Consider the following 113576-nt stretch of genomic DNA (forward strand, 5'->3'; position numbering starts at 1 on the left):
GTACATTTTGTAAAATAAAGACTTCTGTGTTCCAAATGTATATTTCTCATTTTTTTCTGAATTTTTGGCTGCTACATTTAAAACCTCACAAGACTAAGTGTTGCAGGGAAGTTACAAATCCATTGATAATGATCTTTTTAAAATCAAAAAATTTCTTAAGTAAATAATATGTTAGAAAACTAGAATCCATCCCCCACAATTGTTTTTTTAAGGAAGAAAAAGGATCATTATGTTAACTAAAACTAGAGTAAACTAACTCTAGTCTAGCTTGAGAAGACTATGAAGTGATACAGTCAAGCTTTAAAATCTGTCAGTATTCTCTATACTTGAAGAACAAAGTCACTGATTTGAAGTGAAAACTATATGTGGTTTTCTGATTTGACTGCAGAAGACTTGGTTGGACACACTGTCTTATTCTGCAGTGAAAAGAATCTGAGCTGTCTTCATAAATACGTTGGGACTGGCAATGATAATAAGGAGATGAGAAACTTAGTTATCTTGATCCTTTAAGTGGGTTTTATTTGGTACATTTTTGCTCTGTGATGTATAATAAAAGCATTATATTGGTGAAATGAGTATGAATGAAAAAAATTAAAGGTTTCTTAAATGCTGTCTCAAATGCATCAGTAACATTTTTCTAAGGCGTTTAATAATTAAATTGGAAGCTGCTCATAAGATTTATTCTTGGATATTAAAAATTAAAGCATGAATGCCACTGTTTGGTTTAGTGGATATTAAGATTACACAAATCTGATATATGAAAATTACAAAAGAAACTTGATTTCTGAACATGCTCAAGAAACTGCTTTTTTTGATTTGGCCAGAGAAATATTATAGTCAAAACTATTCAGTGAATTTTGTTTACAAATAGGTAAATTATACATCTATATGTTTCAAGTGCCGTGATAGAATATCTTTAAAAGAGTTTGGTCCAGTTTTTACAGATTCATCTTGTCTTATATGAACTTCTTAAAGTAAAAGTTGTTCATGAGTAGTACTTGATGAAAAGATTTTTGTTTCTTTGTTTTAATGGGTTAGAAAAATGTGTTTACAATCTTGATCTCATATGATCACCAATGAAATAGTAACTTTCAGGTTTACACCAATATGAGCTGACTTTAACTGAATTGTTTTGAGGTAGCGAAGAAACAGGTCCCACTAGAGTATATACTACTGCTTGCCAGCAAGATCAAAATAATTGTGTTCTATAAAAATATTATCTCCCTTAAGCAGTGTTAAGGTTTATTTTCAGTATGCAAGTGGTACATTGAACTGGAAATTTTCTTGAAAGCTGCTTCATTTATTAGGAAGCAATTTTCAAATTGTAGCTAGTTAGAATACATTTATATTTTCCCCTCTTCTGAAGAAACTGAGAGTCATTATTATGCACTGATGTTTCTTAAAATAACTAAAATTCTGTTCATAATGTGAATTTTAAATGTTGATATTGTAGGTTCTTTTTTAATAGTAGTAAAGAATCTTCCAGAGGGAAAAGTTTGTGCTCCTAGGGACAATAATCTTCCTTGTGCCTCACTTTTATCCCTAAGTGCGTATGACTCTTGTTATTACAACATGCTTTGTTAGTGTATTACACAAATTTACTTTAAAAAATTATTTTAGATATTGCATAACATGTGCAATCCAGAATAATTTTATAATAGCCAGGTCATAAAAAACATAACTTTAGTAAGGATTCACAATATTTGTTCTCCCAGTAATGAGGGAATGAATGAAACTTTTGGAGATATTGATATTAAGCAATTATTTTTTGCAATATTGAATGTGTTGTTTAGTTTTGTTTTTTTTTAAATAGGGCACTACCTGCTATCTCATCTTGTATTACTTTTTGATGTAAAGCAACTAATATTTACACTATGCCATATTTTTTTTATTGTAGTTGTAAATTATGAAAGATCCTTGAATTTTCTACAGATCTGCAACTACTAAAATAACGGACAAGGGCAATCTTGTTATTTAAATCTGAGCATGGCAGTTCTACCATAAAAAGTACTCTATTTTTCTAATTTCTAGGATTTTTAAAATAACATTTCTGTAAGTCTGGCACATTAATATTCCCTCAAGCTGTAGCATTTATTTTAGTTTGCATATATTTTATTGTTTTAATTTAATGTAATATATTGAGTCTAATAGACTGTTTTACAATAATTAGAATAAAAGATTTTCTTCTAATCAAAGATGAATAACAGCTGTTATCTAGGGGACCACCAAATGTGATTTCAAGATTTCATTAACTATTACAAATATAATCCTTATATAGAAATTTTAATTTTGTAAAGTAGTGTATAATATTGTAACATTAAATTCTTGTTTTCAAATTCAAAAATGTATTGATCTTCAATGTGCTGTGTTAAATCTTGCTTCTCTGAAACGTTAGAGACAAGATGTCTTCCTTTTTACAGTTTGTAATTTTCACTGTTTTATTCCTGTAAAAAAAAAGTCATTTGTAACCCATGCAAATAACCGTTTGAACTGTGCTAACTTATCAATTTGGCTATTCAATAAAGTTAATTGAAAGAGCTTACATACTGTGATTAGTTATTTAAATTGGTATGAATAACTTGACAGTCACTGAGTAGTGCTATGTTTTGCACCCAAATTAAGTAAATGGAAAACTATTGCTGAAGGTTCTTTAAACCTGAGTCAGTGTCTGGGAAGTCATAATCCAAATTCTGGATGCTCACTCTTCAAGAACAGCTAGGTTTAAAATTCTAGATTGAAAGGGTTTTCAATTTCTTTATTCTCAATATGTTTAAGATACTACTCCACTGTCTTGTGGACCCTTTTGTTACTGATAAGATGCCTACTGTAAGTCTAATTGTTGTTTATTTGAAGATAATCTGTTAGCTTTTAAGATTTTTCTTTTATCCTTAATATTCTATAGTTTTAATACTCTGAGTTTACTGTTTACCCTGCTTGCTTTTCAGAGCATGGTTTAATCTGGAGATCCTTGTCTACAATTCTGGAAAATTCTCAGTTATTTTTAAAATTTTTATTTATTTTTAAAATTTAGGTATAATTGACATACATTTTCTCTTAAAATATTTGCTTCTGTCATTCCCTCTATTCTTACCTTCAGAATTCCTTTTTTAAAAAAATATTTGTATATTTATTTATTTTAAAATTTATTTTGGCTGCTCGGGTCTTAGTTGCGGCACACGGGCTCTTTGTTGCGGCATGCAGACTTCTTAGTTGTGGCATGCGTGAGGGATCTAGTTCCTTGACCAGAGATGGAACCCGGGCCCCGGGAGTGCATTGGGAGTGCGGAGTCTTACCCACTGGACCACCAGGGAAGTCTCCAGAATTCCTCTTGTGACTAATTCCTCTGTGACTATGTCCAGTTGGAGTTTAATCTCATCTATTGATTTTTATATTTGTATAACTAACTCTATTTTTGATTAATTTCTGCCTATTTTGTTCAATAATGTATTAAAATTGTTCTATAAAATTCTTTCTGGAGTGAATTCCAAATTTTAATTTGGCTGGCAGAATTTAAATGTTGTATTTCTTCATGTTTGTTAGAATTTGGGTTTCTAGGCTTATTTGATTGGGAGGGTTGTTATTTTCATTTTAGCACATCTCTCTCTGTCCAAGCTTTCCCCCTCCCTGTCTATGGGTTTTCTAGTTGCATTTTCCCAAAACTAGGGCTCATTGAGGTGTTTCAGGGCTCCTGTCCAGTGATTTGGGGATATCACCATTCCAGTCACCAACAGTGGGAAGTCTAGTTTTTGCCCTCTCTTCTGCCTCTCTGTTTATTAAACTGAAGTCCAATAGCAAATGATATTTTGAATATTTTTCAGGGAGGGCAGACCTCAAGCAGTGAGTTTGTCCTGTTATCCCTTTGTCTCACGTGGAGCACTTTCAGGTCCTCTTACACATAGAATGTGCTACCATTGCCTGCTTCTGGATCTGCAGCCCAACAGGCACCTGACTTTAGCTCCACTGTGCTGTTTCTGATACTTTGATCTGCTGAGATGTTTCTCTTGTTTTTGAGGCCAGCTATTTCTTTTTTTTCCCTTTATGTTTTTAAAAAATATTTATTTATTTGGCTGCGTCGGGTCTTAGTTGCGGTGCACGAGATGTTCGTTGCGGTGCGTGGGCTCAGTTGTTGTGCCGTGTGGGCTTAGTTGCTCCGTGGCATGTGGGATCCTAGTTCCCCGACCAGGGATTGAACCCGCATCCCCTGCATTGGAAGGCGGATTCTTAACCACTGGACCACCAGGGAAGTCCCTCCCTTTATGTTTTTAACTGTTACTGATTGCTATGTGTAGTAGAGAGGTGTCCAAGCATGAACTTACTGTCTATACTTAACCCCAGAATTTAAATTCTACTTTTATTACTTATGACTCAATATGTTCATACATATTTGTCAGTTTGTAGCTACAATTTGTCAATAAAGTATTAATATTAGCCTACCTAAACAATGCTGGGATCAAATAAAAATTATACATAAAACTCATTGAAAATGCCAAGATTTGGCACAAAAGAAAAATTTCTGCAACTATTCAGGTAAATTTAATCTAGTGCTCTCAGTGCTAAGCATGGGGCAAAGTGGTCAATTTTTAAAAATGGAAAAAAAAATTTTAACAAATTTAAAAATTTTTTAAAGGAAAAAAAAACGAGACAAAAAAATCACACACAAGAAAAAAAGATGGAGGTGGGCTTGCCCTTGTAAAGTCTATAGTGAGGGAGATAGAAATTAAGACAAGAATTGTTAAGTATGCACATCATTTAGCAAGGAATCATATACCACTGAGAAGCACAAGGAAATTTAATAACTATGGAAACCCCATAGGGAAATGGTTTCCCAGAAATAAGTAAGCATGTAATATGAAATCTTGACACTTTAAATTCTTACCTGACTCCATCAGCCATCATACATCAACACATCTATCTAAAGAATCAAAATATCCATTTGGTTTCTATATGCTATCTCAACTGAAAAAAATCTTTTGTTTACCCTGGAACTGTATTTGGTCTTGACTCATCAGGATTTTACCTCATCAAGTTCTGCACATTTATTACTAGTACTTAATTATTTCAATTGTAGAAGTTTTTAAGGCACAGTCTGGGCCTCAGAGATGTAGATCTGTACAGATATGCAGGGAAACCTTTTCTAATGCTTTAAAATTACTAGCTAGGGCATGTCCCTGAGATTTAGCTATCATCCAATCAAGGAGGAATGTTCAATGTTTATACCTGAGCTCCTTACGTTGTTGAACCCAAAAGATAAGTTGCTGTTTGTTTTTACACTTTTTTTTCAAAATCCTTTTCTGTCTGAGACAGGGTCAGGTGACTAACAGTTAAAAATAGTATTTTATTACCTTCTATCTAAGCAGGGTTTCACCCACTTGCTGACTTTGAGCAGGCTTCATTGCAGGGGACACACTAGGCTGCCTCACCCCCTGCAGCCTCAGGTATGAACTGGCCATGGCGTCCTCTCAGCAAGGGTTGACAAGGGATTCAATTCCTTCATTCATTTACTCATTCACTTAGTCATTACTGTGCACCAGGGCTGCATTATGACTTTTGTGGGCTGTAGATATTTTGCTTTCGTGGGCTCCTTCCTCTATAAAAGCATATTTAAAATTATATTTTATGACTGTGTTAGTATGAGAATGACTACAATCCAGGCTGGATTCATCATTATACAAAAATTATTACTACACTTTTCTTCTGATTTAAAAAAAAATTCAAATAAATGAACTTATTTAGAAAACAAAGAGACTCACAAAGAAAACAAACTCATGGTTACCAAAGGGCAAGGGAGGGGTAAATTGGGAGTATGGGGTTAACAGATGCACACTTCCATATATAAAACGGATAAACAGCAAGGGTTTACTGTATAGCACAGGGAACTATATTCAATATCTTGTAACAAACTATAATGGAAAAGAATAATTTAAAAAAGAACATAGACATGTACATACACATATATCAACATGTATAACCAGATCACCTTGCTGTACACCTGAAACTATCACAATATTGTAAATCAACTATACTTCCATTAAAAAAAATTCAAAATAAAACATTTTCTTGGGCCCCTATTGTGGGCCCTCACCATGGCCTAACGGATAAGGCAACCCTGTTGAGCGCTCACGCTGTTCTAGGAGTTGCAGCCGTGAACAAAACACATTACTTGTCTTCATGGAGCTTACATTTTAGTAAGAAGCAGATAATAAACACAAGAAGTACATTCAGCTTTCGAGTCGGTTATAACTGTTAAGGAGAAAAGGCAGATAAGGAGAATAATGAGTGTTGAGAGGGGGTGGCAATTTAAATAGAACGGAAAGGGAAGGCTTCACTGGGAAAGTCTTGAACAAAGACATGAGGAAAGCCTGGAACGAACCAGGTGTGTATTTGGTAGTAGCACTGCTGAAGATGAGGAATCAGCACCAATAACAAATCCCAACCGCAAGGGTCCCTAAAGCGTCGCTCTCGGAGATACGCATTCCCGAAGCCTATAAGCGAGGCCGAAGAAGATCACTGGAAACCAGTGCCTGCCGCTGCAATCTCCATTTTGCTTCCTGGCACCAGGTGGGAGGAGTTTATTCCTATGTCCCATACGTTTTCCGTGCGTCAGGCTAGGTGTCGGTTTTCTTCACTTCCGAGGGATCGCCACCGGGTCCCGCTGGCGCGGGGAGAGGAGCAACGAGGGCCAGCCCAGGCGGGAGGAACTGAAGCTTCCAGCGATGCCCTCACTCAAGATGGCGGCGCAAGGCTCGCCCTTGGCCCCGTCAGGCGGCGCGCGTGCTTAGGCTGCATATGCGGCCAAGCTCTAGGGAAGGGGGCGGGTTCATAGAGGTAGAGGGAGTCTCGCCCTGCGGCCCGGCCAGGACTCTTCGTCGCCGCGGCTCCCGCTGCTGTTACCGTCACCACTCTCGGATTGTGGAGGGGAGGATGGAGCCGGTCACCATCGCTACCGACAGCGGGGACCGGCCGGGGGCCCCGGCGGGCTCAGGCCTGTCGGCTTCCCAGCGTCGGGCCGAGCTGCGGCGGAGAAAGCTGCTCATGAACTCGGAACAGCGCATCAACCGAATCATGGGCTTTCACAGGCCGGGGAGCGGCGCCGGTGAGAACCTCCGTTTCCCCACAGTCTCCTGTCTATCCCTTTTGAGTCTTCGGGATCATTCTTCCTTTCCCTCCTCCACCCTGCTGACCTTTTTGACCAAACCCTGCTCTCTGACCTCCCCTCTGGCCCCATCCCTTTGATGATATCCTCAGTTCTCACTTCTTAACCCCACGACGTTTCTAGTCTCTCCTCAGTTTTCCGGGGGCTCCGCCCTTAGGTTGTCCCCACCTCCGCCGCCGGCTGCGAAACTCTCGCTCCTGAGACCCTGTGCCGTGGTGCCCTCTGCCCAGTTACCCTGAGACGGCCCCCTTCCTCCTTCCCCACTCCCTCGCCTCTCTTGAAGGGCGCACATTTTATCCCCAGACTGCTCTGTCTATTGTGCCCGTCGGGAAGATTGCCTGCCTTTATTTCCTTTCCAAATGCTTTCCCTTCCAGTGCCTTCCCTGGCTTGTACCTTCTTTTGCCTTTTGCTGTAACTCTGTCGGCCTGCATGAGCTTGTCTTTACTGAACTGCCCCCTGGTTCTTCCTACGTGAATCAGAGACTCTTACGGTCAAATCCTAGTGTCTGTGTTCGGTGCTCTCCACACTGTCATCTACAGGCCTTCTTAAACAGGTGAAAAAAATTGGAGGGACCATTTTTTAGAAACCCAACAAGTGGGACGTGCCCATCTGAGGCCTTATCTCCTAGTGTGCTGAGATTGATGTGAGTGATGTCAGGAACTGCATTTAACACTGAAGAGAGTTCCTCATTTCTCCCCCAGTGACATGTACAATGAGTTTCTTAAAAATTTTTTTCATGTGAATATTTACTGAACACTCAGTATGAGCTAGTGTTCTCTAAATTACCATTGAGCGTTGCCTTTAATATTTGGCCTTTAGTCACTGATTGCACGTTCCTTAGATCCTTGTGACTTCTGCTCTGTGGGGCTTTAGATATATAGCTCTGAACTTTTAGACAGTTAACAGGTTTGCGACTGAAAACTGCCAAGAGAGGTAAGAGCCCTATTGCAAACTCTAGAACAATCATTAGAAGACACATTTTCCCCTTTAATGATTAGTAGTAGAATATTTATTCTTTCCCAAAACGTCTACTTTGTTATTTTGCTTTGAAATTTTTATTTTATCTGTCATTAAAGGTTTTTTTTCCCTTTGTTTTGTTTTAAACCAGAACAGCATCCTAAAACTGCTTAAATACCTGCTAATGGCTGCCAGATTACAGTAGAAGGATTACGTAAACCGTAGCTGTAGTATATGCCACACCCTATGCTGACAGGACTCTGGATTCAGAAATGTAATATTAAAAATACAGATTTTAAAAAATCTCCATCCCTAACTGTCTTTCCCAATTTGTCTAACAGCGTTATCTTCTACCCCCAAAGTTTGGGGTATATCCTCTGAAGGAATACTCTTTTTGACATTTTGAGTGTGTAGAGGAAGGAACTAGTTTGTCTTATGAAGAATCAGTATTAATTAAATTCAGAGGCTGTGAAGTTCTAGCTCTAGTGGCATATTTTTAAATACTAATAAGAAAGGTGTTTGCCAGTATGTAATACTTAAGGCTTCTAAATTTCTTTTCTCAGAAGAAGAAAGTCAAACAAAATCAAAGCAGCAGGACAGTGATAAACTGAACTCCCTCACCATTCCTTCAGTTTCAAAGCGAGTAGTGCTGGGTGATTCGGTCAGTACAGGAACAACTGACCAGCAGAGTGGTGTGGCCGAGGTAAAGGGGACTCAGCTGGGAGACAAATTGGACTCTTTCATTAAACCTCCTGAGTGCAGTATTGATGTAAGCCTTGAGCTCCGGCAGCGCAACAGAGGAGACCTGACAGCAGACACTGTCCAGAGGGGTTCTCGCCATGGCCTAGAACAGTACCTCTCCAGATTTGAAGAAGCAATGAAGCTAAGGAAACAGTTGATTAGTGAAAAACCCAACCAAGAGGATGGAAATACAACTGAAGAATTTGACTCTTTTCGAATATTTAGATTGGTGGGATGTGCTCTTCTTGCCTTTGGAGTCAGAGCTTTTGTTTGCAAATATTTGGTAAGAAACAGTGGAAAATGCAAATTGATTATAATAATGAGTGCTTTTGTAAGATTCATTGCCAACAGTAACTTAATATTTACCAGATTCGTGTGGATGTTTGGAGATGTGTTATAAACTGCTATTCGCCTTAGGTATAGAATGAGGTGTTCTGGTTAAATACAGAGCCTGATAATAATTGCTAAAATCTTTCTACATGCTAAGTAACATTCTAAGTGCTTTACATATATTAATTCATTTAACCTCATCCTTATGAACCAGGTATCATTTTTTTTAACATCTTTATTGGAGTATAATTGCTTTATAATGGTGTGTTAGTTTCTGCTGTATAGCAAAGTGAATCAGCTATACATATACATATATCCCCATATCTCCTCCCTCTTGCGTCTCCCTCCCACCCTCCCTATCCCACCCCTCTAGGTGGTCACAGAGCACCGAGCTGATCTCCCTGTGCTATGTCCCTGTGCTATGCGGCTGCTTCCCACTAGCTATCTGTTTTACATTTGGTAGTATATATAAGTCCATGCCACTCTCTCACTTCGTCCCAGCTTACCCTTCCCCCTCCCCGTGTCCTCAAGTCCATTCTCTATGTCTGCGTCTATATTCCTGTCCTGCCCCTAGTGAACCAGATATCATTTGAATCTGTTTTATAGATGAGGGAATGAAGACTCAGAGAGGTGAAATCATTTGTCCAGGGTCACACTACTAAGTGACAGCTGGGATTAAACCCAGGCACTTTGATTCCAAAACCAAAGGGTAAATTACCTACATATACTATATATTAATTACCACTTTTCAAATTTGAAATATTAAAATGCAGTTCCTGTGGTCCTGAATGTGGTGTAATTTTTTTATCGTTCAGAAGGCATTCTGCATTTTATAGTGTATTATTATCATAGTAGCAGTCCATTTTTGTTGTACCTTCATATGCCATGGCTGTTCAGTGAAAGTTGGGATTTATTGGTCCTTTTGTTTCATAGTATGTGGAGGAAAGAAGAAAAGCATAACAGTGTCTTGCTCTTTGAGGTATTTCCATTCAGTAGACATTTTAAGAATACCTACCAAGTACCAGCCACATAAGTAAATTTTCAGATAATTAAGGTTTATGTTATTAAGAAAAAAAGGTTTTTTCAGTATTTTTTAAATTTATTTATTTATTTTTGGCTGCATTGGGTCTTCGTTGCTGCACGTGGGCCTTCTCTAGTTAGGGCGATCGGGGGCTACTCTTCGTTGCGGTGCTCGGGCTTCTCATTGTGGTGGCTTCTCTTGCTGCGGAACACAGGCTCCAGGCACGCGGACTTCACTAGTTGTGGCACGCAGGCTCAGTAGTTGTGGCTTGCAGGCTCTAGAGCACAGGCTCAGTAGTTGTGGCGCATAGGCTTAGTTGCTCCGCGGCATGTGGGATCTTCCTGGACCAGGGCTCGAACCCGTGTCCCCTGCATTGGCGGGCGGATTCTTAACCACTGTGCCCCCAGGGAAGCCCAGAAAAAAAGTTTTTAAAAGCCTATTTTTTTAATGGAAATTCCCATCTTTTTAAAAAATAATTAATTAATTAATTAATTTTTGCCTGCATTGGGTCTTTGTTGCTGCACGTAGCCTTTCTCTAGTTGCGGCAAGTGGGGGCTATTCTTCTTTGTGGTGTGCATGCTTCTCGTTGCAGTGGCTTCTCTTGTTACGGAGCATGGGCTCTAGGCACGCGGGCTTCAATAGTTGTGGCATGTGGGCTCAGTAGTTGTGGCTCACGGGCTCAGTAGTTGTGGCACACAGGCTTAGTTGCTCCACAGCATGTGAGATCTTCCCGGACCAAGGCTCGAACCCGTGTCCCCTGCGTTGGCAGGCGGATTCTTAACCACTGCGCCACCAAGGAAGTCCCTAAAAGTCTATTTTTATGCCAGTTTTTTCTTAAAGAGAATCTGTTGAACAGATTCGATTTTTTTTTTTCCTGATGATAAATTAGCATCATAGCTTTCAGCGTTTAGTGAGATGTATAGCTACTTTTTTTGTCTTATCTAAAGGGCTCTGTACTTCCATGCTTTTAAAATTATGTCCTATTTTTGTGCCTCATTTTGTGTGAGGTTTTTTGGCTTTCTGGGCTTTTTTTTTGTGCTGTCAGATTTTCAGCTATTAATCACTGCTCTCACTATTCTTCCATCTAGTAATATTTGCTCCTTCACTCCCTATTTTAACTTTAGAAATAAATGTAAATTAGGTATTATTTTGATCTTTTCTGTTTTTTTGTGTGAGAAGTGAGATAACCAAGCCATTTTATCTATAATAAAAACACCTCGGGCTTCCCTGGTGGCGCAGTGGTTGAGAATCTGCCTGCCAATGCAGGGGACACGGGTTTGAGCCCTGGTCTGGGAAGATCCCACATGCCACGGGGCAACAGAGCCCGTGAGCCACAACTACTGAGCCTGCGCGTCTGGAGCCTGTGCTCCGCAACAAGAGAGGCCGCGACAGTGAGAGGCCCGCGCACCGCGATGAAGAGTGGCCCCCGCTCGCGGCAACTAGAGAAAGCCCTCGCACAGAAACGAAGACCCAACACAGCCAAAAATAAATAAATAAAAATAAATAAATTTATAAAAAAGAAAAAAAAACACCTCGTCATTTGAGGGCCAGAGATGAATTCATTTCTTGCCCCGAAGTGTGAGTGAGGTATGTATGGCATCTCTTTTGAGTACTGAGCGTTTTAGGTATGCTTTCAAATTGTCAGTTTATTACCTCTAGTTGAGAGAGATGTTACTGCATGATGATTATACATCAATCACTGCTGAGAAGTTACCTTTTAAATTATTTAAAAGATAAGTTTTTAAGAGAGAGGGAATTTTGGGGGATGTTGAAAGAATGTGACTTGACTTGAGAAACATGTTTTATGTTAAGGAAATCAAATCTCTATTTTTGTCACTCGTTTGCAGAAACAAGAATCCTTTCAGCCACTAAAATTAAATATTTTATTACAGTTTTTTTGCTTGGAATTTTATAACTGCTGTTAGTTTGATTTATTGTGATTTGAACGATTATGTTGGAAATATGTAACTTTATCTTCTGTCTTCACAGTCCATATTTGCTCCATTTCTTACTTTACAACTCGCATACATGGGACTATACAAATATTTTCCTAAGGTAAATTAAAATTTTTTCTGAATTATGGTGATATATTTAGATTAACAACTAGATGATTTTAAGAACTTAAGAAAAATTATTTATACTTATGGTCTGAATCAGTGCTATTCAAAGAGTGATTGGCTCACAAGTGCAGATCTTCAAACTATTTGTTTCTGTTTGTAATAAGTTCAGTTCAGAAAGTAAGTAATTAGAAACTTGTATAGCAATATGACATTGCCATAACATTTTTATCATATTTTACAAAAATGTTGGTCCCCCATGGAATAGGGGAAAAGCCTCATGACAGAGTCTGAATAGTACTTGTCTAAGAAAGTGTTCAACTTAATTATTTAGTAAATTTAGTAATATATTTTGTTTTTAACAAAGGAAGTTATTTTTAAAATGGGTTCAGTTATCTTACTGTGCTCCTTACTGAACACTTAAATGACAGTGCACTTTATCTTTAATGCCAAGGGTCTGATATTTGTAAGAAATATTTGGCCATACTTACAGAACAGAATCATGGGGAGTATCAGTGTTTATCTGGTCAGCTTGACTCCAATTATACTATACAGTTTTATGGAACTTGCCTTGCCAGTAGAGAAGATAACCTTACTTGTGTAATTGAGTTTTTGTGTGAGATTTTTGCTGAAAAATGGCTACTTGACTGTTTGCTTAGTCATTTGTAATGCACTGATAGACCTCATGTGTGTGTTTAATGGGTTTGAAACATTTTTTTGAGGGGTCAAATAGTCAAATCCACAAAGTAAAAGAGTAAAGAAAGATATGTAATTTTATTTATTTACTTATTTATTATTTTATTTTATTTTTTTAATAAATTTATCTATTTATTTTAGTTCTGGCTGCGTTGGGTCTTTACTGTGCGCGGGCTTTCTTTAGTTGCGGCGGGTGGGGGCTACTCTTCGTTGCGGTTCGTGGGCCTCTCATTGCGGTGGCTTCTCTTGTTGTGGAGCACCGGCTCTAGGCGTGCGGGCTTCAGTAGTTGTGGCATGCAGGCTCAGTGGCTGTGGCTCATGGGCTCTAGAGCGCAGGCTCAGTAGTTGTGGCGCATGGGCTTAGTTGCCTCGCGGCATGTGGGATCTTCCTGGACCAGGGCTCGAACCCGTGTCTCCTGCACTGGCAGGCGGATTCTTAACCACTGTGCCACCAGGGAAGCCCTGTAATTTTATTTTTTAATTAAAACTTTTTTTATGATTAGATGTATATTCATTGATCCCCTCCAAAAATGTAATTTTAATTAAAGCATTTGTTTAGAAATTTACCCTTGAAACATTGATTTTAGTTTTGCAATAGCTAAAGTTTGGAAACAACCTAAATGTCTACTAATAAGTGACTAGTTAAAAAAAATTATGGCCTATCCATTCAGAATGATAAAGGTCTCCATGTACTGATAATGTTAAGCTCACCAAGAAATATTAAGATATAAAAATACAGAATAGCATCTATAGTATACTCCTTTTTTTTGTAAAAAGGAGGAAAATCCTATGTATTTGATTTTGCTTGTATATGTGTAAAGAAACTCCGGAAGAATATTACATGAAATTTTTAACAGTGGTTATTTGTGATAGAGTGTGTATCGGTTACTAGGTAAATGGGGAGAGAAAAGGAAGGGAGATTACTGTATAATTTTCTTTCAACAAAACATTTTGTTGTTAATAGGTTTCAACAGAAAAGTTGAAAGAATTGTGCAGTGAACACCCGTTTATGCTTACCACCTAGATTCTGTAGTGAACATTTCATTATATTTATCATATATTCACCCAATTTTCTATCCATTTTCAATACATCTTTTTTTAATACATCTTTTTTTTCTTGATGCATTTCAAAGTATGTTGTAGATGAAGACATCAGTATATTTTACCCCTACACATTTCAGTTTATATATCAACTATAATTCAGTGTTTCTTTATGGTTCTTTTTAGTTATTTTGAGGTAAAATTTTCATACAGTGAAATGCTCAAGTCTTTATTATACCATTTAATGAGTTTTGACAACCTGTGAAACCCAAATCCTTTAAGATTTAGAACATTACTGTCAGGAAGTTCCATCATGTCCTTTTCCAGGCAGTCCCAACCCCTGCACCATGAAGGTCTGATTTTCTTTTTCCCACTGTAGATTAGTTTTGGTTGTTTTAGTACTTATTTTAAATGGGATCGTTCCTATATGTACTTCTTTGTGCAAGGCTTCTTTCATTCTGCATCATATTTTTGATATTCATTCATATTGTTGAGTGCATAAGTAGTTCATTCTCTTTCTCTCTCTTTTTTTTTTTTTTTGCTGAGTAATACTCCATTGAGTGAGTATATCCATTAATTTGTCTAATTACCTATTGCTGGACATCTTGGTTGTTTCCAATTTTTGGTTAATATGTTTAAAGCAACAAAGAACTTTCCTGAGTGGGTTTTTTTTGTGGACATAGGCTTTGATTTCTCTTGGGTAACTATAGCTTTTTATATTTAAAATGTTTTGAACCATGTGATTGGATTTGGTGGTACCAAATCAATAAATTAAATGAAAATTCAGCCTTGAATCTCTTAAAGAATGAGACTAGAAAATTATATTAGGAAATAAATGTTCAGTGATATTCTGCTGCATATGTAAACAAATGTGAATTCCTTTGGATGGCAATTAGGGCTGCCTCTACAGAATGTTCCTTTGATTCTGTTATAAATTATTCACTGTCCTCCGGTACACCTATCACTCTTTTGACTTTCGTTGTCATGAGACTTAACCTTACAATAAGATTTATCCTCTCACTTTTGCTCATCTTAATCTTGCTCATTCTTAAAGGCCTGTTTTTAATTCCACTTCTTCTGAAATCCTTCCCTGTGCTTTACTTATACGTAAAACCCTGGAGTAATTTCTGTCTCCTTTGAGCCACTATAGCACACGTCATCCATGTCGTTCATTTAGCAATTATTTATGTCCTGTCTGGTAATGCTTTTCCTGTTTTTGTCTTGAGCTTTTGTATGTATCTTAAATTATTATTTATATCTTGCCTCCAAGATAAGACTTTTTAAAAAACTTTTGATAGCAAGAATGGTGTCTTTTCCCTATTGCCTAGCAGTTTGATGCTTTACATATTATATGCTCAGTAAATGTTTCTTCATATATTATTGATTGATATTTTGAAACTTCATTAACCGTTTTGAAATCAGTTAGGCAAAAATAGCAGCACTGATGTTTTTATAGAGCTTAAGTAGTCTTCTGAAAGCTGTAAGATTTATTGAAGTCTTTCTCTATGCAGGGTGAAAAGAAGATAAAGACAACAGTACTAACAGCTGCGCTTCTATTATCCGGAATTCCTGCTGAAGTAATAAATCGATCAATGGATACTTATAGCAAAATGGGCGAAGTTTTCACAGATCTCTGTGTCTACTTTTTCACTTTTATCTTTTGTCATGAACTGCTTGATTATTGGGGCTCTGAAGTACCATGAAGCCTGCAGAACTCAGAAAGAGAAGCTTACAAAAAAAAATTTCTCTTCTATATTGCAGTGACTCTAAAGGAAGCATATTGGTTTACACCTTTATGAAATTCTTCTACTTTTTGAGGTTGTAAAACCACTTGATTAGGAATGGAATGGCAGGTTCCCTGACTGGAAAGGGTTGAGTTTGTATTAATACTGATGTGAAGATTAGAGTACCAATGTCAGTAATCGATTTTTCTTGTTTAATTAGAATTCCTAGTCTACACCTTTCCCTAACTTCTCAGATTTGTAATTCCTCTTTGAGAGCTGAGCTAGTGCTTTTAGGAGAGCAGATGAATGTTGTCTCAGCCAGTCCCAAGGACTGCATCTTGTATTTGTATTGTTCTGTCCTGAGAAATGGAGCCATCTTAAAAATAAAATGAAAGAAATTGAATTGTCTAGTGTTAAGTTTGCACATTTTAACTTATAAGGGCTGAATAAGGTAGCCAATTTTATCTTTTCTCGTTGAGTCAGTATCTTAATTTTTATTCCAGCATGAATATTTAATGGAGGAAATGATTAAGATTCATACATGTGAAATTAAAAGGTATTTATGAAATCTTTATTAATTTTAATTTATGAAAAATTTTATTACCAAACTCAGAATTGGAAATTTTTACTTTTGAGTTTTAGATTTTCAGAAGTGTGTTTTTTAAGCAATAAGCATAGAATAATTAGATATAAAAATGGAATTTGAAGAATTGACTGAAGTATTCAACCCAATAGCATAAATACCCTTTTAACTAACGTGGTAACACTGTCATATTTGGAAGGTTTGACTTAAAAGAGTATAGAGCATAAGTGTTTTATCACTTGGTATTACATTTCCCTAGTTTTTTTGTATCGTCTGTTTGATTAATTCTTGTGATATAGACTTTTTTTTTTATTACTCACAAAGTTTTTTTATTTTGAACCACAGTGATGGAGAATAAGTATAACAATTTAAGTCTATTCGTTTGACTTAGGGTAAGATTACAAGCACACATTTTTCCTAATTCCATACAAATCTAATATCCAGAGGATTGGATTGTATTCTTGAATTTGTCACACTCTCCCCAATCCCTGGGAAGACACTAGGGATTTTCAATTGCACATTTTATTTCTTCCATTTTGTTACTTTACACATGCAAAGTTTTAGTAATTGTAGGTCATTATCAAATTTATTTCAAAGAGAAGACATGAGTATTTGCTTAAGCATGTTGAATAATATCAAATGGAAATGCAGGTTTATTAGTGTTTGGAATAATTAAGAAGAATTTTTTTTACTTAGAAATTTCAGGGATTTGAAATGTTTATGAGTTAAAACTAGATTGCCAAAGATGGTTGTTGAGGACTTCCCTGGTGGTCCAGTGGTTAAGACTCTGCGCTTCCACTGCAGGGGGCGCGGGTTCCGTCCCTGGTCGGGGAAGTTCCTCATGCCGCGAGGTGCAGCCAAAAACAACAACAACAACAACAACAAAGGATGGTTGTTGAGAGGTGACATCTTTGACCAGTAGATTTTTAGTCTTATTAGCTGTATAAACGGATGTGTGTACACACAGTTGGTGTTAAAAACAGCAAGAGGGTTATGAGATTCAGAACTAGGTTAGTTAGAATCAAAATCTGCTTTGGAAGCCAGGGCAGTTTGCTAAATAAGTGATGTATTGGAGACATAGTAGACTATAATTAACTTCTTTCACCTCTGCTAATAGATAAAAGTAGTTTCTTCACGGACATAGAAATGCTGTGAACTTACCGTAAATATGCTGTGGGCACAAAAAGCCAGTTAGAATTGTCACGTGAATATGTTCTCTTAAAAGGGAGTTAGAGGTACTTCCCTGGTGGTCCAGTGGTTAAGACTCTGCACTCTCAGTGTGGGGGGCCGGGGTTCGATCCCTGGTCAGGGAACTAGATCCTGCATGCATGCTGCAACTGAAGATCCTGCATGCTGCAACTAAAGACCTAGGGCAGCGACTAAATAAATGAATATTAAAAAAGAAAATAAAACTATTAAAAAAAAAAAAGGGAGTTAGAAATGAAGTATCTTGGAAAGAGCTCTGGCCTGGGTATCAGATGCCTGGGTTCTGGTTCCAGTTTAGATTCCAAGAAGATTAGTGATCTGGGATTAAATTTGTTTCCCATGTCTCAGTATTCTCCCTTAAAATCAAGAAATTTGAGTAAGTGATTTAAAAAATCTGTTCCAGCTATATCAATTTTTGCATGGCCTCATCCCGTTCCTTGGCTTCAAATACCATATACAGAAAGTCCCTGAGTTGGGGTGGTTTGACTTACAATTTTTTGACTTTATGGTGGTGTCAAAGTGACACATTCGTGGGCTTCCCTGGTGGCTCAGTGGTTAAGAATCCGCCTGCCAATGCAGGGGACATGGGTTCAAGCCCTGGTCCGGGAAGATCCCACATGCCGCGGAGCAACTAAGCCCATGCGCCACAACTACTGAGTCTGTGCTCTAGAACTCGTGAGCCACAACTACTGAAGCCCACATTCCACAACTACTGAGCCCTCGTGCCATAACTACTGAAGCCCATTCACCTAGAGCCCGTGCTCTGCAACAAGAGAAGCCATCGCAATGAGAAGCCCGCGCACCACAACGAAGAGTAGCCCCCGCTTGCCGCAACTAGAGAAAGCCCGCACACAGCAATCAAAGACCCAACGCAGCCAAAAATAAATAAATAAAATAAAAATTAAAAAAAAAAAAGTGACACATTTGTTAGAAACCGTGCTTTGAATTTTGAATTTTGATCTCTTCCTGGGCTAGCCATCTGCAGTATGATACTCTCTAGTGATGCTGGGCAGTGGCAGAGAGCTGCAGCTCCCAGTCCATGATGATCCACTTAAAACCGTTCTGTTTTTCACTTTCAGTATAGTATTCAATAAATTACATGAGATATTCAACACTTTATTATAAAGTAGGCTTTGTGTTAGATGATTCTGCCCAACTGCAGGCTAATGTGTGTGTTCTGACACATTTAAGGTAGGCTAGGCTAAGTTATGATGGGTAGGTTAGGTATATTAAAATGCATTTTCCCCTTGCAGTATTTTAAACTTACGATGGGTTTTATCAGGATGTAATCCCATCCTAAGTTGAGGAAGATCTGTATTATACATTCTATAAAGTGCTTATGACCCTTATCTCTCCAATCTCTATTTCTCCTTTGAACTCCAGACTCATATATTTCCTTTCAGCCATTATCTCCTTCTGGATATCTAGTAGGCAGAAACAGTGATTTTCTCTCCTTTTCCCACCAAATCTGCTGCACCCAGGCCTTTTTCATCTCCACAAATTCACCACAATCCAGAGTAGCTCTGTTCAAAACCTGGCAGTCATCTTTATTCCTCCCTTACCCTTGCAGTTCACATCCATTTTATCAATTAGTGTTTGGAAAGCTGCCTGTGGAATACATCCAGAATCTGACCACTTGTCAGTGTCTCCACACTCCTTACCTTCAGCCTACATACAAGCAATTTACAATGGCTCTCATACCTGACCCTCATTGGTGTCCATTCTGTCATATATTGGCTCAGGCCTTCCTTACCCTTGGCATGGTCTGCCCTGCAGCCACAGGTGGGCAATAAATCACAGAGGAAGAGCAGAAGCCAGTCTTAGAGTCTTAAACTCGTTGGTTTCATTTTTTAAAAATTCAAATTTATCGAGGTAAGATTTACATACAATAAAACACACCAATTTAAAGCATACAGTTCAGGGAACTCACTGGCCGTCCAGTGGTTAGGACTCCACGCTTCCACTGCAGGGGCCCCGGGTTGGGGAGCTAAGATCCCGCAGGCTGTGGGGCACGGCCAAAAAAAATAACAATAAAATAAAAATAAAGCGTACAGTTCAATGAATCTTGACAAACATCCATGCAATGACTGCCACAGTCAAAATATGGAACTTTTCTATCATCCTTATGTGTAAGAACATAAAATAGTACAGAGGCACGTAAAGTAAGTGAGAGCCTGTCCCCAACTCCTTTACAGCTTTCTGCTAAAACAACTCAACATTGCAGCGTAAGTTGCACTAGGCGAGTCGTTCTTCGCCTTGACCGGACTGTACTTCACAATCACCTGGGAAGCTTTAAAATTCCCAATGCACTGGAAGCACTCCAGACCAATCAAATCAGAATATCAGAATGGAACACACGCATCCGTATATGTATTTTTAAGCTCCCAAGCGCAGGCAATGTTGAGAACCATAATCTTGTGTAACGCATTTTTAGCTCTTCGTCCTCTTCACCAAGTTAACTCCTACTCAGTCTTCAAATCATACCTCAAAGGTCACTTCCTTAGGGAACTCTTTTTCTGAACCCCTTTACTATGGTAGGATCTCTTTTCTGTTATATTACATCTGCTTATGTTTTTGTTAATGCCTATATCTGCCACGAGATTGAAAGCTCGTTGGAAGGTAGAACATGCCTGACACGTAACAATATGTTTAAATGAATGCATGTAGAAATGATGAGAGTGAATGGAGATGTTTGTAGCATCGCTTACATGTCAGTACACTTCCTGGGACAGCTCGGGGTTGCTTACGGCATTTCAGTGCCCGCTGTAGGAAAGACTCTCCCAGGGCTTGCTCGGCTGAGGCACCACCCTCTACCTCACCAAAGCTAGGGGGCTTCCGCGGCTGTGCAGGGAAAACCCGGCCGAGGCAACCTCTTTAGGCGCAGCCGGCACTGTGCGGCCTCCAGCCGAGAGGGGGCGCTGTGGAGCGATAGCCGCTTCCGGCCCGCTTTTTCCTTCATCATGCCGCTGGCGCCAGCACGTCCTGTTTTCGTTGGCCGCGTTCGGATGGTGCCAGCCGCTGTGGCTGCTGCGGCTTGTTAGTGCTGCTCCTCGCCCGGCGTGCTGAGTGCTGTGCGGCCTCCTACTTTGTCCGGTTCTCCTGCGCGTGGTCCCGAAGGGCGCCGCTTTCCCGCGGCCTGCGGCATGGGCCGGGAGTCACGGTGAGGCGGCGCGCTGGGCGGGCGAGCGGGCGAGTCCCTTCCTCAGGCGGGAGTCAAGGTGGCCGCGGGGCCGGGCCTGGCCCGGTGCGGCCCCACGTGCGTCCAGCGCTGCCCGCGGCTACTAGAGGGGCTGGGGGACCTCGGCTGAGGCAGTGGGTGTGCTTGGGTCGGCGGCGGGCACAGGGTTCCCTTGCACGGCCATCGGCCGGTTCGAGCCCTTGGAGCGGGAACACACCTCCGGGACTTCAACTACATCCCGCCATTTCCGCGGAGCTTACCCGGATAGCCTCAGTCAATAGCGATCCCAGTTAAATTTCTCACCACTTCGCGTTTGCAACATTTCTTTGGCCCCTGTCGCTCTCTACTTTAGTTTTTTGTGCGCGTGTGGTATTTTCTTAATTGAAAGGAGCGTGTGGCCAAACATTTTTACATCGCCTACAATACTACGTGACTAGGTTTGTTTTGGGCTACAATAAATGCTTGTTGCATGGGCATTTATTTCGCACATAGATTTAAAATTTCTTTGTTATGTGTTTTTTATCCTTTTTAAACTGAGAACTGGGAGGTCTTACTAGAACTCTGATATCTCTTCAACATTTCAGATTGTTACCTGGTTTGGGACCTTGAGATTTTTATCTTAAATGTGTGTGTTTGCTTAATGTTTAGCTGTGACTGAAAAATCATTTATATCTAGGATATAAATAATAAGTAAGTAAGGTAATAGTAGTTTACTGAGGTATAATTAATATTCAGGGAAATGGACAACGCTTAAGGGTAGAGCTTGGTGAAATTTAGCTCATATATGAGCCGTGTAACCATCACCTGGATAAAGAGTATTTCCATAACTACAGAAAATTCGTGTAAAGGTGTTTTAAATCTCCGTGAAAGCATTGTTGTTCATCTGGCCACCCAGACCAGAAACCTGGAAGTGATATTTATTTGACTGGTGCTTCTCTTTTGCTGCCTACATGCAGTTAGATACTGCACCCTGTCACCATTCCTGCTCTCCCTGACTTAATTCAGGCCCTAATCATTTATTACTCAGACTGCTACACCTGCCCCAAGTTATCTTCCTCTGATCTTGCTCTCCCAGTTGATTCCACACTGCAGCCAGAGTGACACTTCTGAAATTAACATAAGATTATGTCATTTCCTTGCTTTCATGTCTGTTGGTTCTTACTGCTTCCAAGATGAAGTGAGACTCTTCAGCACAGCCTTCAGGGCCCTTCCCAAGAAGGTCCTTTCCATCTCTTCGGCCTTCTCCCCCACTTCTCTGCCTTGCCTGGCTTGTGTACTAGATTTGCTGTTGCACTTGACATTTAATTAGTCATTAAAATATCCAGATTTTGACACTTCTCAACAACTCTACACGTGACATTCTGATCCAAGCCAACACTGTGTCTTACTTGGATGATTGCTGTAGCATTCTACCTGTTTTTCCTGCTTCTGTCCTTGCCTTTCTTTGGTTTGTTCTCCCCTCAGCAGCCAGAGTAATGCTTTAAAAATAGTAGGGAGGTTATGTCATTCCTCTGCTTAAAATCTTCCAGTAGCTTCTCATCTTTTCTCAAAGTAAAAGAGAAAGTCCTTATAATGGCATATAAGGCTCTCCACATTTGGCTACCACGCTGTACCTCTGACCCCATCTCATGACACTTTCTCTCACTCATTCAACTCCAAGCACATCTGGTTCCTTGCTGTTCCTTAAACACACCAATCAAGGTTCCTCTTCAGGGTCTTTGCACTTACTGTGCCTTTTGCCTGGAAAGTTTCTCCCTCACATATCTCCATGGTTCCTTCCTTTACTTCCTTCAAACCTCTGAAATGGCACTTTATTAGTGAGGCCTTCTCTAATCACCTGGTGTAAAGGAGCAAACTTCCTACCTCCCACTGTCTCTCTTTTTCCTTTACTTTCATCTGTTTTTCTCCGTAGCACCAAATACATATTGTATACTTACTTCTTTACTTGCCTGTCCTCTCTTCCTTTACCAGAATGCAAGCTGCTTGAGGCCCAAAGGCAGGAACTTGCTCTCTTTGGCTTACTGTCCTTCCTTCTTTTCCAGGACAGTGTGCTGTATCAGAAGAGTTCATTCTTTCCGCCTAATTTTAAAAAAGTTTACGTGTAAGAAGTCCTTTCAATGTTTAATTTATCTGCTGAGATTTTTTTTAGAAAATAATAAAATAAATAAAATGTAATAGAAGCTGTGTTTGCTAAGCTTAATCTTTAACTTAATAATCTAGCCACTATCGGAAGCGATCAGCATCACGGGGACGCTCTGGAAGTCGATCTAGAAGTCGCTCACCCTCAGACAAGAGAAGTAAACGTGGAGATGACAGAAGGTCTAGAAGCAGGGATAGAGATAGAAGGAGAGAGAGATCTCGTAGCAGGGATAAAAGAAGATCTCGGTCAAGAGACAGGAAGCGTCTGAGGTAAGACATTAATCTCCACAGGACTCTTGTTAAATTGGACCTTCTCAGCTAAATCAGGCTTCTTCAAAAATTTTGGACTAGAATTTAGTGGCCCTTTTGCAGGCCCTCTGCTTTAACCCCAGCTTGTTTGATTAGGTACAGAAGTGATTTGCCTAGAACAAAAACTTTCAAACAGTATTTTTTTTTCCCCTTTCCACTGTCATTTTCAAACAGTGAAGTAAAAGCTAAGGTAATATGCCATCAGGGGGGTTCTAGTCTAATCCTGTCCCAAGAAAGCTGACCCCTGTGTTCAGAGCAACCGCTAGAGCCGACAGGAGAAGGAAGCAGGGCAGAGCCATCTCCATACTCTGTTTGAAACTATTTTAAAGAACTTTTTTAGATTTAACCAAAGAACATCCTAATTTTTTTAAACTTGATTAAATATTCCATGGTACCACCCAAGCAGCCATAACTTTTCTGGAGGTAGAAAACAGTCTCTAAATAAAAATAATCTTCCCCACACCAAAAAAAGATTTCTAATTAAAATGGGAAAGAAGACAAGGTTATACAGGTGCTGTGAACTGATCACAGAAAGAACTTTGACTTTATCTTTTTCAGACCTTGGAAGGAGAGATTGCGAAAGTGTCACCTGGTACTTAGGGAACATACTCACCCGTAACAATGTGGATAACGCTAACTTATTCAATTTTGTATTATGAGGTACCAGGAACAGTTTCATACAATTCAGTCAGTACTTGTTAAGTGAAATTGGTCATTTAAGATTTGGTCTTTGACTTTTTGGTGTGAAAGAATCACAAGATTTTAGAGCAAGAAGGATTTTGAGATTATTTGAAGTCTCCATATTTTACAGATGAGGAAACTGAGACCCAGAGGGTTGATCTGCCCTATGTATGTCACTAATTAGTAGTACCAGGGTAGAAATTCTTGTCTCTTAATTTTCATATCTGTGATCTTTCCACAGCCCCATTCTGCCCATCCTTATACTTAGGTTTCGGCTGTCTTTGAAATTTAGATTTTCTGCTATAGGTCATAAATTTCAAACAGCTCTTGTTACATATTTCCTCTGTTTTTCAACAAACATCACTTTGAAATTGGTATCATTTATTTCATTGACCACTTGTAAGGAATGGCTTTACTTGTTCCCTGTTTAGCTGATTTGATAGTTAATTGAAATCTGTCTTTAATAATGGTAATAATTAAGAAGCTTCTTTCAACATGAGGCAGAACCATGGTCTGAAGTAGACGTTCCACTTGGTCATAGAATAAATGAAGTGTCCCCTTTCAGGCGTTCCAGAAGTAGAGAGAGAGATCGAAGTCGAGAGCGAAGAAGATCTCGAAGTCGAGACAGGAGACGTTCGAGGAGTAGAAGCCGGGGCCGGAGATCGCGATCCTCCAGTCCCGGCAATAAAAGCAAGAAAGCTGAGAATAGGTAGGTTGGGAACTGACTCTCTTCCCTACAGTTTTTTAAAAAAATATTTATAAATACTGAATTTGGCTGCTGCCATGAGCTGTTAGCTGAATTATTTCAATAGGTTATAAAGCTTGTAATGCTTTTAGAAAATGCTAGATTCTATTAGTTTTAACACTCATAATGCATTGTTCTTTTATTTAATGTCTGCTATTAATGGTCAGAAATGCATTTTATATACATCTTTGTGGGAACTATGTATTTTCCTTTGAAATTATTTTCTTGGCATTTCCGATGTTGATTGACAAATAACTTTTTTACTCATGGTGTGTATTGCTGAATTGCTATTCATAATGGGTGAACTTTGCTTTTGTAAGTTAAATGTACCTGTTTCCTTAAGATGTTAGTACCATTCAATTTTGAGATATTATTTATGTCTATTAGACATAATACGTTTACTCTTTTCGTTTCTCTTGTTAGTGGTTTGTTCTTTGCCTATTATTGTTTCTAAAGTGGTGTCATGGGATGTATGGATTTGTTCTGTTTTCTCCATATTAGTTAATGAGGATTTTTGCCATGTCATTTATTTTACTTTATAAATTTTACTTTTATTTTGTCAAGGTCAGTGTAATAATGCCCATTGGGATTATTTTAAATTTTAAAATATAAATTCAGAGAAATGAGTGAAATATAAACATGCAGCTTATTAAATAATTATAAAGCAAGATCCATGTAACCACCACCAAAGTCAAGAAATAGAACATTTTCTGTACCCCCGGAAGCCCTCCATGTCCCTTCTCTAACCCAGCTCCCTCCTTCCCTATATAAAATCACTCCTGACTTTTGTGCTAGTAATTTGTGTCCTAATTGTTTCCTTATAGTTTTACCACCTGTGTGTATAACTGGAAAAAGAATAGTCTAGATTTATATGTTTTTTAACTAACTTTACATGAATGAGTCTTGTCTTCTTTTGTGTTTTTGCTCAACGTTGAGAGTTATCTGTGTTGCTCATAACAGTAGTTTATTTTTATTGCTGAATACTATTCTGTGGTATAAATATACCACTATTTATTTATCCATTCTACTGCGATGGATGTTTGGGTTGTTTTAACTTTGGGGCTATTATGAACATTTTTGTATATATATCATAGTATACATGTGTATGAGTTTCCCTTGGGTATATATCTAGGAGTGAAGTTACATGGTCATAGAATAAACATAGCTTCATTTTAACTAAGTAATCCGAAATGCTTTCCAAGGAGTTTATACTAATTATACTTCCAGCAGTATATGAGAATTGTATCCCTCCATACCCTTGCCAGTATTAGGTATTGTCAGTCCTTTTAATTTTTGTTTATTTGTTAGACATGTAATAGCAATATCATTGTGGTTTTAATTTGCATTTCCTTGATTACTAATGAAGTTGAACACTTTTTCATGTGTTTCTTGGTCATTCAGATTTCCTCTTTTCTAAAGTACATGTTTAAATGTTTTGCTCATTTTCCTATTGGGTTGTTTCTGTCGTTAAAAACTGATTTATAGGGGGTTTTTGTTTTTAAATATTCTGGATAGTTGTTTTTTGTCATTTATGTGAGGGGCAGATATATTACTCTGGTTTGTCTTTTTACTCTGTAATGATACTTTTGAGGAACAAAGACTTAAGAAAGAAGAAACATGCATAAAATGAAGAAAATTAATAAGATGATTGAGGAAAACCTGACAAGGCAGTGTGAAAAAGGAAGATTATAGGCTATACTCAGTGTAAACATAAAGGATTAGCATGCTGCTTTTAACAATATATAAAAAAGATAATACAATCATAAACTAGTTGGATTTATTCCAGGAATGGAAGGTTGGTTTAACATTGGAAAATCAATCAGTATGATTCTCTACATTAATAAGATTCAAGGAGAAAAGTCTTGGTTATCTAAGTAGATTCAGGAAAAGCATCTTATTAACTTCAACATATATTGATGTTTAAAAGGTTTTAGCAGACATGAATAGAAAAGTATTTGATAAACTGGTTATAAAATTAGGAATGCAAAGGGCATAAACACTTTTGAAGAACAAGTTATGAGGGCTTGCACTACCAGGTATCAGGACTTGTCATAAAGTTATAGAAATTAAGAGTGTTGCTTTATTGTAAGGATAGACAAGTAGATCACTGGAACCATATAAAGAACTCAGAATCAGATCCACACATATAAGGTCATTTGCTAAATGACAGTGGTGACATTGTAAATAGTAGGAAAAAGTTTTTCCAATAACTGGTGTTAGGGACATTTGCTGTCCTTTGATAAAATAGGACCGGCTACCTCATTCTGTGCACAAAAAGCATTTCCAAACGGATTAAAAACCAAATTAGATGGCAAAGCTATAAACTTTTTAGGAGTTTGTACTAGAGAATATCTTCTTTACCTCTTGAGTATCTTCATCAAAGTTGGAAAAATTTCTAAGATGCTTTAAAAAGCACCAATCATAAAGGAGGGGAAAAGGTCAACTAATTTGATTACATTACAGTTAAGGGATTTTATTCATTATTAGATGCCCTAAGTAGGGTCAAAATGCAAGCCTATTGGGATTTTAAATATTATTACATATATCAGTTGTCTTGTAGACTATTAATGTCTTCGTGTATTTCTCCATTTGTTAAATTTTAACTTGTTATTTAAATTTTGTAATTATTTTTATATGCTGGGTCCAGTTTTCCTTTGGTCAATTTCCAGATATCTAATAATATTTGCAGTTAGTGTCATGGGATTAATTCTTCATTTTATTTCCAGAGTGTTTATTAATGGTATATAAAAATTCAGTTGACTCTTGGAAGTTTATTTCTTACATAAATAGTAAAATACAAGTCTAAGTATTCTAAAATTAATGTTTCCAAAAACAAATAGATGATGTCCCTCTCTTTCTCTCTCTTTTTTGGTAGGTCTAGGTCCAAAGAGAAAACAGATAGTGGGGAAAGTTCTAAAGAGAAGAAAAAAGACAAAGATGACAAAGAGGATGAAAAAGAAAAGGATGCCGGTGTATGTTTACTAACATAAGTAATCGTATAATATCAAATTTGTTTCTATAGTGACAAATTCTTGTTTTTTAATGCTGTGTGTTTTATTTTTAAGTAAATGATAATAGATTTGTAAAATAAACAGGTAAAATAATAGTTGTCCCATGAGAAAATTTTTCAGAAAAAAGTTGCATATCTATACAAATTATCTAATTTTATGTGCAAAATGTGATCATACTAATGCACTATTCTGTGCCTTGCTTTTTGTCACTTTTAAATTATGAATTATTTTATCAATATATAAGGTCTTAAGAGTAATAATAAATAGCAGTATACGAACTATCTAACTTAAGAAGTAGAATGCCTTTCTGTTTTCATTTGTTAAATATTGGATATCTTTCTGTAGCTGCATACAGAGGTAGAGCTTGTTGTTTGTAATGCTTGCATAGTGTTTTGTTGAAAAAGGGTAGATGGATATTTAGGCTGTCTCCAGTCTGTAGTTATAAACAATGGTATATTAATCCTTGTACACATGTGTTTTGTGAATATAGTATAGGGTAAATTGGTATCAGTAAAATAAATGACTTTGTCAATGGGTATATATATAGCTTTCCCTCAGTATCCTGGGGGGATTGGTTATAGGACCCCTGCAGATACCAAAATCTTCACATGTTCAAGTCCCTTATGTAAAATGATATAGTATAACTTACGCATATCCTCCCCGCATACATTGTCATCTCTAGATTACTTATGATACCTAATATGACGTAAATGCTGTGTGAATAGTTGTAAACATAATGTAAATGCTGTGTGAACAGTTGCCAGCATGGGGCAAATTCAAGTTTTGATTTTTGGAACTTTCTGGAATTTTTTTTCCTGAATACTTTTGATCCACAGTTTGTTGAATTCTGAGGATGTGAACTCACAGACACAGAGGGCTGGCCGTATACATTTAACATTTTGATGAATAGTATCAAATTGCTCTCCAAAAAAGTTGTATAAGTTTTGCGATTTTAGACATATGAAAATGTCTGTTTCTTCACATTCTTGCTAACATGGGTATTTCAAAATTTAATTTTTGCCAGTGTAATTGGTTTCTTGTTATTTTGAGTTGCATATCTTTAAGTATGAGTAATTATTTTTAAATGCTGTGAACATAATGTAAACTAACAAATAAGGTATTTTAAGTTTATTTACTATTTGCACTTTTCTTTGAATGCCTAGTCATATCTTTTGCCCATTTTAGAATATATTATAGCTTCACTTTTTTTTCTTTTTTTTTTTGAGTTCTATTTGTTTAGTGGTTTTTTTTTTAAGGGACCTGCTTTCTGAGCAGTGTATCTGAGAAAAGATATAACACAAGAAGTCTGGGAGTCTGGTTTCTGATCTAGTTTCTACTAGTCTTGAATGAGTGGGTGATCTTGAGAAAAACACATAAGCTTTCTGGGGCTCATCTTCAGAGAGGATGGAATTATTATAAAGGATATAAATTCAGGAGCAAAGCTTTTTGTTTGTTTAAGAAATAAACTTATTTTAAAAATACAAACATAATATAACCGTATTATAAAATACTTGGAAAGTCAGAAATAATTCTCTGTAATCCCAGGTGCCCAAAATGCCATCATCATTATAATTTATTAATATTTTCTTTGACTTTTATACATGTGTATTTCCATACCTACCTGTAAGGTAGCGTGTCTAAAATTTTGATTTCTATAATGCTTAATCTTTAAGTCCCTGATTATGACTGTGCAAATGATTTGCTCTCTCCTTTTAAGAGCATTATTAATAATCTTGATACAGGCTTTAGAATGGCTGTTCCTAGGAAACCTAGACCTAAAGGCTAAAAGATCAAAACTTCTTAATCATGTTGATAAATAGCTTTCATTTACTCAGTAATTTGTAATAGAAAATTGCTTTTCATGGAGGCAATCTTGGAGGAGTTTGGAGGATTTAAAGTTGAGAATAATAACTAGAGAACTTTGCTTGCTATTTAGTTTCCACTTAGAGGGAGAAATTGAATTCATGTGTGCATATTGCTTGTAACTAAAATGAGATTAATTTATGGTGTTTGAAGTCTGTCTGCTTTCTTAGTTGAAGATGCTTTTTATTGTGATTTCATTTTGCTAGTTTATTCCTGAATATATTTAAAAGATGTGTGATCTAAATCTGGTCTAAATTTAGGAGTTTTGTGTACATCTATATTTAGGAGTTTTGTGTACATCTATTTTTCCTTTTTTTATACTTTGGAGAAGTTATCTGGAATGTCACTTGGAGTAAAATTGTTGATCCTTATTTCCCTCTCTCTATTTCTCTTTTTTTTTCCCCCAAGAACTTTGACCAGAATAAGCTAGAAGAAGAAATGAGAAAGCGAAAAGAAAGGGTAGAGAAATGGCGGGAAGAGCAACGTAAAAAGGCCATGGAAAACATAGGGGAACTGAAAAAGGAAATTGAAGAGATGAAACAAGGGAAAAAATGGAGTTTAGAAGATGATGATGGTATATTCATTTGTTAGACTAATAGACTATATAACAATTCATGTAGAATATTCTAGAATTATGAGTAATAGGCCATTTTTATTGTGGAAAAATATACATAATGTTTACTATTTTAACCATTTTTAAGTGTACAATTCAGTGACAATTGAGCACATTCACAGTGTTGTGCAGCCATCACCACTGTCCATTTCCAGAACTAAACAAAAACTCTGTACCTCATTCAACAATAATTCTCCATCCTGTCCCCCTCCCCCCCATTTCTGGTAACTTCTAATCCACTTTCTGATTCTGTGAATTGCCTATTTTAGGTACCTCATATAAGTGGAATCATACAATATTTGTCTTTTTGTGTCTGGCTTATTTCACTTAGCAAAGTGTCTTCAGGTTTCATCCGTGTTGTAGCATGTATCAGAATTTCCTTCTTTTTTAAGGCTGGATGGTATTACATGGTACATATATACTGCATTTTGTTTACCTGTTCATCTGTTGCTGCATATATACGTTTCCATCTTTTAGGTATTGTGAATAATGCTCCTATGAGAATTGGTGTGCAAGTATCTGATTGAGTCCCAACTTTCAGTTCTTTTGGGTATATACCTAGAAGTGGAATCACTAGGTTCATTTTGAGATTTTTAAATGCCCCTTTTAATGTTTACATTAAATTTTAAATTGTATAGTAGTGTTCGGTAAGGATCACTGATTTTACCTTAGAGTGGAGAGTTAGGTGCTTATGGGCATAGTCAGTAAATAGCTCTTTAATTTTTTACTTCAAATGTTAGTAATGAGGGTAAGTTAAGGGCATGTTTTCAAGTCCCTCTGATTTTTTCATAAATTATAAGAGAAACATTTCCCCTCCACATCTGATACTGATGTTTAAGATTTTAGTAAAGTGGAAGAGTGTGAGATATTATAGGAAAAGGGAATTTTGCTCCATTTTCTGAGAAAATTCCTGTGAATTTTTCATTTTCTGTGAAAGTTGAACTAAATAGATGAATGGATTATACCTTTAAGTGGTGGTGATATCTTAGTTATGTAAAAAACATTAGATTGTCTTTAATTAAGAATGTGCTATTATTTTTTCTCTGTGTGATTTAAAGAAAGATAATTGCAAGAAATAAACATACCATTTTAGCAGACAGAGTTTTTAGTTCTGCTTCTGCTAGTGTAGTTGTAAAACAATACCGGAGATCCATTTTTTAGGCATATTAGTCTTTCTTCCTCTTTTCAGTTTAATAATTTATAATTTATTTCTTTTATTATTAGTATTATTCAAAACTAATACCTGCTGGATTTAAAACCTTGCCAGTGTGAGTATTTGAACTGCGTTGTGCCTGGGTTAATTGGTAAGGAAGGTGTTTGGGTAGTAAGAGAAAAGGCTTTAATGGGGGGGGTGTGTGGTCTCATTGTGAAGTATTTCCTTTTGAAACACAAATTCAAAGAAAGTGTATTCTGATATTTTAGATGATGAAGATGATCCTGCAGAGGCTGAAAAGGAAGGAAATGAAATGGAGGGTGAGGAGTTAGATCCATTAGATGCTTACATGGAAGAAGTGAAAGAGGAAGTAAAAAAGTTTAATATGAGAAGTGTGAAAGGTGGTGGGGGAAATGAAAAGGTATGGAATTTTCTCCTATTTTTAAAGATGTACATTCCTAATTGGGTAACTTGAATTCATTGTTGCATTGACCTACTACTGACATGCATGGCTTTATAAAGTTAATGATTTTGTTTCCTTCCCCGTCTCAGAAGTGTCAATACTTTTTCTAAATAGCAGAGATACTAGTGAATTTTAACTGCAAACGTTCTTTTAGAAGTCACTGTTAACTACCATCATCTTTGTTTAGTATTTTTTCTTACTTGTTGCCTTCTCAGTAGGTCCTCTTCAGTAGGTCCTCTTCAATAAGCCCTGAATAGGTCCTTCTCCAGCACTCCCATCTTTTATACTCCTGATCCTCTTTACTCTAGTTTTTCTTTTTCTTAATAGCATTTATAACCTTTTGAAAAATTATATAAATTAATTTTTTGTTGTGTTTATTGTTTGTTCCTTCTTCTAAAAACTTCCCAAGAGCAGTGATCTTTACCTTACCTGTCTTGTTTATTGATTTATCCTAAGGTCCCAGAATAGTATTTGGCTTGTTGAATGAGTGAAAAGTACCATTTAGTAATATTTTTAAAATAAATTGTATTACATAATATTATATAAAATTATATATTATATACCACATTACCTATATATTAATGTGTTAGAAAATATAATGCAATTGTATTACATTTTTTTAAAAAGTTTTTAAAAATATTTATTTGCGTCGGGTCTTAGTTGCGGCATGCAGGATCTTCGTTGCGGTGTGTGGGCTTCTCTAGTTGTGGCGCGCGGGCTCAGTAGTTGTGGCATGTGAGGTCTTAGTTCCCCGGCCAGGGATCAAACCTACATCCCCTGCATTGGAAGGTGGATTCTTAACCACTGGACCACCAGGGAAGTACCTACATTTTTAAATTCAAGCAAGTCAGTAAGGAGAAAGCAGACTACTTTTTTTTTTTTTTTTTTTTTTTTTTATTTATTTTTTGGCTGTGTTGGGTCTTCGTTTCTGTGCGAGGGCTTTCTCTAGTTGCGGCAAGCGGGGGCCACTCTTCATCGCGGTGCGCGGGCCTCTCACTATTGCAGCCTCTCTTGTTGCGGAGCACAGGCTCCAGACGCGCAGGCTCAGTAGTTGTGGCTCACGGGCCTAGTTGCTCCGCGGTATGTGGGATCTTCCCAGACCAGGGCTTGAACCCGTGTCCCCTGCATTAGCAAGCAGACTCTCAACCACTGCGCCACCAGGGAAGCCCCAGACTACTTTCTGTTTTTTCATTAGGTTGTCACTAACAACTAAGTTAATTCAAATTATAAATTGTGACAGTTATCATTGTGTTTCATTTGGTGTATAATTTGTGTTTCAACTTTACAATGTTTTATATTCATTTTTTAGAAGTCTGGGCCAACAGTCACAAAAGTTGTCACTGTTGTCACAACCAAAAAAGCAGTCGTAGATTCTGATAAGAAGAAAGGTGAGCTAATGGAGAATGACCAGGATGCCATGGAGGTAATTCTTCATTAATTTTTATTTATTTATTTATTTATTTATGGCTGCGTTGGGTCTTCGTTGCTGTGCGCGGGCCTTCTCCAGTTGCGGTGAGTGGGGGCTACTCCCCGCTGCGGTGCACGGGCCTCTCATTGCGGTGGCTTCTCTTGCTGCAGAGCACGGGCTCTAGGCGCCCAGGCCTCAGGACTTGCGGCTCGCGGGCTCTGGAGCACGGGCTCAGTAGTTGTGGCACACGGGCTTAGTTGCTCTGCGGCATGTGGGATCCTCCCGGACCAGGGCTCGAACCCGTGTCCCCTGCATTGGCAGATGGACTCTCAACCACTGCGCCACCAGGGAAGCCCCCTTCATTAATTTTTGACTTCGTTCGCGATGCTGTCCTAGAAGTATTTATAAGAAAGCATTGATGGAAGTGTGCTTTTCAGTTACTCTTAGGAGAAATTCTTGCTATTCTCAACAGTATTGTAGCCGAATATTCAAATTGGTAGAACATTCTAACATATTTGACCTCTTGCTGTATGCCTACTTTTTTTTTTTTTTAATTGAAGTATAGTTGATTTATAATACAGTGTTAGTTTCAGGTATACAGCAAAGTGATTCAGATATATATATCTATCTATAGGTATATATACACATACACACAAACACATACATATATACACACATATGTATATATATATATATTTTTTAGATTCTTTTCCATTTTAGGTTATTACATGATATTGCATATAGTCCCCTGTGCTATACAGTGAATCCTTGTTGTTTATTTTATGTATAGCAGTTTGTGTCTGTTAATCCCATACTCCTAATTTATCCCTCCCCTTCCCCTTTCCCCTTTGATAGCCCTAAGTTTGTTTTCTGTGTCTGTGAGTCTGTTTCTGTTTTGCAAATAAATTCATTTGTATTATTTTTTAGATTCCACGTATAAGTGATCTCATATAATATTTGTCTTTCTCTGTCTGACTAAATTCACATAGTATGATATTCTCTAGGTTCATCCATGTTGCTGCACAAGTGTATGCCCACTTTTTGATTCCCCCTTGTCCCTCATCAGCTCATCCCAGACATAGAATAGGGAGAGAAGAAATGAAGTGACAGAATAAATTAAATTTTTTTCCTATTAGCACTCATTGTAAAGATTTATATAGAGAAAACTATAGGAAAACGTTATTAAAGCCGTGTTAAAATTATTTTTTTATTTTAGCTTTATATTGTTATTATAGCTTTCTATAAGGGCAAAGAAAAAATAAACTAAGTTGGAAAATTCAGAAACTAAAATAAAAGCCAAAGAATATTTTCTAGGAGAGGAAGATCTTTAAAACTAGGAATATTTCTTCCCATAGGAGAAAGTAGTAATGGATTTAGCTCTTAATTTTTCTTTTTTAATTATAGTATTCTTCAGAGGAGGAAGAAGTTGATCTTCAGACTGCCCTTACAGGTTATCAGACAAAGCAGAGAAAGCTTCTAGAACCAGTGGATCATGGAAAAATTGAATATGAACAATTCAGAAAAAACTTTTACGTTGAAGTTCCAGAACTGGCAAAAATGTCTCAAGAGGGTAGAATTTTTTTATTCATTTATTGGTTATTGTGGGAACAGAGGGAGTACACTTCACCTTGCCTGGGAGGAATGTTGATAGGCCTGTGAGTTGATGCATGAGTAGGAGGAATTTGCCTGGCTTACCTGGAGAAATGAGAGGGAACTAGAAGGCGAGAAGTCATTCTAGAGAGTAGGACAACATCCGCAAAGATTTGGAGCAGTGAAGAATTAGTGTGTTTTTGGAAACATTAAAAAAAAATGAGCAAAAATTAGTTTGGCTCATGTAGTTGAGATTTTTAGCATTGAAAATACTCTTCATGTGAAGTTAGCAAATAAAATATTGTTAACTTTTTCTGATATTTGAGAATTAGGAACCAATGTGAATCTGTGGGATATTGATAGAATAAGGATAATCTGGGCAACCCTTGCTTAAAGAACAAGTGGTTGTATTACCTGTCAATCATTGTTCTTTTATTGCTGGTACAATTTAAGTCAAAATAAAAGCCAAATTGTAGAAATTGGAGTGTTTCTTTTGTTCCTAATTGGTTGCAACAGTAATCACTTTAGTTGTCTCTCTGAGCTGTTCAGTGCTTTGTCACGTAGCTTTTCTATGGAATTACCTTCAGGAGCACTAGAAAAGAATTGAAAATTCTTAATCTTACCATGCCTCATTGAAAAGTAGAAGGCACTAATAGAACAATATTTAAGAGTGTTTAATCTGGATTTTGTTTTGTAGAGGTGAATGTATTTCGGTTGGAAATGGAGGGCATTATTGTCAAGGGAAAAGGTTGCCCCAAACCAATTAAATCTTGGGTTCAGTGTGGGATTTCTATGAAGATCTTAAACTCTCTCAAAAAGTAAGTGTTCAGTGGTTGTCCACATTTTTTCAATATCTTGCTACTAAAAATAGCCCTTTACACAAATAATTCCTTTGCTTACATTTTTACTCTAATGGAAAAACTTGATTATTTTTTCTTAAACAGCTTTATTGAGATATAATTTATATACCATAAAATTTACCCTTTAAGTTTACAATTTGATGATTTTTAGTATATTTATGGAGTTGTGCAGTCATTACCATAATCTAATTTTAGAATATTTTCATTATCCCCGAAAGAGGCCTGGATCCATTAGTAGTCAGTTTTCTCCTTTCTCCTCCACATTAGGCAACCTCTCATCTACTATTTTTATAGATTTTTCTATTCTGGACATTTCATATAAATAAGATCATACTAATATAGTCTTTTGTGACTGGCTTCTTTCAATTAGCATAGTATTTTCAAATATTTCTACATCATCCATGATGTAGAATGTCTCAGTACTTCATTCCTTTTCATTGTATGGATATACATTTTGGAAAACTTTTACAGTTTGAGGGACCCAGAGATCACAGTTCTTACCTTGTCTTCCTTTGGTTTGTTTTTTAAGGCATGGTTATGAAAAGCCTACGCCAATCCAAACCCAGGCGATTCCTGCTATAATGTCTGGACGAGATTTGATTGGTATTGCCAAGACAGGAAGTGGAAAGACCATTGCCTTTCTGTTGCCCATGTTTAGACACATCATGGATCAGAGGTCATTAGAAGAAGGAGAGGGGCCAATAGGTACAGTTCCTTTCATTAAACTATTTTTTCAGTTAACAACTTTGTTGTCAGTTAATCAGAAAGACCTGATGCTTTGTAATGTTAATTATAAGAATAAAGATGTCTTTATGTACATTTCCTTTATAAATTTGGCACTTGGGGCTGATTTCCCCTTACCAGCAGGTGGAGTGAGAATCTTCAGAGCTCTGGAGTGACATCTCAGAAGTACAAAAACAGCCTCTCCTGGCACAGCTCAGTTTTTAAACTCTGACTCGGCAGGTAGACTCCTCGTGCATCTATCTGTTTATTTATGTTGAGGTTTGTTCTTAGCCCATATCAGTGGATCTATAAACTCAACATAGAAAATTGTAGGGAAGTGTATTTTTCTTTTCTTTTTTTTTTGGCCTTAAAAGGCTGTAGTGCCAACATTTCATTCAGGATTAGGTCTTTAGATTCAGTCTTCTTGATTCATTTGGCAGAGATCTCTTCTCCAAATTTGAGTAGGGTTTTGGAAAGTTGTTCAACTCCTCTCTTGGCAACAGAGGGCACAGTATATTTCTCCTCTGTGTGTGCCCCTCAGACCAAGGTTGTTTCCGGAAGCCACGGCATGGCTCTTCAGCACAGTGAGTCACTTGATTATCTTTGCTCTGTGATTTGCAGTTGAGAATGATTTGCATTCTTTTCAACCAAGTATTTTCCTGATGGTTGAGTAAGGTATTTAACTCTTATTTATCTTCCTATAGCATGTTCTTAAAATCTTCTTAAAATTATCCTTCACCACAATCTCTGCTATTACAGAACTTTTGAAATAGGATTTTCAAAGGTGCATAAAACAAAGTAAAACAAAAATTAGACTAAGATCTGAACTTGATTGCAGAGGTTAAATTTAACACTATAAAGGTTAGCCTCTCAAGAATTTTGGTGGTTAGGCTTTTGACATATTTATCTTTTCAGCTGTCATCATGACTCCAACTCGAGAACTGGCTTTACAAATTACTAAAGAATGTAAGAAGTTTTCGAAGACCTTGGGCCTTAGAGTGGTCTGTGTTTATGGAGGAACAGGAATCAGTGAGCAGGTAGTTATAAAAGGAACATTCAGTTTTTCCAATCTTTTTAAAAATTGAATGACTTAATAATGTAAAAGTGATTTTTTGCTTTAGTGTTTTCTGTATTGATTGCTTCTAAAATCTTTAAAATAAGGTGTGAAATTAATAGTAAGAATGAATTATGTTAAAGTTATATTTTAGAATTTTTGAGTCATTTTCATATCTTAGCTTTCCCGTGCTTGTCTTTCCCCGCTCAAGGAAGCAGATTATTTTTTCCATTTTACAGATGTTCAGAAAGGTTAAGTTGACCAAAGTCTTTAGCTTAGTAAGACTTTGTCCTAGAATCTAGGTCTTATGATTCCTGGACCAACATTTATTTTCTCTAATCTAAATGGCATCTTTAAAACGTGGTTTTGAGTGGGATGTATTAACATCAGAGTTTCATCTGCATTCTTAAATGATTTTAGTGAGAATTATTTAAACATACCTTCATTCACTCTCTTTAGATTGGCATTTCTCCATGTGTCTTCTAAAGAATGCTAGTCATCAGATATTTTGCTTTAACTAGAAGAAGGAAAAATACTGGGTTCTGTGGTCAAATAAGTTTTGGAAATGTTGGACTATGCAAAGTTAAAATTTTCTTTGCTGCAAGACTTCTTAGTTGTTAATAAGCTAATGTATATTGTGATGCTAGAAAAAACGGGATAAATTAAGTGGCGTTTTCTGAACATATTTAACCCCAAAACCCTTTCTGAGGACTTGTCTTCTCAGATTTTAGACACATCTTGGGAATATTCGCTTTTGTTATCCCAATGCTATTTTAAACACTTGAACTTAGTTTTCTAAGTTTATCTGTGTCAGTTTTTTTGGCCATAGCCTATAGTAAATACAGTTACAAAATAAGCTGGTACATGCATGCATATTTATATAGAAGTCAAACAAAGTTTTATGATGTCTAACAAAGTCTGGTGTTTTCCATTCTATTTCATTTTTAAAACGCAGGTTGTGACTTAAGGATTTTGTGATTCACTAATGGAAACAAATCTCAATTTGGAAAACATTGATCTATCAAATTTCTTTATTTACTGCTCTCTCATATTCCTTTCTTGGTTTTGAGGAGTTGTGTCAAATTAAAATTGGTAAAAACCTCTGGTTTTCATTGATTTCAAAGTTACAGTATCATGTGGTCTTTCTGCTGCTTCCTATTCCTTTAGTAGTGCTCCAGCATTCCAAAGAATTAAGCAGGAGGCTTTGGTGTCTTCTAATCAGACCTGGCTGTCTTACCTTATGGAGCTCTGCAAGGACCTCAGTATTTTCAACTCTGTAAAGAAGCATTAGTGATAAATACACTATAAAATTTCATCTTTTCTTATTAGATTGCTGAGCTGAAAAGAGGTGCTGAAATTATTGTTTGCACACCTGGTCGAATGATTGACATGTTAGCAGCTAACAGTGGTAAGTCATGGGTGTTGGGGTTTTTTTGTTGTTGTTGTTTGTTTTTTTGTTCTCTTTTCTCCTTTTTGAATTCTGTACGTTTTTGTTAAAGCAGATACAAGAAACAAGAAACCACCAAAGGGTTTCTACATTTCTTCTTGAAGCTGTAATATCTTGAAATTTGTATTGTAACAAGCTTTTGTTGCAAGTATTCATAATATTTTTGCAATTTAATTAAAAAAATTTTTTTTCACAACTACTCCACCTGATTTTTTTTTTTTTTTTTTTTTTTAGTACTTAGCGTGGATTCTTAATTCAGTTTTGGCCTAGCTTTGCTTTTAAAAGGGTGGGGGACTATATTTTTTTAATTGTACAATTCAGACTTTTTCTCCATAGGAGCTAGTACTTTCTTACAATACTAGGTAAGTTAAGATCTTGCAGCTTCAAGAAAATTTATCTTTTGTAAATTTGCATGTTTTTAGCTCAAATATTGTGCTTTGTTAAATTATTCCCTATCAAAACTGTTACTAAACTGTTGACATTATTTAACTTCTGTGGAGAAAGGCCCTTCAAGATTTATAGAACTGGGCTTCCGAGACTTAAACCATCAAAGGTAGGTAATTTAATGCTGTTCCCAATCCTGCAAAACTAATTGGGGCTGCACATGTTAGTATGGAATACTTAAATATTAGAAAGCATTTATTTTGGCACATTTCTGTTTTTTGAAGAAAATGCTTTCAAAGGTTTCCATTGTAGTATTCAGTATATATATATCGTAGAGTATTTAAAACTTTGAGTAATGCATGTTTCTAATAGCATTTTGCTTGGATTTCTGTGTACACTTAATTCTAATTCTACATGAAGTTGGTAAAGTGACATTGGTATTGATAAGTCATTGTGCTTGTATAGCATATGAAAAGTTTTGGGTTGAATGCTGATGAAATAATTCCGTGTTTTTTCTCAATGCTGCATTGATTGTCTCCTCCTGAAATTCATCTTGATTAATTTTATCTTTTCCCTTTATCTGTCCTTTTGGTTTATATTTAATAACTGTTTTATACATGTTTTTGCCAGGTGATTGAATCAACAATTGATAGAAATGCTTGTGTTAATCCTTTAGAAAGGGTTTCCTGTCTATGTATTTAGTTTTTTCTGGCTAAGAAGCCAGTTGCATTTATTTAAACCAGTGGGAGCACTGTGTAAAATAGGATTTATATCTTTGTATAGAAAAGTGTATCTATGTAATACATTGATTTTTAAAATTTTTGTGTAATATGTTAGTTACCTAGTGATATTGAATAGCTTCTTATTTATGTTTTGACATGCCCATTAGAAGCTTCTAACTGTATATAAGTAGGTTATGTACTACATAAAGTATTTTAAAGAGAGATTTTCTGCATCTGAAGTAGTTAGCACTGGAACTTGCTTTCCACACATACGCTGTAATCTCTAATATGTTTTTTCCTAGGTGATGCTGTGAGATAATGGCTGATGTGGCTCGATGCTCCATCTCAGTCTTAGTTTTATGATGTGTTTTGGAGAGGGCTGTTTTCTGAATTTTACAGGTTCTTCAGGCCCTATGATGGTATGCAAGAGACGAGTTTGACAAAATAAAGGGCCTCATATACCCATTGTCAGAAAATATTTGCCAGTAGATTAAGATATTGTAAACCAAAATTTCTTTTCACTGTTTAAAGATACCTAACTCACCCCTCTGGTTAAGTCAGGCATTTTAGTTCCCTTTACAGTTTTTTAATGATTTTGGTAGTCATAAAATGAATTGTGACTGATTTTTAGTTTTCTTTTTGTCTTTATTTTTTTTCCGCATGTTAGGTCGGGTTACAAATCTTCGAAGAGTGACTTATGTTGTTTTAGATGAAGCAGACAGAATGTTTGACATGGGTTTTGAACCACAGGTATTTATTAAATTTCTTAGTGTTTTGAACTATAAAGTAAACCTTGTAACTGCCATGAGCATGAAATATTTGTATGGTTTCTGAAATTCTCACACACATTTCTGTTGTGTGGTGATAAGTGGATTGAGGACATAGGGAATTGAAATAGGTATTTATGTTTTGGATTCTTCATTAAACTTGTTCAGGAGGTATTTGTGCAGGCTTTCCTAAGCCATCTAAAACCATCATTGGTAAAATTAGAAGTGGAGTCCTAATAGAAACTTAAGCTTTCATATTTTATAGTTTTCATTGTACTTCCAAATAAATTGCTTTAATTCATGCTTTTCACTACCTCATGATCTAGATAGCACAGGTTGTTTACATTGTCCAAATGTAAAAACTAAGGCCCAAAGCATTTGTCTAGCTTAGATTTTATATTCTTCATATGTGCAGTTTCCTTCAATACAAAATTTTAGTGATAAAAGCCTAAAGGCTACCAAAAAAAAAAAAAAAAAAGCCTAAAGAAAAACATGTTAAAAGGTGGTAGAGGGACTTCCCTGGTGGTCCAGTGGGTAAGACTCGATGCTTCCAATGCATGGTGCCCATGTTCGATCCCTGGTTGGGGAACTAGATCCCGCATGCATGCTGCAACTAAGGGCCGGCATGCCACAACTAAGACCTGGGACAGCAATCAATCAATCTACCAGTCAATAAGTAAATAAATAAATAAATAAGTTAATTAATTAATTAATTAATTTTTTAAAAAGGTGGTAGAAAGTTTTCTTAGCAAGAGGAGCTGTATGAGTTGTCAGTGTGCTATGGATGCCAAAAAAATGCTTTTAAATCACAAACTGCAGTAATAGAAATGGAATATTGGAAAGGGATATGGTTAAAGTGTTCATTCTTTTCCGTTTATTCATGTATTCTCCAAATATGTATTACCTGTCATATGATAGTGCATGTATTGTGTTTAGATTTAGGGACCACATTCTAAATGAGATACAGAGGAGCATATAAGAATAAACAGGACTATTTATATTTATAAAAACTAACACTTGAGCCATGTGAGAAACAGTTAAAGGAATGAGGAATATTTAGCTTGAAGTAGGGGATTTGGTAGCATCCTTTAACTCTTTGAATAAAGTCTATCACATGAAAGAAGCATTAAATTTATCCTTTGGGTTCCAACAAGTAGGACTGGGATAGTGGGGAAGCTATAGGGAGCTTGATCTGAGCGTAATGTGAAAAAGGACTGGATAAGCATTTTGGGGAGATTAAACAGGTTACTTTGTAGGAGGGAGATATTGAATATGCTTTTTATCTTTGTGTTCTAGTAGAGGCAGCAGGTCCATTTGTAGAAAGAGAGTAGAGGGAGTTGAAGAAATCAGGTGGAATATGGAGCTAGGTGCCCTTTCCCAGTCAGTTCAGTGGTTTTCATCGTATTCCTGGAACTTTACAACCATCACCACTATCCAATATCAGAACATTTTCATGCCCCCTCACCAAAACTCTGTCCTAATTAGTTGCTTTTGTTCTGAGACATATCATTGTGAATTTTTAAAAATCTCCTTTCTATAATGTTTTGTCATTCTGGAGGGTGTAAAAATAGATGGATGTGTTCAGTCTTTCATTTTTAACCAGAAATTGATCTCATGGCTTTTTCTTGGTATATTCCTTTGTTTATGGACTGCTTTTTCAGTAGAAAGTGCTTGGAAGTACATTCTTTGAGTCTTTACATGTCTGGAAGGTCTTTGGTCTACCCTCACATTTATTTGACATTTAGCCAGATATGAGGTGAGGATTATTTTCCCTCAGAATTTCTTTTTGTCTCCATTGGTTTTCTTTTTTTAAAAATATTTATTTATTTATTTATTTGGCTGCGCTGGGTCTTAGTTTCAGCATACGGGATCTTTAGTTGTGGCATGTGGGATCTAGTTCCCTGACCAGGGATTGAACCCGGGCCCGATGCATTGGGAGTGTGGAGTCTTAGCCACTGGACCACCAGGGAAGTCCCTCCATTGGTTTTCTTGAGAAATTCAATGTTACTCAGTTATTAACCTTTTGTATTTAATTTGTACTTTTTGTCTTGAAACTTTTTGGATCTTTATCCTAATGTTCTATGTCATTTAGGTTTGTTTTCTTCAACTAGTGTCCTGATTACTTGGTGGGTTCTTTCTGTCTAGAAACTCAAATCCTTCTGTTTTGAGAAATTTTCTTGAATTACTTCCTGATAATTTCCTTCTCTTTGTTTTCTGGAACTCTTATTATTTGAATGTTGGACCTTTTGGACTCATCCTTTAATTTTCTTAATTTTTCTTAAGTATTTTGCATCTCTATCATTTTGCCGTACTAGGAGATTTCCTAAACTCTAAGCTTTCAACCTTTCTGTTGAATTTTTAAATTCTGCTTTCATAGTTTTAATTTCTAAATGTTCTTTTCTTTGAATTTTTATTTTAAATGGCATCCTGTTCTTGTCTCATAGATACAGAAATTTCTTAAGTTTCCCTGGATATTGATAGTTTTTTGAAATTTTCATCTCCTTGCATAGTCTCTTTCTCCCTTCTTGCTTTTTTTTTTTTTCCTGTGTTTGCCAGTACATTTGAAAGCTTTAGGTTAAACAGATTCGAGAACACTAAAATAGTCTTACATTTGTTAAAGAAATCAACTTTTAATTTTCCTACAAGGAAAACACCAGTTCCTGACTATTTTTTACTAGCAAGTTGTACCAGACATTCAAGGAGTAAATAATTATGTTCCTAATCATACTTCATTTCAAAGTATAAAAAAGAGGGAATACTCATCAATTTATAAGGTCATTATCTTTTACTTTTAAAAGAGCTCTGTTAAGGTCTAATTATATACCATAGAACTCACTTTATTAAAGTGTGTAATAAAATGGGTTTTAGTACACATACAGGTTTGTTCAGCCATCACCACAATTCAGTTTTAGAAGATTTCTTTCACCGGAAAAATGTCTTGTGCCTGTCTGCATTCACTTCCTATTTCCACCTCAGCCCGAGGCAGCCACTAATTTGCTTTCTGTCTTAAAAGATTTGCCTTTTCTGGACATTTTATATAAATGGAATCATACAGGGTGTTCCCTAGTGATCCAGTGGTTAGGACTCAGTGCTTTCACTGCCGTAGTCCGGGTTCAGTCCCTGGTCAGGGAACTAAGATCCCACAAGCCGTGCTGTGGGGGGTGGAGGGGGTGGAGAATCATACAGTATACACCTAGCTTGTATTTATTTCACTTATGATATGTGTTTGAGCTTCATTCGTGTCCTAGCATTTGTCAGTACTTTATTCCTTTAATTGCTGAGTAATCAATATTCCATCATATGAATATATGTCATATTTTGTTTCTCCATTAGCCAGCTGATGAACATTTGGATTATTTCCATGATTAGGAATAATGCTGCTAGGAACATTTGTATACAAGTCTGTGTATGGACATACGTCTTCGTATATTTTGAATAGATTACCTAGGAGTAGAATTGCTGATTGTATGGTAATTTATGTTTAACTTTCTAAGAAACTGCCAAACTTTTCCATAGTAGCTATTCCATTTTATAGGCCAATATAATATTGATACAGAAATTAAACGTTTGTTACAGTTTTATGTACAATGATGCAAAACCCCTAAAAAGTATATTAAGGAACCAAATATAGCAATGTTTAAAATAGATAATTAATCATATCGAAGTTAGTATCCTTTGGATGCAAGGCTGGTTTAACATTAGAAAAATCAAGTAATGTAATCCACCCTGTTACCAGAATAGAGGGAAAAACCATACTATTATCTCAAATAATGTAGAAAAGCATTTGATAAAATTTCACTGATGGTTTAAAAATTCAGCACACTAGGACTAGTAGGGAGCTACCAGAATAAGCCTATAGCAAACCTTACACCTAATGGTGCAACTTTGAAGCTTTTAACATAAGAAAGAAAATTAAGTAGTGAACACTCACTCAACACTTTGCTGGAGGTCCTAGCACAGTAAGCAAGAAAAAGGTATAATATTTAGAAAGGAAGAAACAAGTGTTATCTGCAGATGATATGACTATCTTTGTAGAAGACTCAAAATAATCTACAGATAAATTATTAGAATTGATAAAGAGAATAGTAAAATTTCTGGATACAAAGTCAGTAAAGAAAAGTCATTTGCAGTTCTTTCCCAGTAAGTTAGAAAATGTTCTTCAGAAATCATATAATTTACAAAAGCTTGAAAAAATAGACTTGACAAAGATGTGTAATATGTATCTGGAGAAAACTGTGAAACTTTACTGGAAAACATTAAAGAGAACTTAACTCTGAAATTTATGTAAAGATCAAGTGGTAAAGAGCAATCCTCCTGAAGAAGAGACACAGGATAGGGTGTAAGAGAAGTCACTTCTTGAAAGTCTAGTTCATTCCCATTTTAGGATTTAGTTTTCTTCGGTCTGCTAAGTCAGGTACCACTTAATCAAAATGTTGTTGCTATCGTGTCCTGTCTTATTTTCTTTGTCTTTGTTGGTTTGTGTAATTTTTTAAAACAATCCCTGTATTGTTACATTTTACAGGGTTTTTCAAGGGAAGAGAAGTAAGTGTGTGTGGTCAACACTGAAACATTTTTAACTGAAAATACTGGCATAAGTTTTAAAGTCATCATTTTGGCTGCTGGGTGGAGAATAGATTTCAGATTGGACAGGAGTAAAGGCAGGAAAACCTGGTAGGAGACAATTGAAATAATCCAGATGAGAGATGGTTGAGGTTTGGACCAGGAGCCCAGGATTTCCACATGCCTTGGGTAGGGCAGCCCCTTTCACAGATATCACATCATCTTTGATTGGAGTAAAAATGTGGTCCGGTGTATTCCTGGCAAGACCTTTACTCTTTCCAGTTTCCAACCACTCACCCCTGTCTCTCTTGAAACCATCATTAATAATTTTATTCATTATGTCTTTTTTTTCTTGTTTATGCCATAAGAATCCTAGAACTCCCTGATTCCTCCAGGACTCTTTAGACACTGAGGTAGTTAATTGGTACCTGTATCCCACTCCTTCAACAGTATGTCCACCATCATTGTTCTTTGTTTTCCTGTAGCTCTTATCACCATTTGTAACATAATATATTTGTTTATCCATCCTCATTCGAATATAAGCTCTATTAAGACAAGTTTTTCTCTATTTTTATTGCATATTCCAAGCACTTAGAACAATGCCTGGCACATAATGGTTGCTCAGTAAAAATGTGTTGAATAAATGAAGGAAAACAGAAATAGCAATAAGGAATAGTTGCATTGTAGGTTTAGTTTGAAGATCAAGACTACTGAATTTGTTGATGGATTGGGTGTGAGATGAGTAAGAGAGAGAGTAGTTACGGATGGCTCCTAGATTTTTGGCATAAACCAAAATGACTAGAGTTGCCATTTCTTGAGAGGGGGAAACTATGAGAGGAGCAAATTTTAGGGTAAAATCAATTATAATATTCTAAGGTAACACATTTAAAAGTCACTGAATAGATGTTCTCAAAAGTTCCTTCTACTTGGTTTTACCGTCCTACAATTTTTGGAGACTACACTCACCATGCTTATTTGTAATGTTTTCTCAGGTCATGCGCATTGTGGATAATGTTCGTCCTGACCGACAGACAGTTATGTTTTCAGCTACTTTCCCCAGAGCTATGGAGGCCTTGGCTCGCAGAATCCTGAGTAAACCCATTGAAGTGCAGGTTGGAGGCAGAAGTGTGGTTTGCTCGGATGTGGAGCAACAAGTGGTGGGTACAGTCCTTAGGAAACCCCCAGTTCCCTGTATGTTTAGGCACTGTGTCATCCTTTTGGAATCGTTGTGATGTAGGCAGATAATTTCTAAAATTAAATAGTACACATCAACTGCAGCCTTTAACATTTTACCAAATATATATATATATATATATTTTTTTTTTAATTTTATTTACTTATTCATTTATTTCTGCATTGGGTTTTCATTGCTGCGTGCAGGCTTGCTCTAGTTGTGGTGAGTGGGGGCTACTCTTCGTTGCGGTGCGTGGGCTTCTCATTGTGGTGGTTTCTCTCGTGGAGCACGGGCTCTAGGTGCGCGGGCTTCAGTAGTTGTGGCTCACGTGCTCTAGAGCGCAGGCTCAGTAGTTGTGGTACACGGGCTTAGTTGCTCCACAGCATGTGGGATCTTTCTGGACCAGGGCTCGAACCCGTGTCCGCTGCATTGGCAGGCAGATTCTTAACCACTGTGCCACCAGGGAAGCCCTACCAAATATATTTGAATTTGCTCTTCCATGGAACTGTCTGTTTAAATGCTCTTTTAGTTTTTTTCACCAGAAGTGGTGGGCTGGTGGTAAAATGTCACATACCTATGTTATTCTTTGGTTAATAGGATGTGAAGTTAAGAGTCAGAGAGAGAACAGATGATCATCTGTCCACATTTGTAAGCCTCTCTGAAAGTTACAATTTTTTTTTTTGGTCTTAGTGGTTTATCAATTAAAATCAACATTTTCCTACCCCTTCCTAAAGTTATAGGAAGATGTTTGTTGTTTATTTATTTGCCACAAATAAAATGAATATTTTTGTTCATGAAATGTATTTGGATTTTTACTCCATTAACTTGGTACAATGTGTTGTTTTCAGATTGTGATTGAAGAAGAAAAGAAATTCTTGAAGCTACTTGAACTTCTAGGCCATTATCAAGAATCAGGATCTGTCATTATATTTGTGGATAAGCAGGAACATGCTGATGGTCTTCTGAAAGATTTAATGAGAGCTTCTTACCCTTGCATGTCTCTTCATGGAGGTAATGTTTAATGAAGTCTCTGTTAAGTACTTAACTTAGCCAAGCATTGTGCTGTGTATGTCTCTAATTTAGCAGTAAATTTTATGTCATCCATGTCAGTTTTCATTCACAACAGTTCTGTGGGGGGGTAAGCATTATTTTATTTCATCTTAGCGATAAAGAAAATAAGACAACAACACATTGGTTTGATCAAATTCTATAACCATTAATCAGCTAAGGAGGAATTGAACTTAAAAATTTTTTTTTTCAGCCCAAACCCCTAATATTTATTTACAAGTTATTTATATGTACAACTAATGTAATATTATGCTCTTTATAAACATTAACACACAAATAAGAAATTAAAAAACACAAAAATTAGAAATATTCTAGTATTTTCTTCCCACTCCCCCAACGTATCATATCACACACACCCTATGTTACCTCTCCCCCCACCACCCCCTCACCCTCCACCATCACTTCGGAGCCCCTGCTGTAATCAAAGGGAGCCTTTGGAGTCTCTGAAACAGAGGAGGGGCATGGTCTCTGATGACTTTCCTGAATCCGCAAACTAAAAACAGACTGAGACATCAAAGAACTGCAATTGCCTTAGAGCGCTTTCCACGTGCCAGGAAATGCCTCAGTGCTTTAGTATAACTCATTTAATCCCCAAAGCAGCCCTACACTGTACGTACCATTATTGTCTTTTAAGATATTTTTATCTTAAGATGGAACCGAGGCATAGTGAGGTTAAGAAACTTTGCCAGGGTGACACAGAAATGGTGGAGCCAGAACTGGAACCCACCCTGGGTGGGTCCACACTCCATGAGCTTAACCGCTACTGGAGGGAGATGAGGGGGGCTCCCTTGGTCAAGTCCCTCACCAATCACTGCTGTCATGAGAATCCCAGGTACTGTGTGAGGAGGCAGCAGGAAATCACTAACCACCGGGGTACGTCTCACTCGGTTGTCTAGGCAAGGTTGGCTTATCCGCAGTCTCCAGAGGCCAACTCAGCTGGTCACTCAGGTACAGATCGATAGGCTTGGTTTCTATGAACTTAAAATTTTTGATTTATGTTCTATTCTTTCCATTGTACCATGCTATCTAGAGGTTTTTATTATGATTCGCATTAGAGCTTTAATTAATTTCTGTGTAATATCGCCATTGTTATATATATGTGAGACTTAGAACACTAAACATATGGAACAGAGACAGTTTGAATTAAACTCACTAACCAAGTGTTCTGGCAATATGGCTTTGTGACAAACCACCCCCAAATTTAGTGGCAACAGTCTTATTTTTTTTTTTTCTTTTTTAATGAATCTGCAATTTGTGTAGCTCTTAGCACACATAACTAGTCTTTCTTTCATGCTCTGTCTACTTGGATGGCTCAGTTGGGGTTGGGGATCCATTTCCAATTTGCCTTACTTAGGCAGCTGACAAGTTGGTACTGGCTCTTGACTGAGAGCTCAGTCAGGCTGTTGGCCAGGAGTCCTGACTCTTTCCCTTGTGAGCCTCTCTGTGAGGCTGCTTGGCCAGAAGGCAAGAACCAGAAGCTGCCAAGACAGTTAAGGAGGATACTGGGAAGTGGTGGAAATTTTATTTCCACCATATTCTATAGGTCAAAATAGTCACTGGACTGGCCCACATTCAAGGGAATGGAGGCATAGACTCCACCGCCTTATGGGAAAATGTCATTCGATATGCAGAAGAGCATGTGGGATAGGACATGCTTTTGCTGCCGTCTTTGGAAAATACAATCTACCACACAAGGCTTCATGTGGAATGCAATTAAAAGGGCTTTGAGGATATGTATTTGGTTAACTTTTAATGTTTGAAAATGACTCGTGTTTTCCTTTTCTTTTTTTTTTTTTTTTGACATTTATTTTAATCTGTTCTTTAATGACTCACTTCATTTGCCCATATTACTTTATTTTTTATTTTTTTATTTTTTTTTATTATTTATTACTTTTGGCTGTGTTGGGTCTTCGTTTTTGTGCAAGGGCTTTCTCCAGTTGTGGCGAGCGGGGGCCACTCTTCATCGCAGTGCGCGGGCCTCTCACTGTCGCGGCCTCTCCCGTTGCGGAGCACAGGCTCCAGACGCGCAGGCTCAGTAGTTGTGGCTCACGGGCCCGGCCGCTTCGCGGCATGTGGGATCTTCCCGGACCGGGGCACGAACCCGTGTCCCCTGCATTGGCAGGCGGATTCCCAACCACTGCACCACCAGGGAAGCCCTCCTTTTCTTTTTATTTATTTATTTTTAAAGTGAGTTACATTTTTTAAAAAATAAATTTATTTATTTATTTTTGGCTATGTTGGGTCTTCGTTGCTGCGTGCGGGCTTTCTCCAGTTGCGGCGAGTGGGGGCTACGCTTCATTGTGGTGCACGGGCTTCTCATTGCAGTGGCTTCTCTTGTTGTGGAGCACGGGCTCTACGTGCCCGGGCTTCAGTAGTTGTGGCACGTGGACTCAGCAGTTGTCGCTCGCGGGCTCTAGAGCGCAGGCTCAGTAGTTGTGGTGCACGGGCTTAGTTGCTCCGCGGCATGAAATTATGTAGGGCTTTTAAAGAACTATTTTTTTTAAAGCTGTAACCATGAAATTCCTAATGTGCACATGTAATTAATGTGCATTTCATGCATAATACATAATGTAATGGCATTAGTTGTGAGAAGTGTGGGTGTTAGTATGTCTGAAATGCATACAATTTTGTGCCCCTTTAGAAGAAGAAAGAATACAAACTACAAAACATTTAGTCCATTCTTCCTGCTAGGATTATTGCAACTGCAAGATGCTGCTGACTCTGGATTGTGACCAAATGACAGAAAATCCTGGACTTGTTCATTTGTAAGATGGAGATAATGGTATTTCTGTTCTTCTAAGATTGACCTCCATAAAGGGGCAGTCAGGCTGATTTGCAGAACCTATCGCTTAATGGAATAATAGCTGTTTATTCCTGCTTACTCTTCTGAATAGTGAGAAGGAAGCTCAGAGACACTGAGTGCTGCCACTTCTTCAGAGCCACCTGTAGTTCTCTAGTCTTCAGGTCTAGTGGAGGGAGAAAGGGAGGCAGGAGGTTGGAGAGTGGATGATGTGTTCTGCCCACTCCTGGTTTTGTTAACCTGAGACAATTTTCTCAGTTCAACAATCAGAGCATTCCATAGTTGCTTGACTTTTTTGTTAGAGCACAAAGGCCAGGTAATTGTAGTTTATGAACAAATATATGGAGAGCATATTGTTCTTATTAATACTCTATTTTTGATTTATCACATACCTGCATTCCTCTAAACTTTCCTCTAAACTGGGTTAAAAAATGAAAGAAGAAATCTGAAAATACTGTCATTAAACCATGGCTATAATTTCTATTCTGTCAGTCATCCATTTCTTCATTTTTGCACTAATAATGAAGAATTTTAAAATTTCTTAAAGACACAACCTGCATTTAATATGGTAAATATTGCTGAAATTAGGAAAGTAGCACAATGGTTTCTACTTTCAGGTGTTTATGATATATGAAAACAGAGACATTTTAAAATAGGGCAAAATGCTTCAATGAGACTTTTGACATGTACTATTAATATCAGTTACTTTTTCTTTTGGTTCTCTGCAAGTAACAGAAAATATGAACTCAGCTGCTGTAAATCATGAGGAATATTTATTATTTTACAAAACATGAAATCCCATGGCAGAACGATTGCAGGGGACTTCCCTGGCGGTCCAGTGGTTAAGACTCCGCGCTTCCACTGCAGGGGGCCTGGGTTCTATCCCTGGTTGGGGAACTAGGAGGCCACATGCTGCAAGGTGCGTCCAAAGAAAAAAAAAACGGAAAACGATTCCAGGATTGCTTCACTCAGCAGTAGCTCAGTGTTACCATATTGTAGTTTCTATACTGCCATCTTGAGCATAATAACTTAGTTATTAAGCTAAGCTTTCTTTATGGCAGCAAAAAGCCTTCTGCAGGCTCAGTCATCACTTCCAGATCTGACAACTTCCGGAGGAGGAAGACTATTTTCCATATATCTATGGCTTTTTTTCCCCCTCATTTTTATTACCAAAATTTTCAAACACAGAAAATCTGAGAAAACTATATCGTGAACACCCTTGAATATCTAATACTAGATTCTACAATTAATATTTTGTTATATTTATCTGTCACATCTTTAGCCATCTGTCCTTTTACCCACTCCTCAATTTTTCTTAGTTTTTTTAAAAAATAAATTTCTTTTTATTTATTTATTTTTGGCTGTGTTGGGTCTTCGTTGCTGTGCGCGGGCTTTCTCTAGTTGCAGCAAGCGGGGGCTACTCTTCGTTGTGGTGCGCGGGCTTCTCATTGCGGTGGCCTCTCTTGTTGTGGAGCACAGGCTCTTGGTGCGCGACCTTCAGTAGTTGTGGCTTGCAGGCTCTAGAGCGCAAGCTCAGTAGTTGTGGCGCACGGGCTTAGTTGCTCCGTGGCATGTGGGATCTTCCCGGACCAGGGCTGGAACCTGTGTCCCCTGCATTGGCAGGGGAATTCTTAACCACTGCGCCACCAGAGAAGCCCTTTCTTAGTTTTTTGATACATTTCAGAATACGTTGCAGCATCAGCACATTTCACTTCAGTGTGCACGTGATTAACACTAGTTCAAAATTTTTTTAAACAAAAAATCTGTAAGTAAACTATAGTGAAATGTACAGATTCTGAGTGTACCATTTGATGAGTTTTGACAAATGCATGTAAGTTGTGAAACCCAAACCTCTGTTAAGATACAACCTCAGAAATTTCCCTCAGTCCCTGCCCCCACTTTTTACATTTTTTCCCCAACTTTACCTGTTTTAGAATTTCAGATAAATGGAACCATACATTATGGACTGTTTTGTGTCAGGTATCTTTGACTCTGCATATATTTTTGAGTTTTCATCCATGTTGGATGTAACAGCTCTTCCCTTTTATTGCTGAGTAATACTCCAGTGTATAAATATATCATAGTTTGTTTAGTCATTTCTGTTGGTCACCTGGGCTACTTCCGGTTTTTTGGCTGTTTTAACCATCCCAAAGGATTCACCATAATCAGGATACAGAATAGTTCTCTCACCCCGCAAAACTCCCTTGTCCTATCCCTATGCAGAGTAACTCTGAGGTTCTCTTTCCTCTTGTACATAGCTCCTGGAAACCACTGATGTGCTCTTATAAGAATGTTTATAAATGCAGTCATACATTATACAGCTTTTTGCAGTTGGCTTTTTTTTCACTCAGCGTGATGGCTTTGAGATCCATTCAAGTTGTTGCATTATTCATTTCTTTTTATTATCTAATAGTATATTTTGTGTGGATGTACCACTGTTTGTGTATTTCTTTATCTGTTGAAGGACATTTGGGTTGTTTCCAGTTTTAGACAATTATGAATAGAGCTGCTATTAAATATGTAAGTCCAGATTTTTGTGTGAACATTTCATTTCTCAAGGGTAGATAACCAGGAATGGCATAGCTGGGTCGTATGGTAAGTTGATTTAGATATGATTTTATTTGTATTCATTCTCCTTGGGGTTTACTGCCTTCTAGAATCTGTAAATTTATGTCTTGCATCTAATTTGGGAAATTCTTGATTGTTATTTCTTTTTTAAAAAATTAATTATTTAATTAATTAATTTGGTTGCACCGGGTCTTAGTTGCGGAAGGCAGGCTCCTTAGTTGTGGCGTGCGAACTGTTAGTCGCGGCATGCGTGTGGGATCTAGTTCCCTTACCAGGGATCGAACCTGGGCCCCCTGCACTGGGAGTGTGGAGTCTTATCCACTGCGCCACCAGGGAAGTCCCTTGACTGTTATTTCTTTTTTTTTTTTGTTTTGTTTTGTTTTGTTTTGTTTTGTTTTGTTTTCTTCAGCTAAGACAGCAAAAGAGATGATTTATTGTTACATGTTACATTCAGCCACAACTGAGAATAGAACTAGTCCAGTATGTCAAAGGTCCAGGGCAAAGGACCAAAAGGGACCGTTTTGATACGAGCAAGGTGGGTCTCTCAAAGGCGGTCGAGGCGATCAGAATGGCCATCGATGTTCCAGATCCACTGAGACAAGTTCTAGACAGTAGGCAAGCAGTCCAACAATTTGTACCAGCGTCCCTGTCCTCTGGCTTCCCTTGTTTCTGCTCCTGTGGCTTCCATGGGTGTACAAGTTTACTTGGACCTCTGCCTCATCTTTCTTCTTTTGCGCTTCAGCCTGCGCATTCACTTCTTCCTCCACTTCGCTCTCATGGCGCGGAGGTTTCTCTGAAGATGGCGCTAAGGCCGAGAGGGCTGTTATTTCTTGATTTATTTATTGATTGATTGTTTTACTGCCCTATTTTCTCCTCTCTTTTTGGGACTCCAATTGTGTGTATGTTCAGCCTTTTGATTCTGTCTCACGTATCACTGATGCTATGTTCAGTCTTTGTTTTTCAATCTTTTTTCTCTCGAAGACTGAATAATTTCTTTGACTCTGTCTTCAAGTTCACTGTGTGTTTTTGGCCATCTCTTATCTGCTAATAATAAGCCCATTCAGTGAATTTTTAAATTCAATTATTATATTTTTTTTTAGTTCTAGAATTTCCAGTTGGCTCTCTTTTATATTTTACTGATTCTCTAATTCAATTTCCTAGCCATTCATTATAAGCATTTAAAAGCTTTTTTCCTTGATCACAATTATAATAGTTGCTTTAAAATCTTTGACTGTTAATTATAATGTCTTGGTCATCTGAAGTCAGTTTCTATTATCTTTTCTTTTGATTTTGTTTTATAGTTTTCTGTTTCTTTGTATGTCTAGTAATTTTGATTTGTATACTGGCCTTTGTGAATGATACCTTGTAGAGTCTGAATTCTCTTATGTTTTATTTAAGTTTTTTTTTTTGTTTTTTTTTTAAATAGGGCATTAACTTGGCTGGACCCATATTTGAAACTGTCTTTCTTGTAATGGGCAACCTCTGAAATTTCTAATAATTTCTTTCAGCCAGAGCTGGGCTACTTGGATTTTGCCCCATGTGTGTATAGTTTAGGTGTCAGATATTTGGGCAGCGTTTTTTTTTTGTTTTTTGTTTTTAATTTTATTCCTGCCTCCCTCCCTCCCTTCCTCGTTTCTGCACCCAGGCTTTCTCTAGTTGCAGTGAGTGGGGGCTTTGTTGCGGTGCGGTGGCTCCTCTTGTTGCGCAGCACGGGTTCTAGACGCATGAGCTTCACTACTTGCGGCATGTGGGCTCAGTAGTTGCGGTGCGTGGGCTCTAGGGCGCATGGGCTTCAGTAGTTGTGGCACATGGACTTAGTTGCTCTGCGGCATGTGGGATCTTCCCGGACATGGGCTTGAACCCATGTCCCCTACATTGGCAGGCAGATTCTTAACCACTGCGCCACCAGGGAAGTCCTTGGACAATGTTTTTATGCACTGTTGGACGTGCCTGCTCTGTTGTTCTTTCTGGGATTTATCCCCTCTTTTCTGGTCCTGAGTTTATCCTGAATGCTTTCTTCTTGTTTCTTCTTGTCAGTAAGACTGTTTCTGTTCAGGTTTTGACTTCCCTACCTGGGCTGCTCAGGGCCCGCTCCCAAACAGAAAGTTTAAAATAAAGAAGTAAAATCCTGTAAACTCAACCAGTGCCATTGCATTCTTCCAGGTGTCAACTCCCTTCCAGTTTCTGCCTTCTTTTAGTCACTCTCTGGTGCCTTCAGGTAGTTAGTTCTTTATATTTTGTCCAGAATTCATAGTTGTTACCCACAGGAGGGTTAGTCTGTAAGATTTCCCCTACCTTGATGTAAATGTGTATTTTTTTATATATGTAAGGAAATTTTTCCCCATAATTCCCTGTCTGTACTTCTTTTATCTTTTTGGTCAGAATTGCTTCACATGCTTATGCCTAATTCATTCAAAGACAAGGGAATGACAAATGGTTCTTAATGTATTATCCTTGCACCCCTGAGGTTTCTGAGATTTTCAGGGGTTTCATGAGGTCAAAAATATTTCCATAATAACCCCAAGTTATTTGCCTTTTTCACTTTCATTCTTTCATCAGTGTATATGTAGTATAGCTTTCTAGAGGTTGCACAGCGTGTTAAATTGCAACAGATTGAATGCAGAAGATACGAGACTCCGACTATCTTCTATTAAGCCAGACATCAAAGAGATTTGCAAAAATGTGAAGCACCTTATATTTATTGTTTTGGAAAAGTTACTTTTCACAAAAATATATTTTTTTAGCATGTAATTGTTTTATTATTTTTAAAAAAGTTAATAAATATTTAAAATTTTCCTCAGTTCTAGTTTCTAATACGTTAAATATTGATAGAGATGACCTAGATAAACTAAAGCTCTCTGGGTCTGGTACTTATTAATTTTAAGAGTGCACAGACAACCTGAGCACAGAAAGTTTGAGAAGGGCTAGTTTACACTAATCATTACTAACCTTCTGAGACTGAGAATTAGGCTCATCTCTGGTTTGATATATGTGACCATGTGTTGGGTGGATAACAAAATTGAGGTCATGTTAAAAAGGAAGAGGGTTAATGGTTGCTGCCATTAACTACTAACTCTACTGCACATATGTGTCAGGATACCTCAGTCTGCAGTAAAAGTTGTGGTATTTTTAAATTATAAACTTAATGTATATTGTTACTGATTCCACTAATTTTTCTTATGAGGTTTTTGGGTACAGTGTTGGATCTTAGTTTCTTTGAGATAAGATCCAAATATTTTCCATAATTCAATCTTTGAAGAGTACATTTAAAACTTTAGGTAATATAAATTAATATTGATAAATATTTAGATGCTAAATGTTCTGTATATGTTAAACACAGGTTTTATACGGAATGTTAGAATATCTCTTGCTGCAAAAATGAATTTCAAGGTTTGAGAATTTATCCCAGTCCCTTCTCTGATTACTAGAGATTCCCAGGTACCCCATCATAAAGTATATTTGTGGCCTGGACATTTTGTAAAAGAACATTTTGGTATTTTGTGCTCTGCTTTGTCATCCTGAGGCTCTTTGAGTAACAAATTTTAAGAGAGATCCAGTTGGGTACTTTTTAAGCAGTGCACCATAAACTTTAATGTGCATATGTAATCACCTATGGATCTTGTTAAAATGCAGAATCTGACTCAGTAGTTTGGGGTAGGATCTGAGATTCTGCATTTCTAACAAGCTCTCATGTGATGCTGCTCCTGGTCCTTGGGACAAAACTGTGAGTAGCAAGGCTCTAAATAACCTATGAGAGAATTAGAAAGATCTGAATCCTGTCAATATAGGCTGAATGTACCTGCCTTTTTCCCGTTTGCCCCCATAAGAGATATAGGTTAGTGATTCTGAGGTTGGGCTTCTGGAGTGATAAGCCTTATATATAAGAAAGGGGGCAAAACAGGGCAGATTTGGAATTCGTAAATAGCAGTAACTTTTGATCTTGCCATTAAATTTTCTTAGTCTTTTTTTTTTTTAATTTTTTATTGAATTGTAGTTGATTTACAGTGTTGTGTTTCAGGTGCACAGCAAAATGATTCAGTTATATATCTATTCTCTTTTAGTTTCTTTTCAATTATAGGTTATTATAAGATGTTGAGTATAGTTTCCTATGCTGTACTGTAGATCCTTGTTGGTTATCTATTTTATATATAGTAGTGTGTATATTTTAATCCCAAACTCCTAATTTATCACTCCTCACCAACCCCCCCCCACCAAGTCTTTTACTTTCTATATGGTAGTTGTTGGACATGTGGTCATTATAAGTTGGATTTGTTCTTTACCCTGTGTTTAACTTCTTTGTCTGAATGTCAGAGGAAATGGAAAATTTAATTTGAATATGTGGTTTTACAACTCTTTAATTTACTTGCAGGCATTGATCAATATGACAGAGATAGCATCATAAATGATTTTAAGAATGGGACCTGCAAACTTCTTGTTGCTACATCTGTTGCTGCCCGAGGCCTAGATGTGAAACATCTGATTCTTGTAGTAAATTATAGCTGCCCCAACCATTATGAGGATTATGTGCACAGAGCAGGACGGACTGGAAGAGCAGGCAACAAAGTAAAAATAATTGCTTTTAAAGTTGATTTCTATTATGTTAAAATACAAGTGTTTCTTTATGATTATAAAGAGGAGATAATAGGAGTTTTGGGGACATTCTGAAAATCCTTCATCATCAGAGTATGGGGAATAGTTGATGTTCATCATTTATATACATATACATGTCTTAAGTGCTGTTCTCTGTAGGCAGATAGTGTTAACCATTTGTGTCCCCAAGAGGTATTATTCCCCACCTAAAAATTTCTATATATACATACGTGCATATAGTTCAAGATCTTTCATTGCTTTTTTTAAAATAAGGGATCATGAAATACACTCAGCCCACACCTGTCACCCCTGTTCTCACCCCCCCCATACACATGAATATTATTTGCTTTTTTGACTTACCTGTATTCTGTTAAGTATATAGTTCTAACTCATTCTTTTTGAAGGCAGCAGAATATTCCATTGTTGGAAGCACTGATGGTGATATATTTGATATTACAACCATGGACATTTCTACATACTGAAGCAATAATAATATTAATAGGTTATATTTATGGGGTATTTATTAAATGCCCACCACTGTTCTGAGTGCTTTACATATATCATCTCATTTTATTCTCACAAATTCCCTTTGAGGTGGATAATATTACCCCTTTTAACAGATGAGAAAAGTTGAGGCACACTGACATTGTTACTTGCCAAATTTACATAGCTAATAAGTAGTGATGGCATTTATTCTTTTAACCTGAGTTATTCTGTGGATTTGGGAAACTTTGTGTGTAAAGGGCCAGGTAGTTAAAATTGTAGCCTTTTGGGGCCACACACAGTCTCTGTCACATCATGTGTGTGTGTGTGTGTGTTTATACACAACCCTAAAAAATGTAATACCACTTTTAGTTCATGGGTCATATAAAAGTAGGCCATGGGTCAAATCTGGTAACTAGGTACTCCTGAAATAAAATATTAAATCATGTTTTTAAATTTATAGCAGTTCACTGGTAGGGTAGAGCTTTTTGTGAAGATGGCAATCTAATTGTAGTTTGCTGTTCCTCTACTTACAACTCCAGTCTTTCTCTTGCCTGAACCAAAGAGCTGCTGGGGACACCTGCATCCTTAGGCTTTAGAGAATCCCAGGGAAGTGATGTAGCTGACTTCATTTTTGTATATGTTAAAAACATATCAGATATACATGTTTGTATGTTTTTATATCTTTTAATTGGTCTTTAAAAAATATGGGAAGCTGTATTCTAGGACGTTAATACAGGTTAGCTGGGGTAGAGAGGTGCAGTAGGTAGTGGAGGAAGGGAATGCAAGCAAAAAGGGAGAAATAAGATATATTAAAGTTAATACTTATGACAGTGGAGTTGTGCATTTATGTAAAAATCACATGTATTTCCCTTTATGCATAAAGAGATTAGAAATTTTCTGGTTTTGCTTATTTTTAAACATTAAACTTAGGTATTTCACTTTCAACCATTAAAGAATTTAGTAGGACTCTTTTGTGGTCTTTGAAATTCTTTAGTAATGGAGTCATCTTAAAGAGGGTATATTAGGTGACTCAGATTTTATCTTATTTGTGATCTAAGGAGGATTCATCTTGTTAGTGTTTAATTGTACCACTTTTTCATCATTCACTAGGGCTACGCCTATACTTTCATCACAGAAGATCAGGCTCGGTATGCTGGTGACATAATTAAAGCCCTTGAATTGTCAGGGACTGCAGTGCCACCTGATCTAGAGAAACTTTGGAGTGATTTCAAAGATCAACAGAAAGCTGTGAGTTTTTTAACTCTCATTTTTATGCAAGTCATTGTGTTCTAAATCTTGAATATTTAATACCTGTAAATCTTGATAGGATTATTTTCATTTATCTCTTTAGAGAGGAAGGGAAAGGAGTGAAAACAAAATGCTCCCCTTTGCTTCAACTTAGTATTTTTTGTAGTCTACATAGAGTTCTTTTTTCTCACATGCTAGATGAAATGTTTTTGTTACATTGTCATACACTGCCTTGAAAAATATTTAATTGCCATAAATTCCTGAACATTAAAGTTTTTTATTATGAAATTAACTTTCTTGTTTTTCCTTGAAAGGAAGGGAAAATAATTAAAAAGAGTAGTGGGTTCTCTGGTAAGGGATTCAAGTTTGATGAAACAGAACAAGCTTTGGCAAATGAGAGAAAGAAGTTACAAAAAGCTGCTCTTGGTCTTCAAGATTCAGATGATGAGGATGCTGCAGTTGATGTAAGTATTGTTGTTCTAAGCCTTATTCTTACCAGTTGAAGCAATTATTCCTTTTGTACTGGAGGTTTTACCATAGGCTTGTTTAGTTAGCAAGTTACTGGAAACTTTTCGTTGTGTACCCTTCTCAGTTTTTTTCTATGTATACAGACGTATTCACATATGCCCATATTTCTGTATTTTCATAAAAATGAGATCATACTGCTTTATAATCTTCTTTACAATAGTCCTATGTTGAAATCTTCCCTTTTAGTAAATTCACTCTTATGCTATTCTTTGGTTACATATTTCATTATATGGATGTTCTACAGTTTAATGAATCAAATCCCTATTTTTGAATATATGGAAACAAACATGTTTGTTTCCATATATTCTTTATTTGGAATATACTTTACTTCGTCGCTCATTCTTGAACATTAAACCTTGCACATTCGTTGCATTAAGTCTTGAGGATGAATGTATAAATGGAATTGCTAGGCCAAAGGGTATATCTAATTTGGTCTTAAAACGTCGTCAGATTGTTCTCCTGCAAGGTGAGTACCAGTTTGCACTCACAATAGTGTTATATAAGAGTGCCTGGCTCCCTGTATCTTTAACATCATTGGTACTAATAATTGTTTTTTAATCTTTTACAATTTAATTGTTATACAACATCCTTATTAATAATAATAGTCAACATTTATTGAGTGCTACTAAGTGCCATGTCCTGTGCAAAGTGCTTTACAGAGATTATTTCATTTACTTCCTCACAATAGCCAGATGAGTGGATACTCAGAGTATTCCCATTTTATAATTGAGACTGAGGCTTAGAAAGAAATAATAACCTTTTCAGATTTGCATAGCTGTTATGGGGAGGAGCTGGGATCTATACCCATTCTGTTCTTACTTCAAAGCCCATGTTCTTAGCTTACGGAATTATTTGTAACCCAGTGAAAAGGGACCCTGAGGACTCAGCAAGTTAAGGGTTTCACAGAGTATTCTTTGGAGCCCTAATCCCAGGAGCTTGAGCTTTAGATGTTTTCATTATAAAATAATTTTGGAAAATCTGCCTAATATATACCACTATTAGTGGTATCCTATCAAAGGATGTGAAAAGTCATTAATAAAATAATCTTATTTAACTTTATTTGACCCAGAAATCTTCCAACATATTTGATATTTGATCATAGAACTTTTTTTTTTGTTTTTGAAACATACCCTGTTAAACCTTAGCTCAGAACACAATTTAGGAAATCAGGAATTCAATCTGATCTTGTCATTTCAGGAAATGACCACACTGGCTGTTAAGCACAGCCAGGACCAGAACCAAGGTCTCCTATTAACTCTAGGCCATTTCTTACTAGCATACCATACTGGCTTAAAATTCAATTAAGTCGGTATTTTAGTTATTTGTTACCATGTAACAAATCAATCCAAAACTTAGTAGGTTAAAACAATAAACATTTATTATCTCATGATTCCTGAGGGTTAGGAAATCAGGAGTTTAGCCAAGTAGTTCTTACTTAGGGTCTCATGAGGTTGCAGTCAAGCTGTTGTCCCAGGTTGCAGTTATCTGAAGGCTTCACTGATGCAGGACCATCTTCTTCCAAGATGGCTCAGTCACTTTAATGTTGGTAGGATGCCTCTGTTCTTCACTTTGCATTTGTGTCCTTACAGCATGGCAGCTGGCTGCCCCAGAATGAGTGATCCAAGAGAGAGCAAAGAGGAAGCCTTAGTACCTTTTATGACTAGTCTCTGAAGTTACATACTGGCTTTTCCACTTTTTTTTGTCTGTTAGAAGCAAGTCACTAAGTCCAGCCCACATTTAAGGAGAGGCTCCACCTCTTGGAGGGAAGAGTATTAAATAATATGTGGCTTTGTTTTTAAAACCACCTCAGTTTTTTTATGTTACTTAAACATTTTTTAAAAATCTCATAATGAAATATGTTGATTTTTTTCCTTCTTGTTAAAATATTATATAAGTTTTGTAAAAAAAAAATAGAGCAATACTAAAGTGAATAAAGTTAAAAGTAAAGTTACCCCTGTCAACTAGCTCCATATACCTCCCCCATTCCTGATTTATGCATTTGTTTTGGATTTTAACGCTGTGTATGCTGTTTAATTTAAAAGGGTTAATTAAATGTTAGTTTAAAAGTAGTTGGTAACTCAAACCCCTTATTAGATAACAAATATTTTAAAAAGAAGATAAGTTGTCTGTTTCCATTTCGGTAAAAGGTCTTTCTAAATTAACCTAATTAATTTTAAACCCTGAAAAAAGCTTGCTCCTCATTTGAGATTTAAAATATTAGCCTAATTTTCAGCATTGCTCTTGCTTTGATGGGGAAACCAACCTTCATTTCTTTCCTTCCTTGAAGGAAAAAAACAATAAAGCCTTTTTTTCCTGATTCTCTTACCCAGTTTTTTGGTAAATCCAATTGCATTTTTGGAGTTGGGAAGAATTTTAGGAACCCTGTTGCAGCATTTCCCCTGGGAACCACTGACTGTATTTTTAGATGTCCACTGGTCTTGAGTTATTGCCCTTTGTCCAGCCTCTTTCATTGCAGTGTATGTAATTTGGCCTTAAGGCCGTGGCCCTGGAGCAACTCAGCTGCATCAAATTGTCTGCTCTGTCTTGACAGCACATGTTCTTCATTTACTGAATTGGGATGTATCTGTACCACTCAGGAGTCTGCTGAAGTGGTTCTTGCAGCCTTGTATCTCTGTTTCTTTTTTTCCTTCCTTCCTCCCTCCCTCCCTCCCCTGTCCTCCCTTTCCTTTCCTCTTCCCCTCCTCTTCTCCCTCTATAAATTGGTATTTTTAATTAGATTTTTACTAATCCTTTTTCTTCTTGTTTAGATTGATGAGCAAATTGAAAGCATGTTTAATTCAAAGAAGAGAGTGAAGGATATGGCTGCTCCTGGAACATCTAGTGTTCCTGCTCCAACTGCAGGAAATGCTGAGAAGTTAGAAATTGCCAAGAGATTGGCTCTTAGAATCAATGCTCAGAAGAATTTGGGCATTGAGTCTCAGGTATTAAGTAATTTGTTCCAAGTCTTAGTACTTTTTGTAAGTTCTTTGATTTAAATGCTTTTCAGGAATTATGTCAGCACAAGTGAACAAGAAGTTATTTTAGACATTGAGGTAGTAAGCATTTAACATTATTCTCAATACAGAATTCTTCAATTATTATATTTGGGTGATTTCTCTAGTGTGGTTAACTGAGGTCTTAATGCCTGTTCTGGAAGGCCTAACTGTTAAGCATGTTAACCATGGATAATTTTATAGAGTAGTATTCTGATTGATCTTACCAAAATCCTAAAGAAATAACTCTCTTTTCTTTCTTTTCTGTTTATATTAAGTGGGTTATTGGGCACACAAACAATACCTTGGAAGTACGAATATCCAGTTACATAACTGAAACTAACATGGGTTTAGACAGTGGGAAAATGTGTTAAATATTTCACTTGCCTTGTTTCTCTTGGGAGTTTTTTGGTTAACTTAATTTTTTTTTTTTTTTGAAGTATAGTTGATTTATAGTGTTGTGATAGTTTTTGCTGTAGAGCAAAGTGATTCAGTTGTACATATATATATATTCTTACTCTTTTCCATTATGGTTTATTACAGGATATTGAATATAGTTCCCTCTGCTATACAATAGGACCTTCTTTACCCATTCTCTATATAATAGTTTGCATCTGCTAATCCCAAACTCCCAGTCCATCCCTCCCCCACCCCCCTCCCCCTTGGCAACCACAAACAAGTCTGTTCTCTATGTCTGAGTCTGTTTCTGTTTTGTAGATAGGTTCATTTGTGTCATATTTTAGATTCCACATGTAAGTAATATCATATGGTATTTGACTTTCTCTTCCTGACTTACTTTGCTTAGTATGATAATCTCTAGGTTCATCATGTTGCTGCAAATGGCATTATTTCATTCTTTTTTATGGCTGAGTAGTATTCCATTGTGTGTATGTATATATGTACATACATGTACGTGGGTGTGTGTGTTTGTATACACATACCACATCTTCTTTATCCATTCATGGACATTTAGGTTGTTTCCATGTCTTGGCTATTGTAAATAGTGCTGCTATGAACATAAGGGTGCATGTATCTTTTTGAATTATAGTTTTGTCCAGATATATTCCCAGGAGTGGGATTGCTGGACCATATGGCAACTCTACTTTTAGTTTTTTGAGGAACCTCCATACTGTTCTCCATAGTTGCTGCACCAGTTTACATTCCCATCAACAGTGTAGGAGGGTTCCCTTTTCTCCACACCCTCTCCAGCATTTTGGTTAACTTAATTTTTAACTAAGGTTAAATTTTCATAGCATTCCTAAAGAACAATTTGTTAATTTTGACAGCATTTTTAAGATTTTGAGAGTTTGGGGACCTGCAGGGCCCTGTGTCAGTAGCCTGTATAGGTTCAGGTCTGTAGTGTCCAAGTGGGATGACCAAGCTAGAGGCCAGTGGGCTGACCCAGTGAGGCAGCCACAATCAAGGCTCAGAGCCTTGGGTCTCTGCATCTGTTTTATTTAGCCAGTGAGTTACTATGAAATGTTTACTATACTCAAGCTTGTGCCTCTTCTGACAACAGGGACACAGCACCTCACCTAATATTCTCTTGGATTATTGCTACTAATAACTCTTTATTGTGAAAGCAAATGGCTCTAACTTTTCGCTGTTGTTGGAAGAGCTTGAGGTGTGAGTCGTGTATTACCCACAGAAGAATTATCTCTGCATTAGGCACATAGTAAAATTAAGTTCAAATTTTAAAAAATGTGTTGAGTAAAGTCATTTACTGTAATTTATAGAATGTTGGGTTGGTCCGTGGGGGGAGGAAGAGCTCAGTGGTGGTAGTGGGCAAAGATTCTGATTCAGAGGAAACTCCTAGTAGCCACAAAGTATGTAAATGATTTTAGAAATATTATACTATATTTGATAGCAAGAGTTACCTAATTATCTATGATTCAGTAGGATTTTTAATGTAGAATTGAATATTCTTGTTTTCTCATCAAGTAAAGGAGATATATTAAACTGTCTGTTATAAATATATGCTGTTAAATTGCACTTATGGGTAGCACTCTACATTAGAAGGATGCTTTTAGTTAGTGGCTTTCCAGAGAATACTTTGTGGTGGGATCTTTGGTCTTGTCTCTGCCCTCATTTGAGATTTGACTGTAGGTCTTCTTTAACTGCAGGATGTGATGCAGCAGGCCACCAATGCAATTCTCAGAGGTGGCACCATCCTGGCTCCCACTGTCTCTGCAAAAACCATTGCAGAGCAACTTGCTGAAAAGATCAATGCCAAGCTTAATTATGTGCCTTTGGAGAAACAAGAAGAGGAGAGACAGGATGGTGGACAGAATGAATCTTTTAAGAGATATGAAGAAGAATTAGAGATCAATGACTTCCCACAGGCAAGTAACAGATTTAAACTTTTTTCTTTTTATTGTAGAGTAGAAACTCCTTTTTTAGGAGCGAAAATGCCTTCTTTAAAACCCATGAACATTTAAATGGCTGCTTTACTTTTTATCTAGATGGGGAGACAACACTAGAAATTCCATTTTTATGATTATGTTCTAGTTACATTAGAATCTAAATGAATTTATGATGTAGGTGTTAATTATAATCTTAATATTGACCATAATATGATTTAGTTAACCTATTCTTTGTCAGTACATCAGGTTTCTTTATTCTGTTGTAAAGTGATTTTTCCCCCACACTCTTTTTTATTTTATTTTATTTTATTTTATTTTTTTAACATCTTTATTGGAGTATAATTGTCCCCCCACTCTTTATTTCATAGACTGCTAGGTGGAAAGTTACCTCTAAGGAAGCTCTGCAGAGAATCAGTGAATATTCTGAAGCTGCAATTACAATCAGAGGAACATACTTCCCACCTGGCAAAGAACCCAAGGAAGGAGAGCGGAAAATTTACTTGGCAATTGAAAGTATGTACTGTTCGTTCTGTTTCAATCTTGAGTTAGATCACAGTTGATATAGATGTAATAGACACAGAAAGAATATGAGGTCAGTTCTAGAGAGGACTGAAAATGAGGAACACCAATAAGGAAAAAAATAGTTTCGTCTATCATTGTGGTCTTTATTTAGAAGTTTAGTATATATATAGAGGTGAATGATCTGTGTTTGGGACTCTTTCAGTTTTGACAATTTGGTCAAATTGAAAATCACTCTATAAGAAAACCTGTATTTTCGGGACTGGTCTGTTTATGCTTCCAGTAAGTAGAACGTTCAGGCCAAAGTTTAGGTTAGAAAGTAAATCAGCTATATATAATAGTCCACTTAATGCTTGTTTATCCAAGCAAATATTGCCTCTGATTTTATGCCTAAAAGTTCATACATACCTTTTTAAAAAATAGAATAGGACAATTAATACCATAACCCACAGGGTATATTTATTTTTTTATTTTTGGCTGAGTTGGGTCTTCGTTGCTGTGCTCGGGCTTTCTCTAGTTGTGGCCAACGGGGGCTACTCTTTGTTGCGGTGTGCAGGCTTCTCATTGCGGTGGCTTCTCGTTGTGGAGCACGGGCTCTAGGCGGGTGGGCTTCAGTAGTTGCAGCACGCGGGTTGTAGAGCGCAGGCTCAGTAGTTGTGGCGCACGGGCTTAGTTGCTCCGCAACACGTGGGATCTTCCCGGACCAGGGCTCGAATCCATGTCCCCTGCATTGGCAGGCAGATTCTTAACCACTGCGCCACCAAGGAAGTCCCTCAAAGGGTATAAGTAATGCGTTATCTAAGAGTGATCAGGTGTGTTTTTTAACCTTATTTTATACATTCATGAATGAATTCAAAAGACAGTTTCCAGTTTGATTTTTTTCCTACTTTGTTACCTACTGCATGGTAGATAACTTGTCTCCCTTCATTTATATTTAATTTGAACATTTTTGTAATAGATTTTTAAGCATAGACCAGCCACAGATCCATTTCTTCTATTTAATGAACTAAATATTTTTTGAACACTGGTGTTGGAGCTGTGAAGAGGTTTTACTCCATGTGTCATGTAAATCCGGAGTCTGCATACCTACTGCTTAAATGGCTTAGCTGGCTGCAAAGGAGCTCTCCCACACCTTGTATAATCTTAAACACCAGTCTAGTCCTTCGAGTTATACACATCACTTCTAACAAGGAAGCCTTACTTGATCTCATTTCACCACTCTGTAGCTCTTTACTTGCTTTGTTTTTCTTCACAGTACTCATTACATAGAAATTATAGTATATTTTTACTTGTTTCTGTCTCCCTACTAGAGCTCTGTGAATGCAGTGACTTTATCATCTGCTGTATTCCCAGTGTCTGACACATGGTAGGCACTTGATAAATTTTCTGAATAATGCATCTGATCATGCTCTAGAGCCACTTCTCTTCTGCACACAAAATATTATTTGACGGGCATATCCATGTGATCTCTCTAAAGCCGCACTGTCCAATAAAAACTCTGATGGCTATGGAGCACTTGAAATATGACCAGTGTGACCAAGAAGTTTTAAATTTAATTTAATTTTTATTAATTTAAATCTAAATAGCCACATAGCTGATGGCTACTGAATTGGCTAGCTCAGCTCTAAAGTTTGTTGCTGGAAAGATCAATGGAAGTATAAACTGAAAGTATATTGTAAATAAGGTTTATCACTAGTTAGTATTTTCTTGTTATATTTTGGCATTCCTTTGATTGTTGTGAAGACTTTATAACTGTAGGTAAGTTCCTTACTGAAATAAATATAAACTAAAAATGATTTAAATATATATGAGGACTTATTTTTAGGGTTTGATTCTTTCCTGGCCAAAACAAAGAGAATTTCACAGATGTGAAAGTAAATTAGTACTGTGCCTATTTACTTTACTTTTAACTGGTGACCTCAAATTGTTTTTGTGTGACTTCTTAACATAAAGACTACAAGAAGAGAAATGCACGTGCAGTGTGCATCCCATTTACCCTAAGGAGAAGTTGTTTCCTGGTCAAAATGCTTGATAGGATCAGAGTACGTTAAAAAACAGAAAAGTTTTGTTACCAGGGTTGAGCTGGGTTTTTGTTTTTGTTTTTTTCTTCTTTAATAAGGGTTTGCCTGGTTGATGTAAGGTTTTTATTAGTTTCTGAGTTCTGATAAAATTGATTTTAACAGTTTTTGCAAGTTTATTCACTGCTTTTGTGGAGGGACAGGCTTTTGAAGTTCCCTCTTGTGCCATTTTCACTGATATCACTCTCACTTTCGGACTTTTTAAAATGAATAATGATGAATTGTGGCAAAGGTAAAACTCAGATATAGCCTTTATGTTTTCCATATTATTGAAATTCTACCTTTACAGTACAGTAAGATTCATACATATGTTAAATGGTGTGCAAAGAATGTGGGTCCAGAAGTAGGCAAGTTGTATTTTTTTGTTCGTGATTGTGACTTTGAGAAACTGGATCATATCTATTTCAAGTCAGGTTTTTAAATGGCACCCTTTTATGTATCCTGAAAGACTTTTGCTCTGCCAATGACTCAGTGTGTTTCTGAATCATGTGACACTGTTCCTTATTGTGAGGTAAAATGCGGGTTGCTGGCACCTCAGCGTTCAAGGAGAGAAAATTACACTGACATCTTTCTGCACTTGGAACTGGACAGCTCTCTCTTACTACTGTGTTCATTAGGCCATACAGGATGTCATTCAGTAGAATCTGATGATAAAACCTTTGGTAAACATGGAGTCATCCTTGTATATTCAGCTTGAATGTCATAGGTGTCATTTAAGCAAAACCAGTATTGTATTTTATTTTTATTATTTTTTTTTTGCAATAACATAACTGTAGTTATTCTGAATATCTGTAAGATTTCAAAACCAGTATTTTAAATGACTGCCTTTTAAAGAGGTAAATCAGAGATGATTGTTTGCTTTGAAAAAGGATCCCATATATAATTTATTAATTTAAAGGTAATTATACTTATTTAGTGTGGTATAATTAATGTATGCCAGGTTTAATTTGTATATAACTTTATCAGAACACATCTCCTGTACTACCAAGTGAAGTGAAATGAGAAGCCCACAGCTTCTGCTGACTTTTCTATCCACCTAAAATGGTTCTGGGCGCTTCTTTCCACTGTCAACTTGCACTTAGGAAGTAACATCTAATTTTTATAATCTAAGCAAGGTTTTTCTCCCCCCGTAAAAAGATAACCTTGTCAGAAATGAATCTTGAGAATTCTGGCGACATGAATATGCTAAATAAGAGCTGGAGATTGGTAATTAAAATGACGTAAAGCTTTGAGAATTTTCATAGATGATTAGATTTAAAGGATCTTTTAGTTTTTGAAACTCCAACCAAATCAACTGAACACTAATAGGATGAAAACAGGTGTTGGAAGGAGCCTAGTGTCATCTGTTTCTAGTTCTGTAATTGGAGGGACCCCACTGCCTGGCTCCTTAGAGGCTCTGTGTGGCTCAGCAGCTCCCGGCAGTGCGAAGGAGAACAGGAAGGACGTACGTGCCTAGCCAGCCTGTGTAATTCATAGCCTGTTTTGTGACCCTCTGTTTTTACTAGTGGAGAATCCCTTAAAAGCAGCCAGAGTTGTTTTGGGACCAATGAAAGGAAATGCCACTTTTTCATGACAGCTTATAAACATATGTAACCTATTACCTAAAGAAGCTGTGTCAGTCAAAAATTTAAACTGGTCCAAATGGTCAGGCTCTAACTAATGCAGGAAAATTGCTCTTCACTTGGAGCTGGGTGGGAGTATCATTTTCCTTCTTTTTAAAACAGCAGAGAATGTCAACAGGCTACACATCAACTCATGCCAAGTAGCATATTTTCCTCCTGAATTTCATTTTTTTAATAATTTTCATTCTGGCTTGGCTCTTGATTATACCCTTGGCTTCACATTCATCCACCTCTCTTCCCTTCCAGCACCCACAGCTTTAAAATGTTGTGGTCAGTGGCTGGTTGAGGTGTAGGACTTAAATTAGGTATGTTGCTATGACTTCACAGCCATACTCATGGCCCTTTCCTTCCTGTTGTTAAACTGTTTCTTTTTCTTCCTCCTTCTTCTCCTCCTCTTCTTTCTCCACTTCCTCCTCCTCCCCTCCCCCCTCCCGTTTCTTTTCCTCCTCTTCTCCCTCCCACTCCTTCCTTCCTCCTTTCCTCTCCTCTCCTCTCCTCTCTATGGGTTTGAAAAAGTTAGCATATCTAATAAGGGGGGAAATTTTCTCATTTCTTGTGAATTGTTTTCCTTATTTGATTTTCTTATATAAAATGATAAAAACAGGACTTCCCCGGTGGTTCAGTGGTTAAGACTTCGAGCTTCTACTGCAGGGGACATGGGTTCCATCTCTGGTCGGGGAAGTTCCACATGCCATGTGGGGCAACCAAAAAAAAAAATTTTTTTTTTTAAACAATGATAAAAACATAGTTCTCTACAACTCCAGTTCTTCTTTTATTCTTTGACATTTCACTCCTAGTCCTTAATCTCTAGTCTACTTCTTTGGTCCAGCTCTATTCCTTTTATAGGTGTGCACCGTGTTACCTCTCTAGATGTACCTACTTCCTGGCATTGTCCCCTGGCTTCAAATCCCTCCACACTTACCCTTGATGGCTCTCTAATCTCCGTCTCTCCTCTACTTCTGCTCCTTGTTTTCATTGGCCTTACTGAAATTTCCAACTTGGTGTCCCCTGAGCACCTTAGCCACAACGGTCTCAGAATCGAATTTCATCCTCTATCACTGCTAATAGTAGCACCTGTTCTTCCTCTTGGATTCAATATCTCCTTTATTACCTGTTACTTTCTTTACTTGGTACTCAACTCTTAGCATCTTTGTTCCTCTTCTTCACTGTTCACATCTAGTCAGAAAAAAAACGTCTTGTCCATTCTGCCTTAAAAATGTGCTTTCAGGGACTTCCCTGGCGGTCCAGTGGTTAAGACTCTACGCTTCCACTGCTGGGGGCAGGGGTTCAATTCCTTCTCAGGGAACTAAGATCCCGCATGCCACACGTGTGGCCAAAAAAAAAAAAAAAGTGCTTTAATGATGGTATGAACACAATCCTGTGAGAGCCCTGAGGGAGAAAACACTTAACCCCACCTGGAGAAGTTAGGGAAAGATTCTTGGAAGAAGTGATACTTAAAAGTTGCTCTGGGGACTTCCCTGGTGGCGTAGTGGTTAAGAATCCGCCTGCCAGTGCAGGGGACACGGGTTCGAGACCTGGTCTGGGAAGATCCCACATGCTGTAGAGCAACTAAGCCCGTGTGCCACAACTACCGAGCCTGCACTCTAGAGCCCGTGAACTACAACTACTGAGCCCGCGTGCCACAACTACTGAAGCCCGCGCACCTAGAGCCTGTGCTCTGCAACAAGAGAAGCCACCACAATGAGAAGCCCGTGCACTGCAACGAAGAGTAGCCCCCGCTTGCCACAACTAGAGAAAGCCTGCGCGCAGCAATGAAGACCCAATGCAGCGAAAAATAAATAAATAAAATTTTATTTAAAAAAAAATAAAAGTTGCTCTGGTAGACTACTTACTACCTACTCATCTTGCTGTAATATCTTTACAAGTTTGTTTTTCTAGTAGCCTACAAGATCATAAAGAGATGAATGAGTACTTTGTATAATGAACCTCTTATAGTAGAGCATACATGGTGGGTGCTTAATGTTTCTTGAATTTATAACTATACAAATGTCTCCAGCCTACCTCATCTACTTGGCTATCTTGCTGTGTTCTTTCATACACTTTTTAAAATTTTTCAACCATGCTGTACTTCTCTTACTTTTCAGTAGTTAAGCATGACTTTCTTAATCTGTACCATTACACACATGATTCCCTTTGTAAAATACTTTTCATGTCATCTCTCCTCCTCCAACTTGGCTAGTCCTCCATTCATCTTTTAAGACTTTGCTCAGGTGACACTTTTCCAAAACATTTGCTGACTTTAAAGAGCATAATCAACATCCAATAAATATTTGCTAAATAAATGAACCTAGGAAGTTATATTTTCCTTTTACTTTTTCTTCTTGTCTTCTGGACACATTGCGAATTATCTTTTCTTTGCATACCAACATAACAGGAACTTGTAACACTAGTACCTCACTAACCTTAACACTCTTAACACTAACCTCACTGGCTACATTTGAAACTCTAAAAGTAATCATAATAATAAGCAGCCATGATACAATGTAGATGATGTTCCACCAGGTATTGAAAGACTATCTTGGCAAGTAGTACAATGTTGCTGAAAGTCACCTACCGATCTCTATGAAGTAGATAAACATCCAGCATAATTCTAGTAATACAAATAATGTTCTCCACTCACTCACCAGGTGCCAATGAACTAGCTGTGCAGAAAGCAAAAGCAGAAATCACCAGGCTTATAAAAGAAGAACTGATCCGGCTGGTGAGTGAAAACCTCAAGGACTTATTTATTTGTTTTAATAAATGTTTTATTGAACTATAATGTAAATAAAAGGAGACAAATGATATACATATAGTTTGATGAATTTTCACAAAATAAGCACACTGATGTGATCACTACCCACTTGAAGAAATATAGAACATCACCAGTATCCCAGAAGCCCTGCTCATGCCCCTCCTTGTCACTATTCATTGCCCCCAAATGTAACATTATTCTGACTTTCAACATTGCAGATTAGTTTCGCCTATTTTTGAACTCCATATAAGTGGAATCAAATGCTGTGTACATCTGATTTCTTTCACTCAACATTACTTTGAGGAAATCAATAGTATTAAATAGTGTAGTATTTAAGCATGTGAATATACCACAGTTAATTTATGTTTTAGACTTTGAGGTCATTTTAGTTTTTGGTTTTTATGAATAATGCTTCTATGAACATTCTTCCATGTCTCTTTGGTACACATTAGTATATTTTTTTCTTGAGTATATACCTTGGAGTAGAATTGCTAGTTATAGGGTATGTGTAGTTTAGCAGAGTAGTTATACCAGTTTACATTACCTTCAGCAGTGTATGAAAATTCCAGTTTCTCTACATTTTTGCCAGTGTTTTTAAACTTAGGTGTTTTGAGTGTTTTTAAACTTCGATGAGGACTTAATTTGATTTTGGATAAAGCGGCCTTTTATAGACCACCTTTCCAAAGGAAGCAGACACATCCCTGTAAACTCTCCCTACAATGTGTACATTGGGATGAGGACCCTTTGAAAGGAAACTTTATCTTTTCTCTAAGAATGTGTTTTTGAGGGCTTTTCTCAAATTTCCCTTACAGAACATTCTTTCGGGTGGATAAAAAATTTAAAGAATAGAAGGTACACAAAACAAGAGGGAAGAATAAAAACAATGTTTAAATCAAGTGACTTTCACCAAGGAGTGATAGAAAAAGAATGTCACCACAATTAAGTTGGTTCAGAACCGTTGTTAAGGAGCAGTCGAGTGAACACAGGGAGATGATTGTTGAATAGTTCTTTCTTCCTCAATATAATATTAATATTTTTTATTTTAAGTATCTGATAGTTTTATAAGTTTGTAAAGGAAATTACTTAACATATTTCTTTTTTTTTTTCTCCCTTGTACTGATCGTATGCCTTTTATTTTCTCTTGTAGCAAAATTCATACCAACCAACAAATAAAGGAAGATACAAAGTCTTATAAAACATCTGGAAAAAACTTTTTACCTGTGCTGGTCTGTGATACATGTGGCAATTGTTGTCTACAGTTTACAGTGTATTTTAAGTTAAGATTTTTGAAATTCTGTCTTGCTGATTTTTTTTTTTTAAATACAAGAAACCAGTATTTGCTAACGAATCTTCTTTCAGTAAGTATCCCCAGAATTATCAAACTATATTTAAAGTTTTCATTAAAGTGCCCTTTAATGTAAATCTGGATAATATTCCAGAAGCGTAAGAAAATTAAAATATTTGGACTTTCCACTGAAGGAAATAAAGCATGTAAGTCGCTAAGGGGCTATTCACCTTATCTTCTTGCAGTGAAATTGTGATAATCTCCTCAGAAAAGGTAAAGTTCTCTAATTTTGTGACCACCTTGAGCTTAAATCTTACTTGACTCAGTGGAACAATATGAACTAGATTTAAGAATATTATAATAGAATTTTTACAAAATGGGTTCACAGTTTTTGTTTCAATTTTTATTATCATGTATGGGCCATAGTTGGACTGGTTTTTGGTTTTGTAAAATTAAAAATTTGTAGTATAAGAATTTTTTGCATTCCTTTACACTGCTAAGAGTTTTAGTATTTACTACTTTTAGGTTCCCCTCACAACCTCTGGCTCTGTGCCTAGCTACTAACTCTTTTCTAATCTTCCTTAAAAGAAAGTGATTTGTAGCCTATAAATATTAATATGATTGTTTTTTCTCCCTGAAAGTGTTCGTTTATGCATCTGTACATGCAAACACCATACCAATCTGATTTTTCTTCAGGATTATTGAGTAGGTTGTGAATTTTCTTTCTTAAAAAAAGCATAATGGCACTCACATTTTAAACTTAGACTTTAAGCATTTTTCAGTGAAATTTAGTTCACAAAGAATCATAAATTATATTTTTGAGCCTTCAGATATATTTCCTGAATATTCTAATTTAAATTGTTATAATTGGATCACCTAATTTTTTTCAAGACTCCTGGTGTATTAGAACTTCATATTGTTGTCACTCCTTGAAAAAATAAAATTTTCAGGAATTAAATAGATGTATTTCTTAAATTAAAAGATACAGAAGTTCCTTTGAGTATTCTTGACTTAGAGTTTTTAAAAGAGAAAAAAACCAAAGAATATTATAGCTGTTAAATTATTTTAATAGTACGTTAGTTGGTTAAAGTGACAAGGAGTATCAATCATGATTTCTTCAATATAAAGTTATCCTTAATGAAAATCTAAGGTATAACTTGGAAATATTCTTGGATCCCTCGCATATCCTCTTTTTTTCTTAGAGGAAGAAAACAGACACAACACAGGTAACAACAGAACCAAATAAACCATTTACTATAAGATTTCAGGCATCTTGGGCTCCTCCTCCCTCCCCCCATTTTATTTATATCCTTATTTTTGTTACCTAGTGATAGTTTGTTTCTTTTGATAGAACATGTTGCAGCCCCACATTGATGGCAATTGGTGCTCCCTTCAGCCTGCTCCATCACTTGGAGATTCAGAGTTTTACATCATTTTAGCATTATTACCTTTATGTTTGTATATCTAGTTGTAATAAGCCACTGATAGTATTTTGTTAAAATGAAGCACATTTCTCTGTTATTACATTTTTTTAGTGTCACACTCTTTGATTTTTGAGATTTGAATAACGTACAGGTTAATTTGTTTTTTTAATGCAATATCAATATTTGCTCATGTTTTCTAAATTCCTTATAAAATAAAGTTAATTTAGTCTGAGTTTTCCTAAAATTATCTTTGCTGAAATGTTTTCTGCTGTTTATCTAATTTTGTTTACATTGCTAGGCATGTGAGAGAGGTATTATACTCTCTGTATCTTTATTAAAAAATTCTAGCAACACAAAATATATAGTTCTATCCAAAAATATCTTCCTGAAGAAGGTTCTTAGTCTTTTTTTTTTTTTTTTTAAATTAATTTATTTATTTATTTTTGCTGTGTTGGGTCTTCGTTTCTGTGTGAGGGCTTTCTCTAGTTGTGGCGAGCAGGGGCCACTCTTCATCGCGGTGCGCGGGCCTCTCACTATCGCGGCCTCTGTTGTTGCGGAGCACAGGCTCCAGACGCGCAGGCTCAGTAGTTGTGGCTCACGGGCCCAGTTGCTCCACGGCATGTGGGATCTTCCCAGACCAGGGCTTGAACCCGTGTCCCCTGCACTGGCAGGCAGATTCTCAACCACTGCGCCACCAGGGAAGCCCGGCTCTTAGTCTTTGATGGTGTTTGTATTTGGCATAAGATAGGCTGTAGGTGAAATAATGGGTTCATGTGCCAGTTGGTGTTTTATCACAGTGACACTCATTCTTAGAAAATGGAAGTATAGAATGAAATGATAATGGCTAGATTCTCTCCAACTCCTTTTAGACAGTTATTATCTGATATATTTCATACCTTACTAGCCTTGTTGGTATGCACATGGTATTGAACTGGTAGTCACAGTATACCTGTGACTGCAGTCCTTCTTTTGAGGGAGGCAGCCCCTATGTGCAAAGAAGTTTTTGTTTGAGCAGAACCAGCTCTTGAGTACCTGGGATTTATAAATCCTATGAAGCCAGCTGTGGAGCCCACTTCTAAATAATTCATCAGCACCTTAAGAATCACATGCTAGAGAGCAAAGCCTCCAAAGTTATAAGTTGTCTGCGTGTGAGCTCTTTTTCCTATGATGCCTTGCTTTGCTTTATAAAACCATCAGCTAAAGTCCTTTAGTGGCAGATAACATAGCACTTGTTTAAGATAAGAGCTGGGGGTCAATATCAAAAAAAACAACCCAATCCAAAAATGGGCAGAAGACCTAAATAGACATTTCTCCAAAGAAGATATACAGATTGCCAACAAACACATGAAAGGACGCTCAACATCACTAATCATTAGAGAAATGCAAATCAAACCACAGTGAGGTATCACCTCACACCGGTCAGAATGGCCATCATCAAAAAATCTACAGGGACTTCCCTGGTGGCGCAGTGGTTAAGAATCTGCCTGCCAATGCAGGGGACATGGGTTCGAGCCCTGGTCCAGGAAGATCCCGAATGCCGTGGAGCAACTAAGCCTGTGCACCACAACTACTGAGCCTGCTCTCTAGAGCCCGCAAGCCACAACTACTGAGCCCGTGTGCCACAACTACTGAAGCCCACGTGCCTAGAGCCCATGCTCCGCAACAAGAGAAGCCACCGCAATGAGAAACCCGCGAGCCGCAACGAAGAGTAGCCCCTGCTCGCCACAACTAGAGAAAGCCTGTGCCAAGCAACAAAAACCCAATGCAGCCAAAAAATAAAGAAATTAAAAAAAAAAATCTACAAACAATAAGTGCTGGAGAGGGTGTGGAGAAAAGGGAACTCTCTTGCACTGTTGGTGGGAATGTAAATTAATACAGCCACTATGGAGAACAGTATGGAGGTTCCTTAAAAAACCAAAAATAGAACTACCATATGACCCAGCAATCCCACTACTGGGCATATACCCTGAGAAAACTATAATTCAAAAAGAGACATGTGGGCTTCCCTGGTGGTGCAGTGGTTGAGAATCCGCCTGCCAATGCAGGGGACACGGGTTCGAGCCCTGGTCTGGGAAGATCCCACATGCCGCGGAGCAGCTGGGCCCGTGAGCCACAACTACTGAGCCTGCGCGTCTGGAGCCTGTGCTCCGTAATGAGAGGCCCGCGCACCGCGATGAAGAGTGGCCCCTGCTTGCCACAACTAGAGAAAGCCCTCACACAGAAACGAAGACCCAACACAGCCAAAAATAAATAAATAAATAAATAAATTTTAAAAAGAAAAGATGACTACTATCTTTAAAAAAAAAAAAAAAAAAAAAAAGATATGTACCACAGTGTTCATTGCAGCACTATTTACAATAGCCAGGACATGGAACCAACCCAAGTGTCCATTGATGGATGAATGGAAAAAGAAGGTGTGGCACATATATACAATGGAATATTACTTAGCCATAAAAAGGAATGAAATTGAGTTATTTGTAGGGAGGAGGATGGACCTCGAGTCTCATAAAGAGGGAAGTAAGTCAGAAAGAGAAAGACATACTGTATGCTAACACATATATATGGATGCTAAAAAAAAAATGGTTCTCATGAACCTAGGGGTAGGACAGGAATAAAGACGCAGATGTAGAGAATGGACTTGAGGACACCGGGAGGGGGAAGGGTAAGCTGGGACGAAGTGAGAGTAGCACTGACATACATATACTACCAAATGTAAAATAGATAGCTAGTGGGAAGCAGCTGCATAGCACAGGGAGATCAGCTCGGTGCTTTGTGACCACCTAGAGGGGTGGGATAGGGAGGGTGGGATAGGGAGGGTGGGAGGGAGGCGCAAGAGGGAGGGCATATGGGGGTATATGTATACATATAGCTGGTTCACTTTGTTATACAGCAGAAACTAACACAACATTGTAAAGCAATTATACTCCAATAAAGATGTTTAAAAAAAATTAAAAATAAAAAGATAGGAGCTGGGGGGAAAATGGTAGTTGAAGTCCAGGGTAAAAAACTATATTTTGTTTAGTAAAATGCCCCATTCTGGTCCTTTTTAGGTGATGGATGCTAAGTTCATGTAGCAGGCGTGAATTCTGAGTGGCTAGCCCAATGTGGTCAATGAGAATACTCTTCCTCTTAGAACTGAGTCTGGAGCTACCAGTTCTTCACATTGTGGTACATAGTTTTATGTAAGAATTGGAATCTATTGACATTTTCTTATGCCTTCTGCTTCTGGCATAAAAAGCTGAAGTTAATCTTTAAAAAAGATGTGTATGTAAATACAGAGAGAGAAAGAGAACGGATGAATGTGTGTGGATAGGTAGAGGGGATGTCTTAACATTTTATTCAGTTTAGGTGTTGTAACTACCATTAAACCTTAATAAAATCTCACTGGAGTGAGGCATTTGACTTGGAGTATAGCAACATCTTACATGTTGCTTGGTGAAACATGCTGTGTTCTTAGGCCAGCTCTCTGGAGCTAAAGGTGGCTACATTTCCATCACTAGGTAAAGATTCCCTGGTGTATTACCAATTGCAGATATTTGAAGGTCCTTTTTTTTTCTGTATCAACCTATAATTTTACTTGAGCAGGAGTCCAAGTAGAGACATGAAGAAAAAGGGTAAGCAAATGAATTCTTTGCAATATCCCAACAATATCAGTGGTCTCACCTTTCTGGGGCTTTATGGCCAAACTGGTATGTACGTGCATACCATCAAATCACATGACTAGTGAGGAATTTACTTTTGATTATTTTTCTTGACCTTGTTCTCTTCCAAATATGGCATAAGCTTATAGAAGTTCATGATTTTGAAGCTCAAGCCTTTAAAAATTCTATATTTGTGTTAACCTTGTTCTTCTAGAGGGGTAAAAATGTGAAATAAAAAAAAGTTTTAACCCCTTTGGAAAACTGGAACTCAGAGTTACTCTCTCAGATACCATTATGATTACTGTAAAAGCTATAGAGTTCAGAATTTAAGAAAATCCTAATTATCTTTAACAAATGGAAATACGTGATAGTTCATGTTTTGAGTATTAGTCCCTTTTCACAATTTTGCCTATTATAGAATAAAGAAAATGTGAGGATTCAGTATGAAAAATGTGCTCTATGACCACAGAAAAAGCATGTCATTTCAACTTGGCAGTTGGTAGTAGGTGGATTTTTTTGCAGCCTGTCAACTCCCAGCAGTTCTAGCAGCCTTGGGTGTTAAAGTGTCCTTGGCCTTTATTCCTGAATTCCTAGGAGGCTCTCAGGTGCCTGTGTCCAGCCAGTGCAAGGTAATATCGAAGGTAATATTTTCTTTCCATGCCTTTGCCTGAGGGAGGCTTCTGGGAGCTGAGATTCCTAGAACTCTACTGTAGAATTTTGAAAAAGAGTCCTCCCCGTCCCTCAAGCCAGCCCACAGCCCAAGTCTCAGATTTGGAAAGCTCCATGGAAAGAGCAGGGGAGTGGATGTCTTTAAAGAGAACACAAGTTCCCCTGTAACTTTTTACAGTCTAGAGTTGCTATTAGAAGTGTGTTTGGGATGGTACTAATTCTGTGATACATATTCAAGTTTGAAAGCCACTGATAATCTTCACTTTGTTTTGTTCTTGGATTTTGACTGCCTATTATCTAAAGCAGTGGTCTTCAAAGTGGGGCACATGTATAGTAAGCCATTGGAAAAAGGGAGAAAATACTGGATCCTCTATTTGTATTTCTTCTTTAAAATCTCATCTTTTAGATTCCCACGTGCCGTGGGGCAGCTAAGCCCGCGCACCATAGCTACCGAGCCCACGGGCCGCAAACTACAGAGCCTACGTGCTCTGGAGCCTGCGCGCCACAACTAGAGAAGAGAAAACCCGCACGCCACAACAAGAGAGAAGCCTGAGCGCTGCAACCAAGAGCCTGCGTGCCGCAACTAAGACCCGACACAGCCAAAAAAAAAAAAGTCCACATTAAATCTCATCCTTTAAATTTTTTGAGTAGATTTTATAATATGTTGTTACATGATATATCATGTATAGTATTATTACAGTTTAGAATAACAGTTCATATACATAATTATAAATAAATTCACATATTGGGTGATACTTGGACAACCTTAGGCCAGTTGCTTAAATGCTTTAAAATGTCTCACTTTTTTCATACATAAAATAGAGATAATACCTATCTGTTTTTGTGAGGATAAGATGAAATAATACATGTAAAGCATTAAAGCATATAAAAACAGTGCCTGGCATATGGTAAGCATTCAATAACTATTAGTACTCTTATTACAATGGGTGAATGGGAGTGCATTTTCTTAGGCTATCTTTCAATATTGCTGTATCTTTCAATATTGCTATAAGCTGTATATCTAGCAAGGACAGTCAGTGGCTACTGATAAACTAAAATCTAGAAAGTGAGATTCATTTTTCCTATGGATATCTTTCAGTTCAAATGAATAGCATTTAAGAACACTTGTTGCCTTAATTGAAAGGTCTTTAGAGGCAGCCAGTTTCCCACTCTAGTCGAATATTCCTTTTATGGCCTTCCTTTCACATGTATACAATCACCGCTTATCATGCAAAAGTCTTATTAACTAGTGGTTTGTCTATGTTATCTGGCCTACTCTGGGCCAGGCTGAGGGTTTTGGAGAAGGAATGAAAAATGTCGAATTGAGTCCAAATCGTATTTCACAGGTATACACTTTTGAAGAAGAAATGTTTGGAGGTAAGTCAAATAGTGTGACACTTAATTAAAAGTGTGCTCTTTTTGCAAATGAAGTGATGATAAATGGATATGCTCTTGAAAAAGCATATCCATTTATCTACCCGTGTTACGTGTAGTATAGCACCTCATGAAGACCAACCTGAGATAATTATCCGAAAACACTAGATCATTGCATTTAACACTGTATTTTGATTATGTATTTGAGTTTTTGCCTACCACACCAGAATGTAAACTTCCTGATGTTAGGGACCTTGTCTGTCCTGCATCGCTTGTACTTTGAATTCAATAAATATGTTGAATTAACTAGTTACTTGTCCATAGTCACACAGCTAGTTAAGTGGTAGACTGAGGATTTAAATCCACATCTTTCTTTACCTATTAGCTCATTTTATATCACAGCCCTACAAGAAAGACATTATCTTCATTTCACACATATGGAAACTTCTGGAAAAAGCAGTGACTTGTCCGAGGTACCATAGGAGGTCAATGGCAGAAAGACATTCAAACCCGGGAATGTCTGACTTCCTCTATTACTCTGGCTACTTCCCCATTGGGCCTACAAATCATTTGACCTTATTAGTGTGAAAGTTTTTTTTTTTGCCGCGCCTTGCAGCTTGTGGGGATCTTAGTTCCCCGACCAGGGATTGAACCCTGGGCTCTTGGCGGTGAAAGCGGGGAGTCCTAACCACTGGACCACCAGGGAATTCACAAAAGTTTTTTTCTTATGTTGTTTTATGTACAAATGCCATTTCAGTTGAAAGTTTAAAGTTACGGATCTGGAATAGTCATGGTATGGCAGCACAGCAGTGCATTCTCACATTTCCCTTCAAGAATAAAAAAGAAACCTTCCTTAGAGAAAACTTGTTTTCAAAAAGTGTTTTGGAAGGCTACTTAATATACCCTAAAATCTGTGTACGTATTTTAGCTGTCTTCTATATTGGTATTCTCCTTTTATATATGAACAATACTAGTATGATCAGTCCTGTTTTCTAGTATTCTATAGGAGTAATTAGAATGATACTTAGAATCATTTTACAAAACCCTGCTTGCCAGAAAATGATTGAGCTTGCCTGTTCTATGTACTGTATTTGGTTTGCCTCCTAGCTTGTGTACTCACCCAGAAAAGTTGTTGCTCTTTATTTCCTGCTGACGGCAGCACTGGGCCAAGTGCTGTGCTCATGGTGCAATTCAGTGTTAAGAATTATCTCCTCGAACAGTCTTCATTGCATGGGCAAAAGGGATAAGCACCTGCCTCTGGCCTCTTCATGCTGTCAAAGAAGTGTCTTCCTGGGAATCCCCTGGTGGTCCAGTGGTTAGGACTCTGCGCTTTCACTGCTGGGGCTGGGAACTAGGGTATTGCAAGCAGCAGAGCCTGGCCGGAAAAAATAAAAGTTTAAAAATTTAAAATAAAACAACCATGCTTTATTTAAAAAAAAAAAAAGTGTATTCCTCTCGGCAGCCTTCCTAATTCTGGATCCTCTCCTTTCTGACATTTTAGAATTAACGGACCGAAGACCCGGGGAAACTAATCCCTTCTGCTAAGTGGCTTGTGTGGGGTGACCCATATGCCAGAAATCTTGCAACAGCTACATAAAAGGGGAGATTTTGTAAGCAAGCTAATTCTTGTCCCATCCCTTCCTGTGATGGTGGAATGAAGAATATGGTAATTCAGAGGAGGTCATGGATATAAAAACTTGTTAAACTTTTAATATTAGCTTCACAAAATGAGGCTTTTCATTATTACATGGTGCTAGGACTGAGGGCCCAAACACCTCATGTTATTTGAATATTCCCCATTTTATTTGCAGGTGGAGATCTCACCCCACCCATTCGTAAGTTACTAAAAGTGAGAGGCTGAATCCTTTTAATATGCTTTGGGCAGCAGCTAGCACAATAAGGGATTAATAAATCTTTTTGCCAACGGTGATTAAAAGCACAGTTTCTGGAACAAGAATGCTGGGTTCAAATCCTGACTCCACCATTTATTAGTCCTGTAATCTGAAAAATGGGGTCGGTAGTAGATCCAGCATCACAGGATTGGGTTGAAAAATCCACGTTAAGAAGTTATTATCCCTTTGGGCGCGCGATCTGCACCAGAGCCTAAGTAGCTCCTTCCTAAGCCCCACCTCCTGTCGTCCCCGTGCCGCGCAAGCGCAGCCCGGCTCCCTGGGCACTCTCCCCAGGCCTGCGTGCTGGTCGTCGGCGGGAGATTGGGTCTCGCGACGTGCGTGCGCGTGTGCGTGTGCGTGCACGGTACTCGCGAGCTCGCGCACGCCGCTCCTTGCTCCACGGGGCTGTGGTGGCCTCTTCCTGCTCGGTCCGGTGCTGCACTGTGAGCGGTGGCTGAGGTCGGAGCTGGGAACCAGCGTCCGCTTCGCCGCTGCCGCCGCCCTGCCTGCTTTTCCCTCTGTCTTGGGCTCTCCGCGCAGTGTAGAGGCGCCGGGCTGGAAAGAGAGCGGCGCCAGCGTGAGGTTCCCAGCCGATGGGCAGCCCCTGGGCGCGCTGAGGGGCCGGGCTACTGGCGGCTGAGGTAGGTGGGCGCGCGGGGGTTTGTCAGACTGGCCGGGAGCAGAGTCGGGGCGGCGGGTGCTCGTGGAGAAGGCAAGGAGGGGGCCAGAATGAGGGCCTAGCCAGCTGGTGAGAAGAGGTCTCCGACCCGCGCCTGAGAAGGGGCTCTGGCCTAGCCCAGAGCGAGAGGAGGGGCCCCGGTCGTAGCCTGCTCTTCTCCGGGCTTGAAGCCATTATTTGGGGGAAATTCCTCCTGCGGCGGGGGGAGGGGTCACCCTTTCTTTTCTTTGCGAGGTCAGAATCCTCAGTTCTCCCCGCCATCACTTTAAATTAATGCTTGCCGGCTTCGAGATGGACGTCTAGATGGAGTGGCCTGTGGACTTGACCAGCTTGCAGAACTCCGGTGCACGACAGCGGGCTATCAGTTATGATTATCGGAGAGGGTTCACAACACTCTCTCTAGTGGGGGCGTGTATTTTCTGCAAAGTTCTTATTGGTGATACATTAATAATCGCTTTCGGGCACAACAGGTAATGCATTTTTAAACGCCTCTTGTCAAATAATGATTCCGGCAGTGGGGAAACTGCGCCGTGGAGGCACAATTAAAGAGTAGAAAGAAGACAAAGAAGACCGTTATTTATGTTCTCTCCTAGTATCAGAACTTTCCGTGGTGGGGCAGGATGCGTCGCTACTGGCATTTGTTTTAGCCTTTGCTGAATAGACTTTCTGAGTGATTGAGGTCGATCACCAATGGACTTTCATTTAGAATTATAAAATCGCATATGATTTTAGCTAGTTGTTACAAGTCAAATGACCTGAAATAACCTCTGAGAATTACGTGGTGTTCGCTCCTCGGAAGAGAGCAGAACTTGGTTTTCTTGAAAGGAAGATTTTCTCCATGTTTAAAAATGAATGCATTGTGAAGTTACTAAAAATAGTTATAGTTCTTTATGTTGACAGTGATGACTGTCACATTCAGGAGAAGGAAAAGGAATTATTTCGTAAAGAACAGCTCACGGAAAGACTTCAGGGGTTAAACACACAGTAAAACAGCTTCAGGGATGGCAAGTTTTAGCATATGCTTTAAGAATTCTAATTTAGTCATAGTTAAAATATATCGAAGCTCTTAGTTGATTCCCTTATATTTAGTGAACTATTTTAAAAGATTATTAACCTTTGCTAGTTCTGTATTCTTGGATTTCGTTCAGCCCAAACTTTCTAGAAATGTGGTATTCATTCTGACTCTATTAAGAAATGTGGCCTGCATGCTTTCAATGAACTCTGTACTATAGTATGGGAAGAGTCTTTCAAGAAAGAACAATTAGCTGACGAGCCCTGAGGTGGAACCAGGGAGGCGTTATTAAATGTAGGATTAATGCTTGTATATGCACATACTGCATACAAACATACAAATTCTGCATGCCCCCGCCTGTGTGTGCGCGTGTGTTTATGTATGACGGTTATGCACACAAGGATCTAATGGTGCTGACTCCCATCTTAAAAAGTTGACACCTGAAAGTAGAAAGGGATTGGTTTTAGCTCTGTTTCTTGTTTCAGCTAACTTTTTTTAAAAAAAATAAATTTACTTATTTATTTATTTTTGGCTGTGTTGGGTCTTTGTTGCTGCGTGCGGGCTTTCTCTAGTTGCGGCGAGCCGGGGCTACCCTTCGTTGCTGTGTGCGGGCTTCTCATTGCAGTGGCTTCTCTTGTTGCGGAGCACGGGCTCTAGGCGCGTGGGCTTCAGTATTTGTGGCACGCCGGCTCTAGAGTACGGGCTCAGTAGTTGTGGTGCACGGGCTTAGTTGCTCCGTGGCATGTGGGATCTTCCTGGACCAGGGCTCGAACCCATGTCCGCTGCATTGGCAGGCAGATTCTTAACCACTGAGCCACCAGGGAAGCCCCTTTAGTTAACTATTTACATGAGTAACAGTCATAGTAAATTTCTTGTCCAGCTTCTTAACCAGTAACTGAGTAAGCAGAATACTGTACTGATTTCTTGGTGGTAGCAGGGAAGGAAAATATAGAACATATAGAAGACTTGCCCTTTAGAAATGTTCTTTAAGTCAGTATCTTACTGTCTTCCCTGGGATTAACAGCTTTACTCCTGTCTGTTTTGTGTCCTGATGCTTAGAATAGTGTTTTGCATGGAGTTGGCCCTCAATAAACATGAGCAGTGTCAGAAGTTAATTAACATAATACAAACCAAATTCATAAATTCCTGGAGAAGATTAAAGTAGTTGAAGATGGGTGGATTTTTTTTTTTTTTAATTGCAGGTCTACTGTTTAAATGGTGTGTTTTTCTTCAGTGTCGGTTGTCTGAGTAAAGGATATATGGCAGAATCTTGCTTCTGAAAGCCTAACATAATGTAAGTTGAGACTGTATATCCTGAGGGATAATAGATGGTGAATGTTCTGATATATTAAGAGAAAATGAAGTTAAAGGAAGTAAGGTCCAGAGGGAAGGTTTTGGTAAGTTAGTGATAGGAACTTAAAAGGCATGAGCTATAAACCATTGAAACAGATTATAGGAAAAAACATTTTCTCCCTTTACTGGCAGTGCTACTTGTGGAAGAGAACTGGTACCTTTCTATCTCTTTATACTAGAGCTTTCCAGCAGGGTGATTTCTGAATAATAAAATTGAAAAAGGGATCACTTTGGGAATTCCCTGACAGTCCAGTGGTTAAGACTCTCGGCACTTTCACTGTGTGGTCCAAGCCTCAGGGCACGGCCGGAAGAAAAAGTGATCACTTTTTCTCTTATAATCTGCTCAAAGGTCTGAGTGTGTTTCTCTTTGTATTTGCATGTGGTCTCTAGTCTAGTTTTATTAGCAATAAACTAGTATTTTGATTCCTATCTAATTCCTGTGTATATTTCTCAGTTAGTTTATAACTAACTTGTAGGGGAGAGGAATGTGGTTGGTCCCTTCACAAATCCCAACGTTGGCTTTTCTTCAATTTGGAAAACAAATCTATTTGATTTAGATGTTGTAGATGTTATCAGTAGAAAGGTTCTGTGGATATTTGGAGAGGTTATCAACAGAACGGTTTTATGATTATTTGGAGAAGTTATCAATGGATTTTATGGATATTTGGAGCTTAAGAGGTGAATAAAAACTTCAACAGGAGTGTTTTATTTTTTTATAAATTTATTTATTTATTTTTGGCTGAGTTAGGTCTTCGTTGCTGTGCGCGGGCTTTCTCTAGTTGCAGCGAGCAGGGGCTACTCTTCGTTGTGGTGCACAGGCTTCTCATTGCGGTGGCTTCTCTTGTTGCGGAGCACGGACTCTAGGCACGGGGGCTTCAGTAGTTGTGGCTCATGGGCTCTAGAGCGCAGGCTCAGTAGTTGTGGTGCCTAGGCTTAGTTGCTCCATGGCATGTGGGATCTTCCTGGGCCAGGGCTCGAACCTGTGTCCCCTGCATTGGCAGGTGAATTCTTAACCACTGTGCCACCAGGGAAGACCAACGGGAGTATTTGAAATTGAGTTTTCTGTTTTCATTTTAGTATAGCTGAGTGATTCTCATGATAGGTGGCAGATTTTGCCCCCCAAGGAATATTTGGCAATGTCTGGAGAATATTTTGGTTGTCACAGATTGGGAGGGTAAAGAGGAGGGTGTAGCTACTGACATCAAGAGGGTGGAGTGGGTAGACGCCAGGGATGCTGCTAAGCATCTTAAAATGCACAGGACAACCCCATCCTCCACCCGCCCCCACCCAAAAGAATTATCTGACTCAAATGATAGTGGTGCTGTTGAGAACCCCGGTTGGTTCTGAAGTCAGATTATCTGAATTTGTATTTGGCTTTACCATTTCCTAATGTGTGACCCTGGCAAGTTGCTTAAAGTTCCTGCCTCAATTACTGTAAAACAGAGCTAACAGTATGTTCCCCATAGAGTTGAATTGTAGTGATGATTAAGTCAGATAATGTGCAAAGTGCCAAACTTACTACCTGGCACGTAGAAAAATCTCAAAAAACTTTCAGCTAATATCATTACACTTGGAACACATCTTGATGATCTCTTCTTATTTCTCATCTGAAATTAGAATTTGAGCAAATGAAGTGATAATAAACTCATTCTCATTCTCTATCCTTGGGGAATAAGTGAAGAATCACTCCATTTAATATTTGTGTTTAGCTCACTCTTGTTTTTTGTTTTCAAGTCTATAAGGCTTCTGCCATGAACAAGTAGCTTCTCACTGTAAATGTTTTTCCTTCATAGTTAAGACTTTAAGCTAGCTGGCCAGTGACTCTATATCTGTTGATTCTCAGCAGATATTTAGTAATGTAACTGAATTCAGTTCTTTGACTTCATTTCCATTTCCTTTTACCTTTATAACTGAAATAAATTTGCAGTGGTTTTGGCTCACATTGATTATCTATACTTAGCCTCTGGGAGTAACTATTTTCATAACTGAGGTTTTGGTACAATTTTACATTTATGAAAGGTGCAGGCAAACGTCTAACAACTTGGGGCTGGACCTTCGTATACATTTTTGACTCTTTCGAAATATGAATTGGAACCCATGTGGTTTTTTTTGTTTTTTTTGTTTTTTACCTTATTGAAATATAATACTGTAGTCTATATAGACTCTCATTTTCTGTGTGTCTAAACGATATGGCTAAATAGAGAAACAGTTCACAGGGATGTCTTCACAGATAGAGAGTTTGGACTGTTTGTTAAAAGCCACAGAGCTCTTGTAAGGGAAGAAGATCCACATCATTTTTTACGGTCAAGGGAGAAAGCAGTGTTGCACATTCAACTTTTTGTCTTGATAACCACACTTTAAAAATAGAAAGTATTTTATTATGATTGTTACACATATTTTTGTAGTATAAGTCTCTGTAGTTTGTATAAATGTTCACTTATTTTAGCTAATGGAAACCTTTGTTTACCCTTTATGTTGTTATTGCCTCCTGTTTGCATAGAATAGTTTAAAGGGAGTCAGTACCTTTGGCCAACAGATTGTGTTCTTTCCTTGGTACATTCTATCTTTTGTAAAGTGTAACATACACTCAGGATTCTGTATAAATAATAAATGATGGTAATGATAAGGAAGTGTCCACCTTGTGAAAACTGGCCAGATCAGAAGTATACATGTGGGAAATATAATGAAAGGCCGAAGGAAGACATTCTAAGAATGCTAGGGAAACTTAAGAAAGAAAAAAAAAAGAATCATGTTAATAACAATGCTTGTCTTTATTATTATCTTTTTAGGATTTAGTAGTCTAGAAGAAGAGAGCCTACAAAATGTAACATTTCATGTACACACTTTTCTAATTCCTAAGTAGAGAACATTATATAACTACAAAATCAGTACTAGAGTTATCTTGCATGGCATTTGTGCCTGCCAGTGATTAAATTGAGAAAAAAAAAAGTATCTGAATCTGCTGATGTGTGTTTGTTTATAAGTGGTCTGGAGTCCTGCCTGTCAGCTAATTTTAGAGAGCCTGCATAGTTGTTGGAAGACAGACTGTTTTCCCACTAAATGCTGTCATACAGATATATATTTGTATATGTGTATTTATGCATATTTGTCTTTTATTTTTGGTAGAAAATGATGCATCCTGTTGCCAGCAGTAATCCAGCTTTTTGTGGGCCTGGCAAACCTTCCTGCCTCAGTGAAGATGCCATGAGAGCTGCTGATCAGTTTGACATATATTCCTCCCAGCAAAACAAATACAGCCACACAGTCAGCCACAAACCAATGGCTTGTCAGAGGCAAGACCCATTAAATGAAACACACTTGCAGACTACAAGTGGCAGAAGCATAGAGATAAAAGATGAACTAAAGAAAAAGAAAAATCTCAACCGATCTGGTAAGCGTGGCCGGCCTTCAGGAACCACCAAATCAGCAGGATACCGGACCAGCACGGGCAGACCCCTGGGAACCACCAAAGCGGCTGGATTTAAGACAAGTCCAGGCAGACCTTTGGGTACAACTAAAGCTGCGGGATACAAAGTCAGCCCAGGGAGACCTCCAGGTAGCATTAAAGCTCTATCCCGTCTTGCCGATCTTGGTTATGGCTGTGGGACTGCTGCTTTTCCTTACCCTATGATGCATGGTAGAGCAGTTCATGGCGTAGAGGAAACCAGCAGCGAAATCAAGCCACCCAATGAGTGAATGAGGCAGGAAAGGAGAGCCAGGTTTAGAAGGAAGATTGTGAATAATCCCAAAGCTTCTTGGTTTTATTTTGACATACATGATTTTATGGCCTGGGCTTTCCAAATTTGTTTTCCCATTTGATTTTTTGTTTTCCTGCTTTTGCTCAGAAACTGTCATATGCTGACAGATGCACTCAGGGCATAGCAGTGGCATTGTATTTGTACATAGGTTCAAGTGTAACACCTATCTAAATCATTTTTGCTTTTCCTTTAGAGTTATGGTTGTGTCTCATTACTACTTTTGGGTCATTCTAAATAGATGCTTCATGTGCTGAACAACTGAAACCATTATACCTATTAGTTTGTGAAGTAAGCTTACAATATAATAAAGATAATATCGAAGGTATTTTTAACTGATGGAACAAAGCAAACTAATGATTCAGGATTACTTGAGGTAGTGGCTGTGAGGTTTTTTGTAACATGTTCATGAGACAAGACACATATTTGTATGCTTTGGCATTTACTTAGATTTCATATGTTAAAAATCTTATTTTTAATGTTCTAGGTTTAAGCAGCTTCCTATTTATTGATCTACATGGCATTAATTGATTTAACTATTATTCCTTTAAAAATTCTTCAGTGTTTGCCTTTCAGCCATGTTAGGTTGTGTATTTTTTAATTGCCTAAGAGCATGTATACCAAACACTACAAACAATTCATATTTACAAAAAAAATAAACTTTTTAATAAAAACTGCACATTACATTTTTGGTGAAATATTGACTACAGTGCATTCTGAGAATAGCATATTTAATGTAATAGGAAAAGAAATATTCTTAAGGTCTGCATGTTGCTGTAGTTACTACATTTTGTCTTTCATATACTTAGTTTTAAAGCATTGTGCTTAAAACACTTATTAATGTTCATTTATTAAGAATATTTTTTAGTTTTTTCTGATAAATTGTCCCATTGCATTAGCAGTTACTGTGGTTTCAGGTCTGTATCTACCAAAGGACAAAAATTGAATGGTAGACCGTAAAACTGGTATAAACAAAATGTAGTTTTCTGACTGTCAGAACCCAAATATTAAGAAGTATATAGGAATCCATCTATGCATGAAACATGTAAGAAATATGTTGGTTAGTTTAATTTAAAATCTCATGGTGGCTCTAGTGAGACCACTTCGTTCAAAATAACTTTTTTTTCTGACAGTGTTTGCTTTAGAAGCAAAATAGATAGGAAAGAAAAAAACATATTAGGTAGATACGTATAGAAGGGGGACAGGGGGATATCTCTCTTCCCTCTTTCTGAAAGTAATATTCTTTGTTAATATACATTTTATTTATTCTGAGTTTGTTCTAAATAAAATAAACTATTATAAACTTTGGATTTGGAAAAAAAAATTCCACTGAACTTTACAATGTATGTATTTGTGAGCTTAAATGCCTTTGAGATTGTAATGTAGATTTGCAGGACTCCAAAACTTTTAAAATAATTAAAATTTTAAAAGGGCACATACTGTGTTGTTTGGGCTTGCTCTCAGTTACTGCAGACTCTGACTGCAAATGGATGTCATGTTTCATACCTTTTTTATCAGGAAAAAAGCAGCAAGCCTTCAGGTGTTCCAGTGATGCCTGACACAATGAGCTGGACTTTATGCTGCTCTTTACAGTAAGAGGTGTTGCATTGTACGTGGGGGCTGTGTGTGCACTGGCATCTAAGACAGTGACCTCAACAATTTTAGCTTTGCACAAACCATAGAGAACAATGTTGGATGACTACATAATCAGTTGTAACATTCTGGCAGCTAAATTGCTACAAGAGTTTCTTCTTGCAGAAGCTTAAAATATAAAACTTTTAAAATAACTTACTTAGAACAGTATAACTTCTGACACACACAGATGCTTACATCTTTATTCATATGTTCATCCATCCACTTTTATTATGTATCTGTCATTTAGTTGTTTCTCAAGATGATGTTCAGCAGTTGGCTGCTTAGAAATCCTGTTTTGAATTCCTGAAAACAGTTGTTTAATTAAATGTTCTTCCATGGAATTATATATATCATTGTCAAGGGTTTGGTTGCAGGTTGTGTTTTATAGTACGCCCATTTGACATTTCCCTTTCAGTTTATTTGCTTTCCTGATTTTGTTATACATGCTCTTTCTCCTTGCCTTTTTCTACATTCATTCCCCTCCCCCTTTCTCCATCCTCCAGCACATCTACTCAGTGGTGCTGTACTGTGTGTCAGAAGATAAAGCAGGTGTGTTAATGTATAATGAATCTTATATACAAGTTAATGAAATGGTGAAATCAACTAAAGGAAGTATGTTCCTAACAGTGTTTATTAACATCAGGAGCTATGTCCCAGGAAAAAAAGGGGGGGCGAATGGCTACTTTTGTGAATGGATAACATCATTTAAAAAGCTGAATTTTCTGTGTTCATGTGAGTCGTTACCTGGAGTATTAGATCTGTATGTTGATGAGCATCTCCTGATTCCACTTCCTTTTCTCCTTGTGAACAGTTTGTTGGTGCCATGGTGAAGAGAAAGACATCTAAATGATAACATGAATGAAGTCTTAAAATACAAAATATTTTTACTTCTCTATAAAGACTACATTGTGCATCTTTTGTAACACTGTCTCTTGTCATGATAAACACTGAAATAGCATGTTAAACAATTGCCTATACTTTAATATAATCAGTTGGGGAAAACTGGCCTTTTCCTCCCACTGTATGATTGTTCCTTGAAAGGTAAATTAGTAATTTTATATTGTGTAATTCTGTTCTTCACAAAATAGGTTTCACTATTCTATATTAAAACTTTGGTCAGAAAATGATCTGCTCTTCAAGTAAGTTTGCTTTACTTTTTTCTTTAAAAAATATTTTAACATGCCTTATTTATTCTTATATTAACAAATTAAGAGCTAATACAGATGAAACTTTCATTTTTTGACAGCTATAACCTTGCATAACTAATCTTTAGCGTGGGATGATTTTAATAATATCTTTGGAGTTTTGCACTGGATATTTAAAAAAATGCTAGCACAGTGTATTGGAAGAAAATAAGTGATTAATTTTTAATATTTGGGGATGTTTTAAAAATCAGTATTTCAGTTAGACTAAAAAATTCTTTATATTTTTTATTTACTTTTTAAAAGAAACATCTGTTAAAGTAGTAAAAGTAATATTCATTCCAAACTAATGTTTGTGTGAATTTACATGTATATTTTCATGGAATAAGAATAGCGTTTCTTTGAATTAAGGAGGAAAAAAAATTATCTGGATCCATTTATTAGGTTAAAGGTGATTCATCCAATGTAAGAAAAACCAGTGTATGAGCTAAAGAAAAAAAAAAAGTTTCTCTTTTATATTCTAAGAAGCTTTAAAAGAACAATTCAGGGGATATTGGCAATAACTGCTACTCTGCCAGTCATTGTCTATATATGCAGTAAAATTTTATGATCCCTTTATAGTAAAATATCAATATAAGAATTCACAACAGTTCAAAACGTTTTTTCCCTTGAACATAAGATATTTTGATGCTATTATGTTTTTGTTTTTATTATAGCTTAACTATATGCTATTAAACTCTAGGATGTATCTAAATCTTTCCTTTGCTTTTCCCCCCTACTCCCAAGTAGATAAATCTGTGCTCTCACAAATAATGTATTTAATTTTTGGAAAATTTAATGCTATAGTAAATCAAGCGTGTGATTTATAGTAATTAGACCACTTTGATTCTTTGAGTTTCACAGTTTCCTTTTTCTACAGGTAATTATGGAGAAAATAATTACCAGTTAACTGATATAAGCACGCTGTTCTCTGCTGTAAAAAGTCTGAATAGATACTGTGTATGTTTTTATGTCCATGAACTTGAGCTACTCGTGTGCAATTATGTGTATGGGAATGGAGTAGTGTTCATGATTTGTATCTACATCATCATATGGATGTATATTTATTAAATAAAGTCATTACTTTAAAACCAACTATGTTTACTACTTTATTTCTTAGCAAAGTATTTTCCAAGTAGGGTAATTGTAAATGGTAAAACCTCTTTCGTGATTGGTGGTCTTGTATTTTCCTTGGGTTGTGCTTTCTGAAATCTGCCTCTCTCTACTTGTTTTTCTCAAAATAGTAATTATTTATATATTTGTAATTTAAACTTCTAACTTATAAATGAATCTCATTTTCTTCCAATTATTAAGATACTTCAGGCTAATGGTTCTACTAAAGGCTTAAATTATTATTATTTTTTAATAAATTTATTTATTTATTTTTGGCTGCATTGGGTCTTTGTTGCTACGCACGGGCTTTCTCTAGTTGCGGCGAGCGGGGGCTACTCTTCATTGCAGTGCGCGGGCTTCTCATTGTGGTGGCTTCTCTTGTTGTGGAGCATGGGCTCTAGGCACATGGGCTTCAGTAGTTGTGGCACGTGGGCTCAGTAGTTGTGGCTCACAGGCTTGGTTGCTCCACAGCATGTGGGATATTCCTGGACCAGGGCTTGAATCTGTGTCCCCTGCATTGGCAGTCGGATTCTTAACCACTGCGCCACCGGGGAAGCCCTAAAGGCTTAAATTTAAATGTGATTGATCCTTTTAGTTTGAAAAGTTTAGATATTAAACGTGGCTAACTTGTTTAGTGTTAACCTTAGGGATAGCAGCATGTGCATATTTTGTAACTGTCAAATATTGGAGATATAAAAAGAAAAACACTTTCTCCTAATTATTTGAATATCTAATTACCTTTTCCATTTTCTCTGAATCCTGCATATCATCTGGAACAGAGGTTGGCAAACTAAGACCCACTGCCTGTTTTTGTAGTTTTATTGGATTAGCCATTCCCATTTGTTTATATATTGTCTCTGGCTGCTTTTGCACTACAATGGCAGACTTGAGTAGTTGTGACATAAGTCCTGCAAAGCCTAAAATATTTACTGATTATTCCTTCCCTTACAGAAAAGTTTGCTGACCCCCGTTATCTAGAAGGATAAATTGGAGTAGGAAACAGCAAATACAATTTGAAATTGAATTTCAAAACCTGAGCAAGTGATGGTTTTGGGATTTTTTTTTTTTCTGGCCACACCACATGGCATGTGGAACTTCACTGACCAGGGATGGCACCCACACTCCCTGCAGTGGAAGTGCAGAATCTTAACCACTGGACCACCAGGGAAGTCTAGTGATGGCTTTTTTTTTTTTTTTTTTTTTAGTAGTTTTATTATTTATTTATTGGCTGCATTGGGTCTTCGTTGCTGCACATGGGCTTTCTGTCTAGTTGCGGTGAGCGGGGGCTACTCTTCATTGTGGCCCGCGGGCCTCTCATTGCGGTGGCCTCTCGTTGCGGAGCACAGGCTCTAGACGCACAGGCTTCAGTAGTTGTGGCATGCGGGCTCAGTAGTTGTGACTCGCGGGCTCTAGAGTGCAGGCTCAGTAGTTGAGTCTTAAACTCAGGTTTAAGTTAGGTTCCTAACTTAAAGGAAACTTGTAACTGCTTCAAAATCAGTGTCAACTATAAATGTTATCTAAAAAACAAAGTACAAAACCCCATTGGAGTGAAAGTATAAACAGGTACAGTAATAATGGCTTCTTAGTACAGTGCTTGCTGTAAATAATAAATACTTTACATGATTTATTTTGTTAAACCATTGCAGTTTTATTGAATGGTGTCAAAGGAGTTGGAATATCCCTTTACTGGTAAGAAAACTTGAACCCCAGAGAGGTTAAATAATTTACCCAGAGTCATGACACCCAGTAAGTGGTAAGAGTCAGCATCTGAACCCATGAAAAACTGGGGCTCTTAAGCTTCTACTCACCATTGGAAAAATTTTAAAAAGAGGTTCTGCTTTTAGTAGGTATTTTTGTGCTGGCCCTGAAATAGATAAATGTGGCCATGGAATTCTAATACATTTGTTTTGTCTCCTTGCCAGTGGCCATTCTTTTCTGAGACCCTAAGGGATCTTGAAGTAGCTTCTTTGTAAGGAGGGTGACAGAACCTTTTTTTTTTAAGTTTTCTCGGTCATTTTTCTCATTACTCTCTTAAAATCTTTAAAGGTTTTTTTTTTTTTTTTAATTTATTTCGCTGCATTGGGTCTTAGTTGCGGCACCCAGGATCTTCGTTGCGGCATACTGGATCTTTCAATGCAGCGCGCGGGCTCTTCGCTGCAGCGCATGGACTTCTCTCTAGTTGTAGCGCCACAGGCTCAGTAGCTGCGGTGCACGGGCTTAGTTGCTCCGCAGCATGTGGGATCTTAGTTCCCCGACCAGGGATCGAACCCGCTTCCCCTGCATTGGAAGGCGGATTCTTAACCACTGGACCACTAGGGAAGTCCCCCATAAAATCTTTAAAGTTTTTAAATCTTCAGAAATCTTTCAAAATCTTCATTCTGTTAGGCATTTATTTCCATATGAGCGGGGCATGTTTTTAAGTACAGAATCTGCCCATTTTGTCTTTGAGCTGCCTGGTGCTGGTCTGTGACCTCTGAAGTTGGTTTGTGATCTGTTGTCTATCATTTGTCCCATTATCCTTGGGCTAGCTTTTCTTGCGATAAGAAGTTGCATGTAGAATGGCAGTCACCCTAGTTGCTGACTTGTAGCTGCACGTGACCTATGGGCACCACAGACACGTAAGTTCTTTTTCCTTGTCTCTTTCGTATTGTTTTTACCTGCTGATTTTGTTAATTTGCCTCAGATAACATATCAATTCTTTATATATATGTGTGTGTGTGTGTATACCGCGCCCGGGCTTTCTCTAGTTGCAGTGAGTGGGGGCCGCTCTTTGTTGTGGTGCATGGGCTTCTCATTGCGGTGGCTTCTGTTGTTGCAGAGCATGGGCTCTAAGCACGTGAGCTTCAGTAGTTGTGGCACGTGGGCGCAGTAGTTGTGGCTTGCGGGCTCTAGAGTGCAGGCTCAGTAGTTGTGGCGCACGGGCTTAGTTGCTCTGCGGCATGTGGGATCTTCCCGGACCAGAGCTTGAACCCGTGTCCCCTGCATTGGCAGACGGATTCTTAACCACTGCGCCACCAGGGAAGTCCCAACATATCAATTCTTTCTCATTAAGGAAGATATTTTTAACTAGTTTCAAAAATTACTAGTTTCTATGTTTATATGACTCTTGGTTCGTAATCTGTTTTTGATATTGGAAATTTTAATCTTTATTTTATTAGGTCTATGTAGTTTTTCTGAAAATCTGAAGTCTCCCATTTCACGTGCCTTTCTGTATCCTGTGTATTAGGCCTTATAGTAGTTATAGTTGTAACAAAGAGACCCCAAAATGTGATGGCTCTGATAAGGCTAGCACATTTCTCACCACTTAAGTGTCCTGTGCTGTCCTCCATGCAGTCTTTCAAGGACCTGGGCTCTAACTGACTTTGCTGTTTTCAAAATATGGCTTCTGAGATTACTCAGTTGTTTTCATTTTAGCCCCTGAATTGATGGGCTTTGGAAGTCTAAGCCATTTTGAGTAAATAAGTTATATAACTTCTCACATTCTTTTGACAGTAGGTTGGTCACATGAATACATATAGCTGCAAGAGGCACTGGGAAGTGTAGTCTCTACTTGGGCAGCCAGGTCTAGTTATGCAAGGAGAGAATGGATTTTAGTGGCAATCTCTACCACATCTCTATAGGTAAGTAAGGGTTGTGGGCTGAAGTTGGGGTAGAATGAAGAAGCAAAATCCTACAGATTACATGAAACCAAATTGAGGGTTTTGAAGCTAATTTAAGTCATTATTAGGTGTCATTTTTTAAAAATTGTTAATTTACTGAAGATTTGCATACCATTGTTGAGCCAAACACTCTTCTGGGTGCACTAGACTACTGGTTTGTAGTCTAATGAAAGATTTGGACAAGTAATCAGAAAATTATACAATATGATGAATACTGTTTCTGGGGTAAATGAGGTGGGCTATGAGAGTGCTCAAAATGACGTTTAAGCTGGGAGCAGAAAGATGAGTATGGATTGGTGTGTGGAGGAGGGGGAGAGTATTAGGGACAGGAAAAACAACATACACATACACAGACCTGGAAGAATTGTGTATATGAAATTCTTTAAACAAATTATTGTGTATGGTAAGTGGTGGTGGTGAACAAGGGTTGAGAAGTGGAGATGAAATGGACCAGATCATAGAAGAGCCCTGAAAATCAATTTAAAGAGTTTCTGTTTCCTTTTGAGGACAATGGCAAGCCATTGGAAGGTTTTAAATAAGGGAATGACACTCGCAGTTGTAGTTTAGGTAGGCTTGGAGGAGGAAAATCAGAGGCAGGCACAGTGGTAAAGTCTCATTTGAGTTGAGATATTCAGATTAAGATCAGGCAGTGAGGAAGAGAGAAGTGGACAGACTGTGATCTGAAATAGGTAGTTAATGAAACTTGGTGTCAGTAATGGAAAGAGAGGAGTCAATGAGTGGTGACATAGTATTAAGTAGGCTAGGGAGCATGTGAGTGTGTGCATGCACATGCACACATGGTAGGGGGAGTTGGTTAGATAGAGTATATCCAAGCCAAATACATACGACAGATTAAGATGCCCCTGCCTATATCGAGGGGTTATATTTCTCCTGCTATAGCTCAAGATCTATCCCTTTGTAAATGAAAGTAAATACTGTTTTTATTGCTGGTGGAGGGTGTGGGGCCAAAAGGAGCTACTCTTTTTTTTTTTTAACATATTAGTTTCAGGTGTACAACATACTGATTTGCTATTTGTATATATTGTGAAATGATCACAGTAAGTCTAGTTAACATCCATCACCATCCATAGTTGCAGAATTCTTTTTTTCTTGTGATGAGAACTTTTTTAAAATCTAGCAACTTTCAACATAATATTACTAACTATGGTCACCAGGCTGCACATTACATCCCCGTGACTTATTTATTTTATAACTGGAAGTTGGTACCTTTTGACTCCACTCACCCCTTTAGCCCACACCCCACCCCCTACCAATCTGTCGCACACCAGTCTGTTCTCTGTAAGCTTGGTTTTGATTTTTGTTTCTTAGGTTCCACGTAAAAGTGAGATCTTACAGTATTTGTCTTTCTCTGTCTGACTTATTTCACTCAGCTTAATACCCTAAGGGTCCATCCATGTTGTCGCAAATGGCAGGATTTTATTCTATTTTATGACTGAATAATATTTCGGTGTATAGATAAACGTGATATATAGATTTCTATTTCCATATGCCATGTTTTCTTTATCCATTCTTCTGTCAGTGGACTCTTAGGTTGTTTCCATATCTTGGCCATTGTAAATAATGCGGCAATGAACATGGGAGTGCATATATCTTTTCATGTTAATGTTTTCACTTTCTTTGGATAAATAGCCAGAGTGGAATTACGAGATCACGTGGTAGTTCTATTTTTAATTTTTTGAGGAACCTCCATACTGTTTTCAACAGTGGCTGCAGCAGTTTACGTTCCCACTGACAGTGCACAAGTGTTCCCTTTTCTCCACATCCTCTCCAATGCTTGTTATTTCTTGTCTTTTTGATAATAGCCATTCTAACAGATGTGGGGACCACTTCTGAAAATAGTTTATTATATTTTAGGTTAAAAAAACCCACTTTAATTGGTAATTTTCCCAAGCTTTCAACTGACCTAATAAATTCAACAACCTTAGTAACTGTTGAGCATCTCCTGTACAATGTAGCAGCTCACATACTGAACAAGACACAAGTCCCTAACCTCTAGGAACGCATACTAGAAAACAGATGCCTTAATATGTAGAACTTAAACCATGTAATGCAATTTTTATTTGTTCTGAATTGATATTTTAACATGCTTTGTCTCTCAAACTAGCTAATTAATTTTAGCACAGAGCCAGTGAAACTCCAGCCCATCTGCTTAGTCCTAAGCTTTAGGCTTGTTTTTAGATGAATTTCCACAGAAAAACTGGTTATTGTGCTTATTCTCTTACAAGCTCAGAAGTATCAGATAATCCTGTAACAAACCATAATGGAAAAGAATATGAAAAAGTGTATATGTATAACTGAATTACTTTGCTATACACTAGAAGCTAACACAACATTGTACATCAACTATACTTCAATAAAAAGTAAATTAAGAAAAGAAGTATCAGATAAGAGATCATTCATAAATCGTGATGACTCTGGCTTTTAGATCATGTTGGGAGCTACTTCTGTGGCTGTTGTGCTCCCTCTGTCACATAAACAAATAATAACTGCAAAGTGTTATGCACCCTCAATATGCCAGGTGCAGCATGGCTGATGACTGAAACTGATCATGATTTTTTTGGAGTAACTGTAGGACTGTAACAAAAACAGCACATACAGAAGAAGTCTTTGTAAAAATTCTGTTTAATTTTGGAAATTACAAACTTTCACAAAACTTAGTAAAAATAAGAGTATAATGACCCTCCATGTGGCCAACAACAAGCTTTAGTAATTAAAAATTCAAGACCTGCCTTTTGTTTTTTAATCTATATCCCTACCCACTCTCTTTCCCCCTCAATTATTTTGAAGCAAATTCTCCAAATCATATCATGCCATCCTAAAATATTTCAATACATAAATCTAAAACTAAAGACTTTCTAAAACACATAAGCATGATACCATTATTACACTTTTAAAAATAATAATTCCTAGATATCACCAAGTATCCAGACAGTGTTAAAATTGTCCTAATTTCGGAATTCCCTAGCGGCCCAGTGGTTAGGACTCAGCGCTTCCACTGCCGGGGACCCCGGTTCAATCCCTGGTCAGGGAACTAAGATCCCGCAAGCTATACGGTGTGGACAAAAACAAAAAAATTATCCTAATTTTCTGATAATTGTAAGAAAAAATTATTTAATTGCTGTCTCTTTATTGAAGTATAATTTACATATCAAAAAATTCACCCATTGTAAGTGTACAGTTCATTGTATTTTGTATGTCTAACCAATTATTCCAGCACCATAAGACTATCCTTTCCCCCATTGAATTACTTTGGCATGTTTATTGAGAATCAATTGACCATAAATGTATAAGTTTATATCTGGCCTTTCTTGTCTATCCCATTGATTTATATGCTAGTACTTATGCCAATACTACACTTCCTTGATTTATATAGTTTTATAATAAGTTTTGAAATCAGGTAGTGTAAGTCTTCGTACTTTTGTTTTTCTTCCTTAAAATTGTTTTGGCTATTTTGGTCTTTATGTTTCCTTATAGATTTTAGGATACAATTGTCAGTTTCTACAAATCCCCATTATTTTGTTAGGGATTATATTGTATCTATAGATTAATTTGGAAAGATGTGCCATCATAACAATATTCCAATTTAAGAACATGGTATATCTCTCCATTGGCTTAGGTATTCCTTGATTTCTCTCAGCAGTGTTTTATAGATTTCAGTGTATAAAACTTCCACTTATTTTGTTAAATTTATTCCTAGATATTTTATTAATTTTTTAAAAAATATTTATTTATTTATTTATTTGGCTGCGCTGGGTCTTAGTTGCAGCACGCGGGATCCTTAGTGGCGGCATGCGGGATCCTTTCTTTTTTAGTTGCAGCACGCGGGCTCTTAGTTGCAGCATGCGGGATCTAGTTCCCTGACCAGGGATCAAATCCCGGACCCCCTGCATTGGGAGCCCGGAGTCTTAACCGCTGGACCACCAGGGAAGTCCCGATATTTTATTATTTTTGATGATATTATAAATGGAATTGTTTTCTTTATTTCATTTTAAGTATTGTTTGTTGCTGGTATGCAGAAATACAGTCCATTTTGTATATTGATCTTGTATCTGGCAACCTTGCTAAACTTACATTGTATTTCTGGTAGTTTTCTGGGGAGTTTCCATAGGATTTTCTACATACAAAATCATGCCATCTCTGAATAAGGACAGTTGTTCTTTCTTTCCAAACTCTACACCTTTAATTTCTTTTCATTGCTTACTGCACTGGCTAGAACCTTCAATACGGTGTTGAATAGAAATAGAGTGGACATCATTGCCTTATTCCTGTTGTTAGCAGGAAAACATTCAGTCTTTCGTCATTAAGTGTAATGTTAGCTGTATGTTTATGGTAGATATCTTCAAGAGGAAGTTCCCTTTGTTCCTAGTTTTTTGAAAGTTTTTTTTTTTTTAAATCATGATTGGGTGTGGAATTTTGTAAATGCTTTTTCTGCATCAATTGATCATGTGGTTTATTCTACATTATTGAACAAATAGTTCAGTATGGTATATTACATTAATAGATTTTTTTGGATGTTAAACCATTTTTGTATTCCTGGGACCCATGGTTTATAATTCCTTTTATATATTGCTGGATTTTGTTTGCTAATATTTTCTTAATAATTTTTGTCACATAAGTGTTAGAACTACCATCCAAACAAGGTGCCCAGCTGCATTCAATCTCTATGTCTCTTAAGTCTCTCTTATGGATTCCATTTCTCTTTTTCCCCTCTTGTAATTTATTTGTTGAAGAAACTAGGTCATTTCCCCCCAAATTCTGAATTTTGTTGATTGCATTTTCATGGTGTTATTTATTTATTTATTTATTTATTTATTATTTTTTTTAAAAAAAATTTATTTATTTTTTTGGCTGTATTGGGTCTTCGTTGCTGCACGCGGGCTTTCTCTAGTTGTGGTGAGCGGGGGCTACTCTTTGCTGCAGTGCGCGGGCTTCTCATTGCGGTGGCTTCTCGTTGCGGAGCATGGGCTCTAGGCATGTGGGCTTCAGTAGTTGCAGCATGTGGGCTCAGTAGTTGTGGCTCATGGGCTCTAGAGCGCAGGCTAAGTAGTTGTGGTGCATGGACTTAGTTGCTTCACGGTATGTGGGAGCTTCCAGGACCAGGGATCAAACCCGTGTCCCCTGCATTGGCAGGCGGATTCCTAACCACTGTGCCACCCAGGAAGTCCCTCCCATGGTGTTATTTGAAGTTCTCTAACTCCTGTATTTTCTGTAAATTGGTAGTGAGCTCTAGAGGTGTGATGAGATTCCATGTTGATTTTTTGTCCATCTTAGGTAGTGTTTTGCACTTCCTATTTCATCATATTAGTTTGTCCATAATAACTGATTGTCTTTTATGGTGATATTAAAGTGTTCTTAGCCTGATTCATCCATTTAAAAATGCCTCTTCAGCTTTTCACTTAATGGTTTTAATAGCTATAGATAGATAGATAGATAGATAGATAAAGATATATTACAGGAATTGGCTCATGAGATTAAGGAGGCCAAGAAGTTCCATGATCTGCCATCTGCAAGCTAGAGAACCAGGAAGCTGGTGGTGTAATTCAGTCTGATTCTAAAGGCCTGAAAACCAGGGAGCCAGGGGTTTTAGTCCCAGTCCAAAGGCTCAAGAATCAGGGGGCCAATGATGCAAGTCCCGCTCCAAGTCCAAAGACCTGAAAACCAGGAGCGCCAATGTCTGAGGACAAGAAAAAATGGATGTCCCAGCTCAAGTTAAAAAGAAAATTTGCCCTATTTCTACCACTTTCTTCTATTCAAATCCTCAACAGACTGGACGATGGCCACCTGCACTGGTGAGGGTGATCTTTTCTCAGTCTACCTAGTCAAATGCTAATCTCTTCCAGAGACACCCTTGCAGCCACACCCAGAAATAATGTTTTACCTGCTATCTGGGCATCCCTTAGCCCAGGCAAGTTGACACGTAAAATTAACCATCATAGTAGCCTTTGATGATGGCCTAGCTTCATTATTTCATTAGGGGCTGCTAAATGGCAATTTAAAATTCTATTGTTTCTTTAATTGGCTCAAATATTTCTATACAAATAAGCTTCCCCTTGTCAAATATTTGGTTACCCTGAAATAAACTTTGTGTGGGAAGGACACATAAACACCTAATTCTTTCCTTTTACCTATCAGTTTTCAGAATAATGAGTTAGTTCTCTAGCATCTTCCAAAGGTGATTAGGTGGTTAAAATTTCTTTTTTACCAGTGGGGAGAGGGAAGGCGGGAGAGGCAAATAAGCGTATAGGGTTAAGAGATACAAACTACTATGTATAAAATAAATAAACAAGGGTATATTGTATAGCACATGGAAATATAGCCATTATTTTGTAATAACTTTATTTTTAAAAAATTTTTATTGGAGTATATTTCATTTACAATGTTGTGTTAGTTTCAGGTGTACAGCAAAGTGAATCAGTTATACATATACATATATCCACTCTTTTTTTTTTTTTTTTAGATTCTTTTCCCATTTAGGCCATTACAGAGTATTGAATAGAGTTCCCTGTGCTATACAGCAGGTTCTTATTAGTTATCCGTTTTACATATAGTAGTGTGTATGTGTCAATCCCAGTCTCCCAATTTATCCTCCCCGCCATCCCTCCCCTTATCCCCTGGTAACCATAAGTTTGTTTTCTACATCCGTGACTCTACTTCTGTTCTGTAAATAAGTTCAGTTGTACCCTTTTTTTTTAGATTCCACATATAAGCGATATCATATGATATTTGTCTTTCTGTGTCTGACTTACTTCACTCAGTATGACAATCTCTAAGTCCATCCACATTGCTGCAAATGGCATTATTTTGTTCTCTTTATGACTCAGTAATATTCCACTGTATATACGTACCACATCTTCTTTATCCATTCCTCAGTTGATGGACATTTAGGTTGCTTCCATATCCTGGCTATTGTAAATAGTTCTGCAATGAACATTGGTGTGCATGTATTTTTTCGAATTATGGTTTTCTCTAGGTATATGCCCAGGAGTGGGATTGCTGGGTCATATGGTAGTTCTATTTTTAGTTTTTTAAGGAACCTCCATACTGTTCTCCATAGTGGCTGTATCAATTTACATTCCCACCAACAGTGTAGAAGGGTTCCCTTTTCTCCACACCCTCTCCAGCATTTATTGTTTGTAGATTTTTTGCTGATGGCCATTGTGACTGGTGTGAGGTGATACCTCATTGCAGTTTTTATTTGCATTTCTCTAGTAATTAGTGACGTTGAGCATCTTTTCATGTGCTTTTTGGCCATCTGTCTCTCTTCTTTGGAGAAATGTCTATTTAGATCCTCTGCCAATTTTTGGATTGGGTTGTTTGTTTTTTTTTTATATTGAGCTGCATGAGCTGTTTGTATATTTTGGAAATTAATCCCTTGTCGGTCACTTCATTTGCAAATATTTTCTCCCATTCTGTGGGTTGTCTTTTTGTTTTGTTTATGGTTTCCTTTGCTGTGCAAAAGCTTTTACGTTTAATTAGGTCCCATTTGTTTATTTTTATTTTCATTACTCCAGTAGGTGGATCAAAAAAGATCTTGCTGTGATTTACATCAGAGTGTTCTGCCTTTGTTTGTAATAACTTTTTTATTTTATTTTATTTTAATTTTTTGGCTGCACTGTGTAGCACGCGGGATTTTAGTTCCCTGACCAGGGATCGAATCCGTGCCCCCTGCAGTGGAAGCATGGAGTCCTAACCACTGGACCGCCAGGGAAGTCCTGTAATAACTTTAAATGGAGTATAATCTATAAAATGTTGAATCCCTATGTTATACACCTTAAACTAACATATATTGTAAATCAACTACACTTCAATTAAAAACAAAAAAAACAAAAACAAACCAAAAAACCATACTCATTTGCAGATCAGTATTGAAGTGTGAGCTCTGTTCCAGGCATGGATACAGGTGTTTCTCTTTAAAGGAGTTATTAAATCCTAAAAGTTCCTTCATTCCATTTTCAGCAACAGAGAGTGAGCATGCTGTCTTCACTGGTCACTAGCTGAGGGTGCTGGAGACTTCTGAGCCCCACATTCTCAGTATAGGTTGGCTGCTTTCACCTAAATGAGCCTCACTCAAGAGACAGCAGGACCTAACCTGGCTGATAGTGTAGGTGAGAACACCTAGTTCATGAAATGATAGGGAAACCAGTCAAATAATCATTATTTCTCTACTTTCAAACAGAAACTGAGAATCACTGACATAATTTTGGTTCATTAAAGGTTTAAAAAATATTTTTCAATATGAACTCATGGATTCTAACATATATGATATATCTCCTTCTATTGAAATTATTCATTTTTATGCTCAAATTGTTCCATCTTTGGCTTGTAGGAGCCAGTTTGGCTCCTCAATCATTTTGGCATAGCCCTAGTATTCTTTGTCTGCTTCCTTGCATTTTTGTATAAGATGTCCCAGACTCACAAAAAAGCGTCTTTTGACTTAGCAAGGCAATTTAGGGAAGCAATGTGCTCTACTTTGAATTTTAGGGTGTATGGGTTTTAGAAGAATTTTCTTTATTTTCTAGAATTGCTATTTTACAAAATATTTAAACTGTTTGAAAGAATCCTTACAATGACACTATTATCTTTAAAAAGATTTTTATAAACAGAGGATATTTAAAGAAAGGTGGGATGAGGAAGGAAAGCAAAGAGAAAAAAAAGGCACTAGTTTGAAGTACAACATCTGGCCTGAGATCTGTTCCAAGTAAACTTCAGATTCTTGGGTATCCCTTTGAGCAGACTTTAGAAGTGTGAATGAAATATGGCTAAACATATTACTTTTGTTTTCAAATTATAGTCCTTCTCTGCACACGGATGTTTTACCAATGGCCAGTTTCCTGCTCTTGTAAAGCATCCTCTAAACCTTTTTCTCTCTCCCCTTCACCCCTGCCATAGCACCCCACACAGCAGCTTCCCAATGAGAGCAGAGGTATTTGAATAAAGGTTTGTTCTCTTCATGGCATTTGACAAAGTAATACTTTTGTTGCAGTTAGCTTATATGAAGTTAGATATTATTGATCTGGCGTTTGTGAAAAGTTTGAACCCTGATTTGGAATAGATATATTGACTACTGGTAAAATGTTGTTCTAGGACACTCACTGCCTATTTCAGTAAATTATTTGTTTCATATTCCTAATTTGATATTTATAATATGTGTTACTTTTAATTTCTATGTTTATAGCAAAACACATTGGATTTAGAGATGGACCTGGATTTGAGTCCTGCACAGCCACTCAGTAGTTTATGACCTTTCTCAGGTTGTTGCTTAATCTTTCTAAGCCTCAGAGATGGGTTTGTAGTGAGAATTAAATGAGAATACAGTAAGTCCCCTACATACGAACCTTCAAGTTGCGAACTTTCAACGATGCAAATGTAGGTTCACATGTTGAATCACTTAATTAGTTCACATGTCTGGTGTACATTGTCACACGCGTGCGTCCTCTACAAGTGGTTGTGTTTTCATATACTGTACAGTACTGTATAGAGTACAGTAGTACAGTATCTTTATTTCAAGCCCGGGATGTCCGGAAGCAAGCGTAAAAGCAGCGGTGATGTAGCTGGTACAGTACTAACCAGACATCACTGGATTGGTTTTTCAAGAGGGTAGATAGAATTGAATCTAGCAAGGAACCAGAACCTGTGCTATCAGCGTCAGGCGTGAGTGAAATTGCAGCTTGCCCTCTGTCTCGCATTGCTGACGATCCTTCAGCTCTACCATCTCCCACCTCCTCTCCCTCTTCCAGTCAGTAACTCTTCTTGCCTGTTCCCTCAATGCCAGGCCATGTATGCCAGCTGTTGTACTGTACTACTGTACTTGTCAAGGTACTGTACTGTAAGATTAAAAATGTTTTCTGTATTTTTTGTGTTTGTTTTTTGTGTATTATTTGTGTGAAAATTATTATAAACTGATTACAGTACAGTACTACATAGCCGATTGTGTTAGTTGAGTACCTAGGCTAATTTGTTGGACTTAGGAACAAATTGGACTTACGAACGTGCTCTCGGAATGGAACTCCTTCATATGTAGGGGACTTACTAATGCATTTGGGCAATTTGGCATACTGACAGAGTTTAGTTTCGAGTTCAAATTCAAGCTCTGCCATTTAACATGGGACCTTAGGCAAATTACTTACTCTTTTATTTTCTTCATTTGAAAAAAATGTATATAATGTCTATGCCAGAGATATTGCAAGAATTATATGGGATATATAACCAAACTAAAATACTTAACCCATCACCTGACATATTTTAGTATGATAATTTTAACTTTTGTTATACATTCTAAAAGGTCTTTTAACATGAAAGTATCTTAATAAAATGAAAGCAGATGTTGAATTTTCAAATTTGTAAAACATGCCCATTGATTTGGGCATTTTGTTATCTGTATTAGCAGAACATCAGGCAATATCACAAGATATTCCTTTAACTTTCACATTATCTGAAGGTTATCTGGAGTGGGGAATGGACAAGAGAAAGAAGAGGAACATCAATTGATGCACAGTTGTTCTTTTTTTTTTCCTTTGGCTGCGACTTGCGGCTTGTGGGATCTTAGTTCCCCAACCAGTGATCGAACCCGCGCCCTCAGCAGTGAAAGCACGGAGTCCCAACCACTGGACCGCCAGGGAATTCTCTGCACAGTTATTATTATGTTTTTTAATATTTATTTATTTGGCAGTGCCGGGTCTTAGTTGCAGCATGAGGGATCTTTTTCAGTTGCGGCACCTGGGATCTTTTTCTTTTTTTTAAAATAAATTTATTTATTTTATTTTATTTATTTCTTTTTGGCTGCGTTGGGTCTTCATTGTTGCATGCGGTCTTTCTCTAGTTGTAGCGAGTGGGGACTACTCTTCATTGTGGTGCGCGGGCTTCTTATTGCAGTGGCTTCTCTTGTTGCGGAGCACGGGCTCGAGGCATGCAGGCTCAGTAGTTGTGGCTTGCGGGCTCTAGAGTGCAGGCTCAGTAGTTGTGGCGCATGGGCTTAGTTGCACTGCAGCATGTGGAATCTTCCCGGACCAGGGCTCGAACCCGTGTCCCCTGCATTGGCAGGCGGATTCTTAACCACTGTGCCACCAGGGAAGTCTCTGGGATCTTTTTTAGTTGCGGTATGCGGGATCTTTAGTTGTGGCATGCTGGATCTTAGTTGTGGCATGTGGGATCTAATTCCCTGACCAGGGATTGAACCTGGGCCCCCTGCATTGGGAGCTCGCAGTCCTAGCCACTGGACCACCAGGGTAGTCCCTGCACAGTTATTCTTGCTTGGAAGACTTGACTGTAAGGATACTTCCAAGACTTGAATGATTTTATTTTCCTTCTTAAGAATTGCATGTACTGTTTTTTTTGTTTACTTGTTAAAAGATTGAGATATAGTTGATGTACAGTATTATATAAGTTACAGGTGTACAACACAGTAATTCACAATTTTTAAAGTTTATATTCCATTTATAGTTATAAAATATTGGCTATCTTCCCTGTATTGTACAATATATCCTTGTAGCTTGTTTATTTTATACATAATAGTTTGTACCTCTTAATGCCCTACCCCTGTCGTGCCCCTCCCCCTTCCCTCTCCCCACTGATAACCACTAGTTTGTTCTCTATATCTGTGAATCTGTTTCCTTTTTGTTATATTCACTAGTTTGTATTATTTTTTAGATTCCACTTATAAGTGATATTATACAGTATTTGTCTTTCTCTGTATGACATATTTCACTTACCATAATACCCTCCAAGTCCATCCATGTTGTTGCAAATGGCAAAAATTCTTTTTTATGGCTGAGTAGTATTCCATTGTACATATATACACCACATCTTCTTTATCCATTCGTCTGCTGATGGACACTTAGGCTGCTTCCATATCTTGGCAACTGTAAATAATGCTGCTGTAAACATTGAGGTGCATGTATCTTTTCAAATTAGTGTTTTTGTTTTTTTCAGATATATACCCAGGAGTGGAAGTGCTGGGTCATATGGTAATTCTGTTTTTAGTTTTTTGGGAAACATACTGTTTTCCACAGCAGCTGCTCCAGTTTACGTTCCCACCAACAGTGTATGAGAGTTCTCTTTTCTCCATATCCTTGCCAACATTTGTTATTTGTGGTCTTTTTTTTTTTTAAGATTTATTGATTGATTGATTGATTGATTGCTATGTTGGGTCTTCGTTTCTGTGCGAGGGCTTTCTCTAGTTGCGGCAAGCGGGGGCCACTCTTCATCGCGGTGCGCGGGCCTCTCACTATCGTGGCCTCTCTTGTTGCGGAGCACAGGCTCCAGACGCGCAGGCTCAGTAGTTGTGGCTCACGGGCCTAGTTGCTCCGCGGCATGTGGGATCCTCCCAGACCAGGGCTCGAACCCGTGTCCCCTGCATTAGCAGGCAGATTCTCAACCACTGCGCCACCAGGGAAGCCCTATTTGTGGTCTTTTTGATGACAGCCATCCTGTCAGGTGTGAGGTGATATCTCATTGTAGTTTTAATTTGCAATTCTCTGATGATTAATGACATTGAGCATCTTTTCATGTGCCTGTTGGTCATCAGTATGTCTTCTCTGAAATGTCTATTCATGTCTTCTGCTCATTTTTTAATTGGGTTGTTTGTTTCTTGATGTTGAGTTCTATGAGCTGTTTATATATTTTGGATATTAATCCCTTATCAGTCATATCATACGCAAATATTTTCTCCCATTCAGTAGGTTGTTGATGATTTCCTTTGCTCTGCAAAAGCTTTTAAGTCTGATTAGCCCCACTTGTTTATTTTGCTTTTATTTCCTTTGCTTTAAGAGATAGACCCAAAAAAATATTGCTATAATGTATGTCAAAGAGTATTCTAGCATGTGCTAGAAAGCATGTGTTAGCTTTTAAGACAAAAGATAGCCTATTGTCCTTTTGGGGTTTTTTTGGCCATGCCGTGGGGCTTGTGGAATCTTAGTTCCCCGACCAGGGATTGAACCCCAGGCCATGGTAGTGAAAGCCCTGAGTCCTAACCCCTGGACCACCAGGGAACTCCCTGTCCTTTTTTTTTACAGTCACCATTTTGATGTCAGTTTTAATATTTTGAAGGTGGGATTAGTGAATCAGTAACTCCAAATGCTATGTTGGGTATACTATCAAACACAGTAAGTTGAATCATAATTTATGGATTTCTTTATTGCTTGAGGATTTGGCATTTCCTAAACAGAACTTCTCAAATCTGTTGTAAGCTCAAGTACATCTCAAAAAAATCAGATTCAATGAATTGAAAAGGGGAGGAAGAACATATTAGGTAAGTAGGTAATTGACCATTAGGTAATGGCTTGGATAAGTATTTTTTATGTTATTTTCTTATTATTATAACATCATCAAGTATTAATACTATAGGTATTCACATCTTATTACTCAGTTGTGGTAAGCCAGCCTCCCATATGGCTCCTAGTGATCCTCACCTCCCGGTATTTATGTCCTTGTGTTGTCCCCTCCTACATTGTACATGGTAAAATGTATAGCCAATAGGATATTGCAGAAATGATGATGTGTGATTTCTTTTTTAAAATTTATTTTATTTATTTATTTATTTATTTTTGGCTGTGTTGGGTCTTTGTTGCTGTGTGTGGGCTTTCTCTAGTTGTGGTGCACGGGCTTCTCATTGCGGTGGCTTCTCTCGTTGCAGAGCACAGGCTCTAGGCGCATGGGCTTCAGTAGTTGTGGGATGTGGGCTCAGTAGTTGTGGCTCGCGGGCTCAGTAGTTGTGGCACATGGGATTAGTTGCTCTGTGGCATGTGGGATCTTCCTGGACCAGGGATCGAACCCATGTTCCCTGCATTGGCAGGCAGATTCTTAACCACTGCACCACCAGGGAAGTCCTGATGTGTGATTTTTGAGTCTAGGACATAATAGACTGCATTTAGCATTGCTCCCTTGGATCACTTTGTCTGGGGGAAGCCATCTGTCATATCATTAGAACATAGAAACTCTCCTATGGAGAGATCCACATGGTTAAGAACTGAGCCATCCTACCAACAGTCAGTGTCAACTTGCCATCTTGGAAGCAGATCTTCCAGCCCCAGTCAAGCCTACAAATAACTGCAGCCCAAGCCAACATCTCGATTGCAATCGCATGAGAGATCCTGAGCTAGAACCACCCAGTTAAGCCATTTCTGAATTCCTTACCCACATAAATGGTGTGAGATAATAAATGATTATTACTATTTTAAGACAAAGTTTTGTGTAATTTGTTATGCAACACTAGATAATCAATACACTGATTGTACGTGATTGTTAGGTTATACTAAGTACTCATGTACCTAAGGAATAACCAACTCATAAGATTTCCCTTTCAAAATGATGTTAAGACACAACTATACTGATAAGGACATTAGCAACTATCATTATCTTCAACTAACTCCCCCCTACCCCCTGCCGCGGACTTTCCATCATGCAAGCCTGGCAAAACACTAACTCTGGGCTAATTCTGGCTCCCTTTTACTCCAGGGCTGCTAAATGCTATTGGAGAAAAATGCTTAACTGTGCCATTTGCCACTATAAATTCCTGCTTTGCAACCACAGCTGGATCCCCAGCGCTATCTTAGTAGTATCCTTAGTCAGCTCTCATGCCATTCTTTATTTAGGTTATTTCAGATTTCCACTCTCCACTTTCCTTAGATACTTAGGTTACCACATGCTCTCTCTCAGCAGACCACCTTTCTTCTTGACACAGAAAATAGCTTATCTGCATTCATCCTTTCCTCCTATTACAATGGAGGAAATATTCCTCTTACTGTCTCTAGTTTCTCCCTCTTTGGATCCCACCATACTTTTTCCTCAGAAATTATCCTCTCTCCTGTATCTGAAACCTCTCTCAGTAGGATCCTTCTCATTAGCTTTTAAACATAATCAATTTAGTTAAATCTAATATTTATTACACAAGCTATTATGAAGTATTGGTTAACAGTGTGATAACATTTGAAATGGGTTACTGGTTGTATATCAGTGTAAAAAGTTTTGAATTCAGATTGATTTTCTAGCTTCAGCTCTGTCAGAAACTCCCTATGTGACACTGACCCATTTTCTCTGGCTTTAGTTTCCTAATGAGTCAAATAAGAATGATATCTCTGGGAGAAAGCCATCTGAGTGAAATCATAAATGCCAAGGGCTTAATACCCAGATCAGAAATGCAGCGATCGGGGCTTCCCTGGTGGAGCAGTGGTTAAGAATCCGCCTGCCAATGCAGGGGACACGGGTTCGAGCCCTGGTCCGGGAAGATCCCACATGCTGCGGAGCAACTAAGCCCGTGCGCCACAACGACTGAGCCTGCGCTCTAGAGCCCGTGCTCCACAACAAGAGAAGCCACCGCAATGAGAAGCCCGTGCACCGCAATGAAGAGTAGCCCCCGCTCTCTGCAGCTAGAGAAAGCCCGCGCACAGCAACAAAGACCCAATGCAGCCAAAAATAAATAAATAAAATAAATAAATTAAAAAAAAAAGAAAACATTAAAAAAAAAAAAAAGAAATGCAGAGGTTTCCTTGTTTTACAGTTGAGGTTTATACTTGTGATTATGCCAGGTAGCATCTCATGTACATCAAAGTAAAGCATGGTTTTGATTAGGAATGAAACTTAGGATATGGCCTGTGATTTTTTTTTTTTTTAGAGTTTTCTTAACTACTATACATTGCCTGATCTACCTTGTGCTTCAGGACACAAGTCTCTTAAATATCTTGGGAGGCTACTTAATTATTGAAGGAGCTTAGTTTAATCTCCTTTTGTTATAACTGCAAAGCATATCCAGTATTGATGAAATAATAATGAGTACATTGGGTCATCTTAAGTCCATCAAAATACAAAATTAAAATGATAAAGACAGGAAAGGAGCTTGGAAGAATAACTATGTGAATACATGCCCAAAGTATTGATTTATTAAATTAATTAAATATCCTCTTCAGATTAAAGGTATTACATTACAAAATAACACAATCCAGTTATCTATTCTATTTAAAAAATCACCAAAAACTTAGTGACTTAAAATAACAATTTTTTTTCAACATCTTTATTGGCGTATAATTGCTCTACAATGGTGCATTAGCTTCTGCTTTATAACAAAGTGAATCAGCCATACATATACACATATCCCCGTATCCCCTTCTCTCTTGTGTCTCCCTCCCACCCTCCCTATCCCACCCCTCTAGGTGGACACAAAGCACCTAGCTGATCTCCCTGTGCTATGCGGCTGCTTCCCACTAGCTATCTGTTTTACATTTGGTAGTATATATAAGTCCATGCCACTCTCTCACTTCGTCCCAGCTTACCCTTCCCCCTCCCTTTGTCCTCAAGTCCATTCTCTACGTCTGCATCTTTATTCCTGTCCTGCCCCTAGGTTCTTCAGAACCATTTTTAAAATGACATTTTTAAAATTTCTGTTTCTGTGGGTCAGGAATTTGGAAAGAGCTCAAGCTGTGCATCTCTGGCTATGGTCTCTCACGCAGTAGTAGTCCAATGGTTGCCGAAGCTGCAACAGAATGGGGCCAGGCTCAGCTGGTGATGGTGGGCATCTCTCTTCTTGAAGTGTCACGGCTTCCCTATGCAAGCTAGTTTGAACTTCCTCAGAGCATACAGCCTCAGGACAGTCCATCTACTTACTTCGTGGCTCACAACGCCTGTGCAAACCTTCCAGCAAAAAAGGATAAAGCTGTGTAGCCTCAGAAGTCATACAGGATCATTTCATACACTGCCACATTCTCTTGGTTATATGTGAATCACAGGACCACCCAGATCCAAGGGGAGGGGAATTAGATTCTACCTATTGATGGGGCAGTGGCAAAATTACGTTGCACAGCAGCATGTGGGATGGGGAATATTTTTGTGGCAAGCTTTGGAAAATACACTTTGCCACAGTGATCTAAATGAAAGTAAATACTTGTCTGTTGATGAGAGAGAGGGAGGGAGAGAGACAAAGAG

At 37.7% G+C, this 113576-nt stretch overlaps 3 protein-coding genes across 6 annotated transcripts; all 3 read left to right on the plus strand.

Moving 5' to 3' along the window:
• Positions 1 to 6626: 6626 nt before the first annotated feature.
• Positions 6627 to 16124, plus strand: CAMLG (calcium modulating ligand). The gene is made up of 4 exons (XM_061188190.1): positions 6627 to 7093; positions 8675 to 9135; positions 12193 to 12258; positions 15509 to 16124. The coding sequence occupies exons 1-4, from the start codon at positions 6787 to 6789 to the stop codon at positions 15698 to 15700; spliced, it is 1026 nt and encodes a 341-aa protein (XP_061044173.1). The 5' UTR covers positions 6627 to 6786; the 3' UTR covers positions 15701 to 16124.
• Positions 16125 to 20487: 4363 nt separating this feature from the next.
• On the plus strand, positions 20488 to 74828 carry DDX46 (DEAD-box helicase 46). Of its 2 annotated transcripts, XR_009700831.1 has the most exons (24): positions 20488 to 20670; positions 22909 to 23097; positions 24383 to 24526; positions 27438 to 27534; positions 29845 to 30010; positions 31472 to 31623; positions 32975 to 33088; positions 34478 to 34643; positions 35361 to 35481; positions 36053 to 36228; positions 37162 to 37283; positions 38630 to 38708; positions 40521 to 40603; positions 46173 to 46337; positions 47203 to 47365; positions 57160 to 57353; positions 58977 to 59114; positions 59429 to 59578; positions 62411 to 62584; positions 64759 to 64977; positions 65367 to 65511; positions 71866 to 71939; positions 73120 to 73330; positions 74609 to 74828. XR_009700831.1 is itself a non-coding variant. In XM_061189615.1 (23 exons), exons 1-23 carry the CDS (start codon positions 20654 to 20656, stop codon positions 73165 to 73167), a joined length of 3096 nt encoding a protein of 1031 aa, XP_061045598.1. In that variant the 5' UTR covers positions 20488 to 20653; the 3' UTR covers positions 73168 to 74162. The 2 variants fall into 2 exon arrangements, 1 of the variants encoding a protein (XP_061045598.1); XM_061189615.1 differs by lacking the exon at positions 74609 to 74828 and having other exon boundaries at positions 73120 to 74162.
• Positions 74829 to 82631: 7803 nt separating this feature from the next.
• On the plus strand, positions 82632 to 92096 carry C4H5orf24 (chromosome 4 C5orf24 homolog). 3 transcript variants are annotated; one of them, XM_061188194.1, is made up of 4 exons: positions 82632 to 82898; positions 88428 to 88857; positions 90575 to 90648; positions 91503 to 92096. In XM_061188194.1, exons 2-3 carry the CDS (start codon positions 88431 to 88433, stop codon positions 90613 to 90615), a joined length of 468 nt encoding a protein of 155 aa, XP_061044177.1. In that variant the 5' UTR covers positions 82632 to 82898; positions 88428 to 88430; the 3' UTR covers positions 90616 to 90648; positions 91503 to 92096. The 3 variants fall into 3 exon arrangements, with proteins under 3 accessions (XP_061044177.1, XP_061044176.1, XP_061044175.1); XM_061188193.1 differs by having other exon boundaries at positions 90575 to 92096; XM_061188192.1 differs by having other exon boundaries at positions 82633 to 82898; positions 88428 to 92096.
• The last annotated feature ends 21480 nt before the right edge of the window (positions 92097 to 113576 follow it).

Source organism: Eubalaena glacialis, chromosome 4 (genome assembly GCF_028564815.1).
Source record: "Eubalaena glacialis isolate mEubGla1 chromosome 4, mEubGla1.1.hap2.+ XY, whole genome shotgun sequence".
Classification (NCBI taxonomy): domain Eukaryota; kingdom Metazoa; phylum Chordata; class Mammalia; order Artiodactyla; family Balaenidae; genus Eubalaena; species Eubalaena glacialis.

Coding starts and splice junctions, on each gene's coding strand:
- CAMLG (XM_061188190.1), top strand. CDS start 6,787: ATGCGGCCAAGCTCTAGGGAAGGGGGCGGGTTCATAGAGGTAGAGGGA. Junction 7,094..8,674: donor CAGGCCGGGGAGCGGCGCCG/GTGAGAACCTCC, acceptor TTCTTTTCTCAG/AAGAAGAAAGTCAAACAAAA. Junction 9,136..12,192: donor CTTTTGTTTGCAAATATTTG/GTAAGAAACAGT, acceptor CTGTCTTCACAG/TCCATATTTGCTCCATTTCT.
- DDX46 (XM_061189615.1), top strand. Junction 23,098..24,382: donor AGAGACAGGAAGCGTCTGAG/GTAAGACATTAA, acceptor GTCCCCTTTCAG/GCGTTCCAGAAGTAGAGAGA. Junction 35,482..36,052: donor ATCTTAAACTCTCTCAAAAA/GTAAGTGTTCAG, acceptor TTGTTTTTTAAG/GCATGGTTATGAAAAGCCTA.
- C4H5orf24 (XM_061188192.1), top strand. CDS start 88,431: ATGATGCATCCTGTTGCCAGCAGTAATCCAGCTTTTTGTGGGCCTGGC.